A 137,572-nucleotide genomic window follows, 5' to 3' on the forward strand; every position below is an offset into this window, starting at 1 on the left:
AATACGGATGGTTGACAAACACAGATTATTAACATTCACTAGAAAAATATAGAAATTGTAAGGACTGCAAAACAGAGGACTCATTAGATGAGATGGAGAGAAATGTCAAAAAACTTAAGATGCTTACTTATGAGATTTTTCTACTATAGAATAATCTAGAAAACCAGTGGATCATAGCAGAAGCTAATCATACAATTCATAATGGTAAGAAAAATTGAAAGATAGATGTAGAGGAGGAAATACCAAACAGCAGCTACAAACAATTTATCCCAGTAGAGGAAGTGATTTGTAATAATCATTCACAAATTGGGATTTGCAGAGAAATTGTACCAGAGAAGGTAATAAATCAAGAACAAGACCAAACTTTGAAGAAGATAGTACAGAGTCCAAATATCCCACCAGTAGACTTAGCACAATTGAGCAACATAACTATTAGGAAAAAAGAAAAAAGAAGAGCTATAAGTTCTGGCAGATGCCAAGTAATGGTAAGGATATGTTCGATCAAGACAAAGAGGAATCAAGGAAGGAGACATCTACAGGAGCAATGGATCCAGAAACAAAATAGATTAATAAGAAAATAAGAAGGCAAAAAGAAAAGCAGGTAAATCAGAAGAAGAAATATGGGAGGATTATGGACCATTGGTGGAAAGCACCACTGAGAAGAATGAAACCATAGAAAAAAGACTGAAGGAAGAAGGGCAAGGTCTAGAAGTAGAAGAGGATCAAAATAGTAACCAACTTATCAAAGAAATCCTAGCAAAGGACAAACAAATAATAGAAGAATCTGATATTGCAAAAAGTGTAACTAATCAAGTAAATATGGAAAACTTGGGTATTGTAATGAATCAGGAAGGCATAAAGACACCATTTGTGGGAAACTAAAATAGAAATGAGGACAAAAATCATTGAAAGAATTAAGGGAAGCAGCAAGATAGGCAAAGGAACAAAACTAAAATTATAGAAATCCTACAAGGTGGGAAGGGGAAGAACCTTTCCAAAGATCAATGAGAATCACTACATGGAATGTTAGGGGCCTAAATGCCCCTAGCAAGAAATGCTTACTAAAGTGTAACCTTACACTATTTGATTATAAAATTATTCTAATTCAAGAAACTAAGTTATGCAAAGAAGAAGGCATAAAATTAGGCTAGAAACTTGGAACATGGAAATTTGAGTTTAAACTGTCACAGGGGGCCTCAGGAGGACTAGGAATTATATGGAATACCTGGAGAGTCAACATAGAAAACAAATCTATCCATACTAATTAGATGGGAAGCAAAGTTACCAGTACAATGTCAAATATCCAGTTGACAATAATAAATGTCTATGGGCCTACTCAAACAACAAATAAATCAACAATTTGGAATGAGATTAATTCGTTCATTAATACAATACTAGATGGGAACATCATCATAGGGGGAGACTTCAATGTAATACTAAAGAAAGAGGAAAAATATGGTGGGATAAAAATAATAACCAGAGCTATAGATGATTTCAGAGAATAGATAGGAAAGAACTTTGTAATAGATATCCCCACCAAAAATAGAATATATACTTGGAATAATAGAAGGAAAATTTTTTGTTATATTGCAAAAAGACTGGACAGATTTTTCTTCAAGGGAGAGCTAAGCAGTCTAGGCAGAGAGATCAATTCAGAAATTCTACCAATGGCAAGTTCAGATCACTTCCCCATAAAAATGGAAATTAAAGAACAAGTTAAACCCAACATGAACCCATTCAAATGTGAAAAGATGCGGTTTATGGATAAGACTTTTATGGAACTGATAAAAAAGTGATGGCAAGAGGAATATTTTCAAGGATCTAAAATGTTCTATTTTATATCCAAATTAAAAAGCATAAAAGAAAAGATATTAAAATGGAACAAAACACAATTTAAAAACATATTTAAAGAAAAACTAGATATAGAAGAGATATTGGAAAAACTAAACAAAGAAATTATGAAAAAAGGAATGAATAACGAAACATATCAACTAGAAAAAGAATACCTTCTAAAACAAGAAGAAATTCTAGCAAGAGAAGAGATATTCTAGAAGCAAAAATCAAGAGAGAAATGGCTAACAGAAGGAGATTGTAATAAAAAGTTCTTCCATAATAGCACACTGTATAATAGAGCATGCAATAATATATCAAAACTTAAAAATTTGCAAGGTGGTTATATAGAAAATCCAAACAAAATAGAAAAAAAAATTGTTGACTATTTTAAAGATATACTCAATAATTATGATACTTCAAACATATTTGAACAAGAAGAAATGTTAAAAACTATACCTAAGTTGATTACAACAGAAGATAATAAAACTCTAAATAAGCCTTTTACACTACAAGAAATCAAAACGACTCTCTTCAATATTAACCCTGATAAATCACCCTTACCTAATGGATTCCAAGCATTATTCTTCCAAAAATGCTGGGATATTTTAGGAGAAGACTTATGGAAAGCATTGGAAGCCTCTATGAATAGAGGATTCCTTTTATCAAAAATTAATCATACCTTCCTAACGCTTTTACCTGAGAAAAACAAAAGCGAAGAACCAGGTGACTTTAGACCCATTGCATTATGCAATACAATGTATAAAGTGTTTTCAAAAGCTCTAGCTAACCATCTCAAGAAACATCTCCCCCATTTTAATATCAAAATAATAGACAAGGTTTGTACCAAGGAGATCCATCCTAGATGGAATCTCTATCATCTAAGACACAATCCACTTAGTAAACAAAAATAACAAAGCATGCATGTTATTAAAGTTAGACATACAAAAAGCTTATGACAAAGTAGACTAGAGATTCCTATGCAAAACACTTGAAGTGTTTGGGTTTTGAAAACAATGGATAAACATCATTTTTCAATGCATATCCACTCTAAAAATCTATCTACTTATCGATGGAACTTTGGAAGGATTCTTTAGCATTTATAGGGAGATCTGACAAGGAGATCCCATCTCTCCATTTCTCTTCATCATCATGGCAAAATCCTTTGGAAGGGCAATCAAAACAGCACAACTTCACAACAAAATCAAAGGAGTAAAGGTCACCAACAATGTGGAAAATACTACACATCAGCAATTTCTTGATGACACAATATTATCCAGAGTTAGTACAAAGAATGGGTAGATCACATACAAAAAATCTTGGAAACCTACACAAAAGCCTCGGGCCAAAGAATAAATGCAAAAAAATTAGAAATTTTCTTCTTAAACACATCAGCTAAAAGAGAAGAATTTATATCTAACAAACTAGGATTTTAAAAGGGCACCTTTCCATTTAAATACCTAGGAATATTCCTAGATAAAGGTAATGAAAATAGTCCAGGATGGGATCAAACTTTAGGGAAAATTGACAATCAGACTGAGGCTTGGAAAGGCAGATGGTTGACTAAAGCTAGGAGAACAAAAAAAATTAAAGCCGTTCTATCAACTATTCCCACCTATCAACTTTCGTGCTCACAATTACCAAAGAACATGAACAAAAAAATTGAAAAGAAACTATGAGATTTCTTTTGGAATGACATAGAAGATAAAAAGAAGTTAGCTTTAATCAATTGGGAAAAATATGTAGGCCTAAAGAAGTAGGAGGTCTAGGAATCAAAAACTTGTTTAGGAGCTAAACAAGTATGGAGAATGTATTAAGAACAAGACAACAAATGAGCCTAAATATTATATAACAAATATCTTAATGCATCTGATAGTACCTCATTTTTTAGAACTAGGATGCCTCCTAAGGGCTCAGCAGCCTAGAATTTTCTAATGAAGTGTTAGCCCCTTATAACCAAATTTATGACATGGGACATAGGGAGAGGTGAGAAAGCACTATTTTGGGAAGATTCGTGGAACGGGTATCCTCCCCTTGATCATATTGAGGTAACCCTTAATGCTAAAACACATTTAAAATTAGGCTGGGGCTCTAAAGCAAAAGACTACATACAACTAAGACAATCTAATGAAGAAACCTCATGGGAATGGAAATCCTTTGCCAACAATGGTCTTAACCAGGCAGACCAAGATATTTTAGAAAATATTCTTAAAAATCATCCAATCATAGGTAAAAACAGGGAGGATAGACTTATATGGGTAGCTTCTAAGGACGAGATATATAAAGTTAAAGAAGGCTATAAACAAATTATCAGCTCTAAAACTTGAGAAGCAATAAACATCCCAATAAACCTTTGTTGGGATCCATCAGGGTTTCCTAAGGCATTTTTCTATGGGTAGTCATCCAAAAAAGAATCCTAACAAAAAATAGAATCTGAAAAATGGGATTTGAAGGCCCATCAAGATGTACGCTTTGTAAAGAAAACTCAAAAAATGTAGAGCATCTTTTATACCAATGTAAATATGCGTAGGAATGTTGGATGTGGCTCAAAGCTAAACTCAACTAGATAGCCCCCCTACTAGAAAAGGGGGATGATCACTTGATTGGATGACCAAAAAATACAATCAAGAGAGTTTATGGAAAACTTTAGAATATCACTCCAGCAATCTTAACCTGGGAAATATGGAAAGAAAGAAATAGATGTATATTTCAAGACCAAGAAATTAACTCACAATCCCTCTATAGAAAAATTGAGGCCACCATAACAGAAGTAATAAATAGCGATCTAAGGAAAAACTCAAAAGAAGAAGGTTCATTCATAGAATGGGATGTAGAGATTAGAAAACAATGGTCTCACCTTATCAACTTGCCTCTCACATACATAATGAAAAATAATGTAGCCAGAAAAGAATGCAAATGGGAACATTCATTGACAGGATGGAAGAAACTGAATTTCGACAAGGCTTCTAGAGGCAACCCAGGAAGGGTAGGAATAGGGTGCATAATAAGGGAAGAAATAGGGAACTGGTTAGTAAAAAGAGAAAAGCCTCTAGATATAACAATGAATAACATGGCTGAACTAGAAGCAGCAAAAGAAGGACTTAAAATTTGTATTAACCTAAGCATTAAAAAAATCATAATCAAAGGAGATTCACAAATAATATTAAACGCACTCAAGAAAGGGAAAACTCTAAACTGGATATTAAATTCTAGATTAGAAGCAACCTTAAATCTATTAGAAGAATTTGAAGAAGTAAGATTTTTGCATATATTCAGAGAAGGGAATTCAGAAGCAGATAGCCTAGCTAACAAAGGTATAGATAGAGAAAATCTACTAATATTTAATCATAGCTACCTCAAGATAATTATTCCTAGATCTCATTATATTTCTACCACCCTATTAGACTAATGGATTCATGATTTTCCTAATAAATGAAAAATCAGGCACACGTATATGCGCATGATGATAATCTTTTCCCCAATTTACAAGTATCACTTTAATTATGAATTCAAGTGAGACAATCTAGCAAATTTAGGAAGATGGCGTCATCATACTCTATTCTAGATGCTTTCCCCTGAGATCTTTATTAACAAAGTTAGGCTTTGACTCTCCCATTTTGCCATTTAGTTTTAGTCTCTATTTAAATCCCTACCTATGGATACTAATATTTGCTTGTATCATGCCTACAAAAACTGCACTATGGCTTTCTATAGAAAGATGGAATAGGATTTGTAGGATAATAGATGATATGAGTAGACTAGCAATTAGTAGGGTTTTGGGGGAAGGATTATTTAATTATGAATACTCATGGTGAACCAATAGCAACATCTTAGGGCTATGGGTAGGATGTCTAGCTAGGGCTGGTGTAGAAAAGTGGGATATTGTTAAACTAAGCTACAAGATTTTTGATCCATGTTGGCTGATAGGTCTAGAGATAGTTGTAGCCAGTATTGATGCCAAGCTTAAAATTCCTCTGCCTAAAGCTTATATGGAACACAAATTAGGTAGTCGTGAACTTGCTAAGAGTCTTAGGTGCTCGTGCTTGGTTATAAGAGACAACATTCTCTTCTTTAAAGAATGGCTGAGGATGGAAGCAAGCATCCAATTATTGTTGAGATGGAGAGGAATCATAGAGGACTCTGACAGAGAATGGTTAATGAATTATCTATGGATGTTTGACACTTATATCCATCTAGAGGCAGACCTTTTAAACCTAGAAGCAGTGGAGTTTTACCTCCCAAACTATGACAAGTCTAGCAAAGCAAGGAACGCCTATGAATCCTTGCCAGGCTCAAAGGCCCAAAACCTCCATGATGCCTCAGAGATCATCATGGTTTTCAAAAAGTAGTATTAAGGATTTTAGCCTAGATCTCAGGTAATTTTTGAAGTTTAGCTTTGGTCTTTTCTAAGTCTCGAATGTAGCCTCTCTATAATTAGGTTAAGATTTTAGTTTTGGTCTAGCTACATTTTCCCTAAGCAACCTATAGTATACATAAATGGAATGATGTATGACTACATTTTTTAAGTAGTCTATATAGTATACATTATACAAAATCCACTTGGTTTTTGATTTGGTCAATTAACATCCCTTGTAAATACGACCCAGATCAATATATTATACTCTTTTAGTTATAATGTATCAATCTCAAACAGATCTGGCTTGGAATTATGGTTCTGGCATCATTGATATTTTTGAAACTTGCCATTTTATTTTCCTGAGTTTATTATCTTTTGTTAGTCCAATCGATCTTGCATTTTAAGCTAATTCCAAACTATGCAAATTAATTATGGACTACAATATACAAACTATTTGTATATGTCAATAACTTTAAGGATAAATGAATTTTAACAAGCATTTTATTCAACAATGAATAATTAAGGATTAAAAACAAAAATATGCTCCTAACCAATTAAATAATTCATCTATATCTTTCTCCCACTCTGACTATAACTAATTCTAAATATCAATAGAAGGATGATTAATAGACTTTTTCCTTCTAATCCTCGATTTACTACCCAAATTTAATTATGGTTTTATTATTTTCTAACACCTAACTCTGGTTGGTGGTTAGTTTGTGTTGTCCCCTTTTTCAGGTTATCTCTTGCTTACTGAAGGAAATGTGCTTTGAGCTCTTATGTTCCCCTCTTTTATTTTAGATGTATAGTAATTTAATGATTTATTAAAACTTTTCTTAATGTTTATTTCACGGGGGTATGCCCCTTTCACTTATCTATAATAAAGGACACTTGTCCCAGGCTAGACTAGAGGTTTTCTTTGTCCATTCTTTCCTACCAGTACCCGTCAGAACAGAGATTCTTGTAAATTTTCTTTTGATCTAATATAATATAAGGCTTTGGTCATTTACTGATCATATATATATATATATATATATATCCAATTGGCAACAAAAGTTTGTAGAATACTAATTCACACCCCGCCTTTAAGTATTCCCTATTTCTAACACTTAATACAGTTAAAATTATTATAACTTCCTACTTAGTAGATGACATGAATGCTCTTCTATTACTTTGACTTCATAGTTTATATAAAAATATGAAAGGATATTATTGTACATTGCATTGAAAACATAGATGAAAACACAATTAATACAAGGAAGTATATATAAGTAAGAATGGGCCCGTTAATGGGCTTGGCAGGCTAATCCTAAGTTAAAAAGGGACAACATGTATTGGATACCACTAGAGGAAGGATGAGTTAAATTAAACTTTGGCAGGGCTACTAGGGGAAATTTGGGGGTTTTTGGATGTGGTTGTGTAGCGAGAGATCATTAAGGAAACACTTTATCTTTTGCAACCAAACAACTAAGGGATGGTACAAATAATATGAAAAAATGTGTTCTGGAAAAGAAGGCTCTAGTCTTAGGGGCTAAACTTGGTATTCAACAAGTGCATCTTGAAGGGGACTCAAAGATAATCACCAATGGAACAAAGAAAGGCAAGCTAGAAGCTTGACATCTCTATAAATATATACAGTAGATTAGAGACATGTTAATGGAGTTTGAAGACTTTAAGATGTCCCATGTTTTCAAAGAAGCAAATCAAGTAGCAGACAAGCTGACCAATATGGGTCTAGATGTAGCTATGGGGATTCAGAATGAAATTTATGGAGACCTTAGACTTCTCAAATTAAATTAAAGAGAGGAAGAAATAATAAAGAGGCCAAAAAACAAAATACAAAAGGCATTTTGGTTGATCATTTAGGGAGTACAAGCATAACCATGAATCCATTCCCCCAATGGCATTCATAAAATTATGGCTTTCATGAGATTACAATCTCCAATGCATGTCAGAGATTGCAATAATTGATGGGCACCCCAATGAGAGCTTGCTTCCAGAGTATTTGAAGGGTGTGAATTTAAGGAGGAAAAATAGGGCACTTCATAGGGTTTGAAGCAAGAAAGTTAGCAATGGAGGCAAATTTTGTGCTTGAATTTGAGAATCAAATGCAAACTTATGAAGGGAAGGTTACAATTTGGTGCTTGAAGAACATTTTCATGTTTGATGATGTAGACTTCTTGGAGTGCATACAAAAAATGTTTGGAGTGGAGTACCTAAACTCTTACTAGAAGAGACGATCCAATTTGGATGTGGCTTCACCTTTCTTGGCATTGGCACTAGTTGTGGGTGAATCCAAGGAAGAAGTCAGCAAGGTCGTGGCAGCTAACGTCAACCCAAAATGGTTGCAAAGGATGGAAGAGATTGTGGAATGAGTCATTTTGGGGGTGCAGTTGGAGATGGGGTAGGAAAAATGGAGATTGATTGGTGGAGGGGAGACTTTTGTTCAACCTCTGATCATATGGTCTTCAAAAAGCCCATCAAGAGTGCATGTTTCGTAGGCAGAGAAAGGATGGCGGAAGGTAGTGGATTTCTTGCAGACTAAGATTTGGGTGTTATATAAGGATAGGTGTGGTTTTATGAAGGCAACACTACACAAGAGTGTGACGGCTCTAGGACATCCACTGAGACATCAGATTGTAAGGAAAAACTAAAAGGAAGTGGGAGAATCCATGGTGAAAGGCATGTGGGTGGATATCTCCTTGACAAAGGAGGTGGGAGAAAGTGACAAGTGTTGCCAAGTCAGTGTAGGATGCTTGGACCACTCCAAACTTCACAAGGGAGGATTTGGCTCGATGGTTCAAGGATTAGCAACAAGTGTCGAGTGGAGATGGATGGTGGTAGTTTATTTTTGGTGGCTTTTTGTGGATTTAGGCTGTTGGGGTTTATGGTAGGGTGTTAATGCCCATTTTTTGTTTTAACATTTATATATGGTAGTGGGGTAGGGTAGATATATGTTTGTAATGACTTTGGCCAAACTATGCATATGGAAATCATATGTAATTCCTCTCTTTAATTTCATTATAATATCAAAATGTTACCTATCAAAAAAAAGAATCTACAAATATGCATCATTTTACCCTGAAGTTAAATTGATGTTACCTTCCATTTTCTTTGGCTTATCTTTATAGTGGTAGGCCACTATAGTTACTCATTACTTTTCATCCTATTCTTCACCATAGAGATGCATTCAACCATATGAAAGTGAGCTACAAGTGTTCTTGTTCTACTATAACCATTATGTCATCGTGCAAAGTGGTATCATAGTATACTGCTTAGGTCCAACCCTAATTATATAAAGTGGCCTATTAGGACATTGAGAAACACATACTCCTCTAAATTTACCATATTGTTGACAACTATGTTTGTATTTCTAAACAAGATCATGACAATCATGTATCTCACTTTATAGGGTAAATTCAATCTCTCCAATTTATGTATCAATCTCTTACAAAAGATGTAATCAAATTTATCGACAGTGAAAACCTACATATGCAACCACATCTCCAGGTTTTTGGCATTGCATCATTTGGAAAAGGAACTCAAGCAACAAATAGATAAAAGTTAGAGCTATCTGACAGCCTTCACCTACAAAAAGCAACCTTTCCAAGGAAGTTTAATGATCTTATAACTTTAGATAAGATCCAAAATGGTTCTATAATACATGTCACCCACTATTCCATTCCCACCATTTGTGAGTCAAGGTAAGTCAATGACTACTATGATTCTATTTATTTAAACCATTCTTGTTTTGTTATGCAATTATGTAACCTTAATAAAATTATTAATTTACCTACTTATTTAGGTGGATTGTAATCTCCAATCTTAAGATTCTATGCACGGAACATGATATCATTGGTGTCTTGAGCTTCTTATTCAAAGAACTAGATAAGAGTGTGAACCAGTATTTTGTTAATCCATTGAGCACAAGACAAAATGTTGAACACATTGGTACATCAACGCATATAACTCCTAGTAAAATGATGTTTGGCCTTGATGCATCTCTATGGAAAAAAAATGCTGCACTATAACAATCACTCCATTTAAAAGTTTGAACCCATATCAAACAATGTGGACTACTAAAGGTTGTGTGACTATGAAGAAGAAAAAATACCAATTCAACACAAAGAATGGGAATGGTCATATGTTCATTTTTAACATTATTGATACTAAAAAGACTAAAGTTTGGATAACTTTCTTTAATGATGTCACAGACCTCCACTTTGAGAAAGTCCAAGTTGGGAGTGTCTACACATTGTTCGGCGGTACCATCAGATCTATAAACAAGTTCTACAATAAGTTGAACAATGACTTTGAAATCACTTAAAATTAAGATTCAACACTTTCTCTATGTGAAGATGACCTCTTGATTCAAAGACTCTGCTACACTTTTACACCCATCGCAGAGATTATGAATACAAATATTAATTCTACACTTGATCTCATTGGAATTATCATTTGTGTGGATCCCACCTCTACAATAAAAAGGCGAGATGAAACTAAGGTTGTCAAAAGGAGTCTCAAGATGATTGATGTTTCTACATCCACTATCAATGTAACTTTATGGGGATGGGTAGCTATGAAAGAAGGTGTGCTACTACAAGAAATGTATCATCTACAAAAGTCAATCATGCTTGTTGTAAAAATTGGTCATGTGGCATAATACAATGCTAGGGTTGTAAGCACACTTGCCAATTCAAAGTTACTTATAAACCTTGATATTAATGAAGTCAACTAGCTATAGTCTTGGTTTTTCGAACATGGGCATACATGTCTTACACTAATGCATACTCTACTAGATCTTCTTCTAATTTTAGCATGGAAAACTATTACCATGGTTGAAGAGGAATGTCCAAAATCCTCAAAACCTCTCCAATGCATTGTTAAGGAAACCCTTTTTTTTATCGTTAGGAAGAGATTTTGTTATCTAGCCTATCCCCTTGTTATAATAGGAAAGCAGTGTAAGAAAAGGGTTGAACAAAATAGTGATTGCAAGTGGTACTACCAAAGTATCTCACCAAATTTTCAAAATGTTATTATAGATTTGTATTTAGAGTCATGATCAAAGACCATATTAGAACATTGTTGGAAACTACTTTTGATGACACTACAACAAAACTCCTTGGTATGCCTACAAAATAACTCTATATGCTACAATTAAATGATAATGAACCCAATCATGTTGAGTTCGTCATACAAAAAACTCAATGCAACCATTTCTTATTAATAGTTAACAACAAAATGGAAATTTATAATGAGGAATTGCATCTGAAATCAATGATACTATTAGTTGCCGAGTTGGATTTCTTAAATGAGAGCACCTTACTCTTCAATGAAATTTTGCCCCTCATGTCAATAGTTACTGAATAGATAATGCAACTTCAATGAAGGCACAAAACTTACAATTTTAATACTTCTATCCGTACCTTAAGACAACTCTTTCTTATAATTATATTGCATGTGAATCATATCTTATTCTATTACTGCTTAATATCCATTATCTATGCTTGCCACCTACTCTTTTTTGTATTGACTACTATCTCCATACTGTCTACTCATCGATAGGGTTTCAAGACCCCTTCAAAATTATCCTTTTCCCCTTCTTGTACATTGAATATATAGTTGTTTTTTTATTATATCTATTATGTTATGGTTTTTAATGACATATATTTGTCTCCAATAAAATTGTGTGCTTTGCTATAGATGTGTGTTGTATTTTATTTATGCTTACACCTTTGATATTATTATCTAATATAGCTTAAATTTGGTAATACCAAATACATTGCAAAACAATATTCAACACTTTACTCTTGGTAATTTTACATATGTAAAAAAAAATACCAACAAACTACTACTCTTACTCTTCAACATATTTGATAATTCTACCTCTACAACATGAGCGGAATGGATGGATACCATGTACATACAATTATTTTTGTTGTCTTTCTTCTTTGTTTTTTTTTAATGTGTAATGGTAATAGAAATGCATTGTTCTTGTTATTGTGCAATTCAATGAATGACTCCCATTGCTCCTAAGTCAAATAGACAACCCATCCATAATAACAATGTTATTATGCAATCATGCAAGAGAAGTCACCTATACTATGCACACCATAGAGAATAAACTAGAGTGTGGCGTTGCATTCAATGCTAACAACATTTACAGTTAGCACCACACTTGCCACTCCCCCACCACCCCCAAGGTTCTTCAAGTTCACCTGCTCCACAAACTTTTATAAATGTACCACCAAATCTTGTTGAGAAGAGCCCTCATTGTCAATAGTCAATGACCCACATGAATTTCCATTTGTCATCTAAATATATATATGCAACCCATAGATTTAGAACTAGGATAGATGCCCTCTCTAGACTCCAAACATGTACTACCTGTAAGGAATGCTACCCCGATATGAATGTATATACATCGAATGGAGTTATAACTTGTAAAAGGTGTTTTTTCTAAGAGGGGAATACATAACTTATTAGAATCCAACAACATGAACCCCTCTAGGTAGCCAACTGTGCTGAGTGTTCTCACCCAATTAGAAGAGACACTTATTGCACGTGTTACTCCCATCTTGCAAGTAACCCATACTCATGGTGGGCAATACAAATATAGTGGCCATACAATAAGCTTCCCCTAGGATATACAAACAATTACAAAACTTTTACTACATACAATTGACCAACTACATGTCTTAATCATTCAAAGACTAAATACAAGTGGGAAGCATTATGATTGCCATGTTAGTAGAAGTCATGTTCACAATGCACTATCTTACAAGATAAAATTTGATCCTTACCACAAAGATGTAGAAATTGACAATTTGGCATTATCAATGCTCCCTACGTGCAATACATATATTTCACAAATGCTATGTACAATTTATGATTGTACTGAAGCAACAGATGCTACAATTGAAAACATACAATGTGATATAGGAGGTTGCTCCCAATATTCAACATCATTTATGATGAGCCTACCAAACAAATGTCATCAACTACAGATCATTAAAGACTCTTTACAAATAAAACAAGAGATTGATGACATGGTAGTTTTGGCCACCCATAATTTCAACCCCCATTAATGAGTATAGTATTGAGGGTTTATTTGAGATGACCTTTCCCATACTTTTCCCAAATGGTAGTGCACTACCCATGCAACCTTGAGCTAGAGAAGTGAAAATGCATGAATATGTAGTGCATCTTATTCATTACCATGATAATAGGTTTGGCCAACATCCATACAGTAACTTCCTCTTGAATATTATGATGCATCATCATAGCTAGTCTACTGCATCTATTTTTATTAAATAAAAAGTTGAAGACAATACACCATCCACTATTGAAGACCTTCTCTCCCACTTAACTAACCTACCTAACAATTAACTCACTAAGGAACTGATGCACTTTAGGTTTACCTTACGAGGGAGAAGAGCATTCTAGAATTCATGTTGCATAGATTTGACAAGTTTGATTAATGCCCAAATAGGTTCCCCAACAATTTTCTTTACATTGAGTGTAATAGAAACTAAATAACCTTATTATATCATATCTTCATTGCTTACCAACAAACAACATATTGATAATGTGATTAATAACCATCATACAACATCACTATATCTACACCAACGCTTCATAATTTTTCTTGAAGATATAATTGAGAAGCTCATGGAGACCACTAATTATTGGTAGCACTCTGAATGGTAAGGAAGAGGCTCTGCACACATACATGGTGTCATTTGGATTAAAAATGCTCCAAATATGGACACACTTGATTGAGATGACTTTGATGTAGTAGAACAAGCCAAAAAAATCTTTGAAAAATATGTCATTACTATGAACCCTCACTCAAAATCTAAAATAGAGAACATGAAACATAGATCTCCAACAAAAGATCCATGACTTCTAAATACAACTAAAATAACTTATAATGATCCTTTTTTTGATTATGAAAACTTGGTTAATCATGTTCAAAGGAACACTTGTTGTACTACAAGGAATTGCCTACGTAAGAAAGGTAAAGAAATATAATTTAGATATAAAGCTCCTTGGAAAGAATGTGAAGAATCATCATTGCACCTTAATGAATCAAGACAACCATACTTTGAACCAACTAGAAATGATGAGAGATTGAATATTCATAATTCATATATGCTATCAATATGGAGAGAAAATATAGATTATCAACCTATTACATCTCGAGCATTAGATCTCAAATACAATGCTAAGTATGCATCCAAAGCTTAAATAAAATATGAAAATTGTGTTTAGATGTTGGCTAGAATTTGTTCATATTCAAATCTAGACAACAATGTTGTTAAAGCATACCAAAATTTTATGGCAGAAATTATTGCTGAAAGAGACATTAGTGCACAAGAGAAATGTCACGTGCTTCAAAAATTGCCTCTTGTGAACTACAATCATTAGTTTATGTATTTGAATGTGGGAGAAAAGTGTTGCACTGCCTTAAACAAATAATTGATGGTAGCAAAATAGAATCTACCTACATACAAGCCTACATGGAACGTCCACCTGACCTTGAACTACTCACACTAATTGAATCAACAAGATCATACACGTATGTTGCATCTCACAAAAAAAATGGAGAATAAGAAAGGAAATAACAATAATACAAGTTTTTCCAATTTGTTTGCAATTCCAAAAGAAGACTCTGAACATTTTGAAATGTTTTGTTGGAGCAAATTGCTTTTGTACAAACACTTCGCAAGATCCACATAGATATTAGTTTGGACAAAGATGACATTACTAGACATTGGAATGAATTAAATGCAGAAACGTATAATGTTTGGCATGTGGACCACACTGATCACGATGAATATGTATGAGAAGAGGATAATGAATTAGATGGTGACATGAATATACACAATTCATTGCAAATGAATGAGTGAGAGTTTTTGTCCCAGTTGGGCCTTGCCAATAGTTCTAGCTTAAATGATCTTGACATGTTGGGAAAACATGACTTTGACAACAAACATCCATGGGAAGACCAAAACGTTCCTTTGAATTTGCACGACTATGCCATTCAATTTATACATAGAAACAATATGGTTGGATCAATTCTTGAATCTTCTACCTCTCACTCTGCCAACAACTACAATTTATCGCATTATTAGAAAATTGCACTTTCTATCATTACAAACCACTCTAAATCTAATTTCTCCATTCAAACTTTATAAATGGTCATACAAGGAATTGAAGGAACTAGAAAATCATACATTATTAGCTGCATAAGAAATGCACTACACAATTCAATGCTTACCGCAATAAACTCACTCTTTGTTCTTGCACCAATAGGCATTGCAGCTTTCAATATCTATGCATCAACCATACATACAACTCTCAACATTCCAATCTGAGAAATGAAATCACTACAGGAACAAGCATTGACAAAATACCAAGAAGATATGAAAAATATTCAATACATTTTAATAGATGAGATGAGCTTCATAGGTCCCAAACTATTATTAAAAATTGATTCTAGATTATGTGAAGCTATACCACAAAAACAACACCTTTGCTTCACTAGCATGTTGATGATTATCATTGGAGACCTAGCCCAACTTCCTCCTATTATGGATAAATCAATTTACGCATCTCACTTAATGGAAAAAAATTGTAGCACAATTTTAATACAGTTGTAACATTAGAAACAATATTTAGGTAGGAAGGTGATGATCCACTTCAAATATAATTTCTCCAAGCACTACAAAATATGCACAACACAAAAAATGCTACTACATGATTGGAATTTGTTAATGACTCGCACAAACAAGAGTCTCACTCCAAATGAATAGCTTGCATTTGACCGTGAAACACATCTATTTGCTACTAATGAATAAGTTTCACTCCACAACAAAAAAATGCTAAAGGAACTAAATGTCCCTATTACATTTTGCACTGTGATAAACACACACCGTAGACTTGAGGAATCTGTTGATGATGACCAACTAACCAAAGAAATTTTATTATGTAAACTTCAACGTGTTATGCTTACAACAAACCTTTGGATCACTATTGGTCTTGTTAATGAATCTCTTAAAGAGGTAAAAGAAATAGTGTATCTAGTAGGCTCTAAACCTCATTTGTTGCCTTCATATGTTACTGTAGAGATCAATAGCTATACTAGACCATGTTGGAATCCTAGAAACCCAAAAACCATTCCAATATAACCCATATACTGAGGCAATCATACACAAATACCCCTCGCCACAGCTTAGGCTCTCACTATACACAAATCACAAGGACTTACCCTAGGAAAGGCAATAATTAGTATAGGTCAAACTAAAAGATAAAACCTCACCTTCACAACAATCTCAAGTGTCAAATCCATCTAAGGCCTTCGCATAGAGCCTTCCTTCTTGTTTGACCACTTCTATAAGATGCAAAAAAACCTATACAATATTATTAGAAAGAAAGAAGAGGCACATTTGCACTCAATCTCAAATGCAAACCATATTTATGAAGCTACTTCTACAAAAAATGGCAATGTTTGACATTCTAAAACTATTCATTTTCTCCTTTATTGGTTTCATTTTAGGGCTTCCTAAGTAATCTGTTACTCTTTTCTATATGTTGATATTTGTTGAGTTCAAAGAAAGTGTTCATACATAAGAAATGCTCAATACAAATTCAAGTATGTCAAGTTACTTTTTTAATACTTTTCAACTTCTGCTAATTCTTTATTTTATAATAATGACACACATGTACTTCCTCTTAACCTACATGTATTTTGCTACCTTGCTAGGAAGAGGAATCCAATTACTAGTGTATTTACAATAAACAAAATATTTCAAATACTACACAGCTCAAATGAACTCTTGAATTGGGATGTCAAACATTAAATAATATATTAAAGTTGTACAATTTCTAAACCTCAAGAGAAGGTAAAAATGGGTATATGAATCAAATCTATATAAAGATTTAATTTTATACTATCAAATTTGAAACCCCTCTTTTAATTGTACACCTCTTCAAATTTAAATTTTGATTAAAACCTATCGGTGTATCCCTTGCACCTTCTTCTAGTAATAATTACATTTTTTTAATGTGGAGCCGAAGGTGTTTGTTTATTTGATGGAGGATCCAAGTTCAAACATGAGCAGTCAAACAATAGAGGCAAGGTGTGGATGATCATTGGAAGCTTATCAGCCATTGGATCTTATCAAACTTAGTTAATCTTGTGGTAAACAAAAAAATATTCTACTCCACAATGTCTAATAAATGGTTTTCTTTAAAGGATAGCAAAATAAATTATAGCTGAGTAGAAGAAAAAAAGAGTTGAATTATATATTATGAAATTTGAGGTATGCAAAAATCATTAAAAAATGTCTATGTTTATAAGAATAATTTTATGCTCTATTTTGTTTTGTATATTACATTCAACGTAGTTGAATTGTTTGCTTTTATTTTAGTTAGGGCTTTCTTAGTTTTTTTGCTTCAAAATTTATTTTATCTTGTATCTTGTTGGTTGATTATTATTTAGGGTTTGATTCATTTTGTAATAATATATTAATATTAAATTAAAGATAAATTTATAATTAATATAATAAAAATAATTTAGATAATAGGAAAAAAGGGTATTTAAAAAAATTAATTATGAATTTAAAATGTTAATTATTGACTAAAAATATTTAATGAAATATAAATCTCAAATTTGGTTGGTGGAAAAGGAATAGAAAATTTGGAATACATTTTTTATTTTCTATTTGGTTTGTCAATTGGAATAGGGAATAGGAGTACATATTCCCATTTTGCCTCTAAAAAGAACTTATACCCATTCCAAAAAAAAGTTGTTATTGGCATAGCCATTCATATTCCCAATATTGCATTCCTATTCTCCATTCCTATGCTTGCAACCAAACAGGCCCTTATTATCTAATATAGATCACAAAAATTTGATGCTAAAAAATACTTTACACAATCAAATCAATAAGTGTCTTGCAAATAAGAAATAGTATGATTGTAAAATCTAAGAATTTATTAATCTAAAATCATATTTCCTCAATGAGCCCTTGGTTTACCAATGAAGTTGAATGGTTCTCAACTTTTGTATCATAAAAATACTCCATATATGAGAATCTAAGATAATTTTGAGTTCATCCAAATGTTGATATTCTTGTAACTACATCCTCACCATAAATCAAATTATAATTATAGATTAAATCTACAACTATATATTAAACATAATATTTTCCCTTTTTAAATTTAATATATAAGAAAAGTCCAAATTTTGAAATGATAAAGTATACTTAGGTCCATGTAATGTTACTTATGCAAGTTATGACCTTGGTCTATATCTTTCAAAAATAACCTAATGAATAATCTATCGTTTTGGATCCATACAAACAAAGATGCAAAGCATCTAGTTCCTATCGGTGCACCTATTGTTATTTTGTTATTTTATTTTTGCAATTGTTTTGATTTAATGTAGTTGTTTGAATTAAACCCTAATGTGGGATGTTTTAGCTGTTAGTATTTAGATAGTGTGAAAATATGTGTATAATTTGAATTTTAGATTAAGATATCAAGTATCTTGATAGAATATAATTAAATTAGTAAAATAAAATAATTAAATTCAAAATAGAAGGAAAAGTACTACTAAACCTAATGACAACATTTTCTAAAATAAGATGTACTGCCAGACTTGAGGGCAAAGCCAAAGAGTTGGAGCATAAAACTTAATGACCCAATAATAAGTACTGCTAAAAGCATGAGAGATTTTGAATGATTTAGACCTTACAAAAATATTCTATTACAAAATAAACTAATAAAATGAGCATGCTAAAGAAAGATAACAACTTTTGACAACTTAAGAGGCTTGCACTTAAAAATATGTTGTGAAGACTAGCTACTACTAAGCCTAAAGGATACACAAAGATTTACTATAATGATAGAATTTTTTTTAGTCATTTAAAGGAATGGGCTTCTTTATTTGGAATGGAAGAATGTGATCTCCATAAAGTCTTTATGATGGTGATATCTTGGAGTGGGCTTCTGTGAAACTTTAACACAACATTGTAGAGAGCTAGTGTATGTACCCAAAATTATGTGTACCATCACCCATAAATATGAACCAGCTACAAGGCTATTGTATTGTCTTAATAAACTTGAGAATTAATGTAGGGGATAATGGAATAATTTGCTTGAAACTACAACCCATGCATAATTAAGCATTATACACCACAGAGAATACTCAAATACAATATGTGAAAATCACATTCATTATATTCCCAACATATATTTTTAAATGGAACAAACTAAGTAAAAAAAGATAAAGATCAAGGTCATATAGTGGACCACTATTGTAGAAGAAAAGTATGTTGCATACATGGCAGACAAATTCAGGAAACCGTGAATGTATGAATGTTTGGTGCTTGCAAAAACACAACTTAGAATCTTCACAAGATAAAGATGACAATGCATATAATTATGGCCAAATATATACAATTTAATGCAGTAGATATTATCATAAAATAGAATAAGAAGAAAAAGAAAGAAACTAACTACAATGAAACAACAAACATTATATGAATGCTATCTTGCACATTAGTTCTGAGAAACTCAATAGAATCTTATCATAAAACAGAATAAGAAGAAAAAGAAACAAACTAGCAACGATGAAACAACAAACATTATTTCAATGTTGTCTTGCACATTAGTTCTTGATTTTTTTGATTTTTTTAATTAAAGTTGAAGGGTGATGAAGAGTAGAAGAGATTAAAAGATTTCAATCAAGTTTAATAGATTAAGCCCATTCCAAACAATGAATTTCATTTTTATATTCAACACAATCACCATATCATATAGAGCACAGCCTAGATATCTTAATGATAATACAAATCAGTACGATGCTTAGATTACCCCCATTAGATAGCTAACATATTCAAACAGTGAAAAGAAGTCATGGCTAGTGCTACAATTTGTATAGCCATATTTTCTATAATCCATTATAACCTATTTTGTATTAAAGAAGAAGTTTAAAACACACATTGCTTAAATATATAAAGGATAATTTTAACTTTGTAATCTATTAGCAAGAGTTGGAGTGTTTGACAGTTACCACAGTGTCTTTATAATTGACAGAGGGCAACACAACTTCTTTATGGTTCATTGAAGAGAATACTGATTTGCATATCATAATATATAGATACTGAAATATACTACAATATAGCAAGTGGCAACTAATCATGTTATCCAGATGAAATCAATATTGCCAATATATCAGTGCACTATACCAATTCCCTAATCCCCTAGTGCAAGGGGCCTGAAGTGTTTCACAGTTACCTCAATGTCTTTACAATTGACAAAGAACAACAAAGCTTATTTATGGTTCATTCAGAACAAGATAGATCTTCATTTCATTATATATATATATATATATATATATATATATATATATATATATATATATATATATATATATATATATATTGAAAAGTACCATGTTATAGGAGGTGGCAGCTAATGATATTTTACAGATGAAATCGATGTTGGAAATATATCAATGCACTATACCAATCTCCTACTGTTCAGTTGCCTCCTATAGTGTTTTGAATGTTATAATTGTGGTTAGTTTTTCATAATTTAAAAAAAAACATTTGTTATTAAACAATGTATTATTTTTCAATCACTAGTAAACTGTAGGTTTTAACGTATTACCTCTTCTACTTGCTTATGATCTTGCAGGAGATTGGCATGAGTGACAACATTGTTTTGGGTGAGAGTGTGGTTTCCTTTCAATGATATTTCATAGAGGTAGAAGACTACCTTGGATTTTTTTTGTAGGTACTCTTCACATTTCATGTTTGCAATGGTAGGTATCAATTACTAAATTTTTGGTTGATTTAGTGAACAATATATTGTCTATTTGGTCACAGTGTTGAGCATCATTTTCAGTTGGATCTTATGTTCATAAGCAACATCTTCATCACATTTCATGTAGTGGCTAAATCCATTTTCAAGAATACCAAAACCATCAAATTTGTAGTTGTATTGTGTGTAGAATGCAGTGAAAGGATTTTAGAAAGGATTGATGACCCTTAGAATGGCACACACCTATTCAAAATTTGTCAATGTAATGAGCTATTTTTAAAAAATAAAATAATTAAGTGAAATGAAAGTTGTATCAATTATTCTTCTTACCTGATACGTCTTCTGTAATAATTCATTCAGCATTTGAACAATTGTGGTATCATTTAATTTGCAAATGTATGTAGAGGATCTTGTGCGAAATGTTTTTTTTTTGTCCTATTTTTTGACAATGTTCTGAAAGAGAAGTTCAGGAGTCTCATTTCACTTCAATTGTGCATCTAGTGCAATGTAGTGGTGAGCAAGGGATGGATATATTTCAAGTTGCATGACTATCTCAATGTTAGCTAGTGGGAAGTTTAAAAATAGATATTTTCAACTATTATATATAAACTTTATTGTTTATCTAAAAACATTTAAATAATATGAAGTGAAATAATGACCTGTGCCTTGTCCTCTTAGGTATGCCCATCTTTGAGCTCAAATGTTTCTAGTGTTCTTGTTTTCTTTGCTTCAACAACCAGTGCTCCAACAATGCCAATTGGATAGTCATTAGGATTGTTTAGGAGTTGGCTTATTGTAGAACTAGGTATGAATTTGTATTCATTGCAAATATGGGGAATTGTTCAACTATGGTTGTATCTTTGATGACAATAATGCAATTGCAATCTCCACAATCATAGTTAGATTTGGTTGCAAGATCAAATTTGGTAATCCGTATGCCCATCCCTATGATAAATTTGTCTTCATAGTGTTGTACCAAAGCATCTCTGACATTGATTGCAATTGTCATCTCTGCTTTTATATCTGTCACATTAGCACGGAACACTTCTCATGTCTTGTTCACCTTGTCAAGTGTAACTTTGTAGACAACTAGAATGTTGCCTTCAAACATATTGCCACTTTTTCTTTCATTAAGCTCCTCAATTGAAACAATAGGAATTGTTTTCACTTTTGACCTGTATGTGGACAAACAATTTTAATTGTAGTTACATTTGATTAGTCAAATTATCTATCAAAGTAGAAGTATTAAGAAAATTACCTTTTGACAATTTGGTCTTGTTTCAACTGAGTGGTTTTTCCTGCTCTTTTGGGCACTTCAACTTTTCCTTGAGCATTTATTATGTTGAGTTCTTGCATATTGTTTGCTTCCATTGGTGCCTACAAACTAATGAACAATTATTGTAAATCTATAGTTTATCATTGTCTAAGATGATAGAAGAGTTATGTTCTTTATAAATTAGTAATTTTTATTGGAAATATTATCCTCAAGAAGCACTACTGGTTTTCATTCTTCAGAGAGTAATATTTTGTTTTTGCATGATTCATCATGCATTATTGTTTGAAGAGGATAGTTGTCATTTGTTAGATGGATTTTAAGTATTATTGAGAGGTGATCAATCCAGTATGCTTCTGATTTGTAAATATAGCATATGTTTGTAGTAAAGTTGGACCAAATGTGGTCAATAAGTGAATAGTTAATGTTGTCTGCATGGTTAGACAGGAATTTGAGGTTGTGGTTTTACATGTAATTGTTGAAGCTTCTTGCTCTTTTGGTCATTGTTTGCATATTTGTATTGAAATCTCCTACTGTATACAATGTGTTCTTGGGGTCAATGTTACTGAGTATGTAATTTAGAGTAGATTGTATCTCATTTATATCACAAGTTGGCCTCGCATATAAATTTGTAATATTGATTGTATTCTTAAAGTTTGCTATTGTCACTGTCATTGTTTCTACAGTTTGTGTAATGTATTCGTGGATTTTGGTTGCCCTTAGTTCATTTCTTGTTAGAGTTAGTAAACCATGAATTCCATGGGTATAGAAGTAGTTGTATTTCTCTGTGAAAGGGTCAAGCTCTTTCATTTTGGCATTTACTTCCTGTAAGCATAAAATATCGGAAGACATGATATCAAAGTCACTTGAAAGGTCAAATAAATGTGCATGGTACATCCAAGAGTATTTAATGATGTAATTATTAAGTGCATTGACAATTTCGGACATTTTTTATTTTGTTGAAGTGGCCATTGGGCAATTGTATTTAGGCGTTCCATTTCTGTAGTTATTTTGTGCTTGATTTTGAAATTTTTGAGTGTCAAAGGCTTCACCAAGTATAATTGTTCAATTGTTCTCATTCTTGACAATGTTGTATATGTCAGGCCATGGTGTTTAACTCCTATTGGATCAAAAGCAAGCTTGTCCATTGTTAGGTCTTCAGATAGGTGGATGGTACATGCACAAGCAACTTGTATTGGGAATTGTTTTTGTATTGTTATTTTTTTGTTTGTTGAAATTTTAAGAATTGGTCTTATGATACGTAATATTGGTATCCAATCTTCTTCAATTTCATCATTATAATATGCAATATAATTTGTCCTTTGCTTGTGACCAATGTTTGCATCATTGAATTTGATCCATACAATGTTGTTCTCATCAATTGTACTATATAATTTGAAAATACCATTAGAGCCATTGACAATACCATCTTGCATGTTGTAATTGCCAGAGTATATTTCTACGAGGACTCCTTCATTCACATGTATTTCAGTTGGAAGTGTTGTCCTGTGGGAATATAGTTGTATCATGTTGTATTGTTCTTTGAATTCATCAATAGCTCTCAATGTGATGGTTTTACTAAGCATGGTTGCTAACATTTTGTTATTATGTCTATCTACATCTAACCTCCTAAAGAATAGGAATGGAAGGGTTGGATCATTTGGTATGGCTTGTACGCAATGCTCATTAAGGTATTGGATGTCTTCAATTGTATGTTTACCTATATGGATTCTATTTAGAATAAGAATGAATGTGGCATCTTTTTGTTGCATTGTGGTTGTCAAAGAGTAACACTTTATATAGTCTTTCCAAAAATTGTAGGGCATCAATTCTTGAGAAGTTGGTCTGGTTTCAAAAACATTAGAATCTAGAACTGGTAAAGCCTGGTATAGATCACCACAAAAGATCGTGTCTAACCCTCCAAAGTAAGCAGTCGGTTTTGACATGATGTCACATAGACGTAAGTTGATGTATCGTAAGAAAGTTGATCCTACCAAAGATATCTCATCTATGAGCAGAACACGTAATTGGCAATAATGCCTACACATTTTGTCTAGCGTATCACTATTTAAAAGGATGGATTCAGACTTGTTGAATGGTATGTGTAATGTTGACTGTATTGTGACACCTCCAATGTTATAGGTTGCTTTTCCTATATATGTTGCAATCAATCATTTTGGTCTGTCAGGCTCATTGTTGATGTCGTTACTGTAGAGATGGATGAGTGCATGGTAAATTTCCTTTGTAGTAAATGTTTTGCCTATGCTAGCACCTCTTGTTAGCAAGAGATGTATTAGTGTTATATTTTTTTGTTTTCTCATTATGATGTCTTTAACTATTGTTTGTTGTTCACAATCAAGCATTCAACGTATTTTGAAGTATTCAAGGTTATCCATGATCTGAGGTTATTTGCCTATCTCAAATCCAACACGTGACAATGTATGAATGTTTTTACATGATTGTATTGGAATGTCTTTAGATATATCATATTCTTTAGGCTTTTTTTTCATTTTCTTCTAAATTTGATTTCTCAGTGATCCAATCTTTTGAATGTAGTTCATTATCCTCTATTTCAATGTCTCCCCATGAAGTGTTGATTTTGTAGTAGAATTCAGCACGATTTTTTAGGACAACTTCCTCATGTTGTGCATATGCTAATTTCCATGAGTTGAATTTATGTAATATTGTTTGAGCATTTGTTTGAAATGGAACGTATAGGAGGATTTGTTCTCGGTAGTACTTCTCTAGATCAGTATGCATGTTGTAATTCATAAAATGAATAATTGGAATTTTTTTTCATTTTAGAATGATGATTATTTTTTCTATATTGTGAAATGTATTCAGCAAAGCATATGTTCCATAGTGTTTTAGAACGTTCAACATAGTACTGTAGTAGGGACTTCACCATTACGTCTTCTGATTCATCGGACTCATCACTCAATTCTTTTGCAGATTTTAGCACAAAAATGTGGTCATCGTCAGTTCTTGTATCAATGAATATGCACCTTTGGGAACTTTGATTTAGTGGCATTGAGAGGACTAAATGTGTCGCTTGTTGTGCCGACATCTGTTGCAAGTTAAGTAAAGCATTTCCAAGTTTGCTTATCATGTGAAGTGCATATATATTATTTCTCTGATGGTCATCTTGTATCCATTTGAATGAATTTATCATTAATTTTTTGAATTTTTCCATATATGAACTACAATACATAGCTACAACATATACATTAAGTACGAATTGTGCATCTGTATTTGCTTTTCACAGTAGCGATATTTTCTTTGCAAAGATATTGTTCCATATTTTAGATGGTGCTCATCTTAAAAATAGAGTAGGCCTATGTAATGTAGATTTTTTTACATTTATGTACTCATATTCTGTTAAGCACAACTCATTGATAAACATCTCATATGTCCATGAGCTATCATAATTTTCTTTTTCTAGTATTGTGAATATGTGTTTTGCATTTGCACAATTCAACTCACTACTTTCTAATAGATGTTCTAGTATTAGTGTTTGTCGAAAGGGAGGAATGGGAAAGTTATATCGACATTTTTTTTAATAGATTTTTTGCATTATTTTTGTAATTTGGCAAGAGAAGGTTCTAAGTGTTTTGTACAACACGTTAAGTCCTTATCCATAGAGGTTACTATCTCAGCATTGCTTTCTCTCCCATAGATTGGTGCATTCTCTACCCAAACTAACAGATGATCATGTTCATTACCCCTATTTTGAAATTTATTTATTGAGAAGAAATCAATTATCTTTCTAAAGAATGAAATGTCACTAGTTATTAGCTTTCGCATTGAATTCATTCGTTGTCGAAAGTAACGAGCGCATGTAATGGGGTCTTTATGAATTAGGGTGGTTATGTCATTGTTACATTGCAAATTTGGTACAAAGTTGCCTATCCTTTTTTCATGTGCTTCATGTAGGGCAAGAAGAGTGTTAGTTAATGGTTCCCAATTTTGGTCTACACTTGTAAACGTAAGGAAAAAAGTAGGATGTCCTAATTGTTGTATCATAGCAAATAAATTCTTTTTTAGTTACTGACAATAGTCTGGAGATATTCTTATTTGTTTGAAATCAACATAACCGATGTTTGACTTCAAAATCTTTTCCAAGATAGGATTCATCTTCACATCTCTTGCAATTAGTTTTCTACCTTTCAATTGACCTTTTCTAATTCTTACCCACATTGTCGATAGCACTTGGTGTATGAGTATCTTAATTGCTTTGAAAAAAAGATTTATTATGTGGACTGAAAAAATTACAATTAGAGTTTAGAAGTTCCCATTGTGCCACTTTCTGATAACTTAATTGTTGTAAGATATGACTATTGCATGGCTCCCCAAAAAATAGTGTAGGAAAATTCATTTCCTCTGCATGTTTATCTCTTAATATTCCTATTGGATAAGATTCTTGAGCAGGTGCTATTTCAATAATTTTGTCCTCCATGTTTCAAATGCTTCTTGAATTTGTAAATCCATGTATCAATGTTTCTGATGGGTAGAGATTGTCACCATCACTTTCTTCATTTGAATTAGATGGTGTGGTTTTCATTAAAGTTTCATTTTCTTCTTGTTGGTGTACTAATTTCAACCATGTATCATTGATGTTGACATTTTCTGATTGATACAATGTTGTTTGCACCAATTTAAAAAGAGCTTGCTTTATAATATTAGGTCTCACCATTCCTTTTTGAAAGGCACTCTTATATTCAAGTCGTCGCTTAAGAGAGACTGCAATTGTTGATGTGTTATTCAATGATACAGACAAAACTTTTTGCACAATGTTCAAATTCACAGGCACATTTATGATAGATCCAGTTAGGCCTAGTTTTGATCTTCTGTGTTTTAATTCCCATATTTGTGCAAAAGCAATTCTTAGAGACACAAGCATTTCTTCTAATTGATTTAACACTTTGACATGCTCAAGAGGACTATTTGTTCGAATATTCTCTGGTGTTGCAAACTTTGGTAGAGTTGACTTCTTCAATGATTTATCACAAGTTTTGCATATGTTGGCACTATCATCTGGGTAATTATGTTTGGTCAGCACTATGTATGTGTCTATTTCCTGTCTTCTCACATGCTTGATATGTTTTCTAAATTGTAATGTTTGACAAATTGGACAGTTGTATTTTAGGGTGTCTTTTATTTCAAGTTCATATTTTTCTATTGTTGTCTTCTTTGTTCTTGTTTTCTTTCTTTTTATACTGTGATTTGTTCTTGATATGGGTTGTGCATTAGTATTGCATTTTTGTTCACTACTATCTATAGTAGCTTTCCTGGAGTCTACATATCCTATTTTATTGGTTATCGTTTTAGTTTGAATTTTTTTTTAAATTTTTCTAAGAGATGGAGGAAACCTTTCCCAAACAATATTTATACCTTCTCCTTGTTCATAGTTGTCAATCTTTGTTTGTTGTTGATGTTGGATTAGATACAATTTTTTTGAGATCACCATATCTGTTGAAGGCTTCTCCTCTTGTTCATCCAAATTAGAAATTTGGTTCATGCATTGGACTCCATCTAGTTCTAGTAGAGGTTCAAAATGTCCACTTAGAGGATTTGTGTCATGAAACAATATATGATATGGCTTTGTGTTCAATGAATTATTGAAGTCTAGGTATTGTTTTCCTGTTTTTAGCGAGATAATATAGATATGGATATTTAACCACTTAGAAATCTAGTGAATGCAAAATATGTCTCCCCATAAACTAGTTTCCTTATTTTTGTTTTGTTCCATTGCAGACAAACGCATTCTTCACAGGTAAGTGGTTTTGTCATTGACATTATGGAGATCTTTTATGACTGTAGGGTGGAGCTCATGATTGTATACATGTATTGCTTTGGGATCTCCTCTTTCAAAGCACATTGAAAAATAGTCAATTGTACCACATCTTAGTTGATTCGAAGATATCGTAAAATTGAGTAAAAAATCAAGAGTGTCGAATAAGAAATTGCCAACATTTTATTTGAATTTTTGCAATCTATGTAGTCCTTTCTTTGCCAACTCAACATCAATATTGGAAGTTTTATTTTGAATACTTGTTCCATGATATGAAATTTTGTTGAATTTAATTTGCTATTGAAGAATTTTCCTTGTAATTATGAAAATGTACTACATGCAAATGAGAACAGTCTTCAAATTTGTACCCAATTCTTTAACTTTTATATATGTGTTTCATCCTACATGAAGCACACATTCATTTAAATTAGTTGACATCAAAATTTGTGTGTTGCACATTTCAATGAGTACAACTAAAAAATTTTGGCAGTATAATTCAAATTATGTTTTTTTAAAGCTAAATTGTAGGTAGATTTTAAAAAGAAAAAATGAATTCTAGTATTCCATGGTTATTAACCTCTTCATAGTACAAAACATATTTATATATATCTACAACCATTGTTATAGTGGTAGAGGAACTCAAAGTCTAGTTCTTAGAAGAATGCTTGAAGATTGCTAGGTATGTACACATATCTTTGAATGCACATAGGCATTTCAGAGTGGAAGCGTACATCCACGTACATCTTTTAAGAGTGTTTTCTCAATATTAATTATGATATCCTCAATTTTAGATAACTTGCACTTTAAAATACCAATCTCTACAGATATCTTTTCATGAAGTGAAAGTTGTGTCTTATCAACATTATCTGCTCGATGGAGATTTCCATATGTCAGGCACCCTGCTTTTATTTCTGTTGAGTTTAGAAAATTGTGTCTATAGTTGACTATTTCATCTATATTGCACAAACTAATGTCAAAGTTGGTTGGATCTAAATGTATTGGCCGACTAGTTAGTTTTGAACAGAGGATGGCTTTTTCATTGGATTTGTTCATGATCTCATTCCCTACAATACAATTTCAAGAACTATAATTAGATAAGTTCTCTATTTATTGTCATTACATAAGGCAGTTAAAATGGTAAAAGAACATACCACTCTGTCCTTGTATTTTTGTATATTGAAAGTCTTTAGCTTTCAATATTCCCACTGCCCTTTGCAACAAATTTGAATGTCCACCATTGCCATTTTCAACCAAGTTTGGTTTACTTTCAACATTTGAATGGATATTTGAAGTATTATAGAACTTGTCCAGGGGTTCTTTGGTATCATTTCCAAGTGAGTATTGCATAACTATGTTGTCTAGTAATCTTGATGGTGTAAGCATAAATGGTTGCATAGAGGTAGTTACATATTGGTTGGGTAGAATTGTGGATGATTGAGAAGGTTTAGTGACTTGGGCTAGAGAGCAATTCCCAATTGTATTATCAAATGGGATATTATCTAGGGATGACATTTTTGAGACTAAAGCATTAGGGATATTAGCCAATGTTGCATATTCAGTACTTTCCTTTTTCTCTTCAGCCATGGGGGTCTGAAAAAGTGCTCTTGTTGTAATTAATGCCTCACTGTTGAGTACTAGAAATTTAGCATAACAGTTGACGCACTCTATCATGCATTTCATGGAAAGTACTACTATGTTGTATGCATTTGTAGCCTCCTCTATAGTCTCAAATATTCCAAGCCATTGACAATGTTTAGTTTTTGGGTTCCTTATCTCTGTAGCATATCGACCCCATGGGCATTTTCTGACACCTTTGTACCTCCTATGCTTCAAGAATTTCCCGCATTTGGTGGAGATAAATTTAATTTTATCAAAATTGGACATGTCTTCATTCTCCAAATCAATAATTGCCTTTCATGTCAAACTAGCCATCGTTATAGTTGCCTATGTAGAGTGTGTGAACAATGTGGAAAGTAAACACAAATCGAATACATGAAAAAGGAAAAAATTAGTAGATTGAAACCTTTCTATGAGAATTGTATGGAGAAGAATCCAAAAATATTTATAATGTTGTGGTTATTTTGGCTTTGCTTTAACTTTAAATCATATTCAAAGACTATTTTGTGTACCAAAATTAAGGCTAATTATGGTTTATTATGCACAAATATTAAAAAATAATAGTAATTAAAACAGTTTAGTCAAGGTGGATGAAGAGCTTAAACAATTCAACTTAATGATATTAGGACGCTTGGGGCATTGTTCATTTGAAATGAATATTAGGAATGGGAATTATAAGATATTGTAACTACTAAAGAAAGTTTTTCTATGGCTACTATCAATAATTTGAAGAACTTTAACATTATGTTCATCTTGAAAATTAAATTACTTCACCCATTGTTTATAATATCATTCAAACAAAATAGGAGGCTCATATTCTATACCTCCTTCTACCTTATTCTATTTGACATTGCATACTCTACATATATTTCTCAATTATGTAGAGAGACACATAGAATATTATTACATTTGATGCCAATAGAAGAAGGAAAATAGGTGTTTCTTTGACTGTTAAAAAGAGCACCAACAAAATTGACATTTCTACGAGCATGAATACTTCTAGTAAAGACATGGTTCTCTCACAGATCACCACAAAGACCCCCAGTTAGATAATTTTGTGTATATGCAACTGTCACCTTTCTATAGCACGATTATGTCTTTACAGTAGGCCCACCCCTGCGATAAGAATATATGAACCATATGTTACAGAATGTTAGTCACTTTATGTATATTCGACCATAACAGTATAATTGAAGTATGTAGAGGTATAAAAGGCATACAAATTGAGATTGGAGTAGCAGGTGTTAGGTACGTAGAAAGGAAGCCTAAATGAACTTCGTGGGCATTGAAAGTTGCCTCTTGTATACTTCCAATGTAAAACCACTAGTGTACTAACTATTTGACATTATTTACAATGAAAAAAATCATTACTCGTCTTACAATTAGATGTAACCATTACAAAGCATGTGCATGTTACATTTGTTTGCCAAAGGTGGGCAATTTGGTTCTTCCAAAGAAAAAGTGTACAATAAGAGATATGCATTTCTATGTCAGTTTTAGTGAACCAACAATTCCTTATTGTAGTGCCACTAGGCTTCTACAATATAACCATTGTACACATATTGATTACTTTATAAATCCACCACCCATTGCACAGAGTTGGAGAAGAGATGGTGGGTTGTATTGGCAAATACTATGTTTTCTCCATTGTAAAGGTAAGGGGATTTAGAATCAATAGTTTAGAGAGGGGTTGAAGAGGATAATACCATGGGAGCCCTGGATTGTGTTATGCATCACAAGATAGTTTGAATTCCCATAGTTGCAGAGTGACCAGAAAGATGGAGTCAAATAAAGGGCATTTTTCTATGCCTTCGATACACATTTCGTCCTCATCAAAGAGGGCAAAGGAAGAATTGCTAGAATTTTATCGATTGAAAGATAATCCAAATAGAATGTAGAAGAATTGCTAATTTCTGATAGAAAACCAAAAAGCAGAAAGCAAAGTTGTTATTGCATACCAAAAACCCAATTTAACAAAAAGGCCCCAGGAAAACATGGTGTGAGTCAACAAAATTCTTTGTCGGCATGCAAGGGGGTTCACATCACATGCATAGTTCAAATTCAACTTGCAATTTATCCCCAATCAGGATATGTAATAATAGCTGAAATTTTTGGCATTGTGTGATTGGAAACTTGTTAAATGCTCCTCCATTCAATGCTCGTAAGCAATGTAATGAATGAAAGAGTCCATTGTCGCTATAGACAAGGATTCATATGAGATTTTGACGGACAAAAATAAGAATAGGTTTCCTATGAGGGAAATATTGAAAGTTTCCTAAAAATGATTTAAACAATTGGTTGGGGATAGTTGTTTGCATTTAATATTGTATGACAATAATTTTATGGTTCACAAAATATAACCAACATTCTTAGTCCACTATATTATTCTTTTTCAATTAATCCATTTCAAACATATTATTAAAAAAATTGTATCCTGTTAAACTTTATTTATTATACATGCCATTCTATCCATTACTTTACAAAAGTAATAGCTATAAAATCAACGACTTTTGCATTTATATCCGATGTAAACATTACACATTTAGAAATAGGGATTTTCATAAATAATATTTAACGACTGAAGTAAATACACAAATGAGAGTTTGCAAGTGACCATTTCAGATGGAAATATACCTGATCAATCTAATTTGTACGTGCACTTGAAGATATTGAACAATTTTGACAAGCCTAACACATTTGGTAAAAGAAAAATATAATTAATCATATTGGAAACAACTATATAAAAATATCAATATGTAAAAGAAATGCCTATATTATGAGTGTAGTACATTAAATTAGTGACGCAATGGACATTTCAATTAAGTTGTCTAATTGTAATGTTTTGAATGTAAAAGTAGTTTCCTAAAATATTTCTGATCAATTTCATTTTTCTTCTATGAAGAACAAAATAAATTTCAATTCTTTTGTTGCTTAGTTGGACGTTCACCATTTACAATGATTGTGGAAAATATTAGACAGAAAGAATTTACTATATATTTTGAATTTGGAACAAGAAAGGTGCAATTCATTGTTTCAACATGCTCAAATGTATATAGATATAATTGTTATTCAATTTCATATCCTATGTAATACATACATATAAGCATGATGATAACATGTGTGGCAACCATTGTTTGCAAACTTTGTTGAATTCTATAGAACTAAGTAGTACTGGTTATTGTCAACGAGCAAGTGCTTCGTCCAAAAGATCTAATTGGACTAGGAGACATATGCACTTGTAGGAATATAATTACATTGCAAACATTTGATATTCTCATAGCATCATGTTTTCAGAACTTGCTCTAGTGAGCATGCAATGCATGATCTACAATGGCTTTAAATTTAGACTTGATCACAATTTTTACATAATTATACACACAAGTTGTCACAGGACATAAACTTAAAGATTCAAGTGAGAACAAGCCACCTATAAGGGCATAACTCATCTCTATAACATATGCCTCAAGGTATGGATCATAGTCTTCAATAGGCTTGAAGTAAGGCTTGACATATGCATTTGCCAATTGCTTTACAACTTTCATATCTTCCAAAAGGTCCATGCAATTGGTGAGGAATTTTGAAACAATGTCTGCATAATGTATTGACCCTAACCTATTCTGCAAGAATTCTTCACCTAAAACATTGCGCAAAGATTTCTCAACATTTGAACACTAAATCACAAACACATTTTCCAAATGTGTAGTTTCAATTGCAACAGTAATTAAAAAATCCCATTGGGGACTTGGGCTTAGAATAAAAATTCGGTCACACATTCTGACAAGGTCAAATCTGCCACAATTTGTTAAAAAATTAGATAAGAGCAATGTTATTCATGAAATCTACTAATGTAAGACAAACAAATGTAGAAATAGATGGTTACACATTTAGTTAAAACTAAATTTTACTATTTCAATTGAGAATTGTTATTTAACAAAAGAAATTATTCATATCTACCATTCGTCTGATGGTAATAACTATATATGAATGTCAACCACCCTTGCCATCTAATATAAGTGTAATTTAAAATTTCTATGTATTGTTAATAGTTTTTTTATATTCAATATAAACCTTTTTCTTAACAACAATACAATAAACCTACATTGTACCTCTTATGTTATGTGAGTTAGTTTCATAAATTGAAGAATCAACAACTATATATTTCACAATTATATTTATTTAGGTAAAAAATTCTTCATTTTTTGATACTATTTATTTTAAAGTAAGAAAAATCATGTCACCTTAACAATACCCTTATATAATGTATTCAGAAGAGAAGTAAAATTTTCACGATTTTAACTTGACAAATAATATATTTAATAGGGAAAATTATAATAAACAAAGGGTTGCATATACAAAAGATGTAAAAGAAAATGTTCAAAACATTCTTTCTTTTCTTACTCACTCATCTCTTACCATATAAATAATTTCAGTTTTTATTTATTTATTTACTAATTAAATTACATATATATCTGAATGTGAAATAATTGTATTTTCTAGTTCACATTACTAGTTAATTTTATCATTTAATATATCTAAAACCATGATAGGAGATCCCCAGATGTTTTCATCGTAAAGACTTTGTTTAGTTTCTCTTTACTATATAGACCTACAAGAGAATATAATAAAATCTTCTCAATATAATAATTGATAGCCACATATTCAGATTATATTGTTTCATATTTATGATCCCCCAATATGCACCCTAACATGGCTTCTGTACTACCCAAACTCATTGATTTGGCTTGCAAAAACACCACCAAGAAGGCCATAAAACCAATGTTTATAAAAAATACACATATTTGTCAATCATGGAGCTTATTTTAACCCATAAGATATTTCAATTTATTATTAATAGTAATCTTGTATCGATAACATTCCTAATTTGCAAAATAATGTCATGATTGAAGTGTTTGGTTTCTAACTATCTTTCCAAGTCATATTGATTTGTTGGTTTGTAACTATCTTTCCAAGTCTAGGCAATTTCTATGATAAACTTAAAGATTTTATTAGAGATGTATGTCTTAATTTTACAAACTATTGTAATTTCTTACACTAATATGTCTCTAGTCTTATCCATCTAGTATCTGTCTTTACCGTGTTCAACCAACATTTGAGTACATATTATTATTTGTTTTGTCTTGCAGTTATTAATGGAATAATGTGATTCCATATTAGTTACATAAATCTAAAAATTTGAAGATATACTAATGTTTGCAAAAGCTATATTAATTTGCATTTTTTTTAAATTGAAAAATACGATTTTTCAAAAATTGTATTGGCCCATGATAAAAAAAAGGCAATGAAAAAATTCAATTTTCTTCAACAAAAATACAAATATTTTTGAACAACTCTATTAATGAATGCATTAATTACAATTTTATCTTTTCCACATTTGTTACAAGTGGATTAATTTTATTTTTTTAAATCATTTTTATATTCCACCTCACAAATGAATGTCTAATCAATATTAATTATCCCTATCTATTTTCCTTACCAAGTCCAAATATAGAGTTAAATGTTTTATATTTCTTATTTTAAATATATTTATTATTAGTTTTACATTTATGTTAACTTTTGTAATTTGTAAAATGTTATTTCTTAAAGTTTACACTATATTTTACTAGCTATCTTCAAATATAGAGTTAAATGTTTTTTATTTCTTATTTTATATATATTCATATTAGTTTTATATTGATGTTTATTTTTTACAATTGTAAAATAATCGTCATCATACATGTCTGAATAGGAAGATATTTGAGCACTAAGGGTTTTGTATTTAAATAAAATGGCTGAGTTGTTCAAATTTAATTGATTTTCTTTTTACAAGTTGTAGAATTCAAAATCCATCAATGTATAATCATTATCATCTAACAAAAGTTATTTTGTTAATGGTCAACTATCATATCATTACAACATCAATATTTATATGGCACACACATGTAACATATTCTATAGTATGAGGATAAATTCGAAGGCTATGCAATCTTCATATATCGAACCCAAAGCTTGTCCCAATCTTGTTGCAAGGAAAGCTTATGCGTAGGATGATCTGCATTCAAATTTTCATGTGACAATTAAAATGGTATGAACATAACTTTAAATAGTATTTTGACAAAACTTTACAATCAATAACACACATGTACAAGTGAAGCTTGGCCAACACAAACTACCCCGATAAAAATTCATAAACAATTGCACAAAGAACTTGAAAGTACATTTGAAATATTTTAGGGCAACTTGATGTAAGATCATTCCAAGATAAGAATGATATTGCATCACACACCCTTGGAAAAATGTTTTGATCCAAGTATCACAATCAAGGATCAAATAGATACCTAACTAGTACATGCAATTTGCCTTCAAAGTCTTATGCAATTTTTAAAAAATAAGTTGCCTAAAACATAAATAATGTCATTAATGTGCAATATGAACATAATTGAAATGAAGATAAAATCCACATTCCTTAGGGTTCTAATATAAAACTTAAACTCTTATCAAGCCAAAATACTTTGAATTACTAAATATTAAACATATTATTTCTCTGCTATCTTGTTTATATTCTAATAAATTATTATTGTAAATATGAACAATTTTGTCATTTATGTCAATCAAATGTGAGATGTGATCCAACCGTATCTATTAACATGAGTATTTGTTACTTCTATAATGTTGGAGTATTAAGATATTGTATAGTATTGTGATTCATGTCAAACTTATGGGGAGATTATTGCTAACAATTTGACATGTGGTATCATATGTGTTGAAGGATGCATCTCCTAAGCGACATCGGTATTTATGTCCTCCTATAATCAAGCCAAAACATTTTTCAATAGCCAAAATTTTTATAAACTTAGTTAACCCAATTTATAAAAATCCTTATATTGGTGGTGAAAATAGAGATTCCCTAGTTTAGTTATGTAAACAAGTAATTAACCACCTTTCACATCCAATTACATTTAAGAGGAATGAAATTGATTGAATTTCAACCCTCTTTGATTGAGTTGAAAACAAACTATAGAAATTTGTGAATTGAATGCAATATCTAGGGATAATGATGTAGAATTGACATTAAATATCATGCAAGGTTTTTTAGATTTGATATGGTGATATAAAGTACAAATATAAAAATAAGAGACATAGAGTAACTTGTGTCTCAAATGTAGACCTAAAAATGGAGGGCACTAGTAGTTGAGGGTGTTTTTTCCCTAATCTAGAAGTATATATATTTTCTTCTTTCAACACTCTTTGACAAAGGAACATACAATTGCTAGTGTCCTCCAACTGGTGCATATCACATCCCTACTCGAGACATATTAAGGCAAAGTATCATTTGGTTATTTTTCTTTGAATTGGTATGATAAACTACTACATCTTAAAGAGAGGCAAAATGTAAACAAATGAGAAAAATGTCCTCACAAAATTAAGTAATTTTTTTTTTTGTTTATTTGATTATTTTACCTTCATTCCTCTATTTATTATATTAAAAAATTAATCAATTTATTAATGCCTTCCTTTGTTAATTAAAGTAAAGCTTGTTTATCTAATTGATTCATTAGCCTTTTCTTTCCCTTAATTAAATAAATATTTACTATTTATCTAATTTTACCATAGCTTAGATTTTGTCTCCTATTAATTAAATAAATAGTTTATATTTATTTAACTAATGTACTATCATATTTTGTTTTAGCCTTCCAACTTGTTCACATGACCATAATCAAATTTTGTAGTTGTGTGCCAAGTGTATTTTGTATCTTTATCTCCCCTTTTCTTTGTCATTCTCATATGACTAAACTCATTGAACTTAAAGACGAGTTATCAAAAGTCAACAAGTTTTTGCTAAAAATTGTAACTAATTTACTTTCCCCTTCATGCAATACTACTTCAATCAACCATAAAAACATGAAGGCGGGAACTTTGGCACATGAGCCCCTTGTTCAATTTATTTTGGGGGATTGATCTTCGATACTAATTTTAAAATTTAAATGAATTAAATTTGATGAAAGAAGTAGACAGAGGAGTGTGGTATTAGAAAAGAGTTATGATAGATATATTTTGTAGCATTTGTCATTGTTGTCCAAATTCTCCAGTCACCTAAATTATCTTTAGACTGATTGATTTCTAATTTTTATAAATAAAAAAATGAAACAAAAGAATGACAACTTTTTCGAAAAGTCATCAGTAAAACATTATAATCTCCCCAAGATTAACTGTTGGATTATGCATTCCTGCAATCCTGGGAGGTTCCCTGTCATTTTGATGTAGTGTGAACTACTTCTGTAATATGATTCAATCTAGAACATAGCATATATGCCATATAATTTAATGCACTACAAAAACACAACTTCTATACCAAACAATAAGAGAGCCAACGATTTTCATAGTTAATGGCCCAATAGTTAAAGATATAAAAGTTCGGTCCCTCTGATTGAAAAAAATATCAAACAAACATATCTTTTTCAAGCTCAAGCACGATTGAATTCCATTAACCAATTTTTTCACATTTTTCGTGTGAGACATCGCATTCCGTCCAAAGTCCACCATGTGATAGTCTCTCAGCTTATAATTATTTCAAATAAATGTTACCGTTAGCCTGTTTCAAATCAGATTTCGAATTAAAGATTGAGCTTGACTCGATTTGTCATTCTCTGTACCCCAGCCTCTATTTGCATGAATTGTGTTTATTTCTAATGTGTAGGGAATCAAAGCACTAAAGAGAAGGCATTTAGAAAGGTCGTATGTGACTTAGAGCTCTTTTTCTCTTTGTTTCTACATATTATTATTTTAGTATTTCACCGTTGCCCTAATTAAATGGAAAGGAACCATCTACATTTTGTGTTATCCTCCAACGCAATCTTAGCTTCTTTACGTTACCTTTACTATCTGGAAATTGCCGTTCCTCTTGTTGTTCATTGTAAATGTGCTTTGGGACTATGATTTCAACAATTCATTGTTACCCTAGTAAAGATGAATAGAATTTTCTCCATTTTTTATTTCAACAGTTCGGAATCAGTCAACATTTAACTCTCTTTTATATGTGCCCTGTGTGGGCAATGATTTTTAAAGGTTTACTGCACACGTTGGCAAATTATTTCATCCAATGCAAGCATATCATTAATACGTCTGTGCAGGATGTGGAAACAAATACAAAATTCATATTATTCTTTTTAGAAAACTTTAAAATATGTGTTCGTATTGATGTTAATGGTTTCAAAAAATAGGTGGTCTCTTTGGCTGTAATGATTTATAAATTTGGCAAGGATGATATCGAACGTTTCTATCTAATGAATTCCTAGGGATCACACTTTGAAAATTGATTGTCATAATGTGTCATGGGACATAAACTATTAATGTTGTGAGGGAAGCTATTAACCCTAATTTATATTCAAACTAACCGTTGTACGAAAATGTATAATCTCATTCTATTCCCAAATCAATCATAGGTATTGTGGAAGTGGGAACACCACGATGAAACAAACACTTACACATCACAACCATTATTCCCTATATATAGTTTGTACGAAAGCAGATGAGGTTAGAGGAGCGCAAAGTAGATTGTGGCAGTTATTCCAGAGTTTGAACAGGCAAAAACACCAGGACTAGAGTGCCCAAACACTTTTTAGCTAAATTGTAGCGTACATTATGAAACCTAGAAAGAATCATGACATTAGCTATTCATAACTAATTGCACGTTACCCATGAATTTGATTATAACATACAGATCATTCGTCTAATACCATACATATTGAATTTTCTAAGCTAAGGTTTAATATGCAGTCAAATGGTTATGGTGAAACAACGAGAACGTAAACATTTCACTGTAACTCTTTTGAATTCGATATACAACAAACATAAACCAACTCCAAAAAAGAATTCAAAAGCACCAAATCAATTATGTAGAAATTTACTAGTCACAAACCTCAACCAATTTCAACCTTCATTCACAAATGAAATCCAGATATCTAAAATCATTTACCCAGATAGGAAATTTTTAGGAAACACTATTTGAAATATTTATTTTAATAGTGTGAGAACAAATTCCCATGTTAAGCTACTTGAAACACTTGTGCAACTATTATTGAGGCTACTAAATCAAGCACAAAAGATTGGTGTCTTTGATCAAACGGAAGAGTAGATTATGGAGCTTCAAGGGAAAAAAGCTAGGCCTTTGATTAAACAAAAGGATATATCCAACAACGATTTCTTTGATTTGGGGGTCATAGACTATATACTCAGAGTACATACTATGTTGAACAAAGATTAAAGAAAAGACAACTATGGCACTCAACATCAATCTCTAGAAGGAAACTCCAACCACAACTAAGCCATACGCTTGGTTGGGGAAGGATAATCTACCTGCAGCTATGCATAGTGGATGGAGTGGTAAGAATTCAGCTGTGATTGAATATGTTTCTGAATCATGGCCAACTGATATGAATGGCAAACTTTACTTTGAAAGAAAACTACAAATAGCAAGCTGTGTTCATCTGGAGACCATTTTTAAAATGTTCCATAAAAGCAATGTTTTTTTAGATTGTTACAAAGCAAACAAACAAAACATATCCCTTCACACACATAGGAAATTTGAAGCAGATAGGGAAACATGATGCAAAAACAAAAACTTGCTTACCTCAGAAGAAGGAAGAGCACTGTGAATTCCTCTTTTTGATTCTGATAACCATACAACCACGATGAAATCTCTATTTGTAACTTATGAAAGCCAACATTGACAATGACCGCACCATTCTTTTCGTGATCTTGTAGTGTAATAAAGATTTACTAATTTAATCTCTCCACTATTTACCCAGTCATACGCTTATGCGTGTGTAGAGAAATGCATTTTGAAACAGTACCAATCCATCCAAAGTTAATATTAAACTATCTTTGTCTGACACAACCATTAAATGAATATGAATTTGGACAAACCTAACCCACTATCTCCAAAAAAAATCAATGCTCGCCACTCAAGATTGACATCTCAGATTTTCCGAACTTCAACAACCACCACAAAATGTGATATGATAACTCCACAGAATTTAAGGGCAAATCTATCACACGCATTCGAAGGGGCATGAATTAGATGTTTTTTAGTTTGTACCTTTCAACCTATTTTCCACTAAGACCACTCTTACTAAATGCACTTGTCCATACAACATAAAGTAGACAACTGACAACTAGAAAATGGTAGAAATGTGTCTTTTCAAAGCACCAGTTAAGTCTTCAGTCTTATTCACTACTTCCATAAAGCAAACAAAAAAAAAATTGCCAAAAGAAAAGTTTTAGAAAATTCCACAACATTGACTGTTCATTGTACAATTCTATGTAAAAAATAATGAAATCAAATTTATAAAATGAGAAATTAGAACACCAATATAGATACATCATATTAGATCATTGTTTTGAAAAAAATAAATTGATTTCACTGGACAATATAAAAAGACAAAAGAGACACCTACTAGATGCCATAGTATCCTGCCTCCAGCAGGAACTAATAAGAGTTTTGATTTTACTTTTTGCACAAAATTTATTCCAATTTATTCTATTAACTACACATGTATATACAATAAATTAATTAATTAATTTAAAAAATGGATAAATAAATAAATATATAACTAAGATTTTGTAATTACACTGAGAGGCGTTCTATACAATGGCAGCACGGGAATATGCCAAGATTCTTTGTCAATAAAAAAGAAAAGGTAGGAGTTACAAACTTCTAAATTAAATATTAAATCATAAAATAAAAATACTCTCGAAATAATAGCTGGCCGAAATAATAGGATGCCAAATGGAGGCTGAAATAATAGGCCCGAAAAAATAGGGCCCGAAAAAGTAGGACCCGGAAAAATAGGGCCCGAAAAATTAGGGGCAAAACAATTTCAATATGATTTTTTTTTTTGTTAAATATAATATTGCATGCAGATTCATGCTTTTTTTTTGTGGGGAGTGGGAGAATTTGAAATAAATTTGTGGAATGTGAAGAGACGTCTGTTGGGGGAGATGAGGAGTCTCTCACAAGCTATAAAACAAAGGCTCCTCATTTCATTTTCATTTTATATTTTTGCAGGAAGGAAGAGGTGGAGATTATTGGAGGATTAGATTGAAGTTTTTGAATAGGAATAGATTGAAGTTTTGGAGTAATTTTTTTGCTGGTGAGATTTCTATTTTCTATTTAGATTTAGATGTAAATGTAGATTCAGATTCAAAATTAGTTATAATATTCTACTTTGATTTAGATTTCAATTTCAATTAGTTCCATTTAGATTTCTAGAACTATATTCAAAATTGTTTATGCTTACATTTAATAGTTTAGTCTTGCATGTTTGATTTAGATTTAGATTTGCATTCAAAAATTTTTGAGCTATATATTTTATAATACTTTTCATTTGCATATTTTAAAAATGCATGTTTCAAATTAGTTTTAGATTTGCATGTTTCATATTAGTTTTAGATTTGCATATTTCAAAATAGTTTTAGTTTGCATGTTTTAGATTTGAATGTTTTATAATAGTTTTACATTTACATATTTTAAAGTATAATTTTATCATTTATGTGGATGACAATGTCACCATATCAATACAATTTATATTTTATTAAAGTTAATTATTTATTTAAAGTACATGAATCATATATTTAGTATATATTTTATCATTATTAGATTTTAAAATATAGGAAAATTCTCCAAATAATAGCTAGCCAAAATCATATGAAGCCAAATGGATGCTGAAATAATAGGACCTAACAAAAGGAGCCAAAAATAGAACCCAAAAAAATAAGGCCAAAAAAAAGGGCTGAAATAATTTCATTAAATTTTTAAATATAAAATATTTTATTTTTGTTAAATTTATTTTTGCATGCACATTCATGCTTATTTTTGGTGGGGAGTGGGGGAATTTGAAACAAATTCGTGGAATGTCAAAAGACATCTATTGGGGGATATGAGGAGTCTCTCATAGGTTATAAAACAAATGCTCCACATTTCATATTCATTTTGTGTTTTTACAGGGAGGAAGAGGTGGAGATTATTGGAGTGGATTAGAGTTTTTGAAGAGGAGTAGATTAAAGTTTTGGACTAATTTTTTGCATGTGAGATTTCTATTTTTAATTTAGTTTTGCATTTAGATTTAGATTTAGTTATGTATTTAGATTTAAATGTAGATTTAATTTCAAAATTAGTTATAGTTTAGCCTTGCATGGTTGATTTAGATTTAGAATTCAAATTGAATCAAAATCTATTTGGTTTAGATATTTTATAATACATTTCATTTGCACATTTTTAATGTGCATGTTTCAATTTAGAATAATATTTGCATGTTTCATATTAGTTTTAGATTTTCATATGTCAAAATGCTTTTGGTTTTTTTGTTTTAGATTTGTATGTTTCATAATAGTTTTATATTTGCATGTTTCAAAATATTTATGTTTTTCATGTTTCATAATTAATTTTTATCATTAATGTGGATGGCAAGGTCACCTTATCAATAAAATTTGTATTTTATTAAATTTAATGATTAATTAAAAATATAAAAATCACATACTTAGTTTATATTTTATCATTATTTAATTAGATTAATTATGTGTCTTATTTAAATATTTTTCACAATATATAATTTGTTTATTAATGTTTATGTTTGTAATGTTTGAAAAGTGGAAGACAATGCCACCATATTTCAAGCATTACAATCTAACTATTTCAATTGAAATAGTTTTGATTTTTATTTATGTTATTTTAAAAATTATTCATTTGAAAGAATTTGTGTTAATTATGAATACTTTTTTATTTTGATAATTTATATATGTTGATGTTTGTTTATAAGTTTGCAGGTTACTATTTGAGTTATGGATGCTTCGAACAAAGAATCAAACATCATTTGATACTAGCCCGACTACTTCAATAACCTCAAATGATTTCTTTGAGACCGAGTTTGACAAATGCCTACAAATAATTAAAGAGATGTGCACAACTATAATTAAAGTTGTGGAGAATGCAATATTTCCAATTGTCTATGTTGGGGAGATAGAAATAATGCATATGAAAGATGCATAAAAATTCATATGTGACACATCTACAAAAGTGGATGGGTTTCCCTCAATGATGAAATAAGTCTTTCATGATCATTGTTCAAACAAAGGTCACAAAAGAATCCTAATCATTGAAGAATGTGACATGTATTTACGCCATTACAAAGATTTTTATTTTTTGTATATGGTTCATTCTTGTCTCCAATTTTAGAATTTTACTTCTAATTAGTTGTATTGGCAGTTTTGTTTCCCCATCGTTTTATGTAACTTTCACGAAGAAGAGAACAAGAAAAAATAAATTTATTATTGTACCAAATATTTCTTTAATGGATGTGGCTACTAAATATGTTAATTAAGAAAGAAAATCATAAGTCTAAATAGATGTCCTTAATGATAAGTATATTTATTGATTACAATTCTTAATCATTGCAATAAAAATTGCATTAGCATTATTAAAAATTCAACAATATATAATGTTCTCACATTATCATGGAGAAATAATTTCCATAAAATTGATTCTTATATATTATTTCACACTTTTTACATCATCTAAATAGTTGTGTTGGGACTTATAATTTCCCTTTCATGAATTTAAAGGTTTGCACTATTTGAGTCATTTGTATAACATATATCCTAAATTTGAACATAGTTGTACTCCAAATACTCCAACACTACACCTAAATCTCATACTTCCCTTAACCATGTCCCTTATTTTAGTGTAACATTTAACCACTGACTAACCTTAACCATAACATTGAGTGTCATATAAATGAAATTGTAAACCTTGGATCCTAACTATAACTCTTACTCTATATATGATTGCACTAAGCATTTAGTAAATTATATACCTTAACCTAACCCTATATGTACTAGAAACTAGAAATTATATATATATATATATATATATATATATATATATATATATATATATATATATATGGAGAGAGAGAGAGAGAGAGAGAGAGAGAGAGAGATTAGGGGGTGTATCTAGAGAGGCAGAGAGAGATAGATTAGGGGGTGTATCGAGAGAGAGAGAGAGAGAGAGAGATTAGGAGTTGTATCTAGATAATAGGGAGAGAGAGAGGGGGGAGAGAGATTAGGAGGTGTATCTAGAGAGTAGGGAGAGAGAGTGAGAGTGAGAGAGAGATTAGGAGGTGTATCTGGAGAGCATAGAGGGAGAGAGAGATTAGGAGGTATATCTAGAGAGCAAGATGATAGAGATAATAGGGTGTATCTAGAGATTACAGAGAGGGATTAGGGGGCATATCTAGAGACTAGAGACAAAGAGAGATTAGAGGGCGTATTTAGACAGGGGGAGATATTACTAGGTGTAGTTAGAGAGTAGGGAGAAAGAGAGGGAGGGAGGGGGAGAGAGATAGAGAGAGAGAGAGAGAGGATGGGAGAGGTAGGGATTACATTATTAAAAAGATTAATAACTTGTATCACAATAGCACTAATCATGGGCACTATAATAGAACTAACCCACATAAAAATTTAACCTGACTATTACACTAACGCTAAGATAAACTGTAATAATAGCACTAACATCAATTATAATTTGATTAATAACTACAAATAACCTTAACCGCAATAATAACACAAATCCTAACTCTAACTCTAATTCTAACTCTAACTCTAACTCTAACTCTGACTCTAACTCTAACCCTAACCCTGACTCTAACTCTAACTCTAATTCTACCCTTGACCCTAACCTTAACTCTTTATAACCCTAACTCTATACCTAATTCTAACCCTAACCCTAAGCCTTACTATAACCCTAATCCTAACTGTTATTCTAACTCTAACACTAATTCTAACCCTAAACCTAACCCTAATTTTGACCCGTATTCAAACTCGAACCCTAGCTCTAACTCCAACTCTATCTCTAACCCTAACCCTACCCCTAATTCTAAACCTAAAACTAACTCTAACTCTAACCCTAACTATAACTATAACTCTAACTCTAATTGTAACCCTAACCTTAACCCTAATGCTAACCCTAACCCAACTCTAACCCTAACCCTAACCCTAACCCTACCCCTCATCCTAACCCTAACACTATATATAATGCTAATCCTAACCCTAACACTATAGGTAACTCTAATCCTAACACTAATTCTAATCCTAACCCCAACCCTAATTTTAACCCTAAATCTAACCCTAACTCTAACCCTAGATCTAACCCTAACTCCAACTCTATCTCCAATTTTAATTGTAACTCTAACTTGATCCCTAACTCTAACTCTAATTCTAACCCTAACCCTAACCCTAACCCTAACCCTAGCCTCAATTCTAGCCCTAATTCTAACACTAACACTAATACTAACACTAACATTAATTATAACCCTAACCTTAATGCCAACCCTAACTCTAACTGTAACCCTTGTGCTAACCCTAACCCTAATTCTAACCCTAACTCTATCTCTAACCCTTCTTCTAACTCTAATTCTAACTCTAACCCTAGCTCAAACCCTAACTCTAAATCTAACCCTAAACCTAACCCTAATTCTAACCCTAACTTTATTTGTAACTTTAATTCTAGCCCTAACACTAATTCTTACCCTTACCCTAACCCTAACTCTAACTCAATCTCTAACCCTAATTCTAACCCTAGCCCTAATCCTAACTCTAACTCTAACTGTAGCTCTAATTCTACCCCTAACCCTAACCTATATATCCCTAACTCTAATCCTAATTCTAACTCTAATCCAATTCTAGCCCTAACCCTAACCTAATCTTAGCCCTAACTATAACTCTAATCCTAACTCTAACTCTAACAATAACTCTAATTCTCACCCTAACCCTAAACCTAACCCTAACCCTAACACTAATTCTAACCCTAACTCTAACACTAACTCTAATGCTCATTCTAATCCTAACCCTAATTCTAACCCTAAATCTATCTCTATCTCTTACCCTAACTCTAACTTTATCTCTAATTCTAACACTATCCCTGATTCTAACCCTAACTATACCTCTAACTCTAACTCTAATTGTACCCCTAACCCTAAAATTAACCCTAATCTTGACTCTAACTCTAAACCTACCCTTAATCCTAACCTTAACAATATATAACTCTAACTCCAACCCTAACCCTAATTAAATCCTAATCCCAAGCCTAACTATTACCCTAACCCTAAATCTAACTAGGTAACTCTAACCCTAACCCTAACTCCAACTCTATCTCTAGCTTTAACTCTAACTTGAACTGGGACTCTAACTCTAATTCTAACCCTAACCCTAATCTTGTCTCCAATTCTAACCCTAAATCTAACTCTAACTCTAACTCTTATACTAACACTAACACTATTACTACCTCTAATTATAACTCTAACTCTAATTGTAACCCTAACCCTAATGCTAACCCTAATGCTAACATAACCCTAACACTAACCCTAACCCTAATTCTAACCCTAACCTTATTTCTAACGCTAAATATAACCCTAACCCTAACTCTAACTCCAACTCTAACCCTAAATGTTTTTATAACCCTTACCCTAATTGTATTTGTAACCCTAATTCTAACCCTCACCCTAATTCTTACCCTTACCCTAACTCTAACTCTAACTCTAATCCTAACTATATCTGTAACCCTAATTCTAACCCTAACCCTAATCCTAATTCTAACTCTAATTCTAAACCTAACCTTAACTCTAACCCTACCCCTAAGTATAGCCCTCATCCTGACTCTAACTCCAATTGTAACCTTAACCCTAACAATAACCCTAAATCTAATCCTAACTCTAATTCAAACCCTATCCCTCACCCTAATTTTAATCCTAACCCTAACCCTAACCTTTAAACTATCCCTAACCCTAATTCTAACCTTAACCTTAACCTTAACTCTAACTCTAACCCTAACCCTAACACTAACACTAACCTTAACCATAAACATAACTCTACCCCTTACTCTAACCCTAAATCTAACTCTACCATAATTGGACTCTAACCATAACCCTAACTCTAACTTTAATCCTATCTCAAACCTTAACCCTAACCATAACTCTAACCTTACCTTGACTCAAACCCTAACCCTAACCCTATCCCCACTATAACCCTAACCATAACCATATCGATAATTGTAACCCTAACCTTAACCATGATTATTACTCTAACCCTAACCTTGACCATAAACATAACTCTACTCTTAACTCTAAACCTAATTCTAACTCTACCATAATTGGAATCTAACCCTAACTATAAGCATAACTCTAACTGTAGATCTGACTTTACCATAATTAGACTCTAACCCTAACCCTAACTTTAATTTTAATCCTGACTCAAACCTTAACCCTAACTTTGACCTTAAACTTGATTCAAACCCTAACCCTAACCCTAATCCTAACCTTACTATAATCATAACCATAATCATAACTCTAACCCTAACGTTAACCATGACCATAACTCTGACCCTAACCTTAACCATAAACATAACTCTAATATGAACCTTAACCATAACTCTAACAATAACCATAACCATAACTCTATCCCTAACCTTAACCATAGCTCAAACCCTAACCCTAACTTCAAACCTAACCCTAATATTAACCCTAACCCTAATTCTATCCCTAAGGTTAACATTAAATGTAATGGTAACTTTGTCCCTAACCATATATCTACCTATGACTCTAACATTTTACATTACAATATCCCAAAAATAAAATATTTTTTTATATCTAAATTAAACTCCTTGTATTAAATTTAAAAAAATATTTGACTCAAACCCTAACCCTAACCCTGACCCTATCCCCACTATAACCCTAATTATAACCATAATGATAACTCTAACCCTAACCTTAACCATGACCATTACTCTAACCCTAACCTTAACCATAAACATAACTCTACCCCTTACTCTAACCGTAATTCTAACTCTACCATAATTGGACTCTAATCCTATGCCTAACCCTAACTATAAGCATAACTCTAACATTAGCCTTAACCATGAGCATAACTCTAACTCTAGATCTGACTCTACCATAATTGGACACTAAGCAGGCTAACCCTAACCTTAATTTTGATCCTAACTCAAACCCTAACCCTAACTCTAACCTTAACCTTCATTCAAACCTTAACCCTAACTCTAATCCTAACCCTAGCCTTACTATAACCCTAACCCTAATCATAACCATAACCATAACTCTAACCCTAACCTTAACCATGACCATAACTCTAACCCTAACCTTAACCATAAACATAACTCTAATATGAACCTTAACCATAACTCTAATGATCACCATAACCATAATTCTATCCTTGACCTTAACCATAACTCAAACCCTAACCCTAACTCCAACCCTAACCCTAATGCTAACCCTAACCCTAATTCTATCCCTAAGGTTAACATTAACTATAATGGTAACTTTGTCCCTCACCATATATCTACGTATGACTATAACATTTTACATTACAATATCCCAAAAAAATATATATTTTTTATCAAAATTAAATTCCTTATATTAAATTTAAATAAATATTTGACTCAAACCCTAACCCTAACCCTATCCCCACTATAACCCTAACCATAACTATAATGATAACTCTAACCCTAACCTTAACCATCAGTATTACTCTAACCCTAACCTTAACCATAAACATAACTCCACCCCTAACTCTAACCCTAATTCTAATTCTACCATAATTGGACTCTAACCTTATCCCTAACCCTAACTATAAGCATAACTCTAACCCTAGCCTTAACCATGAGCATAACTCTAACTTTGGATCTGACTCTACCATAATTGGACTCTAACCCTAACCCTAACTTTAATTTTGATCCTAACTCAAACCCTAACCCTAACTCTAACCTTAACCTTGACTCAAACCTTAACCCTAACCCTAGCCTTAGCCTTACTATAACCTTAACACTAACCCTAATCATAACCATAATGATAACTCTAACCCTAACCTTAACCATGACCATAACTCTAACCCTAACCTTAACCATAAACATAACTCTAATCTGAATCTTAACCATAACTCTAACAATAACCATAACCATAACTCTATCCCTAACCTTAACCATAGCTCAAACCCTAACCCTAACTCCAACCCTTACCCTAATTCTATCCCTAAGGTTAACATTAACTATAATGGTAACTTTGTCCCTAACCATATATCTATGTATGACTATAACCTTTTACATTACAATATCCCAAAAATGAAATATATATTTTTAATCTATATTAAACTCTTTATATTAAATTTTAAAAAATATTTTGAAGCACAATTTTATAGTAACTTCATACAACTCTAATTAAAAATTAATTAACAATTTTATAAAAACTTTATCAAAATAAAAAATAAAAAGTAAATATTTTTCTTATTGCACCGTGACTGCCACTAGCTTATATATACCTCTATATATATTATGCCGAGAGTAATTGTTCTAGAGACGCCTATTTTTATTTTCATTAATCCCAATTTCGATTAAAATAACTTTGGGATTAAATAAAAATAGGCGCCTTAAGAACGATTACTCCTGAAGTAATATATATAGAGGTATATATAAGCTAATAGACTTTCCAAACGGCTTCGGCGTATCATTGTACTGATTAAGCACGCGTTTCCATAGCGGCACTGCCCGCCTTAATTGTCTCAAGGCATCCAGAAAGCTTGTGTGCAGTTTTCACCTCTACACGCGTTCGATATTGTGGGCTTTCGCCGTTCCTTACATCGTATGTCTGATGTTGCTCGCTTCCATTGTTTCACACAGGAAACAAAAGAAAGGCCACAAAGATTTTAGCAGAAGATTGGAAAGGCTTCAAGCCACCTGAGTCATTCGAAACTTGTCAGGTCCCACTCTTGAAAGGCTGCCTTTGTTGAAAATATGGCTTTTTCTTATTTGAATCTAGGGCTTTTTACTTGTGTACGGGTTTTTTTTGAAGACAATTAATGATATTTATGTCCTATCAACTTCTATATTAATTATATCTCATTGCATACTCTGCTATCCTATGCATAGCAAATACACTCTGAATGCAATCTGTCTGTGAAACCATCATAGTTGAACTTGTATATTTCTTTTTCAAAATTTATGTTCTCCATGACTTGCATTCGTAATATTATTTCTGTGATTCTGTTTCAATGAAAACTCTATGCTTTCGGAGACTCTTTTGAATTCATTTCATGAGCAGCTCTTTTGTAATTTTTGTGGTACAACATTGGGGACTTTTTAAGAGAAGCTCTAACACTGATTTGCTTTTATCTATCTGAATTCTGGAACATGAAGTTTTCAGGCAGTTTTTTTGCATTTATCCGAGTCTGAATTATTTGAAATTGCATGCTCTTTTATATACACTGAAAATCTTAAAAGTTTGGAGCTCCATCAACATCATATACAGAACATTGTTAAAAGATGTGTAGCAGGCCAACAACTGCTTATTTTATATGTAGTAGACCCAGATAGGTATAAGCAATCTAAACTGCCTTAAAAATGAAGCAAGCTAACTGCATAACATGAGTATAAGCATTCAAAAAGGACTTCAAAATGAAGTTACCTAAATGTATAGCAGGCCAACTGCTGCTTGCTCTATAAGCAACAGGTCAAAATGGTTGTAAATGAAGTAGGTTGAATGTGTAGCAATCCAACTTATTTTTTGAACAGCCCTTCTTTAAATTCCTTGACAACACTTTGAAGGAATGCGTCTATTTTGCCTGTGCAATCATGGAGACTGCTCACCTATTCCCTCAAGAGCGTCATTTATAATGTGCTCTATCAAATGCCAGGAAAAAAATGATAATAAAAAGCAATTGAGTGCATGGTTGTCATGCCAGGAAAAAAATCATAATAAAAAGCATTCAAATGCATGGTTGTCACTGTATAGGACACAGACAATTAGCTTTCCAATATAATTGTTAAACTCTGAACATGGGCATGTAAGCCTGTTAAAAATTAAACAGATGCTCTGTTGAGATTTTACCATGTAATTCCAACATTTCGATTCCAAATTCTCTGACTGTTCTGCAGAAAAAATGTTTTTCCATTTCAAGATATCTGTCTTTCATTTATCATATATCTTCTACTGTTTTGTGGAAGTTTTGCAGAGCTCTATAGAATTTCCCCCTCTTAAAATACAAGGCTCTGTTAATGCATGTAGTGAAACACAAACATTCCAAATTTCTTGCTCAAAACAAATGGAGGAGAAAGGACAAATTACAAGGATCAATCATAAGATAGTCAAAACAAATGGAGGAGAAAGGCCTATTTATTTTCCAATCTTGGAACTCTCTTTTCAACACAAGTCATGCACTTTGAGCTAACTGGCTGAAATTAATTGTTGGATTCCTATAAAATCACATATAGAAGAAATAAGGATACCCTCGACTGGAGATAAGTTAGAAGAGGCCATTATTCAAAAGGAAGGCTGCATACAGCTGATCAAAGAAGCTGGAAACAATGGAGATTGACGAGCCCTGAAAGCTTTTTTGGAACAGAAATAGTCCAACAATGGAGTCCTTCTGTCTAACTCTTCAGAATCATAGCCTTTCTCGGGATCAACTTTGTAAAAGAAGACTTGTATGCTCATTGTTGACAGTATTCCTTGTAGTGGTGATGTGATTTGCTGCTTTTGCCACTCAATATAGTCTGTAGATTCTGTTGAAGACTTATATGCTCAGTAGAAACATGGAACTTCATTGTCATTTTTATGCTTTTCAAAATGCAGAATCCTAATTAAGAGCTGACCTAATTGTTATTTGTATGCTTTTCAAAATGTAGAATCCTAATCAAGAGGTGACCAAAGGACAAACATCGAGCATATGTCACTATCGACATTACCACTGCACCTCATCTGGTGCAAGCACTAGTTTTAATTAATTAGGTGCAAGACTTTTTTTAAAAAAACCTCGCTGGAATTCATGTCTTACTTCGGCAAAAAGAAAAGAAAAAACAGTGTGAGAAAATTACTTTCAGGAAGTTGTTAAGTAATGGGGAAGATTTTAACATGACCACCTTCAATTGACCACCTAACTGAACCCTCCTTAAAACACGACAGAACAACCCAGGTGAATCCATGCCAAAGTTGAACAGATAACTCCCTTGTGATAACAGTTTAGGCAAGCATTGCTAAAGTATGTTGACATGATTCTCTGTAATAGGCTTTGATGGATGCACATACCCTGTTCTATGTTTTTTAGCTCGCCTTTTGTATACTTTTGTATTTGGCACAGGCGTCAATGGATGTTGATTGTATGTTTTTGTGTTTGGCATGGGTATTAATGGATGCTTATTTGTTGCTTTGAAGTTTTCATTTTTGGCACAGGCTAGAAGGCTCTTGCCTTTACACATGGTAACACGTGTATGTCTGCGTAGGGCATTTTCAGCTAAAATTTTGAGTAAGACTTGGTAGACTAAGTACCAATGATTGCCCCTGGTTTTGTTCTTTGTGCTTGTTGTGCCTTTAATGTACGATTGCTTTGTGGAAGGATTCCTTTTTCTGAACTTGAAGCTGAAAAGTTTGATTCTTTCCTGTAACATTGACTCCACATCCTCAAATGAAAGCCCTTTTGTTTTCTGGGACAAAAACAACAGCAATGAGCACACCTGCAACAACTATAACCCCAAACAACGTTAATGTCATCGATGTTCCAATGGTGCTCACCAGAGTCAGAAATGTCTGTGCAACAACTGAATTGGATACCCAACAAGCAGTTGCAGGTATTTCTCCACATGTGCCTCTGTATATCACTGGGTATATCTCAAAGTTCACAATCCAGGGAACTGTTCCCATGCCAGGCGAGAAGAAGATTATTTACAGGTTGGGTCCTATAATGTCCAGGCATCAATTGTTGCTGGGGCATTTGCGGATATACTTTTGGTTGTGGAGTTGGAAATTATACATGTTCCAGGAAGTGTCCATAACATTTTTGGAAAATTGCAGAAGAATTAGTACAGATTTGATTGAAAGGGCATCTTGTAATAATAATTGTTGAATGCAAAATGAAAACAATTAATAGAAGCAGAGATAAAGAATGGAAGATATAAATGAATTGAGATATGAAAGACATCTGATTTATGTGGTTCATCAATTTGACTACATCCACTTGAACAGGGATTCGCAACATTCAGAGAATAGGGGAAACTATGGTATTAATATCGCTTTTGGTTTATGCATACAGCAACAAGCTTGCTTAAGCTATGCAATAATCAATTATTATGTTGTCCACATTGTATTGATGAGCCTTTGAATGGAGTACCAAAGTTTGACAAATTGGATGGAAGAACGAGTCTGTGGAACTGAACTGAACCAATAATAATTATGAACAAGAGAAGTACCGATTTAGATTTAGTTAGATTTTAAGTGTCAAAAAAATATCTACACAATGAGTATGTCTTAGTCTGTGGAACTGAACTGAACTAATATTAATTATGAACAAGAGAAGTACCGAGTTAGATTTAGTTAGATTTTAAGTGTCAAAAAAAAATCTACACAATGAGTATGTCTTAGTCTGTGGAACTGAACTGAACCAATAATAATTATGAACAAGAGAAGTGCCGAGTTAGATTTAGTTATATTTTAAGTGTCAATATTTACACAATGACTATGTCTTATGTCTAGATTTGCTTCTGCCAGATTTTTCCCCATCAAATCAACTCTGATTTATTATGAAGCTGTTGAAAGTAAGAGGAGAAATGATGAATCAGGAAGATTCATTTGAAACTTAAAGGAAAATATTGTAAAAGAGCTGGAATCCCTCCAACTCCAAGCATCTAACACCATGTTCCAGGAGCCTGAATAATCAACGTATTTTGTTGATCCTTACTTTGTAACGTTTATGTTTTGACCCAGAAATAATGATAAACAGCAATACAGAAGAACCAAAATAGGTGCTAAAAACACAAGACAGTTATCCTTGGAAAATCCTTCGGCTAAAAGGGAAAAACCCAGTTACACTAGAAAATATCACTTATATTCTAAGTTACTGGTTCATATTCGGGTACGGATGTGGGTTCAAGATTCAGGTTTGAAATTCATTCAATTTTTTTGGGGGTTGGGTTCAGATTCGTTTTGAGTCCCTTTGTCCAAAAACAAATGTTTTTTTCTAAATATATGTGTGTGTGTACATAGGCAACAACCAATAAGTCTCTACATCAATATGCTAATAGTAAAGCATCATAGCAAACTACACCACCATATCCATGTTTTAGTTCAAGGAAATTAATTGCATCATTTAACCATGCATACAACATGATACACTTGCTTGGTCACATGCGTGAAACATAATTCCATATCAAGGGAACATTTTGAGAACTAAAGGAATTTTCAAAAGATAAGTGGAGTTATCTGAATTTTTATTTTGTATTGTTCAGAGGATTTCTAATTAAGCTAGATCAAAAGTTGAGATTCAAATTTTAAGCCCTAGATTCAAAGAGATCGTATATTTTTTAAAGAAATCTCTATAATCGTCTAGTTGGATGAAACCTATTGTCGATTTGGATTTCCTCTATAAGAAAATTTTCATTGTTCATTCACAAATTCATAAATGCCATATAAACCATCCTATTTGGTCTTTTTATTGGTCACTTTTAGGGTTGGGAGCATCAAATAAACCAATTAGACAAAGAAAACACTTTAAAAAAAAGTCTAGAAAAATATTTTGAGACTAAATTCATTCCAGGTTCAGCTGCTGGGCAACAAATTCTTCAAAGTTGACTTTAAATTCTGTCTGGGTTCCTCTGATAAAATTTGCAGCAAATTTGTAGCTCAATGGGCAAATTTGGGGAGAATTTGACAAGGATCAGACTTTGTACAGAATCGAACCAGAATTTGAGGGTTGCTGGACTGAATCTGGTAACTAAGCTTATATTTATAAAATTGTTTAAGTACAATGCTTTCACTTGATACAATTGTGTATAACACACAAAGCAATCACAAGAGACACTTCATATTACACTCGAAGGTCTCTTTAATCTTCATATACGAGACTCTTCATGTTTTCATACACATGCCTCTTCGCATGACACATGTCTCTTCATATAATATTATCTCAAATATCATCACAAATATCTTCTCCAGCTGTAAACATAATTTATTTATATTTTAACATATAGCGAATTTAGAGATAAAGATCTCTTTTGCAGCTACATTCTTCAACACTCCCTCTTAGCAAGAGAGAGATCATCATGGAAGACACTCATAGATGCAAAGATGTCAATGATAAATTCTCATCATATAGATTCTCATAAAAACATGTTATCTTAGCATAACATAATTGACCATAGTTACTTCATGGAGTCATACACATGACTTCCACCATGCCTAATCGTAGAGGGTGGTCCACCATACCTACTCGCAGATGGTGGAACAAGGGCTTCACCTCAGACTTTTTCTAGAGAAGAATGCATTTCCACCATGCCTACTCGCGGAGGGTGGCCCACCATACCTATTTAGAGAGGGTGGAACAAGGGCTTTCATCTCAAACTTTTCTCACAGAGAAGAACTCATTTCCCACATGTATAGGAATGGCTGAGACTCTTTTTTAAGAGTGACCCCCTCCAACTTTGATCATTACAATAGGTTAGTTGATGTAACCTCCCTATGAAGCTGAAAACATCTCCTTCTATCATGTAACCTCGCTTTGGAGCCGAAAAATCTCCCTTTGAATATCATTATCTTCCTCATGTTCAAGAGAGATTATAAGAACGAGATATATAGAGAACAATAAAATAAAATGTAAACACTATTTCAAGTTATATAGTCATAGATTACCTTGATGAAGGATTGTCATCGATGTCTGATTGATTGTCACTAATGAAACATTGATGTCATAGATATTGTTGGAAAGAAGATAATAACAAAAGAAGGCTTCTGCAATAGTCTAAACTGTATGTGGCATCATTGAAAGTTGACTTTATAATGATTGATCAACACAGAGATAAAAGTTGTATATACTTTATGTGCCTGGAGATTAATTGTTGAAGAACTCCTAACGAGTAGATATACTGCTAAGGAGAACCTAAATCATGTGTGACATGACGGCAACACTGAGAGTTTAGATAGTAAGCCTACAGCAATAAAGATGCTTGTAGTTTGAGCAGCAGACGACATTTAAACCTATGTCTGCGATAACTATCAAGTTATAGCAAAATCAAACAATATAAATCAAACACGTGTGTGTGGAGATGTCGTAAGGAGTTGTGAAAGTTTGATTCACATACAACACTAGCATAGGTAATATATAAACCAATTTGTGATACAACGATGAGAATAAACGATAGAGTTAATGTTCAAACTCCAGCGATAATTTTAGAAAATGCCAATTGAATATATATATATATATATATATATATATATATATATATATATATATATATATGAAATAGGATGATGGGTTTAAAGATGATGAAGGTGAAGGAATCTTAAATAAGAGGCTAAAACATCTTATTGGGGTGGAGTTGCGTGTTGGAGTCTCTACACTAAAAAAAAAAAAAGAATATATATATATGAAACAGGATGATGGGTTTAAAGATGATGAAGGTGAAGGAATCTTAAATAAGAGGCTAAAACATCTTATTGGGGTGGAGTTGCGTGTTGGAGTCTCTACACTAAAAAAAAAAAAAAGAACTTGTGATAAGTCGGAGGGGCCCATCAAGAAACTGTATGTTTATCTTCAACGATTCTCTTAAAACTGAAGCTCTTTGGCATTAATATCAGAGATGGCAATCAAGGAAGAATTTTATTACGAACCAAAGCGTGCACAAACAAGTATCGACATATCAAGGAGCCCAATAAGCATATAGGAAGTTCGAATGGCAATATTAATGATGTGTCTATAAATGCAAAAAAATGATGGCAAGTGATCAAAGAGTCTGACGTGTATATCCAGTGGAATAAACATTTGTTTTGATTCAAGCTGTGTGTGTGTGCGTGCAGTTGAGAGCTTTTATCTGCAAATTAAATAAATTTTCATAATGCTCGCTGAGTATGGAGGTCTATGATGATATTAAAAAGGAGGTTTATACAAATGGAAATTCAAAATGACAGTTACCTAATCGGTAATTTAAAATAAACTAGGTTTTGATAATAAGGGATTAGTTAAAATGAATACAAATCTAAAGAGTTGCGTCTTTTGACTAAAAGTCACACCATTTAATTGGATTGAAACAATATAAATAATGAGTGTATCATTTGCAAAAAAGCAAGTCAGCTGTTGAAGGAAAAAAGAGAAGTGAAGTAGGGAATAAAATATATTTATTCAGATTTTTAATCTGATGTATATAATACAAGTGTAGTAGAAGAATATATTATATAATCAGATTAATAATCTTATATATATATTAAAGAGATATGTGAAAGTGTGAGAAGAAAAGTATTGGCTGACTTCAAGTTTCCATCATTAGTTGTAAAAGCATCAAAGACAACGGTGGAAGATAAATTTGAACAGTAGTGGGAGTAGGTGCTTCCAGTAGGTCGGAGCTTACAAAGTGTAGGAGTTGGAGCTTCTAGTGAGTCAATGCTCATAAACATAGGGGTTGAAGCCTACAAAGTATTGTAAAAGATCATGTTTATATAAAAGCATTTATTTTCCATGGTTTTCTCCCACTTTTGGGTTTCAACATAAATCATTGTGTCATTGTGTTCATGTGCATAATTGTTTATTTCAGTAATTGATTCTATTGTGTGGATAAGAGTTTAAAAAGGCAAAAGTTTTTATTTTATTGGTTCAGCCTCCCCCCCCCAATATAATCGTTTGATCTTCAATTGGTATCAGAGTCGGTTCCTTCTTTGAATCCTAACCGCTTGAAGGTAGATCTAAAGAGCACAAATGGCCGAAATTTGTTAAAACAAGACACCCACTTTTGATGGGGTGAATATGCTTACTGGTTGTATAAAAATGGAAGCTTATCTAATTGCTATCGAATTCAATGTTTGGCAATCAGAGCTGGATGGTTTCACACCGCCGACAAAACCACCAATGGATATAGTCGGAAAGAGATGTGAGAATAATGCTAAAGCCAAACATGCAATTTTTTGCAATCTTGTCAATATAGAATTTGTAAAAGTTATGCACTACAAAATTGCTAAGGACATTTGGGACAAGTTGAAAAATATTAATGGAGTCGATAATGTAAAAAAAGCAAAACTACAAACTCATTGAAGCATATTTGAAAGCCTTAAAATGAAAAAAGATCAAAACATAGCCTCTTTTTTTGATTGTGTAGATGAAGCTGTTAATTCAATGAAAGCCTTGGGCGAAGAAGTGAAGGAACAACTTGTAGTAGAAAAGATTTTAAGATCCTTACCAATGAAATTTGATTCTAAAGTATCTGCATTTGAAGAAAGAAAAGATCTAGATACACTAATGAAAGATCAATTACATGGGACCTTTATTGCTTATGAAATGAGAATCAAAGGCAAAGAATTCGTCTAAAACGAAAAAAGCAAAAAGAAAATTTCAAGTGAAAATTCAAATAGTGAATCAAATGAAGCAGAGGCCTACTTCACGAGAAAGCAAAAAAGGAGTAATGGAAAGTACAAAGAAAAATTCAAATGTTTCAATTACAGTCAGGCGGGACACTATGCATCTAAATGTCCTTTTAACAATAGTGACTCTAGCAAAGATGAGAAGGAAGCCCTAAAAAGGAAAAAAATGGAAAAAGAATAACAAATTTCATAAAAAGAAACAATTTCAAAAGAAGAGTAACAAGACCTTTTGCTCCAAAATGGACAGCAGAAATGGCCAAGCGATGAGGAGGATGAAATTCTATTCATGGCTAAAGCCAATGTAAGCGAAAATCATGAGGATGAGGAAGGTGAATCATGTGCTGAGAAAGATGATGTTGATCTTGAATAAGAACTTCATTATGCATATGAGCAAAATAAAAAAATAAAGAAGAAAATAGAAAAGTATAAAGCTGAATCCAAGGAGAAACTAGAAGCATTAAAGAATCTTGATGATCTAAAAATTAATCTTGAGGAACTGAAACAAGTTGAAGACAAGCTGAAGTACATAGAAGAGGAGTGCGTCAAATTGGAACTAGAAGTTGAAAGATTAAAGAAGGAATGTGAGGAAAGCACCATCAAGTTGAAGAACAATATCAAGTTTGAAAAAAGTTCAGAAATCCTAATCGATACCATAGACAGTCAAAAACCCGCTTCTAGTAAAACAGGGGTTGGTTTTGAAAGAAACTCAAATAGTAACACTACTTTAAAAGGATTCATCAAAAAAGGAAGCAACACTGCTGAAAATAAAACATCTAAAAATAAAACATCTAAAGAGGAAGGCAAGCTTAAAGAAAATAAGGATCACAAGATAAATAAAGAAAATGATGTACACAAATCTCATTATAAGTTTTATGGTTATTGTTACTCTTGCAATTACTTTGCTTACAAAGCATTAGAATGTAGAACATCAAAACAACATATGAATGATTGAAAAGGGCCATAAAGTACTAAATTGTAGAAGCAAAGAAAAGAACACTTCAAATTTTAGAAATCAAAATTCTTTTGCTCTATTGGTTTATCTTGATATTCTATGTTCAAAACGTAATAATTTTGGACATGCTGATCACCAATGTAGAACAATTTTCCTTACAAATCTTGCAAAGAAAGAAAATCATCCTAACAAGAAGGTTTGGAAAAGAAGGAAAAATCACTATTCGTTCAAATAGCTTTACATGCTCAAAATAAGAAACATAGATGGTATGTTATAGTGGATATTCAAGACACATGACAAGGGACAAAAGAAAATTCATTTCATTTGAACCAATTAGTGAAGAATCCGTAAAATTCAGTGATAGCTCAAAACAAAAGATAAAAGGAAAGGGAACTCTTAGTCTATATCATGGAAAAACCAAAACTGATGCTAGAGCATCCTAGGGAAGCTGGAAATCCTGCATGCTGGAGTTGCTTTGACCTTGGAGTTGGAGGACTCGGTCACCAAAGGGGTTGATGCACAATCTTTACTGAGTGTAGTGTTGGTTGAGGAGCTTGGTCACTGAAGGAGCTCGACATATACTATGTTGCTCGATACTCACTATAGTTCAAGGCGTTTGTTGGCTGTTCGACACCTGTGGAACTCGACAACGCTTGTGGGAGCTCGGCGATGCTTGTGGTTTTTGCTGATGCTCAATAGTATGGCTTGTAGGATGGAGTTCTTGTGGATTGGATCAGTTAACTTGGTGTATTTAATGCATGTGATCATGATGTGGAGTGATCGTAGGAGTTTGTGTGGACCTATGTGGGTCATCATTATTTGTCTTAGGTGTATTTAATTGGTGTTGTAAGCCTCTATGGCATTTGGTATTTAATATCTGTTGTAGACTTTCTTGTGGCTTAAATGTGTATTTAATGTAAGGGTGTATTTAATTTATAACTTGCTAGGCCGACTTGTGGCTTAGTTGGGTATAAGTAGAGGGTCTTGTGGAGTTTTGAATCATAATCATAGAGCATGGAGAAGATGGAGTAGCTGAGAGGAGCGAAGTTGAGCAGAGCTCGTAGCTACGTGTGGGCTTGGGAAACAAGAAGGTTGCTTGGTGGCTTGTGAGCACAAGTTTAGATTCTTCTTGGAGTTTCTACCAGAGTGTGGATCTGGACTAACTAGGAGATTGGATCTTGCGAGGTCTTGCTGAATTACTGTTGTAATTGCTTTGTATTTGGTCATAACCCAGAAGGGCTTACAGCTGAACATGTTCAATGTAAATCTGATTATTATATTATGAGAATTGGCTTTTCAGTGGATTTAAATCTCTTTGTTATTGTGTATATTCCGCTTTGTGGTTAATTGCTGGGGGCTAGGACATCTCCTTTGGGAATTTTTTTGCCTTGCATTGGGTCAAAAACAAAGGATGTCCTATATGTAAAAGGGCTAAAAGAAAACTTACTAAGTGTAAGTCAGCTTTGTGATCAAGGGCATGATGTAATATTTCATCCTAAAGGTTGTGAAATCAAGAAGGATGGACAAGTGATAGCTAATGCAAATAGAACAACTAATAACTTGTATAATCTATAAGAGATGAAAAATGAGAAATGTTTCTTAGCTCAACAAGATGAAAATTCACTGTGGCACAAAAGCTCAAGACATTTAAAATTTGATAATTTGGTAAAAAACAGTCTTAAAGGAGCTATACGAGATATACATAAGTTATCAAAACCTACAAATTCCTTTGGCAAACAGTGTCAACTGGGAAAGCAAACAAGAAGTACATTTAAAGCTAAGGAGAATTTTACATCGAAGCCACTTGAACTTGTGCATTCAGATTTATGTGAACCAACCGGGACACAATGCCTTCAAGGAGAAAAATATTTCATGTTACTTATTGATGACTACTCTAGGATGACTTGTGTAGCCTTTCTAAAGGAAAAATCAGAAGCACTTGACAAGTTCACAGCCTTCAAAGAACTAGTCGAAAATGAAATGAATACTAAAATATAATGTCTTAGAACGGATAGATGAGGAGAATTCACATTACATGAATTTGATGTGTATTGTGAAAAGAATGGAATAAAAAGATAAGTTTTAGCACCTTGAACTCCTCAAAAAAATGTAGTTGTTGAAAGAAAGAACATGATGGTTCAAAAAATGTCAAGCGCAATGCTAAATGAATCTAATATAGTTGATTCCTTTTGGAAAGAAGTACATACAACAATTTGCATTTTGAATCATGCAAAAATAAGAGCAAATCATGACATGACACCTTACGAATAATGGAAAGGAAGGCTAACATCACTCAAGTATCTTAGAGTCTTTGGAAGCACATGTTAAAGAAGGGGTGAAGGTGACTTGGACAAATTTGAAGCTAGAGCAAATGAAGGAATCTTTCTTGGATATTCATCTGAGTAAAACATATAGATTTTGGAACAAAAGACTCTACAAGATTGTGGAAAGCACAAATGTAAGGATTGATGAAGAAAAACAATTTGAAAAAGGTAAAAGAAAATATTGAAATACAAGTATATCTGAAGAAGAAGATCCAAAAGATGATGAAGAAGAAGAAGAGATAGAACAAGAAGACCCCAAAACACCTTTGAAAGCAAAAACGCTCTTGAAGACACCAGCAAAAACTCCATCAAAATTTTTCCAAATAAATTATCCTAAAGATTTGGTATTTGGAGATCTAGAAAAAGAAGCCCAAACAAGAAGGAGATTTCCTAACAATACTGAGCATGGACACTTATGTCTTTTATCAAAAATAGAACCAAAGAACTTCAAAGAAGCAAATGAAAAAGAGTTATTGGGTCAAAGCATTGGAGGAAGAATTGGACCAAATCAAAAAGAATAATACTTGGGAAATTATTCCAAAACTAAAAGATAAAAATATCATTGGAACCAAATGGGTGTTTTGGAACAAAATGAATGAATATGGAGAAGTCGCAAGGAACAAAGCAAGGCTTGTTTGTAATGGCTATACTTAAGTAGGAGTGGATTTTGAAGAGACATTTGCCCCAGTTGCAAGATTGGAAGTAATTAGGATTTTCTTAATATTTGCAAGTCATAAAGCATTCAAGGTTTACCAAATGGATGTTAAATCAACTTACCTAAATGGAGACTTAAAAGAGGAAGTATATGTTGAATTACCTAAAGGATTTGCATTTTCAAAATAGGAGGATCAAGTGTGTAGACTAAGAAAAACACTTTATGGGCTAAAACAAGTTCCAAGAGCTTGGTACTCAAGATTGGACAAATATCTTCAAGATCAAGGTTTCAAAAGAGGAATGACAGATAGTAATTTATTCGTTAAATCTGAAAATGATAAACTTTTGGTAGTAGCGTATGAGGATGTCATAATATTTGGAGGAGGAAGTGTTAAAATGTGTAAAGAATTTTCCATAAATATGTGACAAGAATTTGAGATTTCTATGTTTGGACAATTGTCTTTCTTTCTTGGATTGCAAATTGAGCAATCAAGTAAGGGAATATTCATTTCTCAAGGTAAATTTATCAAAGAAAAGGTTGAAGAAACTTGGAATGGAAGATTATAATCCTATTAGCACTCCCATGATTACAGGATGCAAGCTTAACAAAAAGGATAAATTTCCCGATGTAAGTCACGCCCACTATAGATATATGATTGGAAGTTTGTTTTATCTAACAGCCACAAGACTTGACATTTTGCAAACAATTGTTGTTTTAGCTCGATTTCAAGCAATGCCAAAAGAAACTCATGTTCGAGCAGTTAAAAGAATATTGAAGTAACTAAAAGGCACTATGGATCTTGGTTTTCTTGTATCCAGAAGGAAAGAATTTTAATCTTATAGCTGATACAAATGCAGATTTGGGAGGCAATATTGATGATAGGAGGAGTACAAGTAGAGGGGCATTCTTCCTTGGAAACAACCTAGTATCATGGTTAAGCAAGAAGCAAAGATCAACAACTTTATCTACAACAAAATTTGAGTACGTTGCAACAGAAGCAAGTTGTATACAAGTGCTTTGGATGAAGCAAACTCTAGGAGATGTAAAGATTGAATTTGAGCATCCTATTCCCATCTTTTGTGACAATACTAGTGCATTCAACATATCAAAGAATCTAGTCATGCACTCCAAAACAATACTTATGTCAATCAAATACCACTTCCTAAGAGAGCAAGTACTTGAGAAGCAAGTCAAGTTGGAATAAATCAACACAAAGGAGCAAATTGTAGATATATTCACAAAACCCGTTCCAAATGAGATGCTTGAGTACCTAAGGGAGAAATTGGTAGTATCACTCTCATCCATTCACTAAAAGTTTCGTAAGAAGCATGAGTTAAGGGGGAGCACGTCTCTAGCCCTAGAGACCCTTTGCCGTTCATGCCGAAGGGGGAGAGATTGGAGAAAGGAGGAGCAACAAACTAAGAGGCAGTCTTGTACTATCAAGAGATTGCCATTAATGACAAAGGGCGAGATTGATGAAGGATTGTCATTGATGTCACAGATAGTTTAGAAGATAATAACAAAAGAAAGCTTCAAGAATCGTCCAAACTGTATGTGGCAGCCTTGAAAGTTGACTATATAATGATGATCAACACAAAGATAAAAGATTGTATATACTTTACGTATTACAATAATAGATAAGAGGTCTATTATTAGTTAATGGTTATCTTGTAAATATCTTTAGCTTTAGTTTGCTTTCGTTTTTTTGCTTTCTCTGGAATAGAATGTTTCTATTCTTTACGATCGTTTCCTAAGGAAACATCGTCTCATTCTTTTGTATAAATTGACCTTTCGGTCTCTGTTAATAACAAGCAAGTATTTACCAATTACCTCGTAATATGGTATCAAAGCATCTTTCTTAATTTTTTCGAAAATTATAATTTCTTTTCTGAAATTATCAGAGCCAATTTTCAAAACTATTATGTGAACCTTGCTTCCTAATCTAAAAACCCTAAGATTTTCAGAATAGTTTTTTGTCTGAGATTTTTTTAAACTAGCGGATTTTTTCTGGCAAACCTGCGGATATTTTTCTGGGCGTTTTTTTTTGAAATTGCGGATTTCTTTTCCTGGTGTTTTTTTTTGAGATTTGCGGCCTGCAAGCATCCTTCCTCCATTGGTGACCTTGTCTCCTCATGCAATCGCGTCACATGGCAACACAAATCTGAACAAATATATGCAGAAAACAACTATTTCGAACGCCGAAGATCACTCCTGAAGCATTCACGACCCTCTTTGCCAGCATATCTTCCTTTTTCGGGTGTTCATTTATCCAAATCGGCCATTTTTTGCCTTGCAAAACACCATTTTTGCTGTTTTTGACCTTTTTGGCCGCCGACTGCTATTTTGCTCGAAACCCTAATTTTTGGGGTTGAAATTTTTTTTTGTTTGCAAATTCTTGGTGGGTTTTTCGAGAGCTCAACTGGGTTGTCGTCCGTCTTTTCTAGGTGCCTCGATTTTTGTGCCTCGATTTTTGAGCCAGCAGATTCAAAAAACGACAGCAGATTCCTTCTGGGTTTTTCGATCTCTCTTTTGGGTCATTCTCTGATTCTTCTGGGTCTTCCGTATTTTTGCCTCGAAGAACGTGCTTTCACAGATTTTCACAATTTTTCATTGAAAATAGTGCCATGGCATCTCTAACAAATATTCTGCTCGAACATAATTCCAAATTCAATGGTCGCAATTATGGAACCTGGAAGCAGTGCATCATCGCAATCTTCGAATATCGAAACACCGATCAACTTGTTCTGGGTGTTAAGCAGCGTCCGACTTCTTCGAGTCCTGATCAAGATACATGGGATTTGAACAATCGAGAGGTAGTAATGCTTCTCAAACTCTCCGTAGTTGATGACCAACTTTCTCAAATTCCATCCGGCAAGATAGCGGCCGAAATCTGGACACATCTCAAAGGTCTTCATGAGACTTCCGACAAGAGCAGAGCCTTCTTTCTGAAAAACACTCTGTTTTCTATTGTCATGGATGAGCGCACTTCGCTCCAGGCACACCTGAATCGGATTCAGGAAATCCGTGATCAGTTACTTGCCATCGGTCGCAAGATGGAGGAAGAGGATATTGTGGTAATCACTCTTCGGAGTTAACCAAATTCCTATGAGCATTTTATCGAGACTCTCAACATCACATCTTGCTCTAAAGTTCACTGATCTCTGCACCCTGCTGCTTCAGCAAGATCGGTGGAAACAACAGTTCGGTAGCAGCTCCAGTTCCACCTCCACTCAGCAAGCCTTTGCTGCGAAATCCTTTCAGAAGGATAAGGGCAAGTTTCAGCAACCATCTCAGCAGAACTCTTCTACTCCAGCATCCGATGGTACCAAAAAGAAGAACATTCAATGCAACTACTGCCACAAGTATGGTCACATGAAGGTTGCATGTCGGAAACGCTTAGCTACCTAGTCTAAGCAATCAGGTTCGCAACCCAAAGCGAACAGTGCAGAGCATACTGAGCAGGCGAAATCTGCCTTTTACGCCTTCATGGCTAAAAGACCCGCAGATCATGTGCAGTCATCTGCCTGGTACATTGATTCAGGTGCCTCTCAACATTTCACTCACCGCAGAGACTGGTTTACTGACTACCAGCCTTATTCAGATTCTGTTATCTTTGGTAGTGGAGAAGAGTACACGGTTGTTGGTAAAGGCAACATTCAAATTCAGTCTGTTGGGAGGAAGCTCATATTCCTTGATGTGTACTACGTTGTAGGGATGGAACTAAATCTACTCTCAGTCAGTCAGTTGCTGTGACATTCTCCACACTTGGCAGTCACCTTCAGTTCACATCAGTACCATCACTGATTGGGCGACTAAGTCTACTGTTGCAGTTGGTCTTGAGGATCATGGTCTTTTCAGGCTTACTGATTCTGGTGATTCTCAAGACTTAGCTATGGCTGCTCGGCGATCTTCCATCAACATACTTTGGCATCAGCGATATGGGCACTTAAATGTGCATTATCTCTCACAACTTGCTCGGGATGAGCTTGTTCTTGGTTTGCCAAAGATTCAAACCCAACACCTTGGAGTTTGTGACGCATGTCAGGCTGGGAAGCAACATCGCACACCTTTCCCCAGTGGCGATTCTTGGCGAGCTTCTCAAGTACTTCAGCTTGTTCATGCTGATATCTGCGGCCCTATCGCCACTCCTTCTGTTCTTGGGTACAGGTATTTTCTGTTGTTTGTAGATGATTTCAGTAGAAAAATGTGGGTGTATTTCCTTAAAAAGAAATCCGATGCATTTACTGTATTTCAGAAGTTTAAACCCTTAGTTGAAAAAGAGTCTGGGAAATCTATTATTACTCTTAGATCAGACAATGGGGGGGAATTTTGTTCTAATGTTTTCTCCAGCTTCTTGGATACACATGGCATCCAACGCCAGTTCACCACACCCCACACGCCAGAACAGAACAGTGTAGTTGAACGTCGGAATAGGACAATCACCGAGATGGCTCGTTCCATGCTCGAACACAGACATGTTCCGAAGCGTTTTTGGGCAGAAGCAGTTAACACTGCAGTTTATCTGTTGAACCGGTCACCCACAGTGGCGGTCAAAGGTAAAACTCCGGAAGAGGCCTGGTCAGGTCGCAAGCCCAGAATCAGTCACCTGAAGGTTTTTGGCTCTCTTGCTTTTGTTTGTATCCCTGATGCTTCACGCACCAAGTTGGATGCCAAGAGTCAGAAACTGATGCTTGCTGGATATAGCAGTTTTCACAAAGCCTACCGCCTTATTGATGTTGAGACATCTTGTCTCATATACAGCCGCGATGTAGTCTTTGATGAGCAGCGAGGACCATTCATGCCTGTTTCTCCTGTTCCTGATCCAGCAGACCAGCCTATGCAGGTTCATGATTTGGGAGTTCGGCTTCCATTAGGTCCACCTAATGGGAGGGCTCCAGTAGCTCCTCCAGCTCCAGTCCTGCCAGTGATACCTGTACAGACACCTCTGGCTTCTCCTGCAGGATCACCTCGTTTTGAAGATGCTTCACCTGAGTTTGATCTAGATTCTTCTGATCAGGATCCTGCTGATCAAGCATCTCCTAGTACTACTGTTGGTCATTCTCCTCTCCAGCCTAAGTGGTGGGCTAAGACACTTGCTGATCTTCATGATGATGAGCTCATTGATGGGAGAACTGCTCGGAAAAAGAGCAAAACTACAGATTTTGTTAACTTTTCTCTTATGGCCAACATTCATAATGTGTTTGAACCTCAAACATATTTCGAGGCTAAAGGAGTTCCAGAGTGGGAACAGGCCATGCAATCTGAACACCAGAGCCTGCTGAAGAACAACACTTGGGTCCTTTCTGATCTTCCCCCAGGGAAGAAACCCATTAGCTGCAAATGGGTCTACAAAATCAAATACAAATCAGATGGTACTTTGGATAAGTACAAAGCTCGTTTAGTGGCAAAGGGCTTTTCTTAGCGTCAGGGCATTGATTATGAGGAGACCTTTGCTCCTACTGCAAAGATGAGCACCATCAGATTAGTCCTAGCCATGGCAGCACAGTTTGGCTGGAAGGTCCATCAGATGGATGTAAAGAGTGCTTTCCTGAATGGTGATCTCCATGAAGAGGTCTACATAACGCAACCTCCTGGTTTCAAGGTTGCTGGTAAAGACCATCAGGTTCTCAGATTGGTAAAAGCTCTCTATGGTTTGAAACAGGCCCCTCGGGCATGGTACATCAAGATTGATACGTACCTCAGTGATCAAGGCTTCAAGAGGAGTTCTTCAGACTCAAATCTGTACATCAAGACTACTGACAGTGACATCATCCTTCTGGTTATCTATGTGGATGATCTGATCATCACTAGCAGTTCGACATCTTTGATTCAGGGAATCAAACAACACTTATGCCAATTTTTTTGAAATGGCTGACCTTGGGCTCATGCATTATTGCTTAGGTGTTGAAGTTTGGCAACAGTCTTCTGGTATATTCATCTCTCAGTCCAAATATGCCAGGGCCTTGTTAGACAAATTCCGAATGCAGGACTGTAAACCTGCATCTACACCTATGGAGAAAGGTCTCAAGTTATTAGCCAAGTCTGATTCTCCTTCCGTTGATGATACTACGTATAGGCAACTAGTAGGCAGCCTCATCTACCTATCTGCTGCTAGGCCTAATATCAGCTTTGCAGTCAGTTATATTTCACGCTTTATGACAGCTCCTAAGGCTGATCATTGGATGACAGCAAAGCGTGTGCTTCGTTATGTGAAGGGCACTTCTGATTATGGACTTCTGTATTCTCGGAGTTCTAATCGTAAACTCATTGGGTTCACAGATTCAGATTGGGCAGGCTCTGTTGATGATAAAAAGTCAACATCTGGATATGTGTTCAGTTTGGGATCCGGTGCAGTCACATGGACCAGCAAGAAGCAGCAGGCAGTTTCTCTCTCTTCTACAGAGGCTGAATATAGAGGGACTGTTAAGGCAAGATGTGAAGCTGTCTGGCTTCGTTGGATGCTTGGGGATATGCAGATGTCACCAGCAGGACCAACTACTCTGTTTGTTGATAACGAAGGCGTTATCAAGTTAGCACGAAATCTAGTCTTCCATGAACGAACCAAGCATGTGGATGTTCATTGTCATTACATACGACAGCTGGTTGAAGACGAGACTATAGATCTGCAGTATGTTCCTACCACAGATCAGACTGCAGACATTCTCACCAAGCCTCTTGGTCCTGATAAGTTTGTCAAATTCAAAGGACAGCTTGGTGTGTTAGATAGATTAACCATTAAGGGAGGGTATTACAATAATAGATAAGACGTCTATTATTAGTTAATGGTTATCTTGTAAATATCTTTAGCTTTAGTTTGCTTTCATTTTTTTGCTTTCTTTGGAATAGAATGTTTCTATTCTTTACGATTGTTTCCTAAGGAAAGATCGTCTCATTCTTTTGTATAAATTGACCTTTCGATCTCTGTTAATAACAAGCAAGTATTTACCAATTACCTCGTAATATTACGTACTTGAAAATCCATTGTTGAAGAACTCCTAATAAGTAGATACAACAGTAAGGAGAACTTGAATCTTGTGTAACATGAAGGCAACACTGAGAGTTTAGATGGTAAGCCTACAGTGATAAAGAAACTTGCAGTATGAGCAACATACGACATTTATACATATGTTTGCAATAAGTATCAAGTTACAACAAAATCAAACACCTATTCTGGGCTTGGAGATGTCGTTAGGAGTTGTGAAAATTTGATTCAATACAACACAAGTATAGGTAATATATAAACCAATTTGTGATGCAACGATGAGAATAAATGGCAGAGTTAATGTTCATAACTCCAGCAATAATGTTTAGAAAATAGCATTTGAATATTGGAGTTACATGTTGGAGTCTCTACACCATAAAAAATAATAATAACCTGCGATAAGTCTGAAGTTGTTACATCCCAAATTTTGACCTAATTTAAATTATTATAGCTGTTGAGTTGAATGGGTTTTCTTTCTATTCATGTGACAAGGTAGTTAAATAAAACTTTTGTATCCTCTGAAATGGTTTAACTTTTAATGAGGATGGTCATTATCCATTATTTGTCATATGATGATGATAGTAGTCAGCAGTTGCTTGGTTTCAGAATTATGGTTATTAACTAAATTCCTTGTTAAATATCAATGTTGAATGTTATTATGGAATTATCATGGAACTTGGTGATATTGTGGAAAATTGTTGCACGGATAATTGCAAGAGTAGACGGAGGGGAGAAGCATTGCTTAATGGGATCTACGGAATGGGGTACTATCTTGCTCCATTGGTCTGATCGATAGGTATGACCTCTAACTATCTTGATAAGGACCTAGCGACTTGTATAGCAGGGTACAATCATTGGACACACATAAGCTATTAGATAAATATAAAAAACATTAATGATCTTAACTTAAATTAAAGTACACCCTTTTAACGGCTTAGGGTTAACGTCTCCATCACTTCATTGCAATACATATTTATTTACGTGCACATAGATATAGAAATAAATGTGACACCATAGTATTATTTTTATACAAGATTTTATCTAATTAATATGTGCATTTAAATACGTGTACAAGAAGATAAAATAATCTTCCAAATGAAACATATATTTAGATATACATATTTAAAAGATATGACCTTGGATAAGACATATATTATGATGTCATCTTATCAAATATATCTACATGCAAATAGATAAATATGTTTATTATTATCCTTTTTTTATAACCTTCAAGTTCCTTTCTATATTTATTCATTTCTTTATTAGAAACCGAAATGTACACTTGGCATATAATATTAGTGTTCAAGAAGACAAATCTTTTAATTCTTTAAGAGTTATGGCTTCTTGGAAGCCATTGAGATATCGATTGCCTCTATATATTTGGAAGCCGAGAGAAGGCAGACAGATGAATATTGTTCTCCACATGATTTACCTCTGCATGTTTTCCACGTTATTACTTCATGTTCTACCCTCTTGTTGAAGGTTGGAAATTAGAAATATTCTGGAAATTGCATACAGATTGCTTCCGTGAGGGAACCGACTATTTAACATCAAGCCAACGCTCACATTTCCATTAAATCAGACCAAGTTAAGTGGTCATTTCCCTTTTGAGTGATACATATTCATTATTTATTTCCTGCTTTCGAAATTATTGCGGAAGGAAGTACATCCATAAGAATTCTGTATTGTATTATCAGTGAGTCTAATCTTTCTGTATTGAGTCAATATCAATTGTACATGACAAGTTTACACATCATTGTTTTTGCTATAGTATGACAGAATGTATAACCTTGCAAGCTTGTTAATATCATTCTCTGTTATTTGATATACTGAAAAATCACAATGTTGCAACCTGTGTTGGGGCTTAGCAAAAGAGTTGGATACTCTAAGATTATAAACACCTGGGACTCATCCAGTTGTATGGCAAAGGAAAGGGGTGAAGAGGTGAGAGATAGAAATTTGCAATAACATGAAATAGAATTAGATATAACATAACATACTTATATAATTTTTTTAAAAAGGAATCATATGATAGCTCATGCATGTCCATTTATGTTGTTCCCTGTTGTCAAGTCGAGCGATGGTGATTAGATAATAGAAAGTTAGAAACCCATCTCAAAACTTTGGCCAAGGTCATCAAAGGCATGTTTGCCTTTTTAAGATCACTTGATGTCAGTAGTGCTAGTTATTCAGACATGTTCGTCCATAACTGTGCGGACATTCTAAACACCGAAAATGCTCAGGTGGTTGGACTAGTAGTACCCTAAGCCAGATCCTAAGGTAGGGAGGGCCTTTCTTTTCAAAAGATTATGTGGGGATGGATATGGTCCGAGGTTGGGAGGTTAAGCCTAAGTCAATGCTTCTCCTCTTACATGAAAACCGAAGCTTGCAAAACCAGTTAAAGACTCTCTAGCTACTTTTTAGTATGTTCTTTATCCTTGTTGTGTTTCTGTTTCCTCTTACTTTACAGTAAAATCTTAGTAATCTATTTTACTTATTTACAAGGAATGTTAGGAAATTGTAATTTCAGTTAAACGTTATTATTTCAGTTAATCGTTATTTCAGTTGAATGTTATTTCAGCTAATTGTTATTTCAGTTAGATGCATACTAGTGAGACCATAGGCTCCAAGAGACAAGAGATTGGGTTTTGGGAGAGATCCCTGACATATAGTTAATAAAGTCTTTAGAAGCAAAATAACTGCTGTCTCACATGCACTTGATGAAGAATTCCTTCACACAACACAAAAATACAAGGTATATTCTGATTTGGCCTCCATGTTTTTCGGTGTATTGTTGGATAGGGAAGATGTTATGATTGTCCATTTGTTGGTGAAAGACCAAAAGGGGTTCACTGATGACTTGGAGGAAACTCTAGGCTTTATTACTACCTCAGTTGGACTGCAGTGCACAGATGTGGTTCCTTCAATGGCTACTGTTTTTTTGGATGGAGTAAGAGTGGCCTCTCACCATCATTGATACCCAGACTGAGAAGGAGCAGTTTAATTTGGTGAAGAAGCTGTCAGCATTCCTAAAATTTGTGAGTGGGGTGGTAAATGTGGGTTGACAGGTTAACGTTTAGCATTTAAAGACGAATTCAATCCAGCATCAAAAAACATGTTTTCTGTGCAAGCTCCTTGCAGGATAATTCTTGGAATAGAGAAGTAGTTTGACAAAATATTTGCCTTATTGTGACCTTTTTGTAGGGGAATTGAGCCCCGCCATGCTAACCTGTTTGTTCATCCCCTGCAGGTTTTGGTAAGTTTCTTATGGTTTTTTTTTGGCCTTGAGAAGGACTGAGTTTCCAACTAGCTATTGGCAGTTTTGATAAGCTAGATGGTTATGCACCCTGTACATGGGACCATAATTTGCAAAATCTCTGAGTACTCCCAAGTTTTTTGACTGGTTGAGTACTCTCAAGTTTAACTCTCGCGTATTTATAGATGTAAAAAAAATGTAGGTAAAAATGTTGATGCAGGGAAAACATTGGATTAGATGCATTTTTCACATCATTTTAGTGCTATTACGCTACACATTTTCTCTATTGAAATGTCAATTACTAATTTAATACATTTTGTAATTGTATTCTACAAAAAACTATATGTTTCTTTAAGAGATTTTAAATTTTTATACTTTCTGAGTTGCTGAGTTTTCCCTGAGTTTTTTTCAAATATATGCCGAGTTTTTTTCGAGTTGAAAATTTTGGGCTTGCCGAGTACTCTCTGGGTCCAAGTCTGCAAACTATGCACGGGACAATGCAAATTGTACTATACATATAGTTTCTGATGTTAATATAATTCACTGTATCAATATATTAGATGTCAAATCTTCTTAGGGAGATTCCATTTGGGTTGCTTTTTGGGTATTTGTTGTAAAATGGATATATTATATGTAAAACTGTTTAATCAACAGAAACTCAAAAATTCTTTTCCAGTTAAAGAAAAACTAGAATTCTAAACCATATGCATCTATATATGATGCTTGTAATGGCCTGCAACTAATAACAGAAAAGGCCATTATTCCTATGTTTCATAGCATTTTGGGGACAGGGATGGGGAATGACAGGGGACACGTTTTTGTGACATTCCTAAGAGGGCCATTTTTAGGGGATGGCAGAGGATATCAATATACATATTCATATATATATATGATTTTTCAAATATGTTAAAATATAATAAAGAGAATGGGAAAGGAGAGATGTTTCACTGATAATAACAATATCAACATTTAACTAAATCATGAGAACTGTAGTATAACAGCATAAGAAATTTCAATGCAGCATTACACCAGCAGTCTCAAACATAAAAAGTCCATGATCTTTTAATATCCAAAAGTCTCAAACATATATCTAGAAGTCTTAAACATCAAAATACAGCAGTCTGTGAAACTATTTGGTTATCGGTATCCAAAGAATTAAAACTATCTGAGTCACTATCCCTTTTTGTCAAAAGTGGATCATCCAATGGTAGTGGCAGTAGTCAGTGCAAAATAGAAAACATTTTCAAAACAAATAAAATACAATCATACAATGAAATACTAGAGATCATCTTTTTAATATCAAAACTCAAGAATGAAAGTTTCCAAGCAGAGTATTGGGACTTGTTCTTGGCATGACTCAGAAAATTGAACAGATGTAACTTGTATTCGTTATTGATTCTCATACATATGATATTTGAATATATTGTCTCGATTCTTGTACAAAGGTATAGAAGAATCAAACAAAATTAAAGTCTTTAATTTGTTTTTAAATGCCAAGATATGTCCCATGCTGTTTGGGGACAACTAGCCATCCCACAGACATTCTGAATCCGTTTCAAGGAGGACTAGCCATTCCCAAACGACGGGACATTTCTTGGCATTTTCGAGGGTTGGCCAAGCACTGGGGACAGTAAGAGGGTGTTCCCTTGCCTTCAAAATGGCTAGGGGATTGGGACATTGAGTTTTGGGGCAGGGAACTCATCCCCATGTATCCTTGCACTATATAGTAATAGGAAAAGTTTTTAATAATAATAACTTCAATAAGGGACATTGTTTGGAAATCCAATAAAGATGGCCAAACTCATTCCCTATACTTATTGGTGAGCCAGGCACAAACCTGTCCATTTTTGCAGTCAATTTTGCAAGCCTTGCGGCCTTACAGGTCAAAAAGGGTCTCTCATCTGCACCCTATAGAGTTGAATGTTTTGTTTAAACTTTAAACCTCAAATTATTCCCAATTCCTTTTCTTTGATTTTTCATATTCACCATATGGAACATATTCTACCATTCCTATCTAAATTTTGTGCAACTCAAATTCAATCACCCAAATGTAAATTTTTCTACTATGTTTCCCTTTGCTGTATAAACATTTTATTAAGAGAATGTGGACCTAGGTCCCAACAGAAATTGTTCACATAAAAAAACAATTTTGATTATCCTTCTCTCACAAGTTGACTTATCATGAGAAGATATTTCCTTGTTTTAATATCATCTTATCCAGTTGTAAATGCAATGTTAACTTATAACAGCTCTATTAAATTTGAATTTCTTAATTTTCTCTTTATTGATAGAAAAAATTCAAATTTACATAAAACATATCAAGTTACAATATACAAATATCAAACAGATTAGTTAATTTTGCACTCAAAATGGACATCATAGTATATTACATAATTCACAATATCTTTGTATAAGCTGTAAAACAATTTCTCCAAGAGGAATTTAGCACCTACCTTTTTAGGTAGTGTCCTTGCCGATAACTTGGTTCTCTTTCTAGTTCTATACTAATTTTTTTCTCCATATAATCAACTTGCCTTTAGTGATGAGAAAAGAAATACTATCCACATGAAACAAAATCTGCAACACTTGTGCATAAAAACTAGTAACACATGCATAAAAACTATAAGGTATAGAAACATTTCAAGTCATGGTGACATTGCTTGAAGCCACATGATTAAATGTTGTCGACCTTCTTAGGCCTTTTAGGTGTTATATGTCCTCAAATTTATCGTTTATCTTCCTATAAGGATGATTTGGAATTTTAACACTTACGTTCTCGAAGTTTACTAGTCATACCTAGCTGAAAATGTTAATGTTTGATGTCTATTAATGATGGAGGAAACAATAGTTTAATCCATGCCTATTCACTCACATGTAATTGTCCGTTGCCAAATATCTCCTATGACTATAACTCATTTTTTGGTATCCATGATCTCACACAGCTATTATTGGGACACCAATTTATGTGAAGTTTGAGATTTTTTTCAATGCACAACTAATGATATCCAAGACTTCTCCCTAAGTTGTGATCGAATTTATAACTTGACATTTTGTTATGATCTTTCCTTAACATTTGGTTGCCTTATTTTTTATGTAGAGGAAGTGATTCACCTACCATCTTTGCCAATTAATGCGAAATTGATAGGACCAACATTGATGTAATGTCCCCATTTTTAGCAGGTTTCTGCAGTTGGCCAAGTCAGTTCACCATAGCGATCCTTGTGAGCTAACAGGCATTTTGGGGTCTCAGTTATGGATTTACTATTTTTAGTAGTTGCTATTTTTGGCAGTACAGTGGGTGGTTCGGCAGTTGGTCATCACCTGCAGTTAAGCAGGTTAAAAATTGCATGAGCTCTTATTTATTTATTATTCATTGAGTTGCATTATTATAATAATGTTTATATTATTATTATAATGACTTTAAGAGATATTTCAAAAAAGCAAGTTGGAAAGTTTATAGTGTTGAGTTCTTTTGGGAAACTTCCATGATTTTTGAAGTGGAGTTTTATGGAAACTTCTGCCAACGAATGCTTATAAATGAGAGCTCATTTCATTGGAAAAGGCATGCTTGAAAAATATATTTGCTTTTTGTGCCTTTGTGGCTTTCTTGATTTTGGACCTATGAGCCCTTGCTGAAGTATAAGGGTCTCGTCTGAGAAATTCTTGGCAATTGTGTTGAAGTATATAATTGGCCAACTCTCTTCTATTGTATCTTTTGTATCTAGGGAGAAGAATAATCTTGTTGATTATATTGAAATTATTGTGCATCTCGTTGAGGGTTATAATAAGTTTCTGAGAATTCTGAGAATTGCATTAGCAAATTGTGTTGTTATATAGCATTGCATATCTCCTACTGTCCATCTTGTATCTTTGGAGATTGGCTTTTGTGAGACTTGACTGATTTGTGAAGGAGTTTGTGAATTTCCAGCATATTTTTGATTCATATGAGGCTTATGTGGGTTTCTTGCAAGCAACCATGCATCATGTGTGCAGCGTTTGGCATTTTCCAGAGTAGTCATTGCAATTTCTAAGCTCCATGTGGTAACCAAGAGGCGTTGTGTTCATGCTTAACCACTTGCGATTTGTTTCTGGCATTGACGTGAGGACTTGGGAGCTGAATTTGGGTTTAGTGCTGCACTTTGTGGGATTATTACTGCCCAGCTCCACCCAATGTTCAATAATTGAGCTGTCAATCAGTTATTCAGCCCTGCTGTTAGTGGTTTATGGTTGCAGATCAGGTTTTCGAGGTCATGATTACATGCACATTGCAAGTCATTTCCATCTAGAGGCTGCGAATTGGTAGAAGGATAAAGCTGACTTCAATTTGGATTGCAATTCCAATATTATGGCCAATTATCGACATCATCAAATCAGATTCTTCTTATATCTTGCACATGGTTTGCCAATAAGTGTATGCCGGAATTGTATTGTTGCTATTGGGTATTGTAATTACTTTTTTTCATCATTTTCTTTGTTGAGTGCAAGTCTGCAACTCCAAGGGTTGAATAATAAATTCTAAGTTGATATTTATCAAGTTGAATTACAAATATCATTTCAGTATTTGGCTTGACTATGGTGACATGACAGTTCACATCTAGCTATGTCATTACTAGTGGTTATGAGGCTGCTATACAAGTGTTTGATAGAATGTTTAACTATTAAATATTAAAGAAATTGGTGTTATAAAGTTATAGCCGACAAAGGGTTTTTATAGTTGATCTCTCCTTTTAAAACTCTTAAAAGATTAATGCCCATTACTTCTCCCCCTTTTATTGCTTTGAAATTCATTATTCTTCTTAGGATGCATCAAACGCATCCTCCTTTTTCAATACAAAATTTATGATGTCAACCTAGTTACGTGTTATTATGTGTTATATGACCACATTAACTATAGAATATAATATGAACACGATGAAGTTGCAGGGCATGGAAACTGATTCCAAGGTTGCATCAATCATATCCTCCTTTCTCAATGCAACTTTTATGTTTTTAATGTCAACCTAGATACTTGTTATTGTGTGTTTTATGACCACGTTAACTATAGAATAAAATATGAACACAATGAAGTCGCGGGGCATGGAAACTAATTCTGAGGATCTCTCAGATGATGTGGCTGAGAGGAAGGTGGTTTCTCAAGGGAATCAAAAGTAGGTAATGCTATGGATAGCAGAGGTTGTAGCTTGAAGAAGGACAAATACTTTGTTAGTCTTGAGGAGACTTCTGTGAAAAATAGCCAGAGGAACAGTTTGAGCTTAAGGAGTGAGGGATGAAATGAATGCCTTTTATGCATAAATGCGTCATCACCCCAAAATAGTGACCCAAGGATTCTGCTCCTTAAATGTAGTGAATATTAACGTGAAGGCATTTGATTATTTCGTGGAGATGGCTTGGCGCAATGTAGGCTCAGATCTTTTCTAACTACATCATTTTGCAACCTAGATCCAACTTTGTTTACTTATTTTGAAATTATATCCCTTCAATCATTCCTTCGTTCCATACACATGCTTGGGAATTTATCTTTCTAAGATAGATTGGACCTTTTGACTTTTGATCTTGGATTCCCAGAGGAAATTCAAGATGGACTTGAACTTTGATCTTTGAAGATCGAAACCTTGAATGCCTTGAATTAGATTACTTGAAAACTGGAAGGGGAATTTTGGACTTGAATGTCTTCCTTGAACACAAGGGACTAGAATCCATCCTCTTAGAAAATAAAATAATTGACGTAAGAATCGTGCACGAAATTTAGAATACACATAATAACTCTTCCTATTTCTCCTTCTAAAAATCCTCTGCTTCAGAATTACTTCTCTTGAAAATCCCTATCGGATTTTTCTATCTCCTTGTAAATGCACCTCTTTCTTCTCAAAAGCTTAGGCCCCTCTCTAGAAACTCTATGTAGGAACTCTCTTTCTTCAAAATTCTCGTGCTTTACTCTTGATTTTTCAAAGCCGCATCATTATTCCTTTTCTTCAAAATTCTACACATTCTCCCTCTAGAAATTCCACACGTTTAGAAATTCTCTCTCTAAAATTCACATGCCTCTTGCTTTTAATTTTTTCAAAAAAACAAAACAAAAACCTTCAAGGCATTTAACTTCATTTATGGTGGTTCACACTTGGAAAGGTTGGATTTCAAATATGTAGGCAATTAATTTGTTTCCAACTTTTGATTAAATTCCGCCACCTTACGTTGGGCTTACCACATTTAACCAGTGTCAAATAAATCTTTGCAATTTGAATCTTTGATTTTCCATGCTTGGCCCAATTCTAAATTCATCTTTGCTATTTCTCCCATGGGCACTAATTAAGATAGGCATATATTTGCAACAATTAGATAAATTCTAACCTCTTTCAATTTTTATCAAATCAATCTTTGCCATAGCACCATGAATGTAAATTAGATTGGGCGGTGGAATCTTGAATCTCAACCCATTTTCCTCAAGGATTGTATTCTAGCACTCTTGGGCGCACATGTACCTTGAAGAGTTTCCTTGACCTTATAGAATTTGCAATTGAGGGCATATTTGGATTTATATGAGATTTTTTCACTTAGAGAGGGGTTTTGTTATCTCCATGGATTTGAGCCTATGAGTGCAACCTAATCCTTGTGGAGGATCTTGTCTTTCACGAAAAATTCCATGACAATGTATCAACACTCTAGGGCACAAGTTGATTCTTGAGGAGGATATTTTTATGCCTTGTAGATTTTCCCAGGTCATCATGAAATGTTGCTCTAGGGTGCAAATTAGACCAAATGGAGGATTTTGTTGTTTTTGAACTTTTCCATGACTTGTTGAAGTTGGTGCTCTAGGGCCAATCTCAAGCCTATTGGGGGAACTTGTGCCTTAGGCATGAATCCATGATGTTGGTAGATTAGTGCTCTAGGGTGCAAATTCATAACATTGTTGGATTTTGTTTATGACAATCATTTTTTTCAACTTTCCTTGCACATCAAATATAACATTTCAATATAAGATATTTCCTTCATATATTTTGAGTTATATTTTATATAAATACTTTTAGAATGTTTGTGAGTAGTTTCAGATCTCCAAGAGTTGTAGTGGAGATTTTAGATTTTAGAAGATCCTAATTCAGACTCGGCCAATTTTCAGTAATCACTACACTTAAATTATTTTTCTTTTCCACAAGTGTTTTCCCCAAGATTTCTATCAACTTGATACTGGAATGAGGATTTCCCAAGAATTTTCACATCTTTTCCTACCTTTTGATGCTTCAAACTTGGTCATTTTCGTTCATTCTTGTGGAGATGAATGCTTTTTTGATTGTTATGTTGTATCTGGAACTGGATATGTTTTCTGGTATTTACTCTTTGAGGTGTCTTATCAATGTTTTTTCACTTTTCCTTAGAAGTTGCCTTTTCAGGAGATGCTTTTTGGGTACCCCATTTCAAAAGATGCCTTTTTTAGGAGATACCTGTTCAGACTAAATTGTTGACCAACTGCCAGATTTTTTCAACTTTTTAGATATCAAACTGGATGCCCTTTTTCCTCTTCCTTCGGGAGTGCTCATTTGACCTACCAAAAATAGACTTAATATAAATAGTAAGCTTGTTTAAATGAGTGCAAACCACAACACAATGCAACTAAAAATAGCCTTACAAAAAAAGACAATGCTAAAATTAGTGAGTACTTCCAAACTTAAAATAAGGCTACTCATAGATGCAATTAAACTTACTTATAATAGAAGTCTTCAAAAATAGCAAGGATCAAAACATTTAAAATTTTGCATGCATCCTTTTTGAAAGATTATTTTTTGCACAAAACTTAATTCTTTGTTTTTCATATAATTTCCATTTTATATGTCGAAGGTAAGACAACATTTCAATCCAAGACCTAGCCAATCTCATACTTAAGACAAACCACCAACATAGTTCAAGGCCTGGGAGATGACATTGACTGCAAAAAGACTTGGCTTATTCATCAAAAAGAGGGGGATCCCTATTTGCAATAGGGAGGTGTGAAAACGTTACATGTTGATCTGTAGCATCTGGACAACAACCAATGTACAAATATTCTTGACAATATTGTGTAGTTCTGTACAAGAAGTGATATATAAATTTACTTGTGGACCTTAGTAAGTTTGCAATTAGTAAGTTTGAAAAAGCAATAATAGAGACATTTTAGTGCGGACTAATGTATACACTATATTGCCTTTTCTTCTATTGTGAAATAGATATATCGGCTTGGAGAGAATAACAATCCTAATTACAATATATTGGCTTTTCTTTTATTTAAACTTTGAAACTTATAAGGTTTGAAATGATGCGTGTGTATATGTATTTCTAGCATCTTGTATTTGAGGTTGTGTGCATATTGCAGCTTGTTAGATTTTTGCATGAAATGCAGTTTGCAAATTTCGAATCTCTTACTGGCCTTTTGATATAGATGTCTTCTAAACAAATTTAAGTAGGAGACAAAGTTTGGATCCCATTGATATTATAGCTTGTCCTCCTAAACACTTTTGGCTTTGATGTGGCTTCTAGATGAGGCACCTCACAAGGAAAAGGTTGTTCACAGAAGCTAGGTCGCTCACATCCCATTTATATTATGAAGAAGAGGTACAGTTCGTGAAGAAGAGGTAATCATACTTTGCAGATGCTCAAGATATGGTTATATTATTTTTTAATTTTTTTTTAGCAAAGCATTTTCAGTTTAATTTTTCTAGAGACTTGAGGTAATCTATTACAAGTGTACTAATGTAGGAAATTTAGTTTATATGCTTTATATCGCTTTTGGGAGTTTGATAGTTGAGATCTGTGCCATTGGCTTCTGGGTATTGAATTAATATTTGTCAACTATGATGTGTTTATTTCAGTCAAAGCAACATGTTTAGAGGAATCCAAACAATGGTGATGTACAAGCTTGTAGTTCTGTTTGCTCTTTACTTTCCTTGAGTTAGCCTGGAATCATTATTGTTACCATGCCATTGAATAATTATCTGTATTTGGTATATCCTCTAAATTGGGCTCTCTCAAATTGCTGACCTCCAATCTCAATATTTATTGGAGGAATTCTTTCCACGTTAATAATATGTTAATAATATGGTTTGATTTATCTGTTGCATGGTGCAACTCATTTTAGATGATATCTCATTGAATATTCATCCTTGTTTGGTTATCCTGTTAAATTTGGCTTCTTTGAATTGAATACCTCCATCACAGACATCTGTTGGAGGTAGACTTCCTTCTTTAGTGGAATCAATGCAGTTTGATTTATTTGGTGCATCGTTGAAAGAAACTGATTTAGATATCTGATATCTCCTTAATATATGCATCGTATCTGGGAAAATGATAACCTTGTCCCGAGGAGAAACCTTTTGGAATACACAACTGGACAAGTTTCATCTTCAACTGTATATCTTTTTTAACTGAACCACTGACTTCTTTCCAAAGATCATAACACAGAAGTATTGGCAACTATTATACTTACGATCTTCAGAATACATACTATTTTTCACTGTCTTGTAGCACTGAATACATATCCGTCTTCCACTGTCCTGTTGTCACTGAATACAAACATGTTGTCCACTGTTCTATAGGTTCCATAGCACTAACATGTCCAATGCACAACCTTACTTCTTCAAGTTCAACATCCAACTTTGGGACATATTTAGACCACCAGATTTACTTGAATATTCACCAACAAATGCCTCCGACCATAAAGAAAACACTTCCAAACCACAGTGCTTGACATCTATAAAATCTAAACAACAACAACTAAATAGACATATTTTTCCAACAATCTTCCTCTTTGTCATTGATGGCAAATAGCCACCAAAATTCTTTCACACAGATATCAATCACTATTACTCCCTCTTACTGAAATGACCAAAACATTCCTCATTATCCTTCATACAATTCTTTCCTCTAAAAAATATTGACAACAAAACATTTTCCTTATCTTTCTCCCTCTATGCTGTCAAAGTCAAAGGCCAGAAACATACTTACTACTGCACCACTCTGGAGATCAGCCATTGGCGTTAGTCCAGAAAAGAAAACAAGTCTGAAGGCTCCCCCCTAAATAGATGCACCACTATAATTAATTAGGAGGGACAACCACCCCAAGCTTCTGCCAGAGTAACAAAAAGTTATCCTCTTCAATATCCCCAGTTATCTAGACCGACTTTGCATGGAAATAATCTTTTCAATTAACAGATCATCTTTAGGAGAAAGCATTATCTCCTCATCATCAACAACAACTTATACTATAATATCCTTTTGTTCATTAGTACCCTCATGTTCTTTCTTTTCACTATTATTCAAACAATCATCAAAGAAAAGCAACTCTTTAAACACATTCTTCTAATTTTCTCTTCATGTTTACCAAAGGATGAGGCCTCTGTAAACAAATTTGTCATTCTCTTGCCCTTATCTTTGTCTTTCCTTCACCGACAACATTAGACAGTTTTGCCACAAGCTCAATTCTTGCAACGCAAATAGCCTTCAGAATTTTGATGAATCTTTCAATTATGCCCTACATTCTTCCTTCGTAGTCTCATAAGACAACTCAGTTGCCCATACAATTCTAGGTTCTACAACTTCTATGTTGTAGAAATTCATAACAAGATAGAAGACAATATCATTCTTATACTTGTCAATGACCTTAGGGAAAACTGCCAATGCGGGTACAGCATGTTACTTCTTTGAATATTGTTTTCAATTTTTTGCTTATTTCCCTATTGTGGTGTTTGTGCTTGGCTGAATAAGGGGATTGACCTTCAGCAAGTGGTACCAGAGTGGATGTTTCTAATTGTCTAAAAGATTACTGAACTTGAGGCAGTTTGCTCAAGGACTGTGTTTGAGGACTGTGTTTGTGGGATGAAGAGAAAAACCAAAAAAATAGCTCAGTGAAGGCATTGTGGTGGAAAAGTTGTGGGTATAATAGAAGAGGGTATTACTACCTTACACAGACAAGTGCAAGCATTGCAAGAGAAGTTGCATAAAGGAGCCGACATTAGGGCAGTAGATGGAAGTAAGGATGAATTTGAAGAAGGATAGTTTGAAGAAGAACAAGAAACAGCTAGAGATCTTGACAAGGCTAGGTTCTTAAGGGCCATTTCCAAGATTGGAAGAAGACCAAAGATTGAAGTTTCCACATTTTCAAAAAATCTCAATCCAAAAGATTTGATCAATTGGATTAATGATATGGAGAGTATTTTGAGTATGAAAAGTAGAAGACCTTTAAAGGGTTAGATTGGCAAAGGCCAAGCTGAATCATTTTAAAATTTGGTGGAAAGAGCTTTAGTTAAGGAGAAATGCAAGAGAGAAGAAGAAGATAACAAGATGGGACTTGATGGTGGACAAATTGAAGAGATAATTTATTCTTGTCATTTATGAGTGTGATTTGTTGAAGAAAATGCAAGGATTGAAGCAAGAAGGAAAACTTGTCCAGGAGCACACATAATTTTACTATTGAGTCCTTATCAGAACGAGTCATTTTAAAGCCAACAAGGCGAATGTTGCTTGTTATAAATGGTTTGTGGCCAAGTATTCAAGAAGGGTTGATAATGGTAAGAATGTCTACCCTTGAAATGCATAGTTTCTTGCTAGGAATGTAGAAGTGACATTGAACAAGAAGCTTGAGAGGAAGCAAAATGGAAGAGGTTGTGGTGGAAGCCAAGTGGATGGTATTATAGAGGTTGGAATGGAGATCATAAGAAGAATGATGAGTCTAGTAGTACTTAGAATTAGAGGGCAAATAATTCCTATTGTCTCTGTGATCAAATAATGGAGATCAAAGAGGAAGGGGAATAGGGCAAGGATCAAGAAGAGGAAGTATTGCGGAATATGTTTTGAGTGTAGAGGATATCAGGCTTATGAGTGTCCCCAACATCAAGGGACGACCAATATGAGACTTGCACAAGTTGCATATGTAGACAAGAATGAGAAGTCTTCACATTCTGAAGATGCTAGAAGAGGAGAGATCCTTGTCACTAGGTGGAACTTTCTAAATGATGTGAAAGAAATTGAGTAAAGGAAGAATTTGTTTCAATCAAGATGTAAGTGTAATGATAAGGTATGCAATGTCATTACAGATGGTGGTAGTACTGATAATCCTGTTTCAAAAGAAGTGGTTAATAAATTAGAGTTAGAGAGAAGAGAGTATCCAAATCTTTGCTAGATTGCTTAGTTGCAACTACAGGACTTTGGTCAATGAACAATTTCTGATAAAGCTCAAAAGTGGAAACTAGTACGATAAGGCATTGTGTGGTATCATGCATATGGATGTTTGTCACTTATTAGGGAAACCATGACAATTTGATCATTGTGTAGTAGACAATGGGTATGCAAATACCTATTCCTTGACAAAGGATGGAGTCCAACACGAGCTAAGGCTATTAGAAGAAATAGTGGAAAAGGTATGGAGTAATGCGAGAATATGTTTAGTTGATGGAAGTTTCTAAAGGCATAAAGCACGAGCATATGTGTTTTCCTTTAATTCCAAGAGTTGATGAAGAGGAAGTTGAAGGTGTATGTGTGGAAGTTGCAAATTTGTTAGTTGAGTTTCAGGATATTGTATCTAATAATGTACATGATGCATTGTCACCAATAAGAAAGATTAGTCATTAAATGAACTCGATTCCTTAAGCCAATTTGTAGAATAAGGCATCCCATAGAAATGATTCCAAGAGAGACTGAAGAGTTGAACAAATATGTGTGAGTTGTTGGAGAAGGGATGAATCTGAGAGAGTTTGATTCATGTGGTGTACCATCAATACTAGTACAAAAAAATGGAATCGAAGATGTGTTCAAATTCAAAGGCCATTGATAAGATTAATGTCAAGTACAAATTTCTGTTGCCAAGGATGGATGAATTTATGAATTTTTTGAGTGGAGTTCTGTAGTTCACAAAAATAGATATGAAGAAAAAGAAAAATGGAAGAGGTTGTGGTGGAAAGCCAAGTGGATGGTCTTATGGAGGTCAAAATGAAGATCAAAAGAGGAATCATGAGTCTAGTAGTAGTCAGAAATAGAGGGGAAATAATTCCTATTGTCCTTGCGATCAAAATAATAGAAATTAAAGAGGTAGAGGAAGAGGGCAAAAGGACTGGGAAGAGGATGTTCTCTGGGATATGTTTTCAGTGTGGAGGACATCCCACTAATGAGTGTCCCCAACATCAAGGGACGATAAATATAAGATTGGAGGGCCATGCACAAGTTGCACATGTAGACATTTTGGAGATGTTGAAAGAGGAGAGGTTCCTGTCACCAAGCGAACCAATGTGAAGGAACCTAATCAGAAGAATTTGTTTCACATAAGATGTAAGTGTAATGGTAAGGTATGCGATGTCATTATAGATGGTTGTAGTATTGATAATCTTGGTTTATAAGAAATGATTAATACATTAAAGTTAGAGAGAAGGGAGCGTATAAATCCTTACTAGATTGGTTGGTTGCAGAAGGACCACAAGGCATTGGTTTATGAGCAATGTCCAAAAAAGTTCAAAAATTGGAAACTACTACGATGAGGAATTGTGTGGTATTATGCATATGGATGTTTCTTAGATGTTTTTAGGGAGACCATGACAATTTGATCATTTTGCAGTACATAATGGGTGTGCAAATACCTATTCCTTGAGAAAGGATGTAGTCCAACACAAGCTAAGGCTATTAAAAGAAACAGAGGAAAAGGTATGCAATAATGCGAGAATTTGTTTAGTTGATCATTTGGATAGATTTTGAGTCCATGTGCTATACCATCAATAGTAGCACTAAAAAAATGGAATGGAGGATTTGTACAAATTCTAAGGCTATCAATAAGATTGCTATCAAGTATAGGATTTGCTACATGCCTTCAATCGTATTGTGAGCACATCCAAAGCATGTCCAAGGAAGTGTGGAGAGAAAAATATCCACGAGAAGGGTCAAATCACACCTAGGGCAATATTTCATCAAGGGCATGAAATGTTGAAATTGAAAGACCCTCGTGAGTGCCAAGATGCACTTGCAAAGCAATTTTGATATAGCCATAGAGATGCACAAAAGTTCAAAATCCTTGGCATACTCTCATTTGCACGTATAGGATTCTAATAAAGTCAAGGAAAGATTAAATTATTAAAATCCTTCGACAAGGTTAAAAAGTGCTTTGAGTGTGAATTACAAATAACTTTGGTAAATCTTAAAGTCCTTTACTTGTCTAAGAATGCACTCAATAGGATATGTTACATCGGCAAGGACTTTGGGGAATTTTTTTTTTCGGTAAAAGGTCAAAGACTAATAATTCTATTGATACAGAAGGTAAATACAAGCAAATTCATAGTTGTCACACGAGCTCCACAAGAAAAAAACATTGTACAATATCGAGCATAGTTTAATTTTCCTAACTATCACATATACCCAGCACAAAGGGCAAGGAGAGACAAAATTTACAAACTATTATCCATATGTCTCATAAGAAGCTATGTAAAACTAAAACTAACATGTTTTCAAAACCCTATTTGGAAATCTGACATTGCCTATACTAACTGACTGTCCAATCCAATAGGCAGGTGCTAGTAGACTCCCTCAAGCTTGTTGTGAGAGATGGATGAGGCAAAGCGCCTAACACCTAACCCAAAAGGCATAAATAGTCCATTGCCATATGCGATCATTATGAAATTGTGCTTCCATAGATTTTACTTGTGCAAAGGATATGCACAATTGTGTTCTTGTACCAAACAAAACAAACTTACTTTCGTGAGGCTTGCTTCAGATCTTATACGAGCCAATGTTTCTTTATGCAATTCCAATTGTGTATTTCCAATACTGGGAAAGATGACTCTTTTTTTAGTGCCATCCGTTGTATTGAAGCACCCAATTTATGCCTCGTAATGCTAATTGATTTATCTGGTGGACAAATTTTAAAGTACAAAGGTAAATGAAATTTCATACAAAGATAGGAATTTCCTAAAAGACTAAAAGATGTATGAACAAATAGATTAAGCAATTGCAACTTCTCCTACGTGGGCAACACCATTACCATTGAGAAGCATTTGATCATAACGCCATACAACATGTCCTTTGCCTAGCCTTCTCAATTGGGCAACATATTCTGAAACCTGTTTGATTGCTTCCACTTGCTCTTTGAGGAAGTTGTCATCAATGTAATATGTCATTTAACTATCATTAGCTTCTTGAGCAACACTGTGCAAGTTAAGAAGCTTTTCATTGGCCACCTTCTCTAGATAAGGCCAGGTTCATGGCATAAAGGCATCTCCTTTGTAAGGATGGTCAAACTCAATGACAAGCATCAAAATGGATTGTAGCACAACTTTGCCACCTCTTATGTTCTGATATTTCATTAACTTTTCTTCATGATCTCGTTCCTCATCACTGGCTTGCTTGAAATAATTTGCACAGCCAAGCAAAGCTACATTGTCTTTGTCAAAGTAGGCAATCAGAGCATGATATATGCATCTTACATTCTACTCTACATTGATTTGTTCATTGAGGGTGGCTTCACAAGGATCTAAAAACCTTTGTTTGGTGAGCGACTCTGAGTATGCCTGCGAGATTGGAGTAAGCTAACTCTGCACCTCAACAAATGGCTCAAAGATTATCCCTTTCAACGACTTGTTGCTGAGTTGAGTAGTCATTGCTTTGACATTAGAAGTAGAATGATGCACTACACATCTACCTTGATTCTGTTTTTGGCCAGTCTATGCAGTTCATTGAGTTAGCTCATCATAGCGACCCTCGTGAGTTGACATGGTGTTTTGGGGGTCTCAATTGATTACTTACTATTTTTAGTAAGTCTAATATGGGTAGTTGCTATTTTTAGTAGTGCAGTGGATGGCTTGGCAGTTGGTCGTCACCTGTGGTTGATCAGGTCAATAATTACATCAGCTCTTATTTATTTATTCCTTGAGTTGCATTATTATAATAATGTTTATATTATTATAAATAACGACTTAAAGAGATATTTCTAAAAAGCAAGTTGGAAAGTTTCTAGTGTTGAGTTCTTTTGGGAAACTTCCATGTTTTCTGAAGTGGAATTTTATGGAAACTTTTTGCCAACGAAAAACTTATAAATGAGAGCTCTTTTCATCGGGAAAAAGGATGCTTAATTATTTATTTGATTTTGTGCCTTTGTAGCTTTTTCCTGGGTTCTGAACTATATGCCCTTGCTGATGTATAAGGGTTTGGAAATTCTTTTGGCAATTTAGCTGCTGCGGTATGGCTAAGTTTGCCCAACTTCTCTACTGTTCGTCACTATAGCTGAGAAGTGTTTCCCTTCCACTGCTGAGGTATAGTAGATTTGATAATTGTTGGATTCTCCTACTGTGTCTACTGTGGCTTAGAGAATCGTGTTACTGATTAATTCTAAAAGTGTGGAGTTTTACAATCTCTTGCTGAGAGGTTGTATTGGAGGTCAAATTAGACATTGGGAGTTGGTTTATTTGTTAATACCAGCAGCCTAGGATAAAACGCAGGCAGATTACATTGGGAAGGAGTATCCATTAACATCATTGAGGCCAGCTTTCATTCCCAGCCCTTGCACTGAGTTTGGTCGGCACTCAAGGAGCCATGTAGTCATTGCTGGAGACTGCGATTTCATCCAGCAGCTGTGCTAACGAATTCTGGGAATCACGCCATAATTCTAGCCCTCGTGCTTACTGTTATTGACCCAGCTATCCAGCATTTGTTTGTGGAAGTTATGAGTAAACTTGTACTAATCTATTGATGTGCACCAGTTGAAGAGTTGGGATCTCTTTAATATTGTCCTCAGAGGCATAAGGTGTGAAAGAAGCCCTATTTGATTAGGTGGAAGACCTAAGAAGACCTTAGAGAGCTTAGGGTTTGTGAGCAAGACTGGTAGTCACATCACAACGGGTTAGTCAAACTTATTATAGAAGTATGTGTTGCATAACCCATTATTACATCAATGATCTACTTCTTAGATCACAAATAGAAATCAGCAACTGATTATCCCAACACTATTCGCTGCTTTAGACTTAACAATGCACACTTGCAATTTAAGACAAAAGTAGACTTCTGATTTTGATGTTTATAGTGTGTGCTTGCAATTTAAGACAAAAGTAGGCTGAGATACTTGCATTACAATTGCAAAAATAGACCAAAAAGACCAAATTTTGAAAGTAATATTTCTGCCCATGATGGCTACAAAATTGATAGCAAAGTACAGAAATAGATAAAAATTATGCACTTAAGAAAAACAACAGCTGAAGAGAAGTCTTTATGAGCCCAAACGAGGCCTCCAAATTTGCAAAGACGAGGATTGCTTGGTTACAACTATGAAAAAGTAAACTTTATAAATAATTTGTGCACCAAAATTAGAAACTAACTCCAGCATTGAAAATAGCATGAAAATTCAGATCAAGTAAAAAAGCATTGCACTCCAAAAGAAATTAATCTGACCAAGATATGAGCTCTCAAATTTGCCTTCAAATCTAAATTGACTACTGTGAAGGGGGGTGCAAAAACATTTATCTCACAATTATTGTATGGGTAGTATTTTTGTTGTTTATATATTGAAACACGCAACCACAGTAGTGAAGCAATGTGAGACTTGAACCTTGACCATATTTTGATGAACACATCCCTGGATGCTCAGGTGGCACCATTGTGTTGTTGAAGAGGAAGTGATGATGTGGTGCTAGCAAGGTTGAGTTGGCATTAATGACATGGCTTAACAACGAGTTGGCACTTGCTTATCGTAAGGAATGTTGAAATGGACAAACCTTGATGATTAGACCATTGACATAGTGGTCAAATCGCGTTGACTATATTAAACTCGAATTGACTCACTGATACATGTGCTGCTGCCACATGTTACCAACTTGCCCAAGTACTGCACAAGTGGCAGACAAGTGCTATGTATTAAGCAAGCAATCACAAGGTGTTAGAAACATAAAACACCTTATAGGCCTCAAAAGGACAGCCAAGTACATATGCAAGAAAATGCGCTTGTAGGGGTCAAAATGACTCAAAATTTTGGAATGGTACTCAAAATGGGAATATAATTTTGAGTCCCATCATTCATGTTTGATTAAAACAGTCCCCCAATTATGAACCCCATTCATTACAGTCATGCCAATATATATTATTATTTGCAAAAAATTATGAAAGGTAATTATTATGAAATTACAATGTTGTTTATAAATAAATAATTATATATATATATATATATATATATGTATGTATATATATTTGTGTACATATATGTATATGTATATATATGTACATACATGTATGTACATGTATATACATATATACATATATGTACATATATATACATACATACATACATACATACATATATATATATATATATATATATATATATATATATATATATATATATATATATATATATATATATATATATATATATATATATATGCATGTATGTATATTTATTTATTTATAAACAACATTGTAATTTCATAATAATTACCTTTCATAATTTTTTGCAAATAATAATATATATTGGCATGACTGTAATGAATGGTCTTCATTATTGGGCGACTGTTTTAATCAAACGTGAATGATGGGACTCAAAATTATATTCCCATTTTGAGTACCATTCCAAAATTTTGAGTCATTTTGACCCCTACAAGCGCGTTTTCTTGCATATGTACTTGGCTGTCCTTTTGAGGCCTATAAGGTGTTTTATGTTTATAGCACCTTGCATTCAACATATCCATGCGTCCTACAATGATAAACTATCATTCAACATAGTCTCATTTTGAGCAATGTTCAGATCTGCATTTTTGCATTAGTGTGGAACAACAGGAGGCCTAGTTTGCATTTGAATATCTTGCACCTAGTTGTGTTTCATGACTCGCCGCTTTGGGAGTGTTTAGTACACATGTCAGAGAGCCTATGTTTCAATTTTCATGTCATTTCGATGTGTTTTGACTAGGTTTTGAATCCCTTGAAGTTGGTTACTTATCTCTGTCATGATTAATACAAATTGCCCTAAATTCTAGAAGGCCCTATTTGACTGATTATATCTTTGACCCAGTTGACCATACTGAGAAAATTCCTTTTGCATTATATTCTAGAGGTCACACACTTGCTATGTTCTAGATTTGAGCCTATGACGTATTTGTTTGATTAGTTTTCAAATGCGATTCGAAATGCATTTTGTGAAGTTTTAGTGGTGTCATAAAGTGCAGATTGATCAGTACCCTTGTTCGAGATTTCATAACTCTGAATCCGTGAATGATACAGTCAAATGGTTTGTACCACTATGTTCTACTCCAAAATTACTTTAAGTGTGCCAGTTTTTAAGTCTTGACCAATCCGTCTGCACACTTTCCCAAGTCCTTTCCATTTGCGAAAATCACCTTTTTGCAGATGTCCCCTATTCTTAAATCTGAGTACCCCACTTCACATGCTTGCCAAATGCACCCTGTTGTTCGTCATGAGTCCAAATCACAGATGTATATTCTCCTCATGGCAATGAACTAATCCCCCAGTTTTTGTACCATCAAATATCCATTTTCCCTATTTTCAAAGCCAAAACCGAATGCACTTTCCTATTTTGTAACATGTTTGTTTGCAGGCAGTTTCGAGTAGGCAACTTTGACGGTCAATGTCTCTTGACCCCGAAGTCGACAAGACACGAAATTTGACAGGGTGCAAGGATGCGGAACAAAGAATCAACATGTCAACTTTTAGAGCTCGATTATCTATTTCAGTCAGTTTTTAAAGCCAACTTTTAGGGCTTCCTCTCAACGAATCACAGTTTGCAAATAATAGGGTAGGCGATTTTTAAATGATCAATTGATGGGTGCTTGTGATCCAATTTGAATCCAATTATTTCAGAGAGTTAGACTAGTGGATTCGACAGGTCAGGTTTGAAAGTGCGATTGGTGGAAGTGCCAAATTGTAGATTGCTATGAGTAGGGTTTTCAAACTAAATGACAGTTAAAGAGGAAAATCCTTTTTTAACCTAGCCACCACAAGCCCAAATGTTGTGAGGACTTAGACGTGGAGGTAATTGCAGTTTCAAATTGACAAATTCTTTTATGATAAACAAACCTTGTTCAAAGGGGTTATTCCAATGATGGGTTCTGTGACTTGGAGGCATGTCCTTGGGCATTCTGCAACCCTTCTCCAGATGCCCATGAATGATGAGAGAGGGAGGCAGATCCTTCCACATTTGGCAGGGCTCTCATGGGTTGGTCTTAGAGTTCACCAAAGGGGACAATCTTCATTTTCCAGAGCTGTGGTGGAGGGAAGATAGAACACAACATTCGGATGGGGAACAAACCAAACAAGAACCCCCCCTCATATAATATTCTATAAAATGATCTGCAAAGAGGGCCACACGTTTCAAATGGCTTGACTCAACCATTAGGAGAAGACATGGGATAAGTACTACCGGCTGCAACGCTTCACAAACATTCTAGATCATAGAGTAACGCCCAGATTAACGACAGCAGTAGTTGTTGTGGATCCAAGCACGACATTAGGAAGAGCAGGAACCTGCAGACGATGTGAGGAAGATAGAAACATTTTGTTAACCCAGGCACACGTAGAGCAAAGTATGTTGGCTTGTGTTAGAAGAGGATCGAGAGGCATCTACCTTCATTGCAGATGGACAGTGGGAAAGAAGTCAACGAAATTATCCCACATTGCTTATATGGTGGTTATATGAGCATTTTAAGTATGTGACCATAATAAGTGTCTTAAAGACATGCCTTGGAGACAAGAGACAGTGTGTGTGGTGGAGCCCGCGAATAGGACAGCTGACTACAAGACAAAATTTTGAATAGGAAAACGGGTGCCACGTGGTGTCTAGTCGTGCGCTCGTGGCCCAAACTGTGCAGTCAAGAGAAAATTATGCAACAAAGTGAATGCAGTTAGTTAATCGCCGATTGCCCGGTCGCGATGTAAAGTGCTAGGGTCAAAAAGATGCCACAACCGCGCAAAATGCCTTATTTCACCCGGTTGCATGCCTTAACCGCGATTAAGGAGTTGGAAATGGTGGTATGCCTTAGTCATTTAGTTGCCGAGGTTAAGGCAAAAATTAATGGTTAAGGTCGCAAACTCGCGAGGAGGTGGTGAAGCCGACTAATTAGGAAACCGTCTCATGGCGCCTAGGTGGTCAACCAGGAGGGTTCACCCAGATGGAAAAAAGGCATTAAAATATGAAAATGGAAAAATCAAATATTTATTGTTTTATCTCCAAATTTTCAACGTGTAGGCCTTTGATGAAAAATTTAAATGTTTTAAGCATTTTGCTATAGTTTCAACTATAGTTTATTTTAAAATTTTCAATTTTATGCTTTGCTTATGAACTAGGACCTAAAACTTCAAATGCATGCCAGAGGGGCATTTTTCATCCAAAATATGCAATGTAATATACCGCTGGAACCGGAGAAGATCTACTTTTCATTTATGCATTTAGATTTTGCATAGGTTTCCATCTGAAGGAGCTACAAGCAGTTTTGTGTTTCCAGGGACATCTTCAACATTAATGAGGATTTGCTGTTTTAGATGGAATACAATCAGATCACGATCAGATCTGCATAAGATTAGATTCAAAAATGGCCGCCAAGAGAGAATTGAATGTGTTTTAAAGGCAAATGCAGAGGATAAAGTTTTGTTGACAAGAGGCAATTGAAGAGATTCATGGCAAAAGGCAGATGAAGACAAAGGACAAGATCAGATTGAGGGCTCTGCATTTTTGAATATGTATAAGATATTTCACATTCCTTCAGAAAAGGGGTTTCCTCATTAACTTTAAAGGAGATATATCAGATGTTCTACAAACAGCAATTAATGAGATTTATTTGCTGACAAAGGAGGAAGAGACAATTTCAACAGCAACAAAAAGAAGAATCTCCGGTGGACACTTGGCATGAATCAGATTTTGATCAGAGCCTCTTCTTTTCTCTTTGCACGGGTTCCAAATTTGTGATTTTTCTCACTATTGTGAGACTAATGTAGTTCCAATTTGGTTGAAATCCTTTCCCATTACTGTGATACCATTCTTTAGTATTCCTCTGTTATGAACAACAACAATTGTATTTCTCTTGAAGCATTTAACTTATACAGTCATTCATAGTGAGTTTTTTGCTTACACATGATGTATTGATTTCAAGAAATGAATACAAAGCCTTATTTGAAGTTTCATTCTAAAGTTTATCTCCTTTTTGTGGGTTTGTAGTTTTTTGTTGATATATGCCCAAAGTGCATATTGTCCAGTTGCAGCTTGTTTTGAAGTTGTATGTTGTTTTATATCTTGCTGTTGGGTCAAGGACTTGAGTAATTTGCTTGATATTGCATTGACAAAATTGCAGGGATCATAGGAGGATATGATGAGTACAAATTTCGTTTGAAGATTGATGTCTATTTGCAAGGTAGATAGGTAGATCAGATATCTGAGTATACGAGTATATTTTGGGTATCCATGTGTGTGTTTCTGACTTAGTTTATGCCCAATGGATAAGGGACTAATTAGCTTAGAAATTACATGTTCTTGTTGTTGCATACCTAGGTTATGCTGATTGAAATCTTCAATCAAATATCTTTTCCCTTCATTTTAAGAGTTGAGAAGAGTTTCCCTCACTTGGTTGATCAAATTCATGTGGTCCTGTTATTAGCTATTTCATGTACATGAATGTTTGCATAAACATAGAAGATTCAGGGGTTTTATCTGTTATATAGATTCAGTTATGCCTTTACATTGGTACCATATAAAGAATCTGAGGTCCACCCGCCTAGGTCTTGCAGAGCTTGAAGAGAAGGAGGAGATTAAATAGCCTTATAGTTGGCCCTGATGTTTGAATAGGTGCATTGAACATGGGAATTAGCTGCTGCTAGGTGTATTTGTTCTTATCACTGGGTTACTAAAAAACTATTAATTTAGGAGCCAACAGATGGGATGTCTTAAGCCATGTCAGAGACAGGTGTGACCCTAGTATGAAAGTGTTGGTAAACAGATTGTTCTTCTTCTGACTCTCTTTTCAATTTGCCCAATTTGTAATGAAGAACAACTTTACACAACAGTTGGGAAACTGTTTCTGAGAACAACTAGTTTCCCTTTGAATTAAGGTACAGCTCCCTATGTGAAAAATATTCAATGAATTATGTTTTGATCCTAAAACTAATGCAGGGTATGCTCTTAACCCGAGAGCAGAAGAGGCAAACCGAACTAAGCCTAAATAGGACTTAATCCAGGCAAGAAAAACTTTCTAATCTATAAAACCAAGCAATAGAACTCACAATTCTTATGAATTCATATACTCAGCAACTTCCTATAGAAACATAAATGAAACATAAAGAGCTTCTAATTAGTTCCTCTCTGAAAATCCCATAGAACATCTTATTGAGGTTTATTCGCATCTTTGCAACGAAAAAATGAAATCCTTTCCTTCCTATTGTAACTCAAATTATGAGAAAGAACCATCTAATTAACTAACTGGAACAGAAATTATTGACATAAAACACCCTTTATTGACTCTGCAATATCAAGTCTTGTTACATCAACAATTTACCCCCCTCTACTCCAGCTCTCCGACTGTATGCAGAAAAGGCTGAACCCTCTACATGCAATGAAATGAAAAATCTAAACTAAAATGCCCCCCTCCTCTACTCCAGCTCTCCGACTGTATGCAGCAAACGAAGAACCCCCTATATTGGAAAAACTTTTTCATAAATAAGCCCCTTCACAAACCTTTTCCTCTCCCATAGTGTCCTTTTGGTTCTATAACTGAATCTTGGGAAGGTGACTAGTTTCTTCCTTTTCCTTATCTTTTCACTTCCCTATGTACTAGCCGAACTCCTTTATTTCTTCTTTAATCTGTGATTGTTCAATTGTGATTTATATTTCAGTTTTCTAACTGGAGGATAGGTACTCCTAGCATTTTCCTTCTCCTGTTTTGCTGCTCGTTGGTTCAAAAGAAAGAAAATAAACAAAAACAATGCACAAGCCATATTATGGTTCATTTCTCGCTGACTTGGAACATGTAGAGATCTTTGTTAGGGGAGGCTTTTCATTCATAAAGTATATATTGAGTCATCAGCCTCTCTGTCTTCTTTATAACTGTTTCTTTCATTTCAACCTGGTATTTACTTAATCTTTCGTGGAGGTTTGCATCTATGGTAGCCAATATCCGTACTGCAAAGATAGCAGCATTTGTTGCATTTTGAATTACAAAAGTACCAACTAGAATACTTTTAGGAGTCTGAACAATTGATAGTAGAGAGTCTATTCCATCCAGTGATGAACCTTTGACTGGGACACCAGGAACAGGAAGTGCAATCATCGAAGCTATCATACCCGGCAAGTGTGCTGCTCCACCTGCATTTGCAATAATGACTTTGATGCCTCTTCCATGGGCCTCTTTAGCATATTCTACCATTCCATGAGGTGTTCGATGAGAAGATACAATGGTTGTCTCATATGAAACATTGAATAATTTGAGAATTTTTGCAATAGCTTTCATGACTGGCAGATCAGAATCTGAGCCTATTATAATACCCACTTATGGGCTAGCTGAATTGTCATTTTCAGAGCTTGTCACAAAACCTTTAGCCGAAATTTTTAAAGAACTTTCTGAAGCTCGTGTACTTCTAGAGCCAAAGCTCCTGTCATGAGTCTCCTCATCTATTATCAGCTTCATTCGTGCTCTAACCAGGTTCATTGAAGGTCCTACAATACTGATATGGCCCATCTTTCGCTGCTTTCTGATTTCCAATTTTTCATACTAGTGAACATTTGCGGTAGCAACTGATACTACTCTTTTCATAAGATGATGAGCTTTAATGAAGCCTTTCTCTCTCTCATCAGAATCATCTATTCGAGGAATAAGAACTTGTGGCACTCCATTTCGAGTCTTCTTGCTACCCTTCTTTTTCTCCTTTATGAGATCATCTTCAAATGGATACTTTGCATTGTCATGCTCCAGTAAAGATGTTAGTTCTTTTCTGATCAATTCATCAGCTTGCTCCATGAAGCTTGCTGGAGCAAGTGAGCCATTATCATTATCTATTCTTTTCAAAGAATTCCTAATGAAACCAAACAGTGGCAAGAGGAGGTCTTGGAAAACCCCTCTGCAAAACTTTTGATCTTTTTCTAAGCAATGCTGCGTATCTTGCAACTGCTTCTGCTTTCTCTCTAGCTAATTTATCAGACATGCCTTCTTCCATTTGTTCTGTCATGTCAATATCATCTGTTGGAGGCTCATGGAAAACTATCTGATATTCATTCTGTGGTGCAGGAAATTCACTTGAATGAGCTCGCAAGCTCTTCTATCATAGTTGGAAACTGAGGCTGCTCAACCTATCTTTCCTCATCTACTACATCAAAGAATCCTAGTGGAGGCTTCTTCTCGAATGGAATCTCTGCATTATAATAAATTCCTTTCCTTTTTATTTTCCTCTGCTTGCCTTTGATGCCTGCTACCTTCAACCCAAATTGCTGGAACTTCTTCAAGACCCGGTCCCTCAGTAAACACAGGACACAGTTTACGACTATTAAAACAGTTAGCACGAAAAGAGCGATTCCGGGCATATCTATGCTGCTCCCCTGCTGCACTAAAAATGTCTGCAGCTGTGCGAGAATGCAGTTTGTGATGATCGTGCATGCAAATATTGGCATTATCCGCATGAGCACCTTCATATCATCTAGATCCGCCATTGCATGTGCTCGATTCTGAATGTTATCAGTGTGTAAGCCAGCTTCACCAAAGAACATTGCAACTCCATTTACCACAAGACCTTCGAGTTTTTTTTAATTCTGAAACAAGAATTGCATGAGCCGTAGAAATGACCCGATTGCTCCATTCGACTTGCTCGGTTCTTGAAAGCTTGTAATACCGTGGAGTGATCGTCTTTGATGTATTATAGAAAATTCTGCACATAAGAATGCCTCCAATCACGGAAGTGAACAAAAGAAACCACTGTTCTATTGAATAGGCCCGAGAATCATATCGTGCACCATAAATACATCCTCATAATACGCTTGCTGAGTCTCAAAATATCACAAAGACTGTTCATATAACCGAATAATGACAATTTAATTCTTTAATGATCACTGTTCATCCATTGCTTACCTTGAAAAGCCACGGCTCCTTCATAATCAGAGTTAATTCTTTTGTGACTTGGTAAGATTCAACATAATGTAGGCAGAGTTTTATGATAAAAACATTCATAACCCTATCCTTTCTTATCTTCAAAGGAGACTAATCATAATTTGATTTGAAACTGTCCCAAATTCTGTTACCTTCATAAGATTGTAGTAATACAATACTGCTAGCATTAATGTACCTTCTTAAAGCGATTACTTCAATCAAAGAGCCTTCAGAGAATTGCATCCATAGTCTTGTATTAATAAAAAGACTTCTTTCCAAAGTTCTATTGTTTGGACCTTGCTCAAAACTATAAACAATCTAAGATGTGATTCAATCTGTGGCTGTCTATACTCTGTTGCTGAAAGCCATGTTGGCACATATGCATTCATTTAGTATAAGAAAGGTTTCAACAACTGAATGCACATGGAATAAAATCTGAAACTTCCAAAACCAATTCTGTCAATGTGTTATCCATATGTAAACTTTCTGAATGCTTGAAAATCATAATCCCCAACCATTCTTCTGCTGAAAAGATCATTAATTGAAAGATCATAATCTTTGCCAGATTGGGGGCTACAACTTACCCAATTAATGAGACCTTGAAAATGTCCCACCCGGCTTAAAACAAGATGGCAAATGAAGGGAAACCTGGCAAAGATTACCTACTTATAAAGACTTAGACCTAGACACCAGACTGACTTGATGACTATATGACTCAATATTGCCAAAAAAAAATGGGTGACTTAAAGTCAGGCAACAGAAAGTCACAACATTAAAGGATTGTAACTTCACCCAGGTTCACACCCAGTTGAAATTTTAAACTCTGGACACCATATTTATAACAGGCGGCCTATTTGCATAAGACGTCAAACATAACACATACAATACTCAAGTCTTCGACAGTGTCATATGCAGAGATAATAAAATGCTGCTGTCACTATTTTGTGATTATATACTCTGCTCAAAGAGTATAACAGTTACAGAGCTATATTATTTAAAATATACTGCTATATTCAAAAAAAAAATAATTCTACCTTAGATAAATCTGATAATTAACATGGTATCAGAGCAAGTCGGTTGCTGGGATGATCAACTACACAATCCCACCATAAACACTTTGGTTGCAGGAATGGAGGAAGCCTGGTGGTGGAAAGTAGAGAAGTTCGTGATCACAGATCTAATCTAAAAGAGCTGTGGGTTGTTGGCTGATCCATAGCCCAAGGAATAGAGTGTGCATGAGGATTGACTGAAGGAATGCAGTTCCAATATCTGTCATTTGTAACTTGCAGTACGTTTGATTGCTGTCAAAATGCCCATGAGAGAGGTGTGTGCAGCTTCACGGATGAGCTCACGGTGGAAGGATTGTTTGCTGAGCAAGAACAATTTCTAAACATAGGAAGGCACAAAAGTATCAGGGTAACACTGATCCCAATATGCAAGCAGTGATATGATATTGAAACTGAGACTCAGCTGAATTAATGTCTATGTGATATCATACCCAACTATGATCTGTGAAATTTCTTTTGTTACAAGTCATTACTGTTATTGTGTATTGCAAATCACCTTTGAGTTTGGCATCAAGTTTGTGAGCTGCATTTACCAATTTAAAGGAGTTTTGTTTGTCATTGAAAGTTTAGGTATCCCTCTAAAGACGTTCAGTTAGTTTAATCCATGGTTACGGGGAGACCCGTCTGCCTTCTAAAAAGATACATCTTGGGGTCGGAGATGTGTCTTGAAGACTTTTTGCAGTTCTGCAGACCTCAAAAAAGGTTGGAGACTTCATGACAAAGTCTTCCAGTCCTAATCCAAAAATTGAGGTCTCTTCGAAGTCTCCTGATAAAAATAAATGTAAAATATAATATTAAATTATTTTATGTATTCAATTTATAGCCCTCATTTTAATATTTTTTAATGCAAAAATCAAGACCAATGACAATTTTTAAATGATTTTTTGGAGAGTAATAGCTGAAGACCTTGAGATGGATGATCACAACCTTGTGGAGTAGATGATAGTACCATCAACATACTAGTACTAGATAGATTTCTGTTTTTTGTTTACTGTACTAAGTTTGTTCATTTTTGTTTCCATATCGGCAATTTAGCATCAAACTATACTTTTTTGAATTTAAAATTTGAATATGTAATGATAATCTCAGTCATTATCAATCTGATATGATGATGATCATATGCAATATTCGGAAAACAAGTATGACTATGAGATAGAGTAATGCGATTATGTGAGTTTTGAAATATTTGACTCTATATTAATGTGGCATTACTATTATTATTTACTTCAGTCTTCTGTTTTACAATATTACTATTTAGTATTTAGTATTTATTAGACTCTTTAAACAATACATATTCATTTATTTAGCATTGCATATGTCCTTATATTCAGCAACTGACATGCACAAGTTATTTTTTTAATCACCTAAATTCAATCAATACAATCATGAACATTGGAGGTTTGAAGAATCGATTTGAGTAAAATAAAGGATTAATCATTTGAAGAGTCTGATATATGCATACTTATTAATAAATTGATTGCAAGTGATTGAAAGACATATTAAACGAACGATTGATGATTCATATGAAGGATGTTCATGACATTGTGGTTATTAAGAGAGATTATTTTAAAGATGAAAAGGTGACAAATTCTTTATGATTGTCTTTAATTAGAATTGACAGTGACTAAAAACTACAAACCCTATAAACAGTGGACTAAGTGGGAATTTTACATTGGGGGGAGGGGGGAATAATAACCAATGTTCCATTCCCATTGTTTGACAAATGCTTATATGGAAGAATTTTATGATTTGATGGACCTTCATTGAAGCAACTTGTATCAAGGATACACATATAAGTATTCATTCTCTTTGAGTATTGCAGAACTCAATCTTATGATAGTAGCTCCAAAGAAGTTTTGATCTAGAATTCATTAGTCATCTAATGATCATGTTGGATAAAGTGAGGCTTTTGAATCGAATATCCTTGATCATTGAGATTATGACATCCTTCTATATCATTAGAGTGCATGACAGTTCATTAGAGGCAACCTTGGAGAAAGAGAGGAAGCTGATAGATGATGTTTCAGTTTACCGGAGGGAGTTTGACATTTGACACTTCGTTAGAGGCAACTTTGAACAAGGAGCTCAAAAGTTGATATTAGATTCAAAGGTAGTTTTGACGTTTTATTAAAAGTAACCTAGACAAGGTGAAAAGGTTAGTGTTTCTTTGTGAAGAAGAAGTTCCAAGTGTAATCCCTCATAATACATTCTTTTCTATGAGAGATAAGTTTGAGGTGAAAACCTTATTCTCTGATATGGTTCATGGTGGATGTCATGACAACACCGCATGACAATATCCATGATGACTTCATGTAAAATTTTGATGTCGTGCATGGGTTTGCTCCCTGTGCACTTCATTAGGAAGTGGCAACCTCCAAATGATTATTACTTGTATTTGCAGAAGTTATTGGAAGGTGGTGATCTTAAAATAACTTAAATCATGATATATATTTTTATAATATTGAAATAAATCATAATGGATTATATCTTGTAAATCAACAACTAAGTGTTAGATGTCATTCAATTGACAGTCTATGAGTTGTTTGTATAGATATATCATAGGTACTTGGTGAATGTCATGTCTTGTGATATTCAGGATGCGGTTACCTTTTTGAGTACTTGGTGAATATTATGTGTTGATATTCTGTAGGCCATTATTTAGAGTATTTGGTGAAAATCATGTTTTGATGTTCAGGAGACCAATACTCATGATATCAAATTGATATCGAAATGGTAGAGATATTCTGATCAAAGAAATCCTTAAATTTCTTATACTTAATATTACCAATGGTGTAATATTTATTCATGTGTTTATCCTTCTATATTAAGAGGGAGTATTCATGTTGTAATTTAGTTGGATAAAATTAAATTGTGTGTGTGTGAGAGAGAGAGATATATATAATCAATTTATGTGAAATATTATAAATATGCAATATATATAAACAAAATTGTACTTGCATAATAATTACCTCTAATAAATTATTGCAAATTATAATATATATTGGAGCATTTGTAATGAACAGTCTTCATTATTGGGCAACTGTTTTAATCAAATGACGGGGTGTCTTAAGCTATGCCAAAGACAAGTGCGACTCCAGCATGAAAGTCACGACACCAAAGGGTTGTGACTCCATGCTAGGTCACACCCGGTTGAAATTTTAAACTCCGGCCACCATATTTATAACAGGAGGTCTATTTGCATAAGACATCGAACATAAAACATGCAATACTGAAGTCTTCTACGGTGTCATATACAGAGGTAATAAAATGCTACTGTCATTATTTTGTGATCATATACTCTGCTCAAACAGTATAACAGTCACAGAGATATATTATTTAAATAAAACAATATACAGCTATATTCAAAAGAACATAAATCCTACCTTAGATAAATCTGATAATTAACAGTTTTTGGCAAATAGCACTTTACAAAACAAGCTTTCCAATACATATTATTGTTAAGCTGTTTAATAAAACTTTAAAGAAAAGACAAAATATATTTTTGTGAAAATTAAAATATTGTACCGCCTGTGATAACGATGTCTTTATGGTGATTTGGATGAATTATTTGCTGATGTCTTGGTTCAACTGCTTTGATTTGGAGGATTTGAAAGTCAATTCTGAGGATTTTGGGCCTTATGAGCAGGATGGCAGGGACCGATTTGGCCCAAAGTGCTCCAAAATTGCAATACAATGGATCAATTGGGTTGTATCAAGTGAAATGATTATACATAGGAACCTTTGGTTATATAGCCAAGGTGAGAATGAGAGAATGACAAGTGTTGTTGTCTCATTAGATGGTAACCAACATGAAAAACTATGGCCTACACAAGGTGGATAAGTGATAATGTGATATCACCATAAAAGGTGGATCGCCCACCTAAGGTGGAGTCACATGTCCACAAAAGGTGAATCATCTTCCAAAATGGAAATGTCCATCCACTGTAAGTGGATATGATAAAATAGTAACATGTTAAGGCCACATAAAGTAGAAATGCTCCAACTTCTCCTATGTAATTCCCTAAGTAGGCTTAAGTGAAGTGTACTGGGTGCCAAATAGCAACATAAAATTCCTTATTTACACCAACAATGTCTGTTGTAACTCACTGTGTGTTAAGGTTAATAATCTATATACAGTACAAACAATACCTTCACTCTCAAAGAAAAGAATTTTCTGTCATACATCTATGTCAGTGCCATTGTTAACTGTGTCAGCCAGCGCAGAAAATTCTGATTTTGATGTATTGAAAAAAAAACATAAACATTGTAAAAATGATAAAGCAAGAGACAGTGTACCACTTGGAAAAAATGAGATAGCGCACCATTTGAGATAAAAAAGAGACAGTGCACCACATTTATTAAACCTAACAAAAAATTAGTTGTAAAAAAATATTGACTTGAATTAAGGAATTGGGAAAAACTCCATGTAATTAAATGACATTAATTCTTAAGATTAAGATGTAGACTACTGTTAGAAAGAAAAATGCAATGAACTCGATGAATGGATAGGTATATGTGATCTAATAACACACATCAATTTGTCAGAAGATGATTGAACAAGCATGAAACGAGGTCTTTGGGTTACTTTTGCGTCAATTTGTTGCACTTCATGTGAATAGCCTCAGACATTATCCAGTTGTGCGCACATCTATAAGTATCACAATTTAAGCACAAAAATGCAAATGGTTAGGCTTTAAGGTGGACTATTTTACACCATTTTCCTCATCCCACAAAATCTGCAAAAAGGAAACTTATAAATTCATAAGTAAACAAGAATTGCACTTATGACAAAAGTCTAGTTTCCATAGGATGATGATTGAAAATTTGAATGGTCCAGTTTTTCTTTTCCATTTTCTAGGTCACTTCTTTTTAATTGCATAGAGGTAAAGAAGCGAACTTGTAATTGCACACTCAAGCAACTAGTCAAAAAATTTCTCAATTGGATTTTTTGGGCCTTATACTTTTATTGGTTTTTAATGATTGTATTAAGGTCATCTAGAATCTTCTTATTGGCCTTAAAGGAATAGAAAAAAAATACATTTTAGGGGTTCAAGTAATAGGCTGCTACATTTATGCTTTGGTGGAAGTGTTTGTTGTCAAATTGGATGATATTTTTTCTTATTTTTGAGTTTCCCTGTTGTAATGTTGGATGATCTTATACAGATAACCTATTGTTTATTTTCTCCAATCATGTCATGAGATGTCCAAAACACAACTTTTAATGTGTCAATAAAAACTGTCACTTGCTATCAAGTTGCCTTGATAAGTGTCATAAAAACACAATGCTATGACCTAGTTTACCTAGGCCAACTAAACAACAATGGAGATGCAGAATTCCCAAATTCTATCAAGTGGGATACCATGATATTCCATTTATTGTAATCCATCTATTTGTTACTCATGCTACCTTTAAACAACATATGCTCTATATATTGGAATTTGTCTCTTTCTACAATGACATTATATAAAGAAACAAGCTTGGCATAGGTTTTCAACTTTTCTGTGTTGGCAATAAAAGCTCTTCAGAGATGAGCATTTTATAATTTTCTCAACGTCTATTGGTTCTTTGAAAACTTGTGTAGAAGGGCTGATTACAGATGGTGTCTACATTATTGTACATTTTCTCCTCTGACTAATTGACTTATTCTGAGTACACATGCTTTGATTACAAAATAGGCTTAATTTTGCTTTTTTCTTTTTTTTGAATCCCAAGACATTTGCACCTTTTTACTACTTTCAGATCTTTACGCAATGCACATCTAACTCTATTTTTCATTTAAGATAAATGAGTTTTAGTTGGTCATTTTGCCTGAACATATGCTATTTCATCAGGTGGTTGACAAGGAGATGGCCAGAAGATCTTGATTTTTCCCAAAGTAGCATTGAGGACCCATCTAAAAGTGGGTTCTTGGGGGACCAGTAAGATTATTTTCATAATCTTTTTTGGATGTACATTAACTTCTGTCACATTTTAAATATTATGCTCTTTGCAAATTAGTAAGTTGTCAATAAAGCATCAAATTTGAGTGTTTTTATTCTTAATGAAATGATCACTGGTAGAATATTAATAATCATACTGTTCAAATGGCCCAGTTTGAAGTCATGTAAAAACCCATGTTAGCTTTTTTCATTTTATGTCGGCAATCCCCATATTCTACCAAATGCTTTAAATGATTATGCCTTTATTTATGTAAAGCCTCTATGCACAACTACATGTATGATACTAAAGTTCCTATACCAGAAATTGAAATGGCTTGGGGCTGCCTGGCCTTCTATAATTTGAGGGTATGTAAGTTTTGCACATCATGAGCAATGAATTTGGAGCAAGGACTGATGGCAGACATCCATCTCCATGATTTTTAACTTTTAATAGATTTATAACAATCTAGAATTCCAAGTTCTTTTCTTTTTGATTGGTGAATAAATCTATTTCATTAATATTAGAAAATAAATTTTTGCAGAGAAATAGTTTCAACTTGAAATATTGACACCATATGCTACCAATTACTGCACATACACTAGATACATACATTGGATCAGTCTCGGCCTTTCAGAGTTTTGCTAAGTTAAAAGCCCCAAAAGACAAACCAATCTGAAATTTAACAAAAATGTGGCCCACATTCGATGGTCTCTAAAGACCATTGTCCAAAGGGCTCTACCCAAAAAAATGTGTATACCTAGGAGCCCTACTTGATAAAAGAGTGAAACACAATTCAAAGGTCGAAGGATCAAAAGACCCGGCTCACAAACTTCGAGTGTTGTTATGGGTTATGTCCTCCTTGGCTTCCCCATAGAGCCATTGCACCCGTTGCAAACTAGCTTCTTGTTGCAAATTTGAAGTGTAAAATGAGATAGGATGGAGAGCAGATTGGTGGAGCAGAGATAAATAAGAATTATTCAAGAGTAAAGAATTATAGAAAAGTGCAGATCACAAAAATAAATGCAGATCTTTTTTATATGAAAAAAGTAAGGAGTAAAATATTAGTCTACGACTTATATTGAAGGAAGTGAAAATAAAGATATTATAACAGATATACATTTGTTTATATACAAAAATATATTAAGAAAGATCATTTATATATTGAAGAAAATATAAGGTTGTGTGTTGAAGTTGAAGAATTCATAAATATCAGATTGAAGAAGGGAAACTTCTGTGATTAAAGTATCCATCACTAGTTGAGTAAGCAACGTTAATAAGGTGGAAGAGCAGTTTGTGTGCAATGGGTTGCTGCTCACGAAGACAAGCTATGGGGGTTGGCACTTCGAGTAGGTCGGAGCCTGTAAAGTGTGGGAGATTGCAGCTTCCAGTGAGTTGGTGCTCATAAAGATAGAGGTCGTAGCCTCTAGCAGGTCGGAGCCTACAAACCAATTTGTAAAACAACAGTTTCTATAAGAAAGCATTTATTTGCCATGGTTTTCTCCCACACTGGGTTTCCACATAGATCTTGTGTTATTGTTTTCATGTGCATGATTGTTCATTTCAGCATTTGAAGTTAATTGTTTGGATAAAAGTTTTAAATTGGCAAATTCGTCATTATATTGATTCACCCCCCCACCACCCTTCTCAGTATAATCGTGTGCTCTTTACACTGGTACATGCTACATGAAGCCAAGGAGGATGGTGTATCCACTCTTGGGCGTAGGGCAGGAGGTTATTGAGTTGCCTCATCAAATGACCCTAACATAGCATTTCTATGGTTGGGTCATCATAAATGTTAATTTTAACAAAATTATGTCTTTATTGTTGAAGAAGTCAAGTTATGAAATATGATTATAAATAATAAACTTTAAATATGTTGCAAGGCTTCAGTCAACATGAAAAGTATTTCTTAAACCTAATTATTTGACAAGAATTGTGATTTGGGTAAAATTTGGTACTTTCCCCAGCTTAAATCCATTGGCGTAGCTATTGTGATAGTTATTACTTTGGTTGGTTGGTTGATAACCATATATGAAGTTGCTATGGGAATAGTCGATTATTAACTATCATATGCATTGTATTAAACACTCTCTACTATGCTAAATAACAATATCAGGTTGTTATCGTTTCTGCTTCATCTGGTATTGAACAACATGGTGAAATGAGGGAAGGGCTTTGAATTTGCAAAGGATCTTGTGATGGCTAGTGAAGTAGATGAATGGATGTTTTGGTTGCATACTAAGACTTGCATACTTGTGTGAGAACAAGAGTAATGTATGCTATGTGTTCAAAATTATTAGTCTGGAAAAAAGTACATCCCAGGTCTTTACCTTTGGAATTAGTTACATTTGGTGTCAACTGCTTACTGTCCATTGTGTTGTTCGACCTTTATCAACAATATATAAGAAAAATGGACATAGAAGTCAGAAATAGTTCAAACCTAAACAATACATGCTTCTCTAATATGATTTTCATTCAATACCTATTTATAGCATTCTTCAATCCTATTTTTTAGGAAACACCATTTCTAAATATGTTGAGTTGTTTTAAAAACTCAATGTACAACTTCTAATAAAATAACATTTTAAACAAACCTTATGACTGTAAAAGATATTAAGTTATTTATTAAAAACCTAATCTTATAACACCAAATTATATAATGCAACCTAATATTCCTAACCTATGTGAACACTAATCCCCCCCATAGTGTGAACATGAGGAGATTGTACATCACAATATTTATAATCACATGTAGTAGCTCATCAAACACTATAAGCTAAGAGTATGGATTTACACAAATACTCATGATACCACAAATAGGGGCTAACGTATCTATCCAAGGTTTTACATCAAATTTGGATAGGGACAAACCCATCTATTAAAAAACAAGGATATGAATAGGGACACACTTCTGCTCACAACGATTATGATTGGGAACAAACAGTTCCGATCAATTCACCATCTTGTGAATGGGGACAAACACACCATCCACCTACACCACAGATTGTGAACGAGGACAAACACATCCAACCATAATATACAAAGAAAGAGAACCAAGTTCTCATTGTTGCAAATCTAGCCACTATCATAGATCGATACCACTTCGATCACAAATAATATGAGATAGATGTCGTTGCCATTTGGAAACCAATCTTGGCAAATGGGAATGGAAAATTTGTTAGTATTCCACCCTAGAATGTGGAATTTCCTTTATTTATTATGAAAAAATAGAACATGGAATGCTACCGAAGCTAATAAGCGGCCCCATTGTTGGTGATTGACAAGAGGTCATCGTATTTCCTCTAGCCTCTTGTGCCTCCAATCTTCAATTATTTTCTATTTAGCGAAATTGACTTTGAAGCTCAATTTATTAAATCCTCACCTCAAGTTGGATGTCACATACAAGCAATAATGCATCCACTTATAACTGAGGATAATTTTTATTTTATATTTTTGATACTTTTGCACAATTTTTTCTGACATTCCTATAAGAATGATAATACTAGACAAGTAGAAGGCAACTAACAAAATGCGAGGGTGTGGGCTTGTCAACTAGATCCTAAGTTCCTTTCCAATATGTTCCATTTCCACAAAACAAAAGCACAGGTTCAAGAAGTGCCTGCACTCGTTTGTACTGCTTGATCTATGAATGGAATAATACACAAATATATGTGTAGTGACATTAGCTTTGTCTTGTAATAACTGGGATTAAGTTTTCAACTTGCCCTCCAAACTATGGACTTGACTATGAACCCACTAGAGAATGTCTAAGTTAGGTGGATGATGTCAACCACAAGTTACAATGCAAAACGGATCTTTGCTCTCCCAAAAATAGAATCCTGATCTGAAACGTAGATCATGCCAAGAGAATTAGTGAATTCAACAAAACTGCAAATCATTGCCAAAGTGACCAAAGCATGCTACTCAAAAAACATGCTTGATCTGAGATCACAAATAGAATAGGTTAGATTCTGCACATATATATTGGTTTTACATCCTTAGATTTGCTTGGATTGGGCTTAAGAACATTTAAGAGGTGAATATCTTAAGAACATGTAAGAGGTGAATATCAAACTCTAGAATGGGAAACTTAATGCAAATGGAAACTAACAAAGAAATTTGATGCCAAAACACAAATAACCACTACAGATGGATCCACAATTTATGCTTTAATCAATCCCAAGTAGAAAAATCTGCCGCCCAACAATACAAATCAGTACAGAACAAGCCTACCTCCAAAGTCTATAAGCTAATGCAATGCGAATCTACATGATTTCTTTATAAGCATACCCAAATGCCACACACTTGAGAACTCCTGTAAGCCACTTTCCAGCAAAAAGAGTGATATGCAAACAGGCTCGAACCAAAACATCAAAGCACCGAGTAGTCAATGTAAATCACCACCCGATTTGCACCAAGGCCTATGCGACATACAACCTGGACTTTGCCTCGTAGAGAGATAATACAGGCAGAGCGAACAGAGATAAATGGTGCCTTCACTTATGAATTCTTATTTCATTATATTAGACTTTTCAGTCTGGAAAAACGAAGAATATATCAGTCAGCGAAGAAGGATTATGAATGAGGCCAATAGTAGAATTAACTTCTTGATGCCACACTAAAGCATGATGACCTCACATCTCAATAACTGCATATACAAAATAACAATTCAGATAAGCATACATTTATTGCAGGCATCTCCAACTCACAAAATAGTAGGCACAGAATTTTCTTTGCTCTAATACCATTTAAGAAATATGGACAAAGAAGCTAGAAATAATTCAAACCTAAACAATATGCGCTTCTCTACTATGATTTTCATTCAATACATATTTATTGGATTCTTCAATCCTATTTTTTATGAGACAACGTTCCCAAATGCTTTTAGTTGTTTTAACAATTGAACATACAACTTCTAATAAAATAACCTTATAAATAAACCTCGTCACTATTAATAATAAGTTGTCTATTATTTATTTAATATTATAATACCAAATTATTTTATGCAACCTAATGTTCCTAACCTATTGAACACTAATTCCCAACACAATATGATTCCTTTGTAGGACTTCATAATTTCTATGAGAATAGTTTGAATCACAATGTTTGTATTGAATATAGAAGGGTCTAGATTTTGAGTTGGAGATTTTAAGTTGGAATGGAATGCTTAAAAGTGAGTGATTTTTTTGTAGAGGCCATCCCCTGTTTGTTATTGTTGATGTGAGTTCTATTCCACTACAACATGCAGAATCAAATGTTCAGTGTTTCAAGATGAAACATCAACTAGTCAATCCTCTCTTGATATAAGGTCATCTCTCGTGCTAAGCTTGCAAAGTAAGATCATGAGATGATTTCAAGGTTCCTACTATTGTGGATACTTTCTCAGTGAAATAATGTGATTTGTCGGTTATCTCAAAGGGACTTACGCTATTTATTCAATAGATATCAACCCTTGTACTTCTTGAGGTTTAGCTTCACAATATACAACGAGAATGTATTTTAATTTTCCGACTTCCATTTCAACTTCAACTTCAACTTACTGCTAATTCTATCTCTAACTAGGAATAAAAGGAATCATTGATGACTTGGATTCTACTAAATGTAGCTTAATCAACGATGCCACCCACAAAGTGCAAGCATCCAAGGCATACACAAATGGTTTTCACATCAATATTTCCTCCTCGGTACCACCAAATGGATGCAAACTAAAGGTTGGATATCAATTGAAGTTATGTAGTTTCACTAGCTAACAACACAAGGCATTCCTACCATCAGCAAGAGACTAGTGGCCCAGTTTATATTCGAGTTAAGCAAGTAAACATCTACAATTTTGTCATCCAACTAAACTACTTCTAACCAACATGAAATGAAATCCTATGCTTAGTGAGGAGATATGGATCACCATGCAATAATGCGAACTTGATCACAATACTTCACCATGCAAGACACAACAACGAAAAGTAGAGCAAATTTGACATTTTATTAGCAACAATTCTCCAACAAGTCCTCCTTTGCAAATGAGAGGGGTGGGGTTTATATAGGAGCCCCAATTACAATGAACAACCAAGATTGATTTGAAAGCAAGGGCCAAGACTAATCCACATAAGCCCTAATTAGGGTTTCCATAACCATAACTACAAATATTAAATACCCACCCAATAACAATTAAGCACCACCATGTGGACCAATCAGAAAATTGCATTGCCTTAATGGGCTGATAAGAAAATAGATTAGGCATAACCACTTGATAAGATGCATCACAAAATAGGCTAATGAGAAGGGAGCACTTGTAGAAGCAGTCGCCACCTAGTAGACCCATGAGAAAATATAAGTGCAGCCAAGAACTGATTAGGAAAAAGGCCATTATGCCACCTCATCATCTTAACCTTGAAGGGAGAGCACCACTTGTAAATAATTGTAGATTTTAAATGATAATTGCAATAAGACTTAAAAAGTCATCACTGACTTACCATTTTAATTTCCAATAAAAATAATTTAATGGGGTAATGCAAATTTGATTGGAATTTTTTTTGTTGATAGATATTATTGAAAGATATTTAATTAATTACTATTTATAATTTATTTTCCATTAATTAATTACTATTTATAATAAATTTACTTGTAAAATCAATCCATATTTTGCAAAATTGAGGTAAATTTGGTCTCCTCCAAATTTAAAAACCACCATTTTGCAAAGTCAAGGTAAATTTTAATCTCACTTCAATTTAAAACCATTTATTTTATTTTTCGGTGTTATTCATATTTTTGAAATTCAAGCATGTTTCACAATCTCCCAATAAATTTTATTTCATTAAACTTTAGGAGAGGTAGGGTGGTTTTGTGAATGAGACTCCTTATTAATCTTGCTTGGAGTGGAAACCATTACTATCCTAGGCAAAACCATCAAACATCAATTGGAAACAATTACTGACTTAGGCAAAGATCAAAATCCCAGAAGTGGAAACTACTATACACTTAAGCGAAACCATCAAAGGTGGAAGCCACTAGAAAGTTAGGTAAAACCATTAACCAATAAGTTGAAACCACTACCCACTTAGGCAAAAAAATCTATGCATTAAGTGAAATCCACTCGCAACTTAGGCAATGTCCAACCAACATGTAGTGGAAATCAAGGGTGACTTAGGCAAAGTACAACCAACAAGCATACAAATTAAGTGGAAATTGACATGGACTTAGGCAAGTACATGTAAAGTGAATTGGAAATCACCACGCACTTAGGTAAGTACATGTATTTTTGGCTCAATTTTAATTTTAATTTCAAAATTTTTTACAGTTGACCAAATTTTACCACCCTTTCCCCTCTTTAGCCAAATTCTGCCAAATTTCAAGTTTTTTCAGACTTGGTCTTTTTTTCCCATTTTTGACATTTAGTCAAAGTTTTCCAATTTTATCTTTTTTTAGACTTTAGGAAGGCTTGCAAAAGTTTTAAATCATTGCCAAAATTGCTTTACCATCTAAACTTAGAACAAAAGAGGGGGTCCCCATTTGCAATGGGCAACGGTGTGAAAACCTCACAATAGTTAGTAGACATATAAAAGAATGTGGATGTAAATTTGTATGCAAGCATTAGATTTTTGTTGTTTTGAGGGCAGCATTTGAAGGTAAGGCATATAAGGGCAATGGGTATGCATTGGATATTTGTAATGCTGAAATGCCATTGAAGAGCAGTGATTGTTCTATAAAGAATTTATGCTTTATGAGTGGTGCCCGAAGTAGGAGGGTTGTTCAATAGTTGATGCCATAACAATATTGCCCATCGTTTTCTTTTGCTGGGTTCACAAGCGACCTTCAAGCAGATAAAGAAGGTTTGTTGTAAGAACCCCAACAGGTTCTATCTTTGACTAATATAGCTAAACAAAAATTAGCTAGTATGATATGTATTCCAAATGAGGATGTAGAAGGAGATAGCATGGAGGATGACACATGCTTACCACATATTAGTACTACAGCAGAAGAACAAGAGAAGGATCAATTAACCTTCACAATTGAGGAAGATGCAGAAATAGAAAAAGAAATACAGCATCATATAGAGAATACCAAAGATGAAAGAATCAATAATAAGGTACAATATATTCAGATACCTAGCCAGGAAATAGGAGTGATAGCGGAAGAAAAAATAATCAACTTTTTAACCTTTAAACCTTTATGTCAAGAACAACTTAATAGCAACACATAAAAACATTGAACACATAAGAACATCCACAAGATTGACACATGGATGTTGGTATCGCAGAAAAACAGCTTGGGTGAAAACCACAGTGGGGATAAGTACCCACAAATTATGCACTCTTTTGAAGTATGCCTTGTCAGGAGCTTAACCCTGTGAGGAGTTACAAAGACACTCTTAGGTGCCACCCTGTTATGAGATTTACCTCTAGCCCGGTTAGGAGTAGCCTAGTTAAAGGACTTTAAACACTAATTAAAGTGCCACCCTGTTAAAGGATTTACAAGCAAGGACCTATTAGGATCCACCCAATTAAGGGATCTTGACTATTATAACTATTAGGGAACAACAGAAAAAATGATATGTGGAATAGCACTACCTGTGCTTGATGAGATCCACTGAAGCTCAAACACACTTTACAACATACTCAACTCTACCCTAGCTTGATCCCACCTTTCACCCTTCACTGCATGTGCTTGACCACGATCAATAATAACAAACTGTTTTTCTTCCACCAGTAATATTGGACTTTCAAGTTTACTGCCTCAATAAAGCCCTAAAATGTAAAATCTTTGTGTATTTCAAATATCCCAATCAGATCCAACCGCCATTAGACAAATCTTAAATCACAAATCACATTTACAAGACCACACCTTGGAATTCATAGAATTTTGTGCCAGAGGTCAAATAGATTTTGATTGAACACTTGATTGGACAATGTGATGCCAGCCATCACCTCTAGTTGTGCATCCACATCCCCATATTATAACTGACTTGGCTAAATTCATCACCTCCTTAACACCAATCATCAATCTACTATCACTGGAGAACTCATTTATTCTTTATGACTGTTACACAACTCGTCAGTTTGAAAGTCCATGTTATGACCGCTACTGTTGAAGTGAAGGAAGGGATGATTGGTGAATTGATAGTGCAACTGGTAGAACAAGTTGGTGACAAGTGATAGGTGATTGGATTGGTTTGTCAAATCTGCAACTAATAAAGTGGAGTGATCTCAGGATGATGTAAACAAGATAGTTAAGCTAATACAGTTATGACTGCAACTAGTCAGTATGATCGGTGAAGCAGTGACATAATAGAAAGGTTATTGGTGAAGCAGTGACAGTTGTTTCAAATGAGTTGTTCTCCAGTGATAGTCAGTAGACTGACAAAGGCTGCGAAACTTTATTTGCCAACAGCTGAATTTGCTTGTATGTTTCAAATGCATTTTTAAGAAATCCTTTCTGCACATAAACTGCAATCATAGAGCCTTGTAGGATGGTGTCTTTTTCTGTGGCACCATCACACCAAACTTAATAAAAAATATAAGTTAGTTATAATAACTAACTTATCAGACCAAACTTAATAACAAATATAAGTCAGTTATAATAACTAACTTCCTCCTTGGATATGGTCGATCTGTTCACCAAACATACTGACTTACCAATTGTTGTTGTATCGTTGAGACCTTCCACATTTTGTGCATTCATTTATTCTGGTTAAGAAACAAAGGGGGCTCTTAAAGAAAGAAATGTGGTGGTTATGATAGCTATCTCATCCATTCAACTTAGCTTTCAGCTTTTAGTGTTTTACAATGCTTTGGAAACTAAAGTAAGTTACCGATTCAATATGTTTCCATTGACATTTTAAGGCATTTTCATAACTTCTTCAGTGATTTCAACACTCTAATCTTATCCAAAAGGCTGATCCAATTTTTGTTGCATAGCCATTGGCATAAAGGGGTCAATCCTGACCTTTATCAGAAACTAGACTGCTTTGGAAACTAAGGCAAAAAACCAATGCATTGTACTCAGCAATGTTTCTTTATCCACATTGTGAAGTCCATTCACAAATTCATGGTAGCTCCTTTTACTTCTAAGAACCATTAACTACCTGATCCAATAACTTTGATTTCTTGTCTTAGTGTGAACTGACTCCTGCATATTTCATCAGTGTCTTTGTGGATGTGTAGTCTAACTTCTTGTACATGCCAATAAGGTTGCTTAGCCGTGTCATCACTCTCTATTTCTTTCAACATACCAAAAAGAAATTAAAAGTCCAACTGATATCGATGATGCTATTATAGCCAATCAAGCCACTTATCAATAAAGTGAAGTCTCTTATCACTCTCTATTTCTTTCAACATACCAAAAAGAAATTAAAAGTCCAACTGATATCGATGATGCTATCATAGCCAATCAAGCCACTTATCAATAAAGTGAAGTCTCTTAAAATATAACTTATCCATTAGATTTCAGAACAATTTTGAGAACTCTTTGCTCACGAACCTTGACATTAGTGTTTAGATGTCTTCATTTGTAATCATCAATTTTTAGGAATTTTTTAAAGAAACCTCCCAAATTATAAATAGCAATCCTTGCATAAGTTTTCCTGGTATAGCACTGCAACTAAAGCCCAAAGAGCTCATAGCCTGCAGGAGAAAAAGGCATAGCTTTCAAACATTCATCCTTTTGCTGTGACATTTTATGGGGATGGCCAGAATGCATATATGAGAAGCACCCAGAAAAATGAATACATTTTGAGCCAATGAAATTGTGATTTTAATGATTGTTGGGATTAGATTGGGAAAAAGAAAAGCTTTAAAATCTCATAATCTGTGAATTGGATCAGATTGATAACTGAGCATGCTGCCTGAAATAGCTACTATGAACACCATGATTAAAGGATTTGTGTTGTCTTGCACTCATTTTGAGAATTGATTGTTTTAGTGAATCTCAACAAACTAGAGGACTGCTCCTAGGGTTTCGATTTACTGTAGCATTAGGGTTGCTTCTGTCCAGGATATCTAAGGGTTCTCACAGAATCTCCAACTTTGAATTACTCAATGTAATGATTTTGATGCAAAAAATTTAAAATTTCTCAAGTTTAAAATGGGGGCTAACACACAGCATGCAATCATTCACAATGAAAAATATCATTGAGTGAGTTTAGGCCCTTAAGTATATTAGTAGGCTTGTTGCAGTGTTCTTGTTCCACTCTTATATCTTACCATATTTACTAATCTAACTGGTGAGGCATTAGAACTCTTTACCTTAGTGACTTGATTGATTCACGTAAAATCAAACTGTCTCTGGTTATCCTTAGCCATAAAATGCTTTAAGTCAAAAGTAGGGACTTCTAATTGTATTATAACATATGTGAAATTTGTGATGTCTATTATCATGAGCATCTGACATTCTATTACTATCAATATTCATGTTACTGAAGTTTTTTGAATGGTCACAGAATAGCTTCCACTTATCTCTTGACATAGCTAAATTAAGTTTTTGGATTCTATTATTTTGCAGGTATATTTTGGAGTCATTTTTAAGAGATGACAATGTGAGCATTTTGTGATTCTTCAATGCTTTTCAAAATCGCCCTTGTTATTTCAATTTGTTAATATCGATTGACAACATTATATTGGCATTTGGCTATTGTTGCTGGTCTGGCAATCATTTGTAGTTTTACTAATTTTCTTGCTTTATTGAATTAGTCTGCAGTTGTTATGAAGTCAAAAATCCAAGAAAGCTTTGATGCATTCAAGGAAAATTACCAATTTGATAATAATTTCTACCAGTCCACAGTAAAACGGTTAGCTTTGGAACCAGAAAAAATCAAGGGCCTTCCAGAAAAAGAACTTTTTGCTTCCCTTCCTCTATTGCTTGATCATTTTCAGAGGCCAGCACTTGTGACTTTAGCAAATGTTGTGACCGGGAAAACATATCAACGTCGGAATTATATAATTAAAAAAATTAAGGATGGACTACCCAAGCTGTTTGCTCAGACTAGTCAGGACGCTTTTGAGCGTTTGCAGAATGTGAAAGACATACTAAGAAATCCAGATAATTTTTTGCCACCTTGTGCTACAGTAGTGCCAGAGAAGCCCTCATCTGCGTTATCTGTGGCTAAATGTACATTGGCTCAGCTAGAGAATTTTCCACGTCACACACTTTATTCAATGAACAAGATAATATGTGAAAAGCCACTTACAATAAAACTAAATGCTAGGAAGTCTGGTGGACGTGGACAATTGGTTCAACACATTAAGAGAAAGGCAGATAAGCTTCTTCAGGGGGTCAGAGATTTTGATCCGTTGCCTGAACCCATGAAGAAAGCACTTCTAGTTGCAAGCCTTTCAGCCAGACATACTTGTGGGGAAGATGGTGGCATTGTGAAAAATATTGGACCTATTTTACCAGAGGTAATTGCTTTGCATAATGATTTTCTGAAGGCTATTTCACATTTACAGAAGTTAAATTATCTTGACCTAAAGGATATTTATGGTTGCCTGTCTTCTAATGATGATCTCGTTCCAACAATAAGAGTTGATGGTTTAAGGTGTCTCATTCAGACTTTTCTGCTTGAATGGCTTTTTGAATGTTATGATGAAATTGTTCCAGAGCCAGTTATGAGAACCATCAATATGATTAATAAATTGGGAGTAGCAAATGGTGCTAAGGAGAGAGGTCGAAAGGGCACTGCAAAGGGGAGAGATACAAATGTCGCTGCTATAGAGGAGAGAGAATCAAAGGGTGCCATGAAGGAGAGAGATCGAACGGGCAATGTGATGGAGAGAAAACCAAAGGACACCATAAAGGAGGGAGATCCAAAGAACACCGTGAAGGGGAGAGATCAAAAGGGCAATGTGATGGAGAGAGATCCAAAGGATGCATTAAAGGAGGGAGATTCAAAGATCACCTTAAAGGAGAGAGATCAAAAGGGCAATGCGATGGAGAGAGAGCCAAAGGACACCATAAAGGAGGGAGACCCAAAGAACACTGTAAAGGAGAGAGATCCAATTGGCCACAATACAGAGCTAAGGGTTGACACAAAGTTTAGATTAGATACAGAGTTAGAGTGTGTATTGAATGTTAGTACTCACTTACAACAAATCATTTATGAAAGGTCTGAAAATGCAGATTTAGTGCAAAGAATTGCTGAAATTCCTTTGGACAATTCTGAAGATGAATGTGAGCCATGGTTCTCTGAGAACAGTTATGATACACATGAACTGGATGATAAAGAAGAAACTTATGCTGGTGAATCTTTTTCAGAGGCTGAATTTGTAGAGGTTCAAGAGCATTGTCTGCAAGAACAGACAAAAGACAACTTTCCTGATGGGGAGCTAAAAAATTCTTCTTCGGTGGATAGTTTAAGCAAGAATTGTTCTCTGACTTCAACTATTGCACAACAAATTCAAGAAGTATGTGATGAAGCAAGCCTCTTTTCTTATCGTCTTGTTGGTTCCATGATGGATGAATTCCTGAGAGTACAAGGTCAACTGTTAGAAGCCCCTGCAAGGACGTATCTCCGGAATGGATTTCCAACTACTGCAGAGGATACAGGTATACACCATCCATTAGTTTATGTTTTCACGTTTATTTAGATTTAATTGTACTGTCTGTGTTAGGTTGAACTGTTAAAAATTGAATACATGAATATTATTCCTCACGCTGCAGATGACTTAATTTTGCCATAAGTTGAAAACTGATTTCAGAATTTCGTGTTGTTTGTAGTGTTTTTAAAATGTGAATCAAATGTATTGTTCGTGATGTTTTTTTCAATATTAGAGCTATGTTCTCCAATATTAGGTTTAAACTTTGAGTTTGGTTAAATTTAAATGAGCTCGATTAGTTTTTTAATAAAATAAATAACAAATGATGAAAATGATTTTCATTTAACAGGTTTTAAATACATATAGATTTTATGAAGAATGGCTTTATTCAATTCTTAATTGTGAATATAATTAAAGTAGTTTTATAAATAAAAAATAAAGATTTTGAATTTTATTTTGATAATGATATTATATTTAAATATAACACTATGGAATATTCATAATTGTGTTTCATATTATTTTTAGAATGTAAAGTAAAAAACTGTCTTTGAATAATTTAGAAAATAGTGTTATTTATCTACCTACACATGCACGCAAGATAGATATGTGTGTGGGTTATTTTTTCTTATGAATGTTGCATTTTGTGGAATGGGTTTCAAAAAATGGTTGTATCTTAATATCTATCCATGCAACATTCTGATTGCTTAATTGGAAACTTTCCTAAAGGCATTGTTTCAATTACTAATTAAATTTCAGGTTAGCCCTAGTAACCTTTCATGAGGAACAATTTCTCACCAATGAAATATGTAAGCAAACCATACTAGGAAAATAAGCCAATTTAAATATGAAATAATACAAAGGAAATTATGTGATGGAAACTTTCTTGAAAGTGAAGTTGATTAATGAAATGCTTCTCTTTAGTTCCAAAATATTTGGACACTTCTCTTTAATTCCAAAATATTTTGAAAACATTAGTCATGTGAATTTGTGAGTCATAACTAGCAGACCAAATGACCCAAGTATTATATGTAAGCACCATTATACTGGCTTTTTTAATTATATTTCTATTTTTGTCATTGAATTAAAAATTGAGGCATGGTTACATATTGTTGTCACATTTTACTCATTATCTACACTTTAATAAGTTGTGCTCAATTTCCTCATTGTCCAAAGTAATAACTTCGATATCAAAATTTTCAAATGCTTGCTTGTAGGTGAGATTGAATCTTTTGATCCTCAACAAAGTATGGACATTTCTATATTATTAAACACTGCTAGAAAGCTTTGTTCGGAAATGCCATCAAGGTAATTGCAATTTTCAAATATAGTTTTTCTTTGATTGATAAAGAAACATTGTGATTGAGATTTTCATTCAAGCTTACCAATTTTCTAAATGTTGCTTGTGTTTTTTTGTGGTAGTGTGCTAGAGAAAGTTAAGGTCGCAATTGGTACGTGACATAATTACCTCGACAACAATCAAATTGTGTGAATTACTCCAATAATATAATTGGTTGAAGCTTATTGGAGGTTCATAGGATACACCTCTATAGCTCTATATGGTTGTAAGATCCTTATGGGTCTTTTTAATTTTCCCCAATACCTATGATTGAACTCCAATTCTAAGGAGTCTTGAGCTAGTATTATCTCTTAAAATTTTGGCATCTTTTAAACTAGCATTTATTGTTATAATATAGCAACAATATTGTAATTGAATATCATTTCATTTTTTTCTTTAAATGTAATATGGTATCTTGAGCAAATTGTTGATTACATTAAGGTCATGAAAGTTTTATGTTTGTGAAAGAATTTTCTTTTTGTCAAATAAAAAATGTTGAAATAAATTGTGTCAACAACTAAATAATTTGTTAATGAGAATCATTCAAGTTCTATACAAGGGGAATTTACCTAAATCTAGATGTTGCATAAGAATATCATCATTTGAAGCTTCTCAAGTGTTGGAACTAACAAGCTATTTGCAAGGCACACAAAGTAATTAAAGAGAAATTTCAATAGTAAAGTGTAGCATGCCTAGTGGATTGGTATTAAAGAAACAAATTTCCCATAATTTTAGTATACTACAAAAAAAATTCTTGAACAATGAAGAGATGGATTATATTGCATTTGCCAACTAATTTCCCCCTAACTACAATTGTTCTCTTATAGTATTAGGAGATCTCTATATTCATGCATCATGATCCTCAAATAATTGGTTTTAAAATCAATCACATCCTAGTTCACTTGGTGATGTGATACGATTTGCTATATGAATTGTATATGGGTCGTATATATAGAGTTGTCCAAGAGATGGCTAAAGGGAAGTTAATTAAATTTATTGGTTGCCCATGACACCCATGATAACTTCATCAAGAACAACCTAATCATGGAGATCTTTGGCTCCCTTCTATTTAAGCCTCAACTTTGGGCCTTTTGGTTGCTTATGATTAGGGATACACATACAATCAATTGTTCCTATAGCTACTCTTGAATCATTACTTCTTTATAGCAAGAGTTCATTTTATAGTCCTATTGTTTGTATCCAAGCTAAAGCTAAATAGTGTTCATTGAATCATATAATTAAAGAAATATTGCTTTGAGATTACTTGTTTCCTTTACAATTAATGCATTAGATTAGTCTAGCTACTCACTTGTTGAGTTGATAAACAATTTAATGCCTTGGGAATGTTATTAGACAATTAGTTCACAAAAATGGTACTAGTTTTTCTTGGTGTAACAATTGACAAGTTTCAAAAGTGATCCACGAAACCCAACTCAACTATTATTATTGAATTAAAAAACACACAAGAAATAATGATGTTAGTCTTCCTTCAAGAATAACATTATTTCTTTCCTAAAATGCTTCAATGTAAAGTATGCATTACAATCCCCATGGAAGTAATGACTCTTCCTTGATGTATAGGATAACTATTTATGCTATTTTAACAAATGTTTGAATTAACTATGATTTTCCAATTTCCTAAAAATATTGCTTAGCTTAATTATCATGTGCACCTAAGCTACACAAAATATTGTTAGGCCACTATTCTTGGGAAAAATTTACATCTGAAAACCACTTTTTTTAGAACCTTGTTACAAACAACATGTTTCATCATAAGCATCTTATGTTTAACAATGCTCCCTTCACAAAACTAATCAAAAAAGGAAAGGAAAAAAGCATTAAGGAAAAATTCTAGTTAACCAATGTAATAAACCATTAGAAGCATCTCTATTAATGTTATATTTAGGGCTAAGTAAATGAAAATAACTCACAATATCCTAGACTATTATTGTTTTACATGTATGCATAACAATGAAGAAGAATAAGTTTTTGAAATGTCGTCTTGTTTGTTGTGTCGATCGTTGTCGCGCTTGTCGTTCTACATGAAGATTTTGATTCACGATCATGGCACTATTTTTGTGGACGATGTTCTGTCTACAAATGGTGTAGTCACTTCAACTATTGATGCTGGACTATTGGATCAGGGGTGTTTTTCTTGTTCCTTCTTTCAGGTTAGTGTCGTTGCCCAAGTTTGTTGGGGTGGGGATTCTGCACCCACTTCTTCTCAACCTATTTCTCTCTAGCGCATTTGATTTCTACTGCAGATATCACCAAGGGTTCCATGGTTAGGGATTCTGCAAAGGTGGATGAAGGTATTGTGGATTTGGATGTTGATGATGGTCACACCGGTGGTTGGTGTTTGTGGTAGGTCTGCAGGGGTTTCCAAATCTCCTGCTAGGGCTTTGATGCCTGCCTCACTTGTGTTGGGTAAAGAGGCTAGTAGATTCCATTCTGATCCTAATGGATGTTCTTATGCGAAAAGAGTTGTAGCTGGAAGCAGTATAGAGGTTGTTTTGTTCCCCGTTTGTCATTATATTGCCATAATGCTGAAAGACGAGACTATGACTGAGATTAATCATGTGGCCTATGACCTGTCATCACGTGTGATCATCTGCAGATTTAGGGGTTTCTTGCCATATCTCCCCGACCTTCATCAACAAATTATCAAATTGTGCGAGCCTATCATTACGGATTCAGTTCACATCTTTCCTTCAGCTAAACGCTTTTTTGTTGCCAAGTTCGATTTTATTTGATAGAAAATATGCCAGCATTATTATACCTAGGAAAATTGCTTTCCTTTGACGATGAAGCCCTATAATGAGGATTTCAACCCTTGTTCGAAATCCTTTTGCAGGATGTCTTCCTGGCTTAGGCTTCCCTGTCTCCCTCTTCATCTTTGGGCAGATCCACTCCTTGAAGAAGTGGGTGATGCACTTAAAGATTTCCTTATGGTTGATCAGGTTTCGTCTGATATTCTTCACTCCATCTTCGCTTGTATTTTAGTGGATATGGATGCTTTTAAGGGCCCGTTTGGTTGCTGGAATACAACCGGAATAGGAATAGGAAATTAGAATATGATTTGTATTTTTTGTTTGGTGCGTGGAATAGGAATAGGGAATAGGAATACGTATTCTCATGTTAGCCCCAAAATGAGCTTTTGTCCATTCCAAAAAAACCTGTAATTGGAATTGCTATTTTTGCATTCATTTTAACTTTTTCAAATTTGATTAAATTTTCAAATCCGCTTTGACTTAGGGTGAGCGCTAGAACTTTGTTTTCAATATTTTCAAATATTTCAGTGATTTTCCAATGGCGCCGATTGCATCTTCAGAAATATTTTCAAATGGCGCCGACTGCAAGTTAACCCTATTCCAATTTAAGCTTGCATAACCAAACAACGGATAAACAAAATTGGATTGCATTTTTCCATTCCCATTCTTCATTCTCCATTCTCATTCAAATTTTCTATTCTAATTCTCAATTCCTACGCTTGCAACCAAACGGGCGAAATGCTTGTAGAAATCAAGCTTAGGTCTTCTAAAAGTTCTTGGATCCAGCCTTTGCATTTGAGTGATCCCCTTTCAGATGCAAAAAGTCTTTCAATACTGGACATGTTGTGGCTAAATGTGCGGTACAGAAAGTCAAACCAAGAAAGTCTTCCTCATGGTGGAAGGGGTTATTAAGGGTCTGCTTGGTTCCTGGAAGATGATAGGAATTGGCTTTTTCAAAACCCGAATTTGAAAATTTGTGCGTTTGTTTCAAAATTTGCAAAATGGAATTAGCATACGCGACTTCCAATTTTGCCTCAAAACCAAGTTTTGCGACTTCTTAAAAAAAGTAGGAATTGAAAATCAAAACCTGATTTTATTTTTTAAGGAGTGTAAAAACAATAGATTGGACTACTTTTTGAAATTTACCTTCAACTCCAAGCTTACGCATAAAAATGTGTCTTCACACGCATCTTTCGAGTGAAACAAACGGTTTCAGTAAAATCTCAAAATTCAGAATGAAGATATACAAAACCTTGATTTGGCTAAACCAAGGTTTGTAGAAATTTGGGTTTTTTAAATTTCACGAACCAAACGGACCCTAAGTGATCTTCTCATTTGGATGGGCAAGTTCTTTCCAATGATCTGGAACTGGCCTTGGACGATGTGCCTCCCTCTGATCGCCCATTTTGGTTGCTGGAATATGATTCGAGAATTGGCATTCAGAAACCTTGATTTGGGATTCTGGAACTTGAAATCCAGATTACTGTTTTGAGGATTTGATTTGGGACCGTTTGGTTCACCAAGAATTCATTATGAGAATACACATTTTCACCGTTTGGTTGCACATTTCTGGAATTGGATATGAGGAATGGCCACGCCAAAACTCACAATGGTAGACAAATTAAACCAAAAGAAAATGAAAAAAATTAGAGAAAAACAATCTACAAACTACCCTGTTAGTGAAGCAAATGGCCACTGCGATAGCTAGGGTTCGAACTTGCGACCAGAACCTCGGCAAAATGCACAAAGGCAGGGTTAGCACAAGAAAGAAGCCATAAAAAATCGGCAAATCTGCATTCAACACAAAAGTACCACCATCCTATAGGAGTTTGGTTGACCAAAGAAGAAATAATGGACTGGGTAAGTAGCGCATATGCCTTTGTGCAGCTCCTCACAATTAAAAACAGCAGCACCGTAATGAACAAAAAAAGAAGGGCCTCGTATTCAGAGCAGAATCTATTAAACCCTAGCAAAATGGAGAGCAAAATGCAACCATACCTTTGCAAAAACGTTGAGAAACTAGAGAAAATGGAGAGTAGAACGTTTGGCAGAGAAAAAATGGATTTGCAAATAACAACGTGAGAAACCAGAGAAAATGGAGGAAAACGTTTGCAGAAATAAAATGGAGTGCAAACAAATATAATCCGACAGACAAAAAGTTTCAGCGCCAAAAAAAATTAGGTCTACCGGACTTTAAAAAAAAGTTTCTTTTGTATTAATTTGCAATGCTCCATTTTCCCAAAATTGGAATTAAAACAGGTATTTGAGCAATACCAACTATTTGGAAGGAAGACCAAATCCTCGAATTCGGGGATAAATGAGCATACAGAATTCTAATTTTCTCGTATTCCAATTCTCATTTCGTCGACCCAAACAATAGATTACGATTTTTTTAAGAATTTGCAATTCTAATTCTTGTTGATATCCACGAACCAAACGACAAAGACTTAGATAGTAGTGATGATGATGAAATTGTCTATATTGTTGTAAAAGATGAATCTAATGATGAAGAAGATAAAATGCCACTTATCACTTATTTATAGTGCCCGTTTGGTTGCTGGAATATGATTCGAGAATTGGCATTCGGAAACCTTGATTTGGGATTTTGGAACTTGAAATCCAGATTAGTGTTTTGAGGATTTGATTTGGGACCGTTTGGTTCACCAAGAATTCATTATGAGAATACACATTTTCACTGTTTGGTTGCACATTTCTGGAATTGGATATGAGGCATGGCCACGCCAAAACTCACAATGGCAAACAAATTAAACCAAAATAAAATGAAAAAAATTAGAGAAAAACAATCTACAAACTGCCCTGTTAGTGAAGCAAATGGCCACTGCGACAGCTAGGGTTCGAACTCGCGACCAGAACCTCGGCGAAATGCACAAAGGCAGGGTTAGCGCAAGAAAGAAGCCATAAAAAATTGGCAAATCTACATTCAACACAAAAGTACCACCATTCTATAGGAGTTTGGTCGACCAAAGAAGAAATAATGGACTGGGTAAGTAGCACATATGCCTTTGTGCAACTCCTCACAATTAAAAACAGCAGCACCGTAATGAACAAAAAAAGAAGGGCCTTGTATTCAGAGCAAAATCTATTAAACCCTAGCAAAATGGAGAGCAAAATGCAACCATACCTTTGCAGAGACGTTGAGAAACTAGAGAAAATGGAGAGCAAAACGTTTGGCAGAGAAAAAATAGATCTGCAAATAACAACGTGAGAAACTAGAGAAAATGGAGCAAAACGTTCGCAGAGATAAAATGGAGTGCAAACAAATATAATCTGGCAGACAAAAAGTTTGAGCGCCAAAAAAAATTAGGTCTACCGGACTTTAAAAAAAGTTTCTTTTGTATTAATTTGCAATGCTCGTTTTTCCCAAAATTGGAATTAAAACGGGTATTTGAGCAATACCAACTATTTGGAAGGAAGACCGAATCCTCGAATTCAGGGATAAATGAGGATACAGAATTCTAATTTTCTCGTATTCCAATTCTCATTTCGTCAACCCAAACAGTGGATTACGATTTTTTTAGAATTCACAATTCTAATTCCTATTGATATCCACGAACCAATGGGCCCTAAGGGTTCTTCCTCGTCATGTGTTGTTTCTGTTCCTTCTAATACTCGAATTGAAGGTTTGATTGTTGTCCCTACGAAAAGTAACCCTGTAGATTTGACTACCATTGTTGTCTCGACATCTCTTATTCCTACGACACTTGTCCCTATCGTTGCTGGAGGTTGATTCTTTTGCTGGTGCTAGTTTATATTTTGTCCTTGACTTTTCAAAGTCAGTTGTCTTTGCTACTTTTGTTTCTATTAGTTCTGTGGATTCACCAGCTCGGTAAGCTAAGGTTGCAATGGTTGAAGGTGTTAAGGCATTGGGCCAACATCCCTTGCAGGATTCGTGATGTGGCTTAATTGCCTTCAATGTTCTATAAGTTGTGTGGTTGTATCGCACATTAACAATTCAATCTTTTGACATAGTGGAAACATGACAACTAAGAGCTTGGTCACAGGTTTGAATCCATGCAGTCACAATGAGTGACGTTGGGAGGTGGATTGTTAAGGCAGTGGGCCAGCATCCCTTGCAGGATTCGTGGCGTGGCTTAATTGGCTCTTGTGTTCTATAAGTCATGTGGTTGTATTGCGCGTAAACAAGTCAATCTTTTAGTGTAGCAACAAAGACAAGAGCTAACAAAAGGAAGGATCAAGGTCAAAGGAAAACATTCAAAGAAGTCATGTCCTTTTGATATGACCCCTACACCCCACTTGAAGGGATCAAAGGGGAAATCCTAACTTCTGGTGTTTATCATTCCTAGGTAGTTTGTTGATTGATTGTCATTGTTTCCCAACTGCTAGTTATGTTCCTATGGGGGAAGGTTATTGTTTGGCTCCTCTATCTTTGTCTATATCCGTTTTTGTCCTTGTCTTGTTTTTCTGTAGATCTGATTGCATATCTCACGGTGTGGGTTTTAGGTTCCTCTATTTAAAACTTGCATTGTATTGGGTTTTAGGATCCCTTCAAATCTAACTTTGACGTAATAAAAAACACACTTAGTGAAACCTTAGATTCTTATGACTTTAAAGCTACTCATAACCCAATATTAATAATCTTAAGAAATCATATGCATTCTATTATTACATAATGCTTTTACACAAGTTGAATATTTAGAAGCCGTAGCTTATACTTGAACTAGTGATTCAAACTAGTATAGTTTTCTTATAATGAGTTTATAAGAACAAAGTAACTATAAATCAACCTTAGTAGTCATCTTTGATGAATTAAGTGTTGGCCAAGTCATGTAAACCTATTTAACAAGAGCTCTGTTCGAGCTCGAGTCTCTGCCTTCAATGAATAGTGAAAGGTAGATTTTGAAAGAAAAGAAATTACTTAACATAGATTTAGATTTTTAATCTTTATCAAAGATAAAATAAGCTGAAAAGGATGATAGACCTCATAGTGTTTCCAAATATAATTTCTTCAACAATAATTCATCTCATTCCAAAACATATTTTTCCAAAGAAGGATAACGTAATATTAAAGAATAAATTTAAATAAGACACACAGAACCAAAAAAATTGTAATGTATAATTTGGGTTGATGATGAATCCTAAGTGCATGGTTTTTTATTAATGCTAGTGACTTCATAATCAAAAAAGAAATTGTTAAGTTTTAGAAAAGAAAGGAGTTATTTAAAAGTATACAATATCATAATATCCAATGAGTTAAATATGTTTAAATTACAACTATTGAAAATTTGAGTTTATAAATTGCACTAATCTTGGGGCTGCCAATAATCATTTTCAATTGATCAGAAGAAAAGGAAAAGCTAACTTAACTTCCTTTGCTTTTACATTGTCAAAAATAAAAATCAAATAGTTGTTGGAAGGTTGGGACAATAATAGGTGATATGTGGGAGGCCAAAAATTTGGTTGTTACAAAGTTTTAGACATATATTTAAGACACCTTGACAAATATTTATTGTTACTTTTTAGAAAAAAAAAATATTACATTCTTATTATAGTTTTTTTAAGCGTTTTTTTTTTCAACATCTAGAAAAAATTATATTTTTTCTCCAAAAATTGGTAATAACCAATCAGAAATAAGAATTTTCAACATTTTAAAACTATTGTCTCCAAAACCTTAGTTTCAAACAACATATTTTTGCCATAAAAATTAATACGAGGAAACTAATTCCCTACCTTAACTAAAAGTTAAGGAATAATAATAATCAACTTGTTTTTAGAACTGATATCCTCTTTATCATATCTACTCAAGAAACTAATATTATATAGTCACGCAACCTAAATATGATTTAAGCATGATTTTAGATCAAATGAAAAGTAACATTGAAGAAGTATTTCAAGTGTAAACATTATTATCTAAGATTTGTTAGTTTTAAATGAACAATAAATGATTAAAAAATATTACCACCCGTGCCTTTTAATTCTACCTAATGCTTTGCAATTAGGTAATGGAAATATTGTGGAAGTTCAATTTATAAACTCAAAAAAAATAAAAAACAAAAAACAAAAAAAGGCATACAGTCCCATTACTAAATGGTTTTATTGAAATGGGAAGAAGATCAAACATAAGCATATGATTTTATCAATCTCTATCACACAACACCTATAGAGTTTTATCAATGGATGCAAATAATATTACCAATAGTGTTTGTTTGATTCACCAATATTGCATTTTATAGAAGTGGTTAGCTAATATAATTTCACCAATACTACTCACCATTGTTTGAAACATATTTCAGTATTTTACAATTCAATTACTATCCAATTATCTATCTTGGTAATAGAGCTAAGATAAGATAGCAATACAAAATCAAGTGCTATCCCATTGAAAAATTATAATTAAAATAAATGAAATACCTCTTTCAACAAATTCATCTTTTTTGTGAATTGATATTTGAATGATTTTTTTCCCCTCCTGCACAGACACAATTTGTTCTCCCTTCATTCTCTGCATATAATTTTGATAATTTAATATTTGCAACTTTCGTATTCCATTGTTTTAACTAATGGAGCCTCCAATCTTAAGTTTTAATATCCAATTTGAACCTCCTTTTACAAAATCCATGTAAGACATCCCATAATCATTGAGTTTAAGTCGTCTTGTTTTTTATTTTCATTTTGTGGAGAATGGAATACCATTTCCATTGTTGTCAGCAACGCTCCCCCTTTCTCTCAGATAATTTTGCCTGAAAACCCAAACAATCCCTTAGGAATTTATGAAAGGAGACATATAATCCATACACCTTTATGTTGGTACTTAGGAATAAATCTACACTGCCCACCTTCTTTTAAATACCTTGTGGTATATTTGTTTGAGAATGGAATAATGTTAATGGCATTTTGTACAAGGTTGAGTGTCACAAGAAGATATCCATCATTTTCTAGGGTCCTACGGTGAGGTTTACATTTTATGGTTCCAAAGGTATTGTATTACATGAAAACATGAGATTACATAGGTCTTCAATGGAAAAATGTTGAATTTTTTCATTTGACACAACATAACACCTTAGATTGCTCCAAAGACCTAGCAAATTGGCCTTATTTCTGTTATTTTGGGACAATTTCAAAGAAAAATTAAATTCAATCATTATTTTCCCATTTGGTCATTATTTCTCGATTTTGATAGATTAGAGTTATTTTTAAACAGTAGTATTAGAGTTTTTGTTTGCATGAGAGATTTTCTAAAACCGAGTAACATGTTCAGAGTGTTGCTATTTGCAAGGGAATTTGTAGATTAGTTTATAAGATGGAAAACATAGGTCCATTTGTGAGAAAATTATAAAAGTAATTGCACTCATCCTCTTGTTAAAAGGAGCACTATGCGTAGGCAAGTGATATGTAGAGGAATTAACACATTCATCATTCAGAATAGTTGAGGATCAAGATTTCCAAGGCCTTCTAAAATCCTTTGAGTGAATTCTGAGTGAGAAAAATATAATTAGATAGGAGGGTAAGGAAAGGATTGTAAATAATTAAATTACATTAAAGAAAGTTATCCAACCAATACTACCGACCACACCCTGCAACCTCTCCCAAGCCAAATCTTAGCATTTGCCTTAAATTTTTATTAGTGTGAAATGAGATAAAGGATTAAAATATCAGCACTTTCATGAACACTTTTATAGAATAACCCTTGAGTTCAAATTCCATATTCAAGCAGGGTAAAATACTAAGCACTAGTCACTAGTTGTAGCGTAGATGAGGTGAATCCACATTCATGACAAGACACTCACATGTGAATGTTGGCTATGTAACCATCTCCAACACCCTCCAAACCTCCTCCTTCATACACCCAATCCACTTAATCACTACAACAACACTTCAAAATAGAAGGTTTTCATTGCAATAACTATGGTAGTTTCACTTCCTGTTGCTGCACATGCACATAGGCATCAAGGAAAACACATTGACAAACCACACTTTATCTACAGAAAACATTATCTGTCCAACAATAACTATATCTTATAGGAAGAATCAGGTCTCAAAATGCTCACATCTACATAGGTACTCTCATTTGTCGCAATACCAGAAAATACATTTGCCACATTTTCTCCCATTTAAGCCCTGGCTGAATACTGAGAAACTCCAAACCAGTATCGTAGTATTCTAGCTATGAAATGGACTGAAACTAACTATGGTGGAGGTTCTAGGTTACCTAAGATAGTCACCAAGGATCATCTTAAGCCTCATATTCATGACCTTGCAACGCTATTACATCGAGTCAAAGGTTCAGCTAGTGTTTTCCTCTTCGGGGACTGGATGTATCATTTTGTAGAAATCATTTTGAAAGGAGAGCAATGCATGCATTGCGCTGAAATTATTGCTAATTCATTGAGGACGCAACTAAAACATGCCAAAGAATATAGGGAAAGTTTCTACATAGCCTCATACTTGACATACTACATTGCCTACGTTAGTGATCTTTCTCCTCTCCCTTATGAAGTTTGGAATGATGAAATAAAAGTTTATCAATTTGCCCCCTGCTGCAAAAAGACAAAGTGCTAGAGAATTTTAGAAAGGTTCATGATGTATTAATTGAAAACGTGTATGTATCTTTAAAGAAAGCACCCATGCCTAGGTTGTCTTCTGAAGCTCAGAGATTGGTGCAACAATTCATAAGCTATTTAATACAATTTTCCAAGTTCACCTATTTGAGAATAGGTGGATTCGAAGATGAGCCAATAAAGCTTCCACGATACGCATTGGATTTTTTTGTTTTAGCTAAAATTTGTAGACATTTATTCTCTGTTATTAAAGATAACATACCATAGGAAAATTGGGAGACATTTTTTCCTATCAAACTTGGTTCCTTGGTTTGCAACATTATGACTAATGCTTCTATTATAGGAAGTAATCTGCTCGAGTATAGTTTTGGTTCTTACCATAGCAGAAGAAATTTTGATAGCAAAGGCTTTGCAATTCAAATTCTTTGTCTTAAAGGTCACCCATCAACAATTCCACAATTAGAAGATTTATGGAAGGACTATAAAGATGAGAAAGAAGTATTGAGAAGAGACCATTCAAAATTGACATTGCAACAAATCAATTCCCTGAAACTGAAATTTCAAACAGAAGGGATAATTGAGGATGGCTTAGACATGATTGGAGCAAGCTGGGAAGAATCCGATGAATTGAAATCACTGGAAGTAGACTGGAATAAGGACAAGGAAGAGGATATAAATCTAAGGGCTAGATTTATACTCACTTACATAGATGATTGGCTAAAGAAATAGAGCAAGAAAGTTGTCAATGAACCCTCTTCAAGGGTGGTTTTTTTTTTGAACCATCGACATCTAACACCCAACTTTCATCTCCTATTGCAGGTAGTGTGTTGGCTCAAGGTAAGCAGAAGAGGATGCCAATCCGTATACAAAATACGGCTCCTAGAACCAAGACTAAAGCTAAATATGAGAACCTTAAGCAACACAAGGTTCAAAAAGAAAGGATGTCAATTTAGGGACAAGATTTAGGGACAAGTTAGTGTAGTTTTTTATTTTTCCTATTTTGCTAGGTTTTTCCTACACTTTTAATAATCTCGCTTAGGTTAATAAAGCATGTCCTATTAGGTGAATGGTTGTGAGGTGTCACCTTCCTACATATGAGCATCCATTAGCTATCTTGGGAAGATACTTTGCTATCTTTAGTCCAATAGATGGTTGCTCCTCATTGGTTGGTGTTGCCACCTCCTCCCTCTTCCTAGCCTATATAAGCATGCTACCTGGCTTGTATTGGCATCTCTTGTTTTTGCATCCTCTTAATGTTATTTTTCTTCCAGCATTTGCATTACTCTCTTGGAGACTAACTCTATGATGCTATTTTGATTTTGTATCATTTGCATTCATAGTTTAGATATTTATTCTTTGCACTAGTTTTCTGGGTTATTAATCTTTTTAGATTCTAACATGGTATCAGATCTTTTCTATGTGCAAGAGTAGATTTTAGTTTCCTTATTTGAGAGATTCGGGTGGGGGGGGGGGGGGGGGGGGGGTAATAAACTTTATTGTAGTTTTTTGAAAAACGAAGTATGCTCTTCTCTTGCATCTTTGGATGATCCTGAGAATCAAAAATTTTTTGAGAAAAATGATTTTTCTCTGGGGTTTCAATCTCAAATCTGACAACCAACTTGCATATTTGGAGTTTTCAATCAGTATTGCAGGTTCCAACATGTCATTGATGGACTTAGGAAGCTGATCCAGCATTTGCATGTCATATTTTGGTTGCTGGGGTCGGTTTTTGATTTTTGGAGCCGTGTTTTACTGTTAAAGGTGTCTAATTTACACTACAACAGCATCTTCTATACATCAACAAGAAAAATGCTTTCTGGGTTTTGTTTGCAGCCCCAAAAAACCATCTGGGTATCTTTTAGATTTTGCATGCAAGCTGCATATTTTGCAAAATCGAGCATGAAAGGCTACAACCATACTCCTCTCCGTTGGCTGTCGCAGATTTGAACGCAATTTTCAAATATCTCATTCTTGCTCATACGGACTCCGATTTTGATGATTCTTGTAATGAACTTGGCTATTTTTTTGTGCTCTATCCACTAGTCGAGTTGTTTTTTGATTTTCATGCATAAATTTTTCAGAAATTGCAGATTCTCAGCCGTGACTGTCAAGAGTTCTCGTTTTGGAAACTTCAGAGGATCATAACTTTCTCATACGACCTCGTATCAAGGCGATTTTTTTTTTGAAAGTGCATGATTTTTCGAGTAGATTGCTGTGGTGCTATTTGTTTCCTTGATTATTGTGCACAAGTTTCACTTTTAGCATATGCTCTTCATGAGGGTTTGTAATGCATTGAAATCAAGACCACTAAGTATTTCTTTCTAGTGGTAGTTTTAAATGCACTAAAATAAAGTGCCAAATCATATTTCTTTGGGAGGGGGTTTTTTGATTGAGTAAAAAGGCGAGGGGCATTATCGTGGCCGGGTTCTCTTCTTTTTAGCATTTCTTCATCATGGATCAAACAAATATGCCCATCCTAACTCCATACAATTACTTTGAATGGAAAACACGCATGACAATTCATTTAAGGAAAGCTGGATTAAATAGGATAACTATGAGACTTGAAACTGAACCTGCTAAAGATGAAGACAAGCCTAAGTGGTTTAACAAATGTGATGAGGCATATGGAACATTGTGTTTGTCTGTTTCTCTTGACTTGCTATTTCACATTGAGTCTTTGGATACACCAAATGAAGTATGGACAAAGCTAGAAACACTATTTGGCACACAAGATTCAATGAGGGGTTATATGTTGGAAAATGAATTAATTAGTTTGAGTCCAGGCAATTTCAACACAATCCAAGATTTCTTCACCAAATTGAAATCACTAAGGCTGCAGTTAAAACAATGTGGAATTGAAAAGAAAGATGAACAACTGATTCTTAGTATTCTCTCTAAGCTAAGTTCAGAATATTCTGTGTTTGTCTCTACCTTCTATGCTACTAAGGGTGCACTTGGTACTCAATTCACCATGCCATCTTTAGATGATTTTGCTATCAATCTCACTCGAGAACAGGACAAGCTAATCCAGATGGGCACTCTTAAGTCCTCTAAGTCACATGCCTTGGCTGCCAACCAAGGCACAAAAGAACAACAAGGACAAAGTAATAACAACAATAGTAAGGATAAGAAACAAAAGAATAGCATGGGGAAGAAGGATCATATACTAGTTTCTTCAAAAGCAAGTATTGATACACCATCTTCCAAGGGCGATAAGCCTAAGAAAGAAAAGATCAAATGTGCCTATTGTAAAAGACCTGGTCATGATGAACATAAATGTTTGTAGAAACAACTTGATCACTTGACATACATTCTTGAGAAGAATAATATCAGTGTTCCTGAGTCTATCAAACAAAGTTCTAATGAAGGGTCTAACAAAGAAAAAGAAAATAGCAAGGGGAAAGGAAAGGGAAAGGCTCTTTTTGCAGTTGCTTCCTCACCATCCACTTGGGTTCTTGATTCGGGTACTTCACACCACATGGCTTCATCTAAGGAAGAACTTGCATCCTTGGAGCCATGTACTATGCCTTCTATGTTGATGAGTGATAACACTCCTGTTGAGGTGTGTGGGAGAGGGTCTGTTGATGTTGGGGATGGCACATTCCATGATGTTCCTTGTGTACCCTCATTGTCAACTAATCTCCTATCGGTAGACCAGATCACTCACACAAGTTTAGGCAAGCGGGTTGAGTTCACTCCTGATTCAGTGGAGATATGTGAGTTGCACAATGATTCTACAGTTGCAGTTGGGTGAGCAGATCATCAATCATGACTCTATATGTTTTCTCACCTTGTTCCTAATCCTCCTTTGACTATTTTACTCACTCACTCTAATGATGTGAGGAAATTATGGCATGAGCGGTTTGGCCATCTTAACTTCCACTACTTGCATCAGCTTAACCAGCAGAGCATGGTCACAGGGTTGCCTTCTACTTTGACATTGGAGTCACTTGGAATACATGATAGATCTTCTAATGGGTCAGATTCACTTGAGCAGTCTTCTACCTCCACTCCTGATGTAGAGAGTGATTCAGAGGACTCACCTCCTTCCTCTCCTAGTCATCATTTACAGGTTGATGATTCTCCTCTAGATTCTCCATCTTCTGGTCCACTTTGGGCTAGACAGACCTTGCAGTTTGCAGGTGATTGGGTTGGGGATCCATCAAACACCAAGCAAACTCGTTCACAATTCCAGGATGCTCTACATATCTTCATTGCTACTATCTCAAATCCACAATCCTTTCATGAGGCTTCTGGTATTTCTGAGTGGGATACAACTATGCAGGAACAATATAGTTCCTTGATGAGGAACCACACTTGGGATCTTGTCCCTTTTCCTAAGGGAAGAAAACTTGTTCGATGTAAGTGGATCTACCAAACAAAATTTGCAAGCTTTGCTGGAGGTGCAGGATGCTTCATCTTTTGGGGGGGCCTCTTCCTCTCACTTGGAGTCCTAATTTTCTTTGGGGGGTCTCTTTTCTCTCTCTTTTGGGGGAATTTTATGTACATGGGTACCTCATCAGGCTTGACTTGTCGGGACCCATTTCTACATCCACCTAAGCTTCGCTTATGGGGGGGTGTTAGTGTAGTTTTTTATTTTTCCTATTTTGCTAAGTTTTTCCTACACTTTTAATAATCTCGCTTAGGTTAATAAAGCATGTCTTATTAGGTGAATGGTTGTGAGGTGTCACCTTCTTACATATGAGCACCCATTAGCTATCTTGGGAAGATACTTTGCTATCTTTAGTCCAATAGATGGTTGCTCCTCATTGGTTGGTGTTGCCACCTCCTCCCTCTTCCTAGCCTATATAAGCATGCTACCTGGCTTGTATTGGCATCTCTTGTTTTTGCATCCTCTTAATGATATTTTGCTTCCAACATTTGCATTACTCTCTTGGAGACTAACTCTATGATGCTATTTTGATTTTGTATCATTTGCATTCATAGTTTAGATATTTATTCTTTGCACTAGTTTTCTGGGTTATTAATCTTTTCAGATTCTAACAGGTGCAACAATTCATAAGCTATTCAATACAATTTCCCAAGTTCAC

The 137,572-nt window shown here is 34.2% G+C and overlaps 1 protein-coding gene and 1 pseudogene across 4 annotated transcripts; one reads left to right on the top strand and one right to left on the bottom strand.

The window, feature by feature from the left end:
- The first annotated feature begins 50,258 nt into the window (after window positions 1-50,258).
- Window positions 50,259-121,637, top strand: LOC149543370 (DNA double-strand break repair protein). 4 transcript variants are annotated; one of them, XM_089798170.1, is made up of 7 exons: window positions 50,259-50,517; window positions 81,822-81,916; window positions 106,267-106,353; window positions 117,848-117,881; window positions 118,036-119,887; window positions 121,092-121,182; window positions 121,297-121,637. In XM_089798170.1, the coding sequence occupies exons 2-7, from the start codon at window positions 81,822-81,824 to the stop codon at window positions 121,331-121,333; spliced, it is 2,196 nt and encodes a 731-aa protein (XP_089654296.1). In that variant the 5' UTR covers window positions 50,259-50,517; the 3' UTR covers window positions 121,334-121,637. The 4 variants fall into 4 exon arrangements, with proteins under 4 accessions (XP_089654296.1, XP_089654297.1, XP_089654298.1 ...); XM_089798171.1 differs by having other exon boundaries at window positions 50,259-50,512; XM_089798172.1 differs by lacking the exon at window positions 106,267-106,353.
- On the bottom strand, window positions 88,256-97,969 carry LOC149543371 (ferritin-3, chloroplastic pseudogene; annotated as a pseudogene).
- Window positions 121,638-137,572: the final 15,935 nt, after the last annotated feature.

Source organism: Cupressus sempervirens, chromosome 8 (genome assembly GCF_028749045.1).
Source record: "Cupressus sempervirens isolate cs-2001-9-10 chromosome 8, ASM2874904v1, whole genome shotgun sequence".
NCBI classification, from domain to species: domain Eukaryota; kingdom Viridiplantae; phylum Streptophyta; class Pinopsida; order Cupressales; family Cupressaceae; genus Cupressus; species Cupressus sempervirens.

What these genes read in the sequence shown, in the direction of transcription:
- LOC149543370 (XM_089798170.1), top strand. Translation starts at nt 81,822, where the DNA reads ATGAGGCACCTCACAAGGAAAAGGTTGTTCACAGAAGCTAGGTCGCTC. An exon ending in AGTGGGTTCTTGGGGGACCA is followed by an intron (nt 106,354 to 117,847) that starts GTAAGATTATTT and finishes ATTATTTTGCAG; the next exon opens with GTATATTTTGGAGTCATTTT. An exon ending in AACTACTGCAGAGGATACAG is followed by an intron (nt 119,888 to 121,091) that starts GTATACACCATC and finishes GCTTGCTTGTAG; the next exon opens with GTGAGATTGAATCTTTTGAT.